A 121,896-nucleotide genomic window follows, 5' to 3' on the forward strand; every position below is an offset into this window, starting at 1 on the left:
ATTGGAGTAACTGTTTCTCTTAAAGATTTACAGAAAGGCATCCACTGCTTGTTGCTAAACAACAATAGATTTTTTTTTCTATCATACAGATGCTTCCATGTTGTTTTTTTAATCAAACCTAAATATTAGAGAATACTGTTCTTCACTCATTCTGAGGACTACTTAGGCACTATTAATGCTTGGAAACATCTCTCATTCCTGTTCATATAGACATAAATGAGGATCATTCTGTTTCCCCTGAGACCAAAAAAGAAAAAAAAAGCTGCTAAAAGCAGTGCAAGATAAGCCCCTTATTTGGGATCACTGCTGTGGGATATAAGACTTGAGAGTGCTCCAACCTCTCCTTCTCTCCCATAAAGTACAAATCTGCAGTATAAATCCTTTCTGCAGAAGAGGATACAGTCAGTCTGTTCAAGGAAGTACCTACAGAGTCCAAGTGACTAACTGGTAAAATTGTGATTGCTGTTAGAAATTATTCAAATCTTGATTAATTAAAAACCTCACAGACAGACATACTACAACAGAGATGATAAACAGAGTATTTTGGTGCTTTCTTTGTTCAGGACTTCCGGGAAATGATATTTTATTATTCTCCTTCCTGCCTGTTTTGGAAGAGAGCTCTCAGTGACCTGGAGGAACACACTCCAGGGACAGCACATTATCATGGCTCACCCGCCTGACATTAACTTCAGGGTAGGGGCTCCTTTATCATTACCCAGCTCTTCAGGTCACAGAAGTGAGCATGACACTCATTGCTATAGTAACTGGAGGTTAGATCCTGAAATCCACTACAACATGATACTGGTTGCTAGAGTAACTACTAGCGTGATTTGCCAGCCCTCCAAATGCAGAACTCCTACTGAGATCAATGCTATTCAGGGCTTGATGGGTTTAAGACCAGGCCTTGTAACAGCAAAAATCAGAAGAATTGTAGGTTAGAAGTCTCCATCCTTCCCTGCAAATAGGTACGCAGAGAGTTAAATCTTTTGATGAGGCTTTCCAGCATGACCTCATTTTACCCATTCCTCATTACAAAAATACAAGAAAGTCTGAATATAGCAGCAGCAGCAGCAGCAGAACTGAAACTACGGTATCTTGCCTATGGTAAGCAAATTAAAAATCGGTGCAAGAAAATAAAACATACACACTAATGTAAAATTAAATGGTATAATTTCTTTCCAAATGCAACTTACCTTCTCATACCAACATATACATTGCAGGCCTACTATGCAGTGTTCCTGAACAGAGGTCGACTAGAAGTGCATATCTCCACTGGGATACGAGATCCCCACAGAATCACCATCAAACCAGAAGCTGGCGAGTTTCACGACGGCAGAGCACACTCCATCCGGATAGAACGAGCTAAAGGGTAACAAATATCTAGAAGTGCTACAGACCACCCAGCACAGCTAATTCAACAAAGTGAATGTACCAATGTCTTTAGCAATCCACGTAAATGCTTCTGCTGAGGCAGAGAATTTAGTGTAATTCCATCCTTATCCAAAAATTTTTAGAAGTTAGTTTCTGACAGTGCTTATTATCCTGCAGAGCTGGCTTTACATGCTTTCCTAGGCTATCAGCCCGTTTCTCCAGAGACCTGCATTTGTCTGAATTGGCATCTTTAACCTTCTGGTTCTTGGCAAATATATTTTATTAATCGAATCTGTGGATGAGAAAAACTGCTGCGGTGCAGTAAATCACCTTTTCAAGACATGCAGAAAAAGACCATTTTCAAAGTATATAAACAATGCAGCAGCCTGTAGCCTTTTTGAGATGCCATGTACTGGTGTATATACATGGGGTCACAGTGGTGCACAGCTAAATATGGTAAAACAATGAAGAGACACAGTCCCAGATAAACAGCAGTCATTCTTATTGCTGGAAAGGCATTGCAGACCTTCTCAGACCATGTTGTTTTAAACAGAATTTCACTTAAATTCCTTTGCCCTTTCTCAGACATTGTAAAAAATGCTAATTACACTTCACCATTCAGAAAGTGATTAGAAACAGCACTACTATAGTGTGTAGGACTCAGGCAGTCAGTATTATTTACGGCCTGGAATAGCCATTATTCCAAGTAGGGTTTGTTGTGGACATTTGGACATACAAATGTGCACATACTGTACAGACATTCAGTGGATTAGTGCACTATGCACAATGTTGTTCTGTTTTGTTTTTTAAAAAAAATCAGAAAGAAGATTGACATCCAGCATGTTACAAAATGCGCTTATCCAAGCATGCTGAACACGAGGCTTCACCCTCTTACCCCTACAGCACTGCAGCCTTCTTAAGCAACAATTCCTGTCTGTCTAGTCCCGAGGTGCCCTTCTGTCCTCTCTATAATTTGCTTTGCTTTGCTTTGTCCTTTGTCAGTATAATTTTCTGACTGAATTTCTATTGTATCGTTAAAAAAACTCTTGTAAGTAATGCCTTCAGACAATATCTCTCCCCAGCCTCAATGACTAGTTCGAGGTAAAATTGTAAATTCTTTGGGAGAAAAAGTTATTTTGGAAATGGATGACAACATTTTGTGTCACTGTGACAGAACACAAATATGCAGATGATAATAAGAAGCTCTAAACAACAAAGAAATTTCTTTTATGCAGTGCTATAGCAACTACAGTAGCTTGACCTGTGAGAGTACATCAAGACACGATTGCTGTACAATGCCATCCAGTGATGATGCTTGTTCAGATGAAAACTCTGTGTTTACAAAGTAGCTCTGTTACAAAACAAATTGTCTGAACTCTGCAGTTTCTGTAACCTGAAATGGATGTGAAAAAATATAAATTAAGATTAACCCCTCCTCTGCTCACCATGAACTCAAGCTTTATTTGATTAAATATGAGGAACACCCTTTGAAACCTCTTCAGAGAGATAATTGTCCATATAATTATGAAGTATTTGCTTTCTCTTCCAAAGTAATTATAGGATACTGTTGAAGACTAATCCACATCATTGTATGGTTCTGCTTGGAACCAAAATGTTTACTATGGTAATGGCTAAAGATGAGTTGAAATATTGCATGCTGATGGAAATAGTGACAATCAGTAGCCATGGCTAACATGCAGCAGCACAAAGGATAACTCGAGCCTTGACGGTCTGATTTGCCTACACTTCCTCTGAAGGCAGTGGAGAGAAGTGTCCTCTCTGGGACACTTCACAGAACCTAAATTAGTCTGTTGCTCTGAACTGCCCCCAGAGAAATCTCTCTCCTTCTGTTTCCACTGCTGAAGGATCCGGGGGAAATCCTAGAAGTTGTCCTGAAAGATAAGTCTTTTAATACCCACTTCCTCCAACCCTTTGAAAAATGAATCACTTTCTTACTCTACAGCTTTCTAGACCAAATGAATCCATCCAAAACTATGAGGAAATTGGACAATTTGCATGTAGTACAACAGTTATCTAATTCAGGTGCTTAAGTCACTATCCAGTTCTGTCTAGGACTTGTGTAAATAACAAAGGCAAGCGTTTTACGTATGAAAAACGGCCTCTTTTCAATAAACATTTTCAATATTCAGTTGCTAACATTTGTAACTATTGTTAAGGAAGAATATTGGAGTTCAATATAATTTTGCAGTTAAAAGAAGTGAGATTATTTGCCAGAAACTGATTATTTGTGGTATGTCGTAAGGATGCTCAGTAATTCTGAAAAATCAAGCTTCTTATCTACAGATACCCAACTTGGGTTTAGGTAACTAATTGTAGTCAAAGATGTTTGAATAGTTAGGTCCTGATGCTTAGTATGACTGTAACATATTTGAAATAAAAACTGCACTTCATAAATCATATCAGAGTTTACCAGAGACACATACAGCTTCTTTTGTGGTCTTGATTCTCGTCTGGCTGAATTCTATTAAATATAGTCTAACAACATAAAGAAATTATGCCAACTAGCATTGTACATTCACTTTCAAAAATACTGAAGTTCTTATCCATCCTTTGCAACTCGGCTCACTTTGAGCTGGATTTGTTCAGAAGTTGGAGATTTTCTATGTTTCATCAATGGTAAATTGTCCCAAAGACAGCAGTTAAATTTTTTACTCTTGTTGCTATACCTTGTTATATATGTTACCCATCAAAATAATCCACTGTCTCTCAATTCCACAGCCCTTACATTAACGCGGCTTTCTCAGTATACACAATGTATGGCTTGGCAAACTGGTTTTTCACTTTCTGTCCCCTTTACCATGTTTCCTTGTAAATGTGGTGCAAACCCACAACGTTTGCATCTCAGTAGGTTTGACAGGCAAGAGCACTCCGCTTTTCTCTCACATTTGGATTCTTGCTTTTACCAGAATAATGCCCTTCACCATATTTACCCCTTCCCTCTTTGCTCTTTTTTCCATTCCTTGACTTGGCTGGGTCAGCCAGCGGTGCTGTGCTTCAGAGGCTTCTACCTTCCTCTGTTCAACCTTCACAGTATCTTCCATGGGACTGCTTTAACTTGCAGCACGTGCACTACCCATGAGAATGAAATATAGCACTCCTATCAATACATGGTGAACAATCAGCAGCTTTCCTCCTCTGCTGTCTCCCCCAGAAAAAAGCTACCAGATCTTTTAAAAAGTCTACAGTATGTACCTGTGGCTGATTCTGCAATAGAGCAGTCTGTAGGAGCGTTTCTCCCCCTGCCAGGAAATAGGGAGCCCAAACAAAACGTGACCCCATGCTGTTCCCATCCTGCTGAGCACTGGATGATTATACCGACCACCGCAGTGGAGCAGGCTGGGCCCTCACCGTGCCAGTGTTGCCGTAGTACAAACCACTTCTTCCCATTCGACCAGGGACTGGTATTATCGCCTCTCCGCAGCACAGCTTTGCCAGGCTCTGTCAGAGGACTACCGAGGAAGCATAGCAGTAGCTGAAAACCTTCTAGTGGTTAATATGTATTTAATGTGAGCTGCTAATTACATAATTCGGGTTTCTCAGTGTTACGGCTGGTGTAGGAGTAAATGGGGCCTGCAAAGCGGTGATTTCAATACAGGCAATAACCAGAGTAAAATACGTATTTTTTTGCTCTCAAATCTTTTTCACAGGATGTTCACTGTTCAAGTAGATGAAGACAAAGGCCAGACTCAGAGATTGCCAACAGACCAGCCCATCTCTGTTAAGAAACTCTTTGTGGGGGGTACTTCTTCTCAGTTTCAGACTACACCTCTCAGAAACATACCACCATTTGAGGGCTGTATATGGAATCTTGTCATTAATGCCATGTAAGTCTCACTGATGCCAGCAAATGTCCAGTTAATGAGGTCTGGTTAACTACCTTGGCTGCCAAAAGAAAATTCATTGTTGCAAGGAATCGTACTAACAGCAAAACCTAGAATACGATCTGTTTTCTTAATATGCCCTTCCTTTTTTTTATCTACAATACATGCTCCATAGGCTATGCAATTAATGAACTGTTTTACAGACAAGCCAACACCTGTCTGTTTATCCACAGAATCAGAGAAATTCAACAGTAACACTGCATTAAGGCTTGCCTCAATGATAGGTATTTATGGTGTACTATAACACTTTATTTTAAGGTTGATCTCCAAGAGTATACAAATTTTGAGAACCACCATGGGAATTAATTTGCCTTGTGGAAAGTGTGTGCTGCAGTAATCTGGAAGTAATCTGGACGTAAAAAGAAAGGGAATGGTGAATAAAGTAAAACCTTCTCATCTAAATCTTTCTTTCACATAACTGAAGTACCTAACTTAGGATCTCATTCCCCCACACTGCATCAATGTACATCAGAGAGAAGGACTTCTCCGCAATGTGATTCAGCCTACCTAGGCTCGTAAAGCTTGCCAAAGAGGATGCCTGTCTCTCTGCACTGACTGTAGGAAGGAAAGCCAATGGTGACTATCACCTCTAATTTAAGTGTCCCACTTCTGTACCTAAAACAGATGGGATGAATCCTGGCTCTTGTGTCCTGTGAAGTGGAATTACACTGCAGCGTATAGCTATTTTTTATAAATGGGTGGTAAAAAGGCAGAAAAACTAATAACAAACATCAATTTCTTTGTGTGTTCTCAGCCCCATGGACTTTGCTCAACCCGTGTCCTTTGAAAATGCAGATATTGGCAGATGTCCCTCTCTAGAACCAGAAGTTAGGCCACCTGAGGATGAAGATAAACCAATCCACACAACAGTCCTGATCCAACCTGAACCAGACACTAATGGGGAGAAAGAAAGACCAAGGACTCCTCCTGCTTCCCTTCCTCCTCCAACACCATCTCTATCTTCAGCACTTGTAAGTGTAGATCACTTCACTCGGGTAAAGTTTGAAAAGTTTCTTTTTCCAGGCAAAATTGAAAAGCTAGCCATTAAGAATAATGAAGTAATTTGCCACAAAAATAGTAACAATTCAGCATGATATTGTAAAGGGAACACCTTGTTGCAGGTCAGTAAAACCCCTGGATAATGGAAAACTGGTTGATGTCATTTGCTTGGATTATCACAACAGTAATTTAAAGAACGATACAGCAGTAGAATTCCCTTTGGCTTGCATGCTTAGCCCTAAACCCTTGCACCTCAGGAGGTAAGCCAAGCAATATCCAATCGGGGTTGGAAGGGAAGTTTTCGTATGGGAAATCCATGCCGTTATGATATTTCTTGTGCTGTTCTCTGAAGCGCATGGTAACAGCCATGTCAGTGACAGGATGAAGAAACAGGTAAACCAGAGAGGTCTGTTTGATATGGCAATTCCTCCACTGCTATTTTATAACTTTAGTCAGGAGACTTACGAACTTAGGAACTGAAACCCTAGTCACTGCTAAATTGAGCGTAACTGTTGTTGCCAGAAATCTTAAATAGCTAGATAGCAGCAAGCAGTCTTATACAATGAAATTTAAGAAGAAACTTCTGTCACAAGTGTAGCAGTTTTACAAGTTAATGCAACATTTTACTGTCCAGAAAATATATGTTTAGATATCCGAATACTAAACTGAATAATATATCCACTGGAAGATATTCTTGGGGGGGAAAATCCTTTGCATTTTGTTACACCTGCATACAATCCACAGGTTTAGGCAGGTTGTAGTTCAGTATGGGTGAGGTTTCCAAATAATGTGAAAATACTGCACATTTCCCAGTTAGGAGCCTATTTACACTACCATAATTTACACTACCATAATAAGATAGTTTTGAGAAGTTAAGAACCACAATATTTAACTTCCCTTTTTATATATATCAAATACAAAAGAGGCAGTAATTTTGACAGTTTCTCCCAGATTGGCTTCATAAGATCTTTTAACCATTTTGGGAGGCACTCCCACGCTGGGTCAGGTTTAATCTTCATTCCCATTTCACATCTCCTCACTGACGCAACATTACAGAACACTGAGTGTGTTTGTATCGGCTTTTTCTGGGTGACTCAGAGATTAAGATTATCAATTAATTGCATGAAGACCACAAAAAAAAAAAAAAAGGAGGCTGTGATTTTCAGTGAGTCAGTTGCCTGTAAGTCTGTCAGTTAGAGACAAAAGAACCTGAATTCACTGCCGCAGCCACTCCCTGTTACCTGACTCGTTTTCAGGATTCATATCTGTTTTTCCTTGGACATAGGTAGGATTTCTAACAATGTTTTCCTACAAGAAACAGTACAAACATTAGGCCAAACCCCCTAACTCATTAAGGTTAATTTTATATTTGATATTCATTGGCCAGGTACATATGGCACAGCTTTATCTAGAAGGACTTGTCAGGCACTACTGAAGTCTCCACAGCACATGCAGCCATCTGCACCTGGAAATGGGAGCCTGGGGTTCAAGATAGGCAATCTCCATCTTCGTTATTGCCTTGCCCCGAGCCCCACAGTTATATGTATTGGCCTTTTAATACTCTAGGGCAGCATTTTTGATTCATTCCCACAAGGTGGAGCAGTTGTCGTGTTAAAACTCTGTTTGGAGTTGAAAGTACGCAAATTTGCAGTATAGTAAGGCTACCATAGAAAGATAAGGAACCAGGCAACGACAAGGTAAAAAGAGTTATCCAGTTTAATGCTCACTGAAAGTGCAGTCATACTATCCCTTGATCAAGCATTATAAACAAAATAAAAAACCACAGAAGCGTACGAGAGTGCAAGTGCACACTTTCTAAGACTCTAAGCACTAACTTTTAAATAGCAAAATTGAGAGGAATAGATCTACTCATTAATACCAGAAACTAGTCCCATAGTAACTAGGTGAGTTTTGTATATCACATATGTAGAGCTGTGATAACTTGAAACAGGAGTTCAAAATAAAAATCTAAATAAAACACCATTATTCCACTTTTTCTCTTGGAAAAAATGAAACTGTTTTAGTATTCTGAAGACTTGAAAGTATTTTAAATAAGGCAAGCTTTTGGATAGTTTTTACATTCATCTAAGTTCTCCAAAGTATTTTTCTGGGGAATGTTGCAACAAAATAAGTAACTAGTCTAATAATGAGATAGCACTTATATGACAGTTTATTACACAGAAGCTCAGTGTAGAAGGACTGTATATGGAAAATACACAGCAAAAAAAAATATTTCCACATAGTAGGCTTAAATAAGGTATCTGTTTCACTTAAGTCCTTTTAGGACCTTTTTTATCTCTATCATCCATCAGCATGTAAAAGTGGAGGGGAGCTTAATCCTAAATTCAAAAAACCTACCCTCTGCTAAAGGCAAGACAAGATCTAGAAGTAGGACAGTTGGGAAATACACTGGTCACCAGTCTGCTGCTGCTTGCTGCGGATGCCAGCAATGCGATGTTTCTCAACATCGGGTAACTGCTGCTTTTGCCTCACGTTATTCACTGCTTCTCAGGATTCGCTTGCCACTGAAATGAAGAGCGCCAGCATTACTTCTGCATTTGACTCCATAACGGTATCTTCCTCTATTTCTCCATGCATTATTTCATTGTTTTATTAACACTCTTCAATGTGGGGACTGCTTCAGTGGTGCTCCCTTTTTCCCCTAATTACTTTCTTTGTGATTAAAATGCTAATACAGCATTGTTTGTAGAGAATGTGTGACAGTCCACCAGTGGGCTTTTCTGTTCTTCATTTCCACTGTGATACACACCTAGCTTCTTGACTTAGCCGTCAAGTCCCTGACATCTGACAAGACCGAAGTAAAGTGCAGCTGAAGAGTTCAGTCTTGAGACTCTCAGGTAATATGGGAGATTATTAAGCAGCCAGATTTAAACCCAGGACACCTTAAGGCCATTACTGAAAAAACAAAGCTGGGATATTTTAATATAAGGCTGATGATCCATGCTTAGTTCACAGTCTTGTGAAGGCTGTAAAGCTGGCTGTCCTTAGATAAAGTGAAAGCAGACACAGGCTTGTGAATAAAACCTGGAAGTTTTTTAAGCATGCCCTACTGATTTTTTTTCCTTTTACTGACATTTCCACATCAACCTAATGAATGTTCACTATTATCGATTAGTATTTATCAATAAATAACCGGTGTATGCTTGCTATGATTCCAACCATCACAGTGTGTTTGGCACTCTCCCCACTCCTTACCCTTCCTTATAGTTCCCCTGCTGGGATGAAGAAAAACTGCGGTGTTTGCTGATGCTGGGGAGCAGCTAAAGTGTCAGGGCCAGACCCTTTACTAACATATACCAGCCTAGGATTGAATTTACTGCCAGAATGTGTCCTTTTACCATGTAATATGTAAAAGTGTGCCACAGAAAAGTGTGCGTTAGTGTATTTTCCAGTTCTTTCCTATCGTTCCAGTACCAGTAGTTAGTCCCTATCTTCAAATTTTAGAAGGTCCAGATGCTATTGAAAGTATTATATACACAGTATTATTATTAACATAGTTGTTAAACAGCTACATAAACCTGTAAAGCTTAAAATAATTAGAAACTTTACCCAGCATTATGGGAATATAATTTTTTTTTTCTATTTGATGATCACTGGAAGACTGCTATCACACATTCATAACTTTGTTTGGTACTACTGCATTTTAACCATTTTTTCCCGCCATTGCACATTGATGTGTACTTGTCATAATGCATGGTGTTCTACTCTGTCATATTCAAACCAGAGTATTCATTGTGGAAAACTAATTTTTAGAAGTGCTCTATATTGTTGTGAAGATTTTTGTGATGTGTGAAAGCAAAAAATCTAACACCACTGAAAAACTGAGTGAGAGGGGGAAAGAAATTTCTTCACTGGGGCTGAAATCTCAGTGCCTGATGAGTCACTCATGACATTTTCAAAATGTTTCACAGAAAGAGCTCTTTGTCAGCAAAGCACCGCACCACGTGCTTTACAGGTCCCTGCTGAGTCAGGGCTCAAATGAGAGACTGTCGCCAATCCAAAATGATATCAGCTGCAGTGCTTAAAAACAGAGCTCGCAGCTATCAAAGTTTGTTTTTTTCCCAGCGGTATTGTCCTGATATTGTGTTGTGTTAGATCCTTTGAGTAGTTTCTTCACAATACTCTCAGTGGGAGGCAAAAGCTAGACATGAGTAGGAGCTGGTAATTACCATGGTCTCGCATTGCCCCAGGCACCCCTCTACAAGAGCTTTAGGGCCAGAGATTAAAAGACCTGGTGAAATTAAAAAGAGAAAATTATACTGAGCAGAAGATATTTTACCTTCCATTGTTGCACCACTTTAAGATTAATAGAAGTGGAACAGACAGGGAGGGGTTTCTTTCTTTACCCCCTGGGTAATGTGTCTACATTAGACAGCCCAGTTGAACACTTGTTACTTCTATCCCTTATTGTTTGTGGGGCCTTTCAACAGCACCAGGGGAAACAACAGCACATTAAACAAAGAATACAATTGTAAACCAATATAAAGAAGTAAAATGGAGGACTCGTTGACAGATGCAGGATCTGAAACTACTTTTAACTCATTGATTTTAAGGTGACTAGATTTCAAGTCAAAGACAGCAAAGCATCTCTTTAAAACTTAAGTCTTGCTTCATTTCTGCAAGAGGGCATCCTACTGTGTAAAACTCAGTTATGCGAGCTAAGAGTACACTGAGCTGCCTGGAAATTAATTAAGACTCTTGTAAATGTCCACTGGTGGCATGAAAGCAGCAATGTTCATATATTACTTTTATTTGCGCTTACAGCCAGCGTAATGAGCTCTGCTTTTACACCAAGTTCCTGTCATACTGGTTTATAACTTTAGCTGGTGTGATGAGACATCAACACACTGGAAACTGCAGGGCCAGTGTCTAGACTAGGTGGAATATTCTCAGTCCTGAGCAGTTGGAAGACTTCCAGCACAGCTGAGATAGATACAAAATATGAAGTTTGTATGATCGCTATATATTTTGCAGGATTCCTGTGCTGCTGACACAGAACCAGCCCTTTTGGAAGGTGGCAAGCAATTTGGTCTTTCAAGGAACAGCCACATTGCAGTTGCATTTGATGACACCAAAGTGAAAAACAGGTATATTGTTTATTTCAGCAATGAGTTTTGACGGAATAACGTCAAAATAAAATGCCCCTCCTAATATTCTCAAAAGCATGTCCCAAAATTATGGGCATAGTCTGAAAAAGATCGCGTCCCATGGCTAATTCATTTCATTAAGTGAACATAAAAAGCATTAAAGCATGAAATCTAGGCAATGAAGCACCCACCTAAGTAGCTCTCACAAAAACAGTTTACCTCTTTGTTGGTAAAGGTTTGGGCACACACAGATCCCAGACTGATTTTCAGAAAAACAAACAGAAGAATGGAACCAGGTCATGCAACTGAGTTCATAGGTTGCTTTTTCGGAAGAAAGTTTCTTGGTTTGGTAACTTGATAATTTCTTCTAATAAGCAAACCGTTTTTCCCCTTTCCTCCAATAATTAAGATCAAGCTTGCACAGTAAACAGGCAAAATGACATTGCCCTCCCAAGGTATAACAATAAATACATATACATGTTGATATGCAAAGGAATTCCAAGAGCTACTTATAAAAATACAGCTGTTTTCAGTGGATTTGTGAAGCTTTAACTTGTTAATTGTTCATTTTTGCTGTGACGGCACATGATCATTAACAAATGTGCCATGTCGCACCGCTAAGCATTTTTGCTGCCTTGTAGTTTACAAGTCCATCAGCCTCACACTTTTTTTACCTATAAAGATGCTGTACTGCATATTTTCACATATGCTAATTTTAGAAAATTAGGAAAATAATTAAAAGAAATATGTAATCCTATTCTTCTTTTCAAATAAGAATCCCGGCCTGATAATTTTCATGCAATGTTTTTTCACATTTATATTATCAACTACTTTCAGGTACTGACTTTGCAGCTCAGCTTGGGCTGGGTTAGTGATCTGCTGCCAGTACAACGTTAGCATCTAGATAATCTAAATCATTTCTTTCTGGGTTATTTGCTGCAGGGGAGGTTTTGAGCATTACTGTTCTGTCCAAGGGGTCAGCAGACCTCCCTCGACACACCCCCATTTTCTGTTGGGAGAAATCAGAATAGGTGTTTTATATCCTGATTGTAAACAATTCTCTCTGCATCTTTAGAAGTTTTGCAACCTGTCTTCAGGCAATACAACTCATTAGAAACTCAACATTTGCCAGCTGTCACTACAGCTCTCTCCTCTTTGTGAGCATTATGTGTGTGGATGATGGATAACGCCACTGGAATTTTACAAGCGCAGGGATTTTCTAGCAACTACAGCTGAGAATTGTATCTTGAAATTCTACGCCAAGGTTGCACTTTTGTATTTCCACAGTAAAGGGACTAATGAACACTCACATGTCAGGGATCAGATATGCAATTCACGTATAACCAAATTATTTTTCTTAAACCCTGATGGACAAGTAAAATGGGTCACTGACTGTAAAGTTTTGTTAGAGGAACACAAAAAGCTAAAGCAGATAAATTTGTCTACTGTCTGACTCTGAGTATCTTTTCCTTTGTTTCTGTTTTCCTTTTTGTTTGATTTTCAGACTTACAATTGAATTTGAAGTCCGAACAACAGCTGATTCCGGCTTGCTGTTTTATATGGCCCGCATCAACCATGCTGATTTTGCTACGGTTCAGATAAAGAATGGATTGCCTTACTTCAGCTATGATCTGGGGAGTGGAGACACCAACACAATGATTTCCAACAAAATAAATGATGACCAGTGGCACAAGGTATAATAATCTCTAGTGCTAAATTATTCTTTGTAATGCTGAGAGCTTTGTTTTGCCTTAAGATATTTGCAAAATGTAGTCTTTACTAGCTAAACTTTACAGCTAGGATTTTCTGTAGTCTGCAAAATTTGTGCTTTCAGATTCACTGCAAAGTACACAGTACATATTCCATTTACAAAAAAGTTAGTGCTGATCTTTGAAATTTCTCCTTCAAGAAACACATATTTCTGGACATATTTAGAGTATGTCCCATGTATAGTAAGGAACTGCAGAAAATGTTCCTTCCTGCCTAATAGGGCTCAGGTGAGTATCAGCTCATGATGATGGAATACATCATTAAAACCAGATGTTTCTATGTTAATAATGTCATTGTTCAGCCATAATGCTAAGAACAAAGAGAAAAGAAGCAACATTTAAGTAAATCTTCCCTGCGTTATTAATTCAATTCATTAGGGAATAAATATGACATTCATGGATGTATTTGGCAGCCCCTTCTGTGACTTTATGAGAGGAAGCATTTATATACAATGCCTGTGGCTTTCGGATGGTAAGGGAAGGAATAATATCACAGCCACATCACATTTAGTATTTACCGGGCCAAGGACAACAGACACATAGTATATTTATTAGGTAACATGCTTGAAGGCACCAACAAAGACAGAGAAGAAAAGAATACATGTAACTGTGTTCAAGTTATATACTATAAGAGACATTAAATTTCAGACATATTTGGAAAGTCACCATCCACATCTCTATTACCAAATGAGAAAAAAAAATCTAATTGCATTTTCTGTTATGCTTGAATTGCTCTTACAAAACCCTCTTTGCAGTCATCCTTAGTCCCTCTCTGCTTCATTCCCACCCTGTTCTGCAGGAATTTTACTTTCACTGGATTTTTATTCATGAACTTTTTGATGATAGCAAATGCTTTAAACCACGGTATTTCATGAGGGGAAAAAATAAAGCTGTAGTCATTATTTACTGGCGTTTTACATAATGCCTAGGAGCACTGGCAGTAGACCAATGCCCCTTTCTGCTAGACCCTCTATAGATACAGAACAGATGTGGTTTGCTCTTTTAGCTGTTTTCTCTATATTCTAAGAGAACTAACTGCAGCATATATTTCTTAATGGAAGATTGTGCTCTTTGGACATGCAGCTTGGCACTCTGCAACCTTGTTGTAGATCCCATTTTTGTAGGAGAGAATAGAGACAAAATCCAAAATCACAGTTCCAAAAAAGCAGAAGAAAGTCCATTTTGGGAGGGAGGAAAAGGCAACCTCTTTAAGAAAAGACCACAGCCTTTGTTTTTTAAGAAAGCAGGGGCTTCTCCTTATAACAATCCTTTTAGTGAGAACCCTTTCTCCACTTGAAATGGTTTAGGTTGGAAATTTTCCATCAGGCCCGCAGAAGCTCGGGCATCAATCAAACCTTCCTGCCAGGCCTCGTTATAGTGCCCCATCGTGCTGCTGCTGTCTCCTCTGCACGAGTGCCTGTTCCCAGTCCCTGTCTCACTCCCCAAAGCCCCCAAGGTGTAACTGTCCACCTGAAATTTACAGTTGTCTATAAACACCTAGTTCAGTGCCTCGCCTTCAGGCCGCCCCTTCTCAGTGTTCAGTCCTTGCCACGGCATGACAGATGTGCTGCCACACCGAAGCAGAAGCAGCCATGTTGAAAAGCCAGAGAAAAATGCTATTTCTCTCTCTTTGCTACTCTGATGAGCTAAGTACTGTGCTGTTTAGAAATCTGCTAATATGCATGTTGCATTTCACATTTTATCCCTTTTATACAAAACCATTATTGTACTGATCTGTAGAGATTTGAGTATAAACCTTTGGAAAGAAATTGGCTTACGGTTGTTGGGGTAGAATTTCCTCAACTCTTCTGCAATTGCATTTCCTCCACGCGATTCACAGCCCATTTGTCTGAACAGAAGCTGTAATACCAACAGAACATAGTTGGTATTATATTTACTCTAGTGTGAACTATGATCTAAGGCACGTCCAAACTAGTGGAATCATAAACTCAATATTATCTGCAAACATGTGCTGTAATAAAGATTTGCAACCTCTGCTATTAACATTCAGCATTTACTATTCCCAGTACTTAAAATTTCTATCTGATTCCAGAAAAAACAATATTGTGGCATGCCAAAGATAGTAACATGAAGCTTTTTAAAGGAACCCTAAGTCCTTTCAGTAATTCTAATAAATAATAGTCATGATGCTTCCTGACCCACAGATAATTAAAAGGCATTCATACGTTTGCACAAAACCTTGCGCAGGAGCTCTGTTCCATGAACATTATCCATAGTTGCTGCCATGGTACTTCTGCTAATCACTCCTACTACTTTTTCCTGTATTGTTATGTATTTCGGACTGTAAGGCTAGTTACAATCTGGAAACGCTTTGTTGTCAGAAAACTATCTGTAATTGTATTGCATTTGTATGTCTTTTTAGATAAAAGTCATTCGAACCAAGCAAGAAGGAAACCTTATAGTAGATGATGTTTCAAACAGGACTGTTAGCCCCAAGAAGGCCGATATATTGGATGTTGTAGGAATGCTGTATGTTGGAGGATTGCCCATTAACTACACAACTAGAAGAATTGGCCCGGTAAGCAAGTTTGTTTAAGTTATTTTACACTCCTTACATATGTCTTGATTGGTACCAATGTCTTCCCAGTTTTGTTTTGCTTTCCCTCAGACTGCTCAAGAATGTGGATAAAATGGACCTTACTGGAGGTACACTACATTCTTTCAGTGGAAAGATCTTGACTCGGAATCCAGTTAATGCAAAGAACTAGAAATAGCAGAGTTAGTTTCTGTTATGGAAAAGTAGAAAGATCCATACACTTGTATCCACTTGGATCACCGCACAGCTAAAGTATAAGGTCCTGAAAACTATTTGCCCTTTCTCTTGGCTGTAATTCATCTAGCAATAAGTGCTAATAAACAGTGAAAGTGTCTCCTAAGAGAAGCAGTAGGAGCCAAAATTACCCTGGACAAAGTACCCAGTAGTACTGCTCCTTACTGTAGTAACTGGGTTTGTGTGGTTATTGCTAAACTAGGAGAGAATGTATTTTGAAGTAAGGCCATGAAAATTCTTTCTGCTTCCAAATCAAATGTGCATATTTCAGTTTATCACTGTTTCAGTCTAAATGCCCAGCTTCAATGCTGACACAGAAGATATGTTGGCAAACAGAGAGCCTAGAGGGGTGAATATCATTTTGGCCTAAACCTTGTAGGATTAACTAGGAACACTGTATTCCTTCACCCAGGGCATTTACTGCATTTAACCACACAACTCCACGTCAGTCGTCTCACTTTCCTGCTGCCCTCCCACCCCCCAAGATATGCCAGTAACAGCATCAAAGAAAACCTCTTCCCTGCATTATTTTTTCTCTGCATATAGGGGTCTTTCAAAACAGAAGCCAGAACTTTAGTGAACTTAATTATAGCAAACAACAAATTAGGCATGTAGTACAGCACAATGTGGACAAAAAACTGCCATGTCAGTAGCAGCTACGTCTAGGCTCATTCCGGGTGGTTATACAGAGTGGTAAAGAGGAGGCAAAAGCACAGATCCTGGCAAGGAAATAAACCAGACTCTCAAAGAAACTGCACATGAGTAAATACCATTCTAATAAGATGATTATATAGAGACAGGCAAGAGTCTACCCGTTTGGGTGGACAAAATAAATACAGAAAAGGAATTCCTAGATCCTGCTTAAACAAGTCACTACAATAACTCATGGATTGGGAATAAAGGGGAAGAGTAACCACTCTAAATCTGAGAGTCGTGTTCCATAAAGAAAACTGACATGTAAGATCATATTTCTTACAAAATTTCGGATTGTGCAGAAAGTCCGAACTGAGGCAAATCTACTGATCATTTGGATTTACCAAACCAGATCTGAGGCACTGAAAAACAAAAGCCATACTTAACTACCCACAAAATATAATTCCTAATACTATCAACTTATGCTCTTTGAAATACATCTGCGATTTACAAATACTAATCTAAGGAGAAAGGTAACACTAAATCCTTACCTATTGCTCCTTGTCAGAAGTAATGGAGGGAACCCGTGCAGATAAATGGCTCAGTCTGGCAATAACAGTCATGTCAGATCCTGACAGTCTTATGTGCTTTGGGATTTAAATGAAGCTGTGACTTGAAATGTCATTCACAGAAGGTAAAAACCAGTGCTTGCCTTTCAATCATTCTCAGTAAAATACACCGCATGATGTATTAATAGTGTGTTGTGTTGTAGGCTTCATGTAAAGGCTCTGAAGAAAAGTAAGTTGAAAGCATGTATTATCTTAGTTAGGGCTTTCTGCTAAACACACATCAACCTTTTTAGACAGTAATCTAATACGTAACCGTAGGTGGGCTGGATCCTATTCAGTGCAGAAGACTGCAACCTACTTATTTGGCTTCAGCAGATGTCACATTTTAAGCACTCAAAACTCTGCTGTCAGCAAAAGATGTTATATTGCCTGTTACCATGCTAAAGTATAACCAGATTTGCTTTTCCATAGGGAAAGTGAAATTTTAAAGTTAGAGAATGTTACCGAGTTGTCTACAGATCTCGCATTTCTATGACTTATTCTTGCAGTGAAGATGGCAAGATTTGTTTTCTTTTGTGGCGTTTTTCTTTTTTGGTAACAAAACTTGTTGACCTGGAGATGGCTTTCACTTAGAAATTAGAAAAACGTCTATTTATGAAGAAGTTGACAGAAAGCATTGCTCAGCTCAGAACGGAATTTATTCACTGATATTGCTCAAGTTCTCATGAAAACTTTGTGCAAGTGTATTTAGCAGTAATAAGCTATATAATTCCACAGTCCATCCAGCTTTGATTTACAAGGAAAGAAATCCTTTGGAAATTCTTTCAAGTTACTAGTCAGGATATTGTTAGAGGAGGTGGTGTGCAGAGTCAAGACTTCCCTCTGCAGGTGTGCCTTTCCTCTTTCTGTATTTATACATATTTCTACACTGTATTTTATATGCTGATTTTTATTTCCCTCCTTCCTACTGCATTGCTTATGAATGTCTTCCTTTTCTTCCTCAAAGTACATGTTTATCATTTTCCTCTCTCCCACTGATATCAGGGGTAAATTTTCCTAACTCAAAGTCAAAGATCAAAGCCTTTGCCTAAAGCTGAGAACCAAAACGCAGCTGCTGCACACCTCAGAGAGAAAAGGGAGGGAGAGCTCTGGGGGTAATTCACGGTGGGGAGATGCCAGTGGCTCTCAGAGGTCCCACTGGGATGCACTGATCACACAGCTGAGCCCCGGGGCAAGCCGGGGCGTAGCCTGGGCAGCCCCTCGCTCCTGCCCCAGGCAGGATCTCACTTACTTAGACCACCAGCTTAGGTGTGCACAGACCACCGCTCGGAGTCACAGTAATGTGCTCCCAGCGCAGAAGCCAAACTGGAGTTGCAGTTTGCTACCCTGCAGGGGAGCCTCCATACACCCGAGCACATCCCCTGCCTCCACCTGCCTCTCTGGCCAACAGAGTGGCCCTTGTCACTGTGGTCAGCGGCCCTATATACGGTTATTATATGAAGAACTATGTACGGTCAACAACCTTTACGTAGGGGCTTTGTTCATTTTAATAGCTGTGTACCTGCACTAGCTCAGTCTTAACATGCAACATTAGGCCCACAGTAAAGTGATTAAAGGTGTGGGGGGGAAGCCCAGCAGCCCAGAGAACTATATCCAGTATCTTCATCTACTCGCAAACCCCATAACCTAGTCAATTAAAAAGGTAAAGTATAGGCCATTAAATTCCTGCATTGCTGATGTAATTTGCTATGTTTCATTACGCAGTGTATTATTTTATGTCCCCGCCATTAAGCCAAATAGATGTGACTCAGATCACATCCCTGAAAAGTAATGTAATTCATCCTCAGTATGACTGAGATTAGATTCCAATTACAATCAGATATTAAGGATTAGTCATGTAAAATTCAAGTATTATTCAGCTCCATAAATCCAGCAGAGCAGCAGAGGAAAGGTACTCTTTGATGACATACTTTAGGCCTTTATTCTGAGCATTTCAGCTTGCTTTGCACAGTTATACGTTTTGTTTGAAATACTGACTGCAGGTCACCTATAGCATTGATGGCTGCATCAGAAGTTTTAAAATGACAGAATCACCTGTTGACCTGGATAATCCAACTTCCAGCTTCAATGTTGGAAAATGCTTTGTCACTGCACAGAAAGGAACATACTTCGATGGAACAGGCTTTGCCAAAGCAGGTAATGAACAGCAATTCTGCTGATAGGCAAAGAACAGAGAAAGAGGAGATGCTGCTTTCAAAAACTTCCAGTGCTACCTAACTCCTGCTGACTGGAGACAAAGTGAGACCAGTACTTGAAACTCTCGCTGATCATTTTCAGTTATCTTGCCTAAGGATGGACTATATGACTTTCTAGCAAGGTCTCACACTAAACACAGCCACCACAACAGTTACTTACTTACATGATTTCACATGAAATGGAGTGCATTAATAATGCTGAGTTAATTACCTTGCATTACTGGCAACATACTTTGTGTGATTATTAGGAATAATGTATTAAATGCTTTTCTTCATTTTATTACACTTCCCCTTTTCTCTCCAAGTTGGTGCATACAAAGTGGGAACAGACCTGCTCGTGGAATTTGAATTCCGTACAACACGAATGAACGGTGTTCTCCTAGGAGTCAGCAGCCAGAAAATGGATGGGCTTGGCATCGAATTAGTAGACGGAAAAGTGAGTAGCAAAGCATTTTTGGCTCTTTATAAGACTAGTTTTAAAAAGCACAGGTAGTTTAAATGCAAGCTTACCACACCAATCTGAAGGCATCTCAGTCAGTATCAGGGCTCTCCTTTATGGCAGCACTTGCCACTTCCCATACATGAAGAGGCTCTTCTTACACTTTTAGAAAGATATTTTAAAAGATTCTGTAACATTTGAGTTTCCTAAAACTGCAACATCAGGACTTAAATTAGTGAGAATATGAAAAGTTTTGAGGAAAGGTTTTGTCATTAATAATACTAGTTTCTTGTGTGTATCTTTTATTTCACAGTCTGGAAAACCAGTTAGTAATCTATCACTATAAAGACCTTGGGTTGGGGGAGGTGAAACGCCCCAAAACGAAGACAAAAAGATGGAAAAATGGCAACCTATACAACAATTTTGCATATTTCCACTAGTGTTTATCTCAGTGACATAACCCAGATCCCAGAGGGACAGCAATCCACATAGAGACTGGTATTAGATTAGAGCTTTAGTGTATGCAGTCAGAGCATGTTGACTTTAAATAAACAAAAAAACCTACCAAACAAAAAAAAAAAAGAACTGTAGAACTGTTTTGAGAACTAGCTGACTTCCACATCATGCTTTTCAGGTGATGTTTCACGTTGACAACGGTGCAGGCCGATTCTCTGCTATCTATGAGCCCGATGCACCAGGCAGCTTGTGTGATGGACAGTGGCACAAGGTTCTTGCAAACAAGGTCAAACACCGTTTAGAGCTGACCGTGGATGACAGACAGGTGGATGGTAACAGCCCAAACAGGGCCTCGACCTCAGCAGACACTAACGACCCTGTCTTTGTCGGAGGATATCCTGGTGAGCATTTAACACACAAATGATGCTTTTCTTATGCTCTAGCAACACTGCCTTGGTAAAGTCTTAAATGCAATTAGGATAAGTATGCTAAAGATGATGGGTAAGACTGTCCAAGTTTGTACCATTTGGCATGGATGCTCTTTTCTGCATCCAGCTGCATTTCGGAACAAGAAGTTCTGCAGCACCCAGGGACTCGCAGATCCCCCTGCCCCGATCTCAAAGGTAGGCACTGTCACAGAGGAGCAGGCAGACTTTCTGCCTTCTGCTGCCCACACACACACAGCCTCCCTCTTAAAATTTTCTGTTTAGTAACAGCATAATAGTTATGTTTCAATAGTAACGGTATTTGGCAAATTTAAATTTAACAAAAGAATGGCAAATTTAACTAAAGAATGTATATATGCTTTTGGGGGGGCAGGGCACTGTGTGTATAAATCAGTCTGTAAAACCTGAGGACCTGAGGAACGTGGACAACAGCTTGCACAGAAAGGTGAAAGGACACCGTCTCTTTCTGATGAATGTCTTTGCTCGTGGTCTGGTGGTTTTTAAAGGAAAAAGAAAAAACCCAAACAAATTTGCTATTCAGTATTCTGGAAGTCCTCGCATGCAGAAATAATTGAACAGGGTCCAGAACTGAGCTGAGCTCTACAACTAGCTTCATCTTCCACTAAGCTGATAATGAATGCTAGTATTCATCTGTTCACAGACAATCAAAAAGTTTATCTCATAAACTAAAACAGAGTTTATTTTCTGAAAACACAGTTAAGATGTTTGCAAAGTGCCAATTTTTTTGCATTTATAATAAAGTTTCCCTCGAGTTTGCAAACAAAAAAGCTAAGTATCTTTGCAGTATGTGTCTCCTCTAGTGCACACTGAGGTCAATGGCAAGATGCCTCTTGAGTTAATTCCTAAATGATTTTCTGGAAGCTGTTTTTTCCCCCCATTCTAATGTGTGATACAGTGCATCCAAAAAGCCTTCTCTCTCAAGCTTCAGAACATTTTCAAAAATGTTCTTGATACTGAGATATGAGAGTTGTACTTCAATCACAGTGACTATTGATAAGGACCAACAACTTTGTGCCAGAAGGAAAACAGCTTTGTGGCAGCCTTTTTTTATTCCAAACAGGATTCTAGCATAGGAGCAAGTACTAAAGAAACACTGCAGATGGAGTTACCATCTCATTCTGGACTGTACATCAAGAGGAACATAGCAAGAGAAACAAATGGAAGTAAAACTGCAATCTGTACAAAACAAGCCTACACTTACATCATGTTGAAGTGATATTCCTGAGTTCAGCCACGTGGCAAGTTATGAAATGATTTAATAAATCTAATGCACATTTAAACACCTTGCTGTCTAGTCTAATTCATCCAAGATTTGTTTAATATTCCCAATACCTAGACAGCCTCATCACAAATTTAAAACACAGTATCACGGGATTTTGTAAAATTAGTAAGTATTTGTATTTTCCAGTCCTCTTGAGGCTTCTCCTGGCTGTATAAACAGTGCAAAACAGTTGTAAACCAGCTAGAATTAGCTGGTGGAGAACTTCCTGTGCAAAGAAACTTTTCACCACCAGATCATGAGCAAGGATACAAATTCCTGACTACCCATAAAAGCCATTACTCATCTCCTACTATCACTCTTCCCTGTGCAAGGAGGGACAGATGGATTCAACCATCTCATCCTCTGTGAAACAGCATAATGACACCAGTCAGTCCTCTACAGGTGTAAAGTTATTTCTGCAACCCTTACTTTATCAGTCACATAGATTTGTATTGGAGTGCATCCCTGTAGCCACTTTTTCACTTGGAAGAACAATGAGAAACAAGTTGGGCCATGAATTTCAAGCAGTTGAGAGAAATATTTCAAGCTTCCCAGTCAAACCAACCCTCACTTCTATCATCTGGTCACACTAGAATAGTTCCCTCCTTCTTTAGCGGAAGAGATGTACTCAAATCCCTGTCTTTACTATCAGCAAGAAAAAAAAAAAAACAGAATGCTTGAAAACTCTTAAAACCGTTCCTTAAATGACACCTGAAGTCCATACTGAGGAACTGGCTTTCTCATGATGTTAGGGCTAAGAACTGCATCCATTTTGGTCTTTTGTTTGCTCTGTTGTTATTCTGTGGATAAATAGCTTGAGAAGTTGGAGATCTGCAGGATGAGCATGTATGCATCGTACACCATTTGTAGGTAGCAAGCTGCCATTTGGCCATTTTCCTTAATTTCCTCTATGTCACATAACTGAGTTATATGGTTTACAGTGGTAGTTTAAATGTGTTCAGATTCTGCCACTGTCATCCGAGGACAGAAAAGGAAAGAAGACTGGATTGTTACCACTAACGTTTATCACATTCATTCATAATGTTTGTCATTTTTTGAATAAAGACGATACACAGCAAATAAAACATACTCATATATTGCTGGGGACCTCTATTCTCCTGCAGGACTCTCAAAGAACAAAATTAAGTATCAACTCAGACTTACATAATTCCTTTTGCCTTTTTTTTCCCTCCTTCAGATGGTGTGACACAGTTTGGGCTAACCACTAATACCCGTTTTAAAGGATGTATTCGATTTCTGAAGCTCACTAAGGGTACTGCTAAACCTCAAGAGATTAACTTCAGCAAAGCTTTGGAGCTGAAGGGTGTTCAACCGCTGTCATGCCCTGCAAACTAACTGTCATTCAACTGATATGGGTCTGTTTATATAAGCACCTCAGATTAAAAAAGCAAAAAAATCTATATACACATCGCATTCATAATAAAATATCTTTATGCAAGTATTTGAGTAGTGTATGTGGTATATTCAAATGGCCATTTCAAGGTACCTCCCAAGAATGCAAGAACTAATCCTTTCTCCCCACCCTTTCATTAAGGGAGTAGAACAATAATTTTTATCTCTCTTTCCTTATAGCTTGAAATGGAAATGTTTCATCATTCTTCTGATGAGTGAGACCACATATTATGCAGCGTGTTCCTTTACTACGGAACTTAGAATCATAGAATATCTCAAGTTGGAAGGGACCCATAAGGATTATCGAGTCCAACCCCCTGAAATGCTCGCTAAATACTTTTGGTGAGGTAGATCTGTAAACTTGCACTCCTTTACCATTCTAAATACAGTGCACTTTTGTGCATGCACACCTCTCCCTCTCATTAGAAACGGGCATATTAAATCACTCCCAAGAGCTTTTTGAAAATTTTTCTGACCATGATATTTCCCATGAAAATTTTACTGAGAAAGTCAAAATTTTATGTAGTCTACATGCCTGCTGTCATGCTATAGCCATGGAACCAAGTGCAGGGAAGGAAAATGTTATTGCTTGCTGGATTTATTTGGGATTATTGAAGAAAATATTTTGCACCTAAAATCCCTGCTATATCATTTGAACAGCACTGGATTTTAACAGAGGTTATGGTGTTGATGCTGGGAGATGTAGTCTGTAATGGAAGGAGTAGAACCAGGTTCTATCACTTACCTGGACATACGGTTTTTAATGATCCTTGTTAAATAAAGTTCGATAGTGCCCCTCTCTCCAACTACGCATATTGAAGTTACACCTAGCAAAATTCAGAAGCCAAGTTTCTAAAGGAAGATAAAATCTGACACTACTGCATTGGAGCAGAATGGAGGTGACGCAGGAGAATCCCAGAGATTATAAGCATGGCACATGTCACTAATGTCTACTGTCATCTATTTAATTAAATCCTTAAGGTAAAAGCAGCTTCCAAAGTTAGACTCTACTGCTTCTGCTTGATGCTGTCAGTTCGTGAGGAATTCTGAATGCAGAAGCCACCCCAGATCTTCCTTAAATAAAATTTAGATTGCTCTGTGGATAGCAGTTTAAACATAGATGGGGAGGGGAAAGTTGCTTCCCAGATGCTCACTAAAAATGCCGATCCTGGTGATTTTCCTCAGTGCTTCGTATGTTTTAGAGGACTATGAAATCATCACCGAAGTGTGGATTATCTTTTCTATGGATTGTTTCAAATTGTTAAACTCTACTTTTGCAAAGGCTGTGCTTGACATGCAGAACATCTACTGTACAAATGTAAAAACAAATACCTACACAAAAGAGGAAAACAGCAGAAAAAAACTAGCAGTAAGGTAGCACAATCACACAATTAAAAGAAAAGGGTATTTTAAATTATTTTTTTTCTACCCACAGTGAGCCTTGAATACACTTTTTCAGAATTTCTGACATGACTGAAAAAAGGTTAGCTGCAAAATTTGTGCTGCCAGAGAGCCCTCCTGCAGGAGTGCTTTGTGTTTTACAAAAGACCTCTTTGGCATACAATGTTTCTCTAAATTGCCATGGAAAAAAACACCTTTACACTGGGAAATTATATTAAAGAGGTGGTAATAAATATGTATATTGCCACTCTAACGATTTGGGGAGTCTAACATTCATCAGATACACCTGAAGAAAAACATCTAGCTGCAGTGAAGCCCTGAAGTAATTGACTTCAGCAAATATGCTAGTTTTCACTTGCAACTGGCCCTTTAACGTTAACAGTTAATGGCTGTGCAATGTTACACACATTCAAAGTGCTAAGAATTAGTAAAGCATGCATTTGTCTCTGAAAAAGCCTAATTATGGGACGTGTACTGTCTTACTAAAACTTCCACATTCTAGTGCTACAAACAAACACACTGTAAAATAATCATGTGTTTCTATTTTATTCTTTTTATGTCCCTTGTATTTACCTATTCTCACCCCTGTAATATTTCAGGATAGTTTGAGCAGCTCAAGAAAAATAGGCCATAACACTTCAAATACAGTTGAGTATTTCTGAAATTCTTGAAAAATACGAACAAATGAAGCCCCAAGACTTTTCTGCAGAGGGACGGATGTTATTGTCATGAATTTCTCACAACGCACAGAACAGCTACGCCACTTGGCCCATTACACCCACTGGCATTACCTAGTTTAGAGACACGTTTCCTAGCCTTACCTAGTTTAGAGATGTGTTTCCTAGCCTGTAGGTTCTATTCAGCATGTTGGATTCTTTTTTAACCCAAACTTGCTTGCAAAGTTTTTGGTTTGGTGGTTTTTTTTTTTTTTTTTTTGGACTTGACGACACAGGGAAATTCAAACAACAGCACCTAGAACGCCATGAGTTAATACCCTGCCCTGCCTCAGGGGCAGGACATTGCCACTGCTCTGCTCAGCGCTGCATCAGCAATGGTCTTTCACATAAAAATGAATTTGCCTTAGAAACAAATACTGGAGATTCTGCATAAAAGAAATGGAAAGGAAAAAAAAGAAAAGAGAGGCCTTTATGTTCTTTGCTCTGTCGAATTGTTTCTCCCTTGCATGGCCTTCCAGGAATGTGTGGGACAGAGCAAAACCAACGAAACAATGCACATTATTACATTTCTTGAACTTCCAGGTGGAAAGAATCAACCAGCTGCTGTCCTCTGCTAAAGGAAATAAATTCAGTAGGCTGAAACAACAGCTACTTCAGCAAATAGCCAAGCTAAAATGAAACAGAAAAACCTGCCTAATTTGTTTGTAGATCACTGAGTGGATGCACCAAGTACTGTTAGTAAAGCTTTCTGCCTTAACTAACATTCATTCAGCCTTTACTAACAAAGATTCAGCAGAGTATGTGGGAATGATCCCCGCTCCCTATTATTACCTTTTGCCATACAACGCATTCATAGATAAAATTTCCTGAAAATAGCAGGTTGTGAGCCTCAGAGCCATATGCAAACTGCTAGAGATGACATCACTGCTGACTGTGCCAGAAGCGATGTAATTTCCCAATTCAGGACTGCAAACTAACACACATCTACAGAACACAAGTCTTTAATCCCTTATTTTGGTGGATTTTTTGCATACAGAAGTTTTTACTGCCTTTTTTTTTTGTGCATACATTAAATACTCTTCGTTGCTAAACTTCAAAACTAACAACTTCACATGCACATGTTTTTAAAATTGTGTTTAAGATTGACCCTGTTGACTGAGGTCACTTTTAGGCATTTATGACAAACATTCACAAATCCCTCTTCATCTCTAGCTTTAGGCAAACCGCTATGTATGAAAAAAGTTGTGGGTTTGATTTTAAATACAACCAGTTTTCAACTTGGGCTCTTTGTAAAGAGTAATTGACTTGTTCTTTCTATCAAATCATACTTTCAGCTTTTTATAGAAGCATATAAAGGGAAAAACATTTTGCTGGCTGAGTATTTTTCTTTAGACTGCACAAGAAAAATTTTAAATGCTTAAAAATCCAAACCGTTTTCCTGTCTCTCCTTTAACATGGAAACCACCGGGAATGCCAATTCCAGCTTCCCCTTGTTCAGCTATGGGGCTTCTGGGAGATCTCAGATGTCTGCTGAGGGGTTTCTCAATCCATGCAGATTTTTCTCTGACCTGTTTCTGACCAACAAGAAAAGTGTATGCCATGCCTTTCATGAGAACACATCTGCTGAAGGACCCACAAAAGATCCCTATACCCACACACACCCCAGTTTTGAAACCTTTAAAGAAGACCTTGCAGTTTTCAGCTCTCTAAGATTTTACGAAAGCCTATAAAAGTCTTCTGAAAATATTCTGTGCAATGAAAAATGTTATTTTTCAGAGCAATTTAATGAGATACCATAGCTAGGCCACTGGATTTTTAACCTAAGATTTTTTTTTCTTTATATATCATCTGCATTTCCTAATGACAAAACCCTACCAGTTCTTCAGTCATCCATCAAGTCTTACAGTGTACATATAAGCTGAACTTCTGGTGTAAATATGTAGGAAGAAACATCACTTTCACTGTTTCATACCTCATAAATAGACACAAAACCATCCAGACCTTTCTTCAAAATAATTCCTCAAATATATTGCTGATGTGTCACTCAATGGAATTGAAACAAACCCCCAAATTTTTCAGTCTATATATTTCTATGCTGTTATTCTTCATACTCGAGAGTACAAGTAATTTCTTCAGGTACCTGGAGTCCCAGATAATTCCCAATACGATGCATCTGTTTCAACTCCAAAAACCAAACCTTTCCATTTCAAATTTAGTGGACAACATAGCATAAAATGACAGCACTTCAGAAGTTAAAATATCTAGTTTAAGCAAAGAAGGAAAATCCTAGGGAAAAATCTCCAACAGTCAGTGCTCTCATACACTTTTCATGCTCCCAGTGGGACCAACATCAGAACCTTTAGCCCAAATCTAACAGAGTCTCACAATTTTCACTTCGCTATGGAGTTACTTTTTTTGAAGAGAACTGCACAAAACTTTCCTAATGCTAGAGTCGCCTCCTTTTTCCCTTCTTTTTCAAAAGGATGTTTGAGTGCAAAATTAAACTGATGCTTTCTGCTTGCCTTGTTTTTATCTAACACTCTGTAATAACAATAATAATGAAAGTAGACGTCTAGAGTTTCAAAGACTAACTTTTATGATATATAGTAGTATGAAATATTTCGCAAAGCTGAATAATCTGCTGTGACATCTCCCCTTTTAATCATGATTTATTTTGACAACTTCGGTACTTCTAGTTGGCATGAGCAAGGAAGGATGACTGGCAGTTGAAGCCCTAGAGTAGCTAAATTTCCTGTGGTTTTCTTCATTATGATTCTGTACTAAAATATAACATGAATTTGATTTAAACAGCCAAAGGCCTCACTCTTTCACTGAGTTTCACATCAAGAGACTGGCTCTCTGGGAGAGGAAAAACTGCCCACGTGTGCGCCCATCCCTCAGCATTGAGGGAATGCAGCACGTGCAGCGACATAGGCTCCTATGTCCCTCGGGCGTAAGGTTAGGCGGAATAAAAATCAGGGCCCTTTCCTCCACAACTTCGAATGACTTGACGTTAGAGTCATCTTAAGCACTGAGATGCCTGGAGGTATAGACAGGCCTCAGACAGCATAGACTGATGTCTCTACAGTTCGCATCACTTTACCCCACCTGAAAATTCAGAAAAGATCCAAGTACTACAAGTTATTCCAGTATTTCTTATTTGCCACCTGTTCAACCAACACCTCTGTTTCATTCCTCTTTTAAAAATTCTATCTTTATGTTAAATTTGCTTAAGGGAAAGTCATTGCTCCTCTTATTTTTTTCTTGGCTTTTTCTTTCTGCCTTGTGGACAACTATATGTCCTACAACTGAGGTGGGAGTAAATCTTCAGCTGAAAAGAAATATTGCTGCTTGGAAACAAACGATGTCATGTCAATCTGTTATTGATATACCCATCAGACTACAGTTTTTACTTCAAATGACCAGAGGAAACAACAGGCTCTCATTCACCATATCTGCAAATGCCACCTCCAGAGCTCTCTGGCTCCTACTGCCCCAGAATCCAAATGATAAGGCTGATCCATCAGCTGAGCCAGCGGGGCTGCACGCCCAGACTGTGCCAGCGACCAACAAGCAGCAAACTGTGTTTACTCCAGAAGCTGCAGACAGGCCCACTATCGCCCTGGGTGTTTTGTTTCATTTCACGTCACTGGTAAAACCCTTCTTCCCAATTGGACTTGGGAGCTCTGCCGCAATTCACTACGGCACCCAGCATTAGGGTTACTCTTGACTGAATACAGCAGAACCCCAGCTTAGAGAAAAGCTTCCAGATCTGGGTAACATCAAACATTACTAGCTAGTTTCTTTTCCACAAAGAAACAAACTCCCCATTAAACCTGAGATGCAAGTACAACCACTTAGATCTTTGTCACAGAGCTGCAGCATTTTAAGAAATTAATCTTACATATGTATTCCCTCAAGCCCGTTTCTTTCTGCTAATGGCTGCATTATTGCTACTATTTTGACAATCTGCACAAATCTCCCTATTAAGTAATAGAAGGTTTAACAAAGGGGATGAACTTGGCTGGAATAGCTGATCAAATTTGTTGAGAATTCACTGGTACTGAGGCAAGTCAGAAAAATCTAAGTAACTTCTGATTGCTGTTACAAAACTGCTGTCTTGCGGAAAGTCCCAAGGTCGAAAGGCCAGGGTAATACTGTACTGCATCTCCTCCAGACCACGGACAGCTGGGCAGAAGAGCAAACTCCCTAGACAAAAACTACTTGCAACAGTGTGTTGCCCTAAATTAGAAAACTCAGCTTTCATCTGATGCTGCATACAGCTGGTGCACACTGAAGGAAAAGGTTACAACATGCGAAACACTGAAATCACATCTACGTACGAGATTACACATTCTACAGCCAAGCGGGCAGCTCTGAGAAGGAAATATGCAGGTCAGGAATGCCTTATAGCAGGGCAGAGAAAAGGGTTGCTATAGATGGGAGTGCTTCATCTGCAAATCTGCAGCAGGGCCAGATACAAAATGGCTCAGAGTGGTTTGTTTCTGGCTTTTCTCATGTAAATGAAAGAACGAAAAAATGTACTATAAAATTCTGCTGAAAGTGTCTGTTTACTCTCCTGAAGATTACACCTGTTCAACAAGCAGTTAATGGTTATGGGTATAGGAAGGTTTTTCAATAGTGCTCTGGAGTTGTTTTGTTTTGTTTTTTCTAAATTATTGTGGGCCAGAAAATTCAACACTGCTTCTCACGCTGCTGAGTTGCTTAGTGTCCATCCTAGAAAGGGTAACAGAGAGAAAAAAAACCCTGTATCCAGACATTACACTTGAAAGTACAAACTAAAGACAGCAGTGCTGCGTTCCAGTTACATTAAAGAAGGATTAAGCAGTCATCATTGACCAAAATCCAACACAGCCACCTTACACCCAGTAAAGTAAAGTTTAAAGAGGTACAGCAAGCTCAATGCTCATCCTTATCATAGCTCTTAGGCCAAGTTTGCAAGATGCCAAGACATTCAGTGCAAGACTAAGGCAAGCATGGCCACAATGCACAATCACACCTTTGTATACATTGTCTATAAGGCATATGCTATTTTAATCCTCCAAGCAGTTTTATACACTTAATTGCAGTACCAGTGTGCTCTCAAACACCAGTTGGCAGTGGCACATTGGGTTGTGAAGTCTCTAAAATGTGATTCCATAAAAGACATTGGATGTCGCTGCTACTTAGGAACTGTTAAAAGTACTGGAACAGATGGAATTATGTTTACCATTCAGCTGCCTAGACCGTGGACCATTTTCTGTTCTCCCCGCCAAACATTTTTGAAATTAAAAATTGTTATCGTTTTACTGGCATTTCTCTTTTCCATGGTGGTTTTAATAAACCATTTCTTCTTTCACTTTGTGCTGTGACATCTTTGCGATATCCTGTTTTGTGTTATATAAGAACTGACAGTTTTGACCGATAATCTATAATTAGTCATCTCAGTAAGAACAACAGGTTTCTTTCTTCACAGGGATACTATATTTTCTAATTTTTTAAATTCTTATTTACAAAACCAAAACCTGTTTGGCTACTTTCTCTACCACTTCTTATATGGCTGATTTGGAGCAATCAAGAAAGCAAAATAAGTCTCTTCCTGTACCGTGGGGGATGCTCTTGAAAGAGATGTGGATAGGCCTGCCTCTAGAGGAAACAGTCTTGCGGTGAAGAAAACCCCAAACAACCAAAACCCCACCACACAATAGAAAGGGCTTGAAGAGGCCACCTAGTTGACCCTCTCCGATTTGCAGAGCGATGGCCTAGCCAGGAATTCCCCGTTTGTGTTTGTGCATGAGGTTTCTCCTCTGACAGTGCCTTTCCCTAAGAGGCGTCAGCACTCCGTGCCTGGACTTGGCAAGTGTCCCAGTGGGGGGAAGACCAGGGCGCAGAGGAAGACGAGCTGGGTAGTTTAGCAGAGGAACAAGAGCTGGGTAGTTCAGCGGAAGAAGAAGAACTGGGTAGCTTATATACTTGCAAGGATTCTTCAACTCGTCCTTTTTAAATTTAGTAATTCCAACTTTGGAGAGACTTCTCGCTCCTGAGCCCGTTCAAGACAGCAGACATAACAGCACTTCAGTTCCGCAGTTGGTCAAATGCAAGCACACTTCACGATAAGGGCAATTTTACAGTCCTGCTTCATTTATCAAACCTGACGTGTACTGCGCATTATGATTTCCGTGTAATGGTTTGACTGTAAATTTACCCTCAGCAAGATCCTTTTATATGCATTCAAACTAATTTACCTCTCGCTGATCAAGTTCTAACTTGTAATTTCCTTAAATGCAGAGCCTAAATTGACTAAATCAAATGCATTTGCGCAAACTCAATAAACAGAACCATTACCCACTGAAATAAGCAAGTCTCCTAAGAGCATCAAATGCTTCCTTACAGGGGAAGAGTTGGCTCAGGAGCCAACCACCACTCCAGCTAATGACCATGTTTCTCTCTCTATTTCATTAGTCAGTCTGAGGACTCTAATATTTTTTTCCCCTCTAAACGGAAGTGCAAGAAGCGTACATAGCTTTATCAAGTACTGCAACCAAAGCAACTAAAGCTCATTTTCCAGTGTAATGAAAAGGAACTAGTGGAGAAAGACCCATTTGAATATCCCTGTTAATGCATACATTAGCGAAGCCATAGGCGTCTTAAAGATCTCAACCACCTAGCACACTGTATCCATTTGCAGAGAAGGTCATAAAATTATTGGAGCACTGTGTCAGTACATGTTTTTTATAGCAGAGCAAATACGGTTGACTCATACTGGTCTGCCTCCGACTGGGTGCTTAGAAAGGGACGTTGATTTGCAATTGCAAAGTAACCATTTAAAAACTAACAGGCTGCCATCAGACAAGAATGCATTCAGCCTCTTAAGGAAGGATGCCAAAACCAGGATCCACCCGAAAGGGATGGAAGACTCTTATCAGCTGCACTGCAACCTACCCCAAGTATTTCACTAGTGTAAATTTGTTTCAGTGGCTTTGTAATTTAAACATAATGGTGGCAATAACAACGGAAGCCAGTACTTTGTATCAGCTTAAGAAAACCTATGTTAGATTAAAAGTCTTTAAAGCTTCAGGCTTATTCAAAATAATATCTGAATGGCACGTGGTACACAACACATACCAATAGTTGTTCTAATATGGAGAATTATTACTGCAGGGCAGTACCACTACACTAAGTATTCTTGCCAGAAGTTACTACCATGGGTACACCTTCAAGCTATGATGCAAAGGGGGTTAAGCAGCGAAGTTCATTCTCAGTTAAAGTTCAAACTTCAAGTATCTCGTTGCCATGAAGAAAAAAAAGTCTTACCAACATTAATAAGACAATACAAACATTTTTTGCTGATGTATATAAAATCAATATATAACCAGAACTGAAAGTCTTAAACTAGCAGACTAATTTTAGGAACAACTGCCAAGTTTTTAATACAAACTATTAATAAAACGTAGCATTTATGAAATACTTATCTTTAAGATGCTTTAGGAATATTAACTCATCCATTTTTCTGTTAATAACAAAAAGTCGTAATTTGGGCTTATTACAAACAGCATGCCTGTGACAAACCCATAAAACCCCGGAAATTAAGTTACCCAGTGCAATAAATACACCATTCTATTTTATCGGTTTCTCTTTTGAAACTTCTCCCTCCAGTTCCCTCTATGCTAATTTCCATCAAAAATCAGTAAGTAAGACTCTGTTGTGGTTTCTAAGATAACATGTTAAAGAATTATGTATAGATCTACCAAAGAGATTTTCCTCGGACATGCCTGAGTACCTCTGGTGCAGCTTCAAATAAATTGGCCCTGAACAGCAATAGCAATAATAAAGGAAGGGTGTCTTGTGATTGAGAAATAATTCTGTACTGCATGGGGTGTTGACTCTCCCTAGTGCAGGTGACAAGCTCGTGAAGGGTCTAGGAATTACCAGTGCTTTGCAACAACTATTACTTTTTTAGTATTTCTATTAAGGATTAATGGCGGTCGATGCTAAATGTGGGGAACTGCAGGCTTGTAGGATGACTGCCAGCTGAGAACATGGTATAGCACGCTCTTAGCAACATCAGCAAATTCTTCCTTGGTAGTAGAAAAAGTTGCCAAAAGGCAAGGCTTGTTATAAAGATTTGTGTATGCGGCCAATGTTTTGTGTGACAGGTCCTCGCTCAACAACTGAGATCAAAAAAAGGGAAAAGGGACACTGAAGAGGCGGGCAGGCGAGGGAACAGGCGGCAAGGCGGGGGGCAACAGCGAGGGACAGCAGAGAAAACTTGAAAGCATTTCTTCAAACAGCCATCACCGAGGGAATTCTGCTGGCTGGACTGAAATTGTAGATACCTAGAACACTAAAATTAGGCCCTTTGAACACATCTTCTTGTTTAATTTGCTTGCTACGTTTGCAGTTAAGATTTGCTATTGTCTTCCCTGCCTAAAAATGGCACATAAATCCAGATGGCAACAGCTCAGGCTACTCAGCAAGGTTCTTCCCTGGTAAACGAGGGAGAGCAGGATTTCCAAATACTGCAAGTAGAATTAAGTTCCTGGTATTTTTATTTCTTTAAGACTTTTTAGAAGAGGTACTACTTTTCTATACTGAGCTTTACCCTTATTTTTCATTGTCTTTATATAGAAATTATAGTCCAGTAAGTAGTATACCAGAATATACCCACTGGAATAGGTCCAGAATTAATCACATCTTTCACAGCCCGTAGTCTAAAAGACTTTTAGTTCTGGGTTTATTCCACTTACAATCAGGATAGCTTGGGCACTAAGGGAAATTCATGTATTAATTTGCTGTATCCTGAGGAAAAAAGTGATGCAAAGAACCAGTAAAGCCATGAAGAAAGCCACAGCAGTGTTACTGCTTTAATTCCAGTGCAGGCAAGAGTTTTATCAAAACCCATCAGCAGCTGTTCCATCCTTTATGGAAAACCAATTACCGCTCTCAGAAGTCCCCTGTCCAAAACCAACTCGCCTAGAGCGTAAGGGGTGCCGTAGATCTAGAAAACAGAAATGAGCTGTAGTGGCCTAATCACTTTCTTTTCTCCTCAAGAGTATATTCCACTGGCATTACCTTGCCTATTAGATGCTAAAGAAAGTGCTGTGTGACCTATGGCTACCCTGCGAGGCTGAAAATTGCTGACGGTGCATGTGCTCTGGCCCTGATGGATAGGAACAGCAGCGAGTAGTACCAAGAGGTCTCAGCGTGGACGACACAGACTCAGCTGCGACCCCGTGCGCGCTCAGCACCCATGTTACCAGTTACTGCTGCTGGTAGTACCGGATTAGATGCAGCCCAGGTACATCTCCAAAAATCGCAGTCTCATCGAAGAGATGATACAGCCAGAGATTTTCAGGGGGTTGTCAATACGGGGGACGCTGTGCACCATTTCTTCCTTCTGGACCGCTGCCAACACTGCGATTAGCACACTGTCATCAGCTGCACAGGCTCTTCAAGCGCACGGACAACTCATAACAATCTAACCTTATGTTACATCGAGATGAAATACAATCTCATGTTCCCCTCTCCAATTGTGGGAAGGCAGCTGCCAACCAAGCGTCTCCAAAGAAGGCCTACGTACACAGCAAACCCTCTTATGCTTGCACAGTGCAGAGTGATGTCGGCTTAAAAAACAGTATGAATTAAATCCAGTTCAACTCCTCTATTTCTCCATGCGCCTTCCCTCAAAACCAGACATCCTTGTCTACAGCAATGAACGGGAACTTGTTTGACAAAGGTGCGTGCTCTTCATTTTTCACCACAGTTAGACATACACATATTGTCAGTCTGTCACTTGCTGATCTGCTTATAGTTAGTGCTGTTTCAAACTAATAAACAGAATAAATATTCATCACTCACTCGCTTGCCTTGAAGCCCGTTTAATGCGACTGGCGAGACAAGTGCATGGAAGCCAACCATTGTAGCAATATAGATAAAATCATTCCCTTCATGGGTAATGAGCAACCGCATTAAGGAACTGGTGTTTTTTCTAGTTGGCTTCTTTCACTGCAAGGCAGACAACATTTTGTCATGTTGTCTCCAGACCCGATTTGAACAAGCTGATGGAGAACTCCTGTCCCTTCAAGGCAACGACGCAATTAGAGGAAACACTGTAGAATCAGAAATGGCAAATATATTTGAGGTAATTCACTGTGAGCAAGGCTCCAGTCAGTAGCAATCGCTTTATTACTGCATTTCTAAATTGCCTTGCAGTTTGCTATCAGACACTCTATTCAATCCCTCGGTTTTGTTCTAAGAGCTTGTTTAAAGTAATGCCAGCTGACAAAGGCATAAGTATGGTATATACAGCACACGTTAAGCTTGTCACGGCGCTTCTTTCTCAGGAAGCGTCAGAAGCCGGATTAGGACCGAACTGTGCAGCCAGGCACAGCGTGGGGGAGCATCTTCCCCACCTGCAAGAAGTGCAGTCTGGTTTCTTCCTCCTCTGACAGCAGTTGCTAGACTGTTCTCCCCTTCTTAATTATTAAAAAAAGAAAGTCAAATACTGTTTAGCCCTTTCAGAAGGAGGGGAAGAAGGGCAAAGGGTCCTTCCATTGACCTGCCCTCTACAGAGCCTCTGCCGGGGCCACCGCTGGCACGCTCCTGTCCTCCCCACGGCCTGGGAGCCCAGGTAAGTCTCCTGGGCTGCTCACCGGGGAAGCTGTTCTCCTTGGTCGGGAAGTGGGGGGAGATAAAGGTGATATGGGAGTGGATTGATGTCCTGGGTACATTAACCCCCTTTATTCCCTCCTAATATGGAGGGGATTTGTCTTTCAGGATCAAAATGATCAACATTTTTGCTATTTCCACCTTCTCTGTCACTGAAGAAACACAATGAAGCGTAATCTCCACTGATTTCATTCATGGATCCAAGACTACATAAATGTTTTCATAAGCAACTAAGGATCGTGACTGTCTCTAGATGCCCAGCTTGGGGCACAGCAACAAGTGCCGATTAACAAAAAACAAACAAATGAGCCGCACTCACTCTTTTGAGCCCTGCTCTCCTGAAAAGCTAAGTCCTTCTGAGGTGCCCCATTTTGGGAAACAAGTCAGCCAACTGCAATCACCACTCACATTTTGCAAATTGAGCTGCAGTGTGAAAGACAGATTTGCTTGCTGTATAACCCCACAGGAAGGTCCCCTGCTTCGTTTTTCTGACATAAACTTCTGTGTATGTCAGTTTGCATTAATTTCACCATATTAGCTATCTTTCTCCAATATTTCTGCAGACTACCAAAATATACTCATGAGCCCAGTGGAAGGGCTACTTAGAACCAAGTAAGTAATAATGGAAAATAACAAACTATTTTCTGGATGATATACGTGCAGGTCTGAAAGTTTGGAACAATTCACTAGTCCTCACATGCAGTTATTTTAGTTTAAAAACAATTAAATTATTTTCTAAAGAGGAAGAAAGTTGTTACTGCTGCTGCTGCTGCTACTAGAAGAAATATAAGTGCATTTTCAAAAAAAAAAAGTAAGATCCATCTTTCAGTGGCAGAAAGCAAACAAGCAAATAAGTCTGTAATATCTGAATATCTTCTCAATGCTTCTCTTGTATATTTTAATATTTTTTGTTCCATAAATGACTTTGAGCAAGTGAAACTCATGTTCTTGTTAATACATTGCAAACTTCATTTGAATGGTGGCCAGAAGACAAAACTTCATGTCATCTTACATTGAAAGTGTGTAAACCTACTGTGGAGAGAATTGCATCATAAGCACCTGCTATCTCATAATGGGGAAATGAGACAAACACTACGTAAGAAAAATCAGTGGGTCAGACATTACCGAAATAAAACTCACTTCAGTATACTTTACATTTCTAGCTATAGAAATAGCTTTATGACCAGGTGCAGAAGGCCAGGTACACTTTTGTGGAGCAAAAAAGATTAAATGCTTCAGATGTACGAGTAATTTGATTATACTCTTCTCCAAATGTCTCCCTACTCAATTTTTGGAAACTGTCAGATGCTACTAGAACTCTTTATATATTTGTACATCACATATTTCATCGCTAAAATAGAATTAACAGAGCAGCAAATAGGGTTATCTGACTCACTTCAGTGCTGTAGCATAAACATACCAGATTGTCAGCTGGAAGTAGAAGTTATTACAAAGTTCTCTATGGATCCATACCCACAGAGACTAGCAGGATAGCATCAACTACATCAAGAAGAAAAGACAAGCAATTTGAATGCTGTAGAGCCTCCTCAATGGCTTTGGCTTACAATATACTTTTAAATCTAAGGAATTCCACTTAATATCATATCAGAAACATCCGTTACTGACACTCCTTCTTTAAGATGTTTCATGGTCGATTTTCAGCCTGGTGCTCAGTGGCATTGGGTGAGAACCTCCGTATTAACAAAAAAAGGGAACTATACATTCACTCTGTTCCCTGCTGCAAGTCAGGGCATCTCAGACGCAGAATTAAAGGCTAGCACAGCTTTCATGTCTTTAAAGAAATGGCAAATACTTATGTGAATGAGTTCCAAATACTTAAATAGAAATTTTTTTTCTTACCTCCCCACCTTTTTTTCCTAAGGAGCTGAAAGGGCCATGAAAGGTGCAGAGTTGGCAGACATTGGCGAATACTGTATTCATGAGGGAAATTTTAAAAGCCTGAATAAATGTAACATTCTAACTCTTTAGTATCCATTTCTAAGCAAGCTGATGTCAGGGAATCTTTGCATAAGGAAGTTTTTGGTCTCAACCTGCATCTCAGCTCTTTTTCATGACCAGAAAGCTGTAACTCAACCCACCCTGAAGTGCAATTGCAGCAAGACCATGTTACCGGTAGAAAGGGTTATTGATGGCATCGTCTGTATTACGGCTGCTTGATCCAGTCTAATGATGAAGATCTGGAAAGCACTGCTAATATGCAACAAAGCACTATACAGTATGCATTTCATAAATCTCCCTTCTTTCATGCATATAAATGCTATTGACTGCGGAAGTAAGAACAGACTGATTATGTTGTTAAGAGATTTTTTTATTATTGGAGAGCATAAATGATTTTCCCTTCTGAGACATTCTGATATATAACAGTGCTCCACCATTGAGGTGGGTGATGAGCATAAGGTTTTCCCTAAACTGCAAGTCCTACAATGTGCTGAGTAATAAACGCTGTCCCCATCTCTACCATAACCTTGAAAGTTTGGTAGTTCTCAATAACTCCACTGGCCCTCTGCAACTCCTCCGAGGCACACAGCTCAGGAGCCCTACAAGGACCGTGACTATACCTAGGTCACGTTGCTCCGAAGGGTCGATGAACTCAGCTTGGCTCTCATCTTTCCCCTGACACCACTGCCAACAGAGTTCATAATTTCTACCAACCTCCTCGGTTCTTGGACTGTGAGGCTTCAGCAGCCCATTGGGACACGGGAATTGCCACTTTCAGTCAGGCTCCACCTACTCTAACAGTGTTCAGAGAGCTGCCACAGACGTATCAGCGTTGGGTTTAAGGACACTGCAAAAGCCTGACAAGAGACTCACGGGCCCCCGTTGATGACTCGACTCAGCCGTACCTCTGACAACTGCAGGATGGCTCACACCAGCTGAACAGGCAGGAGCTCTCCTCTGAAGCTTCAACACAGCACATATAGCAGACTCTCCCATAGACTGGCCTCGCCTCCCACTTTTTCCTAAGCTATGGAAATTTTGTATAGAAGGTCTCTGTCTCCCAGGAAAGGAATTATTCCCATTGGGGCATACATATAACCCAAGAGAGTTTATGAAATCAGAAGAAAACCTTTACCCACCTTTCCTAGCTGTTTTCATTACTCCCAAAGCTTTTATCCCAAACCCCTTCCTTCTTAGTGGTTTCTGCCAGCCTGGTGCACCCTCCACGCCTGTGAGGCTCAGAGGGAGCACGGAGGACCCCTTCTCAACAGAACAACCTACACCAGCCTCCAGCTTCTACACGTCTCTCTGAAGAGGCGATCTCGTTCAGCTCGAAGCAAACAAGGTCCGACATCAGGCTGCTGTCGCTTGCAGCTGAAAAAGGTAACATTCAGTCCAAACCATGTAATAAGCCAGTTCAAATTTCCCTTCATGTGCTATATCATCGGTGCCTTGTTATTTATATAAATATCCAATTTCAGATTTTGATACCTATTGATTTGACAGTGTTCACTTTCATTGAATGTTCCCTTCTGCCTGCGTTGTAAAACAAGGAACGGGGATGCTTCATTTTGGATTACATTTCACAGCATAAATCTTTGTCCAAATCTTTTTCTGCCCTACAGAACTGAGACGTAATCTCATTTTCTACAATGCTGAGCAAAGAAAACTAGAAACTCACTCTGCTATGCAGGCTATTCAAAGTGCACGCTTCTGGACTGCAGGGTAGCATTGATATTTGATCAATACAGGTGGGTGGTTTGTTTATTTGCTTTTAATAGATTTTGTTAGAATGTGAAATCCAAACATCAAAGGGTAGCTTTAGAGATAAGGGCACAGACCTTCTGAAAAAGTAACCATTTAAAAATGTGCTCAAGTGTCTATGTTTGGAAATTGCTTGACCAGTTAGTTACCTTCAGCTTCCAAAGACACTCCAACACCATACCAAAAGGAAGTATTTTCCACATGCCAACTATAAAAGCAAATGAATATAAAATTTCTTGTGAAAATTTTTTAGCAAATTATGCCAGATGATGCAGAGAGGAAAAAAAAAGGTGCTATTTGCTATAAGTTCATTGCTACAATAATTAATTGATTACTTCCCAATCAGTCTCTCACTCTTTAGCTATCTTTGTTAAATGAGCATGTGGGATCATGCTCTTGGTGGGGAAAACGGGTACAAACCACACACTCAAAACCAAGTTTTCAGTGTAACACATCCAATATAAGGAAGGCAGCACATAATATACTGAATTCTTAAGAAATCTGGCCCATAAAAGTTAGAACTGTCCCTTCTGTTCCTTAATTATCTTCAATGAGACCCCAGAGACAATTAGGTTGAATAATTCTGTTCACTTCACATTTCCTGTTCTTCTGATATAAGACTATTCAACTTTTTCTGATTTTTTCAAAGGCAGCTAACTACACTCTGAGGACAGTCTGAAGGGGAATAACAAAAAACTATTCCTGGGGGAAGAGATACAAGGAAATATTATATTAGGGTAAATTTGCAGGGATCTCTACTTTAGAAATAGATTTAATAGTTTTTTCTGAACTTTGCATCAAATTGCCCTCAGTCTTCTGAAATTGCTGCACATCTCCCAGCTAAACCAGTTTCTACACTAAACATAAGGGTAACATTAGGGCTCCGTGTTGAAGACCTGGCCATTACCGTAACTTCTAAGATTAATATCTGTACCCAACACTAAAACCTGCTATTTCCTTGTTCTCGCACCCCCTTGCCAGAGGGCAGGCAGGAGGTGCATTGATAGGGGACCAATTAAACTAAACGAAGCCAAAAGCAGATAAAAGCCGCACTGAAACGCGGTGAGCCAAGGCATTCCTGACACCGTAAATACTTGAAAGTGATACAAAAGGTCAGAGGAGAAATAAATTAACAGCTGAAGAAAAGATCGTTTGTACCTATGCTGTTTCATTCAGAAATGAATGGCATTTGTGGGAAGCGTGACACAGATGAAAAAGGATTTAAGAAAGACTGGGTAATTACAGCAGTTGTTTAACATTTCTAAGCCGGCCTTTGGATGATCATTTAGGAGAATGACGAGACAAAGCGTAAAGGCACAGGACTGCTGGTGGTTTGCAGCCTCTGTGAGCCTGAATATATCGAGTGTTTGCAGAAGCTTAACTGCGGAGTTAGAATGCAGATCTGTGCACAGCTGCTCCTCGCCGCTTCTGCGGGGCGGCTGCCTTCCAGGTCGCTGGGACGCAGGAACAGCAGGGACGGACTGGAAGACACCGAAAGGGGTGGAAGGAGGAGAAAGAGAGAAAACGGAATCAGTTGGGAAAGAAAATAAACTGTTTCTGAACGGGAGGGACACAAAGAAATACTACATTAGGATTCAAACAGTCCAAGAAGGGAAAACGTTGCATTCCATCAAGATTTTTTTTTTTTAGTAGGAATTAATAATCAAATTGTCACGAAGCAGAGGACCAGTGTCAAAGCAAAACCTTGACAAGAAAGCCAACAGTCCAATAAGCCTCAGCTTCTCAAATGTTGCCCTGAGGTACCCCATCAAAACACGCACACCCCGCAGGGCCAAGGCGGGCACAGTACTGACCCTCCAGAGTCACCCTCTCTTCCTAAAAAGCAGCCAGCAAACAGGCGTCCACTTCACTCTTGCTCATGTGGTTCTTAAGCAGGAGCCCTCGGGGCAAGCTCTGGTAGGGGGAGGGGTGGTGGCAAGGTTTTCTGTGGTTTCAGATGTGACCCGGAGCCCTGCACGTGAGCTGGCACAGAGGAGAGACGAGCCCTGGAAGTGAAATGAGCCTGTGGTTCAAAACTTGCACTGGCGCTTCGATGCAGCCTGTAAGGACAGAACACCCTCCATCTCCACAGGCACCGTAACTGTTTGCACAACTGGGGGGAGGGGAAGAAAATAAATAAAGTATTTTGCTAACCATCAAGCATGGGAGTTATAAAACACTATCTAGAAAGCACAATTCCTCCTGCCTTGGTTTAGCAAAGCACACCTTGACATAAACTGTCAGGTTGCTACGGTGTCAGAGCCCCAGACACTTTTTCTTTACCTGAATTCCAATGAGAATTGATGTGCTTTTGTGAACAGGGACCTACTCCAGCAAGGAGTCCAACAGACTGGCTGCAAAGCTTAGAAGAAAAATATTTAAAAGGCAAAGAAAAACAGAGCTGCCCACAGGTGGCAATCATATCCTTTGAGTAGCGCAGTACAGGGAAGGTGTTAGAAGAAAATCGAAAAGTCTTAGAGCTGCACTGACATGGCTGAAGCAAAATTTACGTATATATATTTTTATTAGTAGTAGAACATTCAAAGGCAAACTCCACAGCGATTTGGACACTCTTCAAGCCCCTTCACTGTGTGCTACATACTGTAATAGCACAAAGGAGCAGGCCAACACTGCTGACCCTACAAACAATATCCAAAATGCTCATTATGGCAGAAGCCTCAAAACACATACCCTGTACACTGCAGAAGGGAGAAGACAAGCAGTCGAGGCACAGCTCAGAGGCGAGAAATAACAGTGATTCCTCAAGGGCCCCAGGACTCTGCCAGGGCTGGGCTACACGCAAAGCTTGGCTCCAGGGCGATCCAACAGCGTCAGCACCAGCAACTTCCCTGGTTCAACTTGTCCGAGACCAAAAAATGCAGATAAGCAGCAGCTTGTGTGCCACAACAGTTCTGTGGCTATCCAGGTGCTAGAAACCAACAGAGTCCACCCGAGCTGCTCAGAGCAGCTATTGAGCAGCTGCTCAGAGCAGAGTGTCTATTCTTCAGCTGAACGATAACAACAATACATGAGGTCACCACCACGGCAGCCCCTCCGATCATGAATAAGCCACAGACGCAGCATGGTGGAGGAAAGGAAGAAACTGAATACATCTGCTGGTACAGATCAGCTGGACATCACATAAAACAAAATGCTGATGGAAGTCGATCCAGAGCTAAGAGGTTTCCCAGACATCTGCATGACTGCCACGCATACGATTGTCTGCCCTGTGGCCAAGTGACAAAAAAACCCATCTCTTTGACCAAGATGAGAGGAACCCAGGGATAGAGAGATGCACTGGTGACACTATTAATGACCCTTGTGCTTTCCTTCCTCCATGCTGGAGCTGATGTAGCAAGAAGTCTCATGGTGGGACATCACAAAGTTAACGAAAACAAAAGTGATTCCCTACTTTTAGGGAGGTCAGGAAAGTGATCCTAGTTGTTAGGAGAGGGGCAGGCCACAATGTGAACTCTCACTGAACTATCACTCTCATACCTGTGATGTTAGGGATCCCTGGGTACCAACTGGCCTAACGGGTTAAAAATAGCTGACTTCATAAGCTGTGAAGAAAGATATGAGGGGAGCAGATCTGGTTTTATGGTCTACCTACACAAGAGAGTAGATGGCTAGGTAGGAAGTTAAAGGCCACAACATCAGCAGTGGTGTTCTCTGAAATGCTCCTACTGTTGCAGTGGTACAGAAGTGGTACAGCAGGTGTGGATCCAATGGCATCTGAGGAAACTTCTGGAACAGAGAGAAGAGAGGAAATTTGTACAAGAAAGATATTCTTCACCTAAGCCAATACAGAAACATGTTGCTACCACTTTTAAAGTTACAGGAGAATTTTAAATCAAAGGCAGATGCAGAAGAGCACTCTATTCAGAAATACATCACCTACAGAAAGGCTCCATAATTCCAAATAAAGGCAAGTGGAAGAGGGAAGCAGAAGAGTGCCATTTAACAGGAGAGGGAAAAAATTGAAAAAAAAAAAGGCGACTAGAAGTCTTAACATATATGTATACACACACACACGGATCTGATTAAGAATATTACTATGACAGGTATATCAAACACCTGGGGGTAGGGACTGATGGGCTGCAGAACAGTAAGAGATACAAATTCCATATACAAGGGAGTGAGCCACTCATGCTCAGAGAAATAACAGATTCCCTATGAGAAACAGATTCCCAGTGGACTCACGTTCTAGGCAGAGAGAGGAAGAATGTGGTACTAGGGACCAGCCATGAGCACAACAGCGAGGGCTATATACTGAAAGAGGTTCGGAGATTGGAGAGGCTGCAAGCTGAACAATGAAAGATGTCAACTATCCATATGCGTATGTGCTGTGTAAGATATGAAGCTACACATTTAAACACATAAATAATTGCCTCACAGAGCAATTATTCAGGAAATGCACAAGAGGCAAAGCAATTCCTGACTTGGTTCTGAGGAACATGCAGGATCTGGTTCCAAACGCTGCAGAGAATCATCCTGCAACATCCCAGATATACTAAACTATAGGAGCAGCAACAGTACCTTCTCCCATCTCATATAATTGCATTTTCTTTAAGTGAGACTAAATTAAAAAAAAAAAAAAAAGCAGCAGCAGCAGCTATTTAAAAAAAAAATCCCCAAAGATATAAGCCAACAGTTAAAGTGTTTGCAAGTGGCAAAAACACTATAGTGGAGGCTCACTGAATTTCTATTTAACCTTTTTGTTATTTAATCATTCTACAAAAAGAATGAATTCTTTGACAATTTAAAGCCATGTCCATGTAGGAAAAATTTTTTTAAAAAACCAAACCAAAACCACACACACACTGTCATATTTTATGTAAGGTTATAGTGAGCAGGCCAAAAAGGGCTTTTGAGGAACATCTTGTTAAAAGGGCATAAAACCAGTTATTCTTTTCTCAGGAGTAGGAGGTCTGCCAGAAATTTATAGGACCAGTAATTAATGTGTAAATGGAGTGACCAAAGAAGAGACCACAACAGAAAAACTAAAGTAATTTTCTGCATCTATATTATCTCTTTAGGATTTACAGGTGTGACTCCGGAGGAATGGTCTCAAACTGAATTTCAGTAAAAAGCTGTAACACAAATTGAGAAAATTAACCCTGGCTAGTTACCAGCACCAGGTGGTCTTCACCCATAAGTTAAACAGAACTCAAGTATGACACAGCTGAATTGTTAACTGTAGTAACCCATTACTGAAGATAACCCTGTTCTTTTATACAGTCATGACTCATGAACCCATTGGATTTTTTGAGGAAGTTCATAAGCTCGTGGATAAGGAAGACCCCAAAAATAAAAACAGACACCAAAAGTCTTAATTAAGAAATTAAGTTGCCATAGGGGAAAATTAAAAAAAAAAAAAAGGTGCTCACATGGATAAACAAGTTTAAAAGATGAGAAAGAAAAGGTAGGAATGCACAGTCTCATGGCAGGCAGGTCACCGGTGTAGCACTTGGCCCACGCTGTTCAACATACACTGATCTTGAGGTGGGGGTGAATAAAAGAAGTGATAAGGTTGGTTGCTGATACTGAATTATTGAAGGTTTTAAAGAAACAAACTGCAGAGAGCTCCAGACAGACCTCATGATACTGGTAGCCTCATGACTGCCTGGTGAAAAAATGGCAGATGAAATTCAGTGTTAAGTATAAAACAACGAAAATGAGAAAAAGTCCCATACTGCATTCACTGTGATTGAATCTGAACTGTCTACCACTGGACATCATAGCGTTAATAACTATGAAAATGTCAACTCAGTCATTAAAAATAGCCAAAAACCCCAAACAAGTATCAGAAGTCATTACAGAGAACAACAAATTACTGTCCCACCATACGGATCACTGCACATTCACCTCCTGATAAGATGCGAATACAAGGGTACATTTCTGATTTCCCCTAACCTGAGAAGTCAGAGCAGAATAAGAAAAGGTTCAAGAAGGGCAACAAAGACGACCAAACTTCTGGAATGGCTTCCACACATAGGACAATGAAAAGAGCTGCAACTCTTTGACCAGAGGAGAGGACAACCAAGAAGATCTATGAAACCAGAAGTAGCATGGCAAAGGTAAACAGGTAGGGTTGTTCATTGAGTGAAGAAGTCCCTTCCAAAGGGACAATACACAGTTCCACTGTAAAACTTACTTCCATAGGATGTGGTGAATGCCATGAGTTTACAGGGGTTCAAATGCAATTATGAAAATTAGTGGAAGTAAACCTCATTAATGGCTACTGAACACAAGGACATTACATGCAAGTGACAAGCTTACTGAGGAAGCATACTAGGAAATTATGACTACGTGCTTGTTCTGTGCTTCAGTCCTTCCTTAAGCATCCACTGTTGACCACCATCAGAGGTAGGCAAGATAATAAAGCTAAACAGACCTTTGATCTGGCCAAATGCAGTTTTTCTTGCTGCCTTCACACTTTGTTGAAAAACTCCAACTTTGATTCAAAGATCAGTGGTGAGAGGGTGACGCAGCAAGTGAAAGCGCACGTGTACACACAAGCTGAGATGGTAGCTGGAAACTCTGTCAAAGCTTTCCAAGTCCGATGATACCATGCTGAAGCAGCCAGTACTAATTACTCTGCCAATTCTGCTAGTGGCATGGATGAGGTCATTTCATTCCAAAAATATGCAGTCACGTTACACTCAACCATGCTCGAGAAGCAGCGGGTCATCCTTCAACGCAGCATATATACACACTTCCAGCAGCAACCACTCCTACACATCTGTACCGAGAGACTCCCCGTGCTCAGGAACGCTCTTTGGAGCACCCCTTGGGAAGAGAACACCAGCTCCTCTTTAAAACATATTTGTTGGGAACAGCTATGCCTTCTGGGGTTACATAGATGAATATTATTTCTGGCCTTTTCCTCTGTACATAATGTAGATGAAGCACACTGCCACAGACAAAAACATCATACAGGGTAGACCACCTTTTTGTTTCTGTCTTGAATATCGCCAACGGGCTTTTTAAAAGAGTAGGAGGGCTAAAATTGCCTAAAAGTAAAGGTAGAGACAAATGAAGAACAGCCACTCTAATCAGTATTGCCCACACTCTGCATTTCTTAATGGAATGTTTAGGAAATAATTTTGTAACCTTAAGGACATCTCACCAGCACACAGACTTGTGAGACAGCGCCTAATAGACAGACCTGGGATACCAGTCCTGTCATCATCAGCATATCTAATTATGCAGCTTAGTTTCCTAGAACCAAATAAGTGTTTTTAGAATTTACTGTGCCACAGCCACAGGTGTCATCGCAGAAAAAATAAATAGTTCTTTCCTAGCTTTACCAAGGGTGTATCAGTGGCTTGGCAAATACTTCTGTACTGGCTCAATTCCTCTTATAATGATCCAAGTGGGTTTGATATAAGCAACTTAGACATTCTTTGGAAAAAATGAAGGCAGAGTATTGTAATCCTGTGTATTCTATATATACCCCCCAAAACACCCACATTGTGGTTGTACAGAAAAAATCTTCTAATTATGCTGAGTTTTCACAATAATTTTCATTATTCCCAACAACAGCAGCATTCAAAGAGAAAAATTAGCCAATTTAAAAAGAAAACAAAAACCAACCCCACATTATTCTCACGACTGCCTCTGGGTGCTAGCAACACCACGTGCGGGAGAACATGTCCTCATTCCAGAGTGGTGGGGGACATGGGTGTTCTCTTCTTTTGACTCTTCCTAGAAGACTTCTGGTGAAATAGTTCTGCACGGATGACAAAAACATTTGGTCTACAGACTTGGCTGTCCCGTTTTCTCAGCTTGGAAGGAACTGGAATAAATAAGAATCCTCTTCTGAAGTACTCCATTTCATGTTCACGCACTGGCCCATCATTGTTATCTTAACAATATTTTTAACAATAAATTTATTTTTTTTTTAAAACCAGAATAATTCTCTCTCATCTCCCTCTGCCATCTAGCCAAGGCAAAAATGTAACAAAAATCGGAATAACCTCCCAGCAGAGATCTACAAAAAATAAAAATGCACCATCTCGGTAGAAAATGTTGAACGACTGAAAAGGTTTTTGCATAGTATGTTTTCTGATCTACTTTTTGCAAAACCATATCTGAACTTCTAACTATGTCAGAATTGTGTGTTCTCTCATTGCTAAACCCAATGAGAAGAAAAATGTGGGTTTTTTTGGTTCACGATGGCACATTAAAAGCACCAGCAGATATTTTTGCCAGGACTCCAAGACTGCACTGTAAAGCTTCACCCTTATCATACCCCACAAAATACTGGTTATTTCAAGATCAAGTGTTTTAAACAAAACCAGCATCCCAGATGGCTGTCACCTGGCTGCATCCCAAGATTTTACAGTCACGGAAGCAAAATGCTGTACTGAGTGAGACCGATGCACAGAAGAACAGGAGGCAGGCTGGGATGCTGCGATGGGCACCTCTCAGCTCTGTCTTTCACAGATATGCGAAGCCCCACAATGAGATCCTCAACGCTGTTCCACCTACTCAGGCTCTGGTTCCTGCTGAAAGAAACTGCCTTTGCGCAGGCTGAACGAGGTTTATGAATAAAGACAGCTTCTGGCAGACTGTAGCAGAGGAGGAGCTTGGGAGTAAGGGCTTGGGAGCTCATTTGCCTTGTAACTTACAGAGCACAATGTGGGAACATACTAGAAAATAATTAAGACAACTAAATTAGGTTAGACACACTGTACGTTTCAGACTAATCCAAAATTAGAAGGCAAGATTTAAATCAGACAATTCTTCTCAGAGTAGGGGAAGGAGCGAATAAGCAAGAAACCAATTTCCAGTTGCTAATCCAGCGCAGCCCGGGGTTTGGAACCTCAGACATTTCCAAGCAATTACGTGTTCCCTTGTTTATTCTGGGTCATTTGGAGCGGGTCATACATCTGCATGTTGATAACCCGCAGGGGACGCTCCGGTAACTCATGCAAGCTTGCGATTTTCTGCTGTGTACAGCTTTCTATCCTCGCAGTGTCACTGTGTCCAGACAACTGGACACTGAAGTTGTACCTGCCCGAGGCACCACCTCAGGTAAAGGAGTAACGTACCGCGCGACTAGCCGCAGGTGTGAGAAAAACACACCGAGTTGAATACATGACTTCGGGAAGCCGAAGAGCTCTCAGGGCAGCTGGCAGGATGGATGGCATGAAAGCGGACAAGAATAGACAAGTAACTGCTGGTATAGATCAGATATATGCAGTTAGAGCACTGTATGATGTATTAAATTCTCTCTTTCTCCACAAGCTACTGATTTACCATTATTTATATAGAAAAAAAAAATGCCAGGACATTATCAGACGTATATACTCCGTTTCGCGGCCCCCACAGTCACCAAGCCCGCATGTTGCGGGGGAGGCCAGCTCGCCGCGCCCACCCAGCGGCACGGAGCGCGGCGGCCGGGGCGGGGCGGGGCGGGGCGGGCGGCGGGACCGCGGCGGGGCCGGCGCAGCGCGACGCAACAGAGGAGAGCGCAGCACAGCAGCGCCCCCTGGCGGCGGCCCGGCACCCCGCCCCCGGCAGCCGCGGGGTGAGCGCGAGATGGGGCAGCGAAGCTGCGGCAAGTCAGGGCCGAGTCGGGAGCCCGGGGCCTGGCTGCCCGGGGCCTGGCTGTCCGTGGCAGCTTGCAGGGATTTCACGCAAAGGGGGCGGCTTTCAGACAAGGAGACAAAGAGGTGCAGCTGTAGGACTGATCCTCCGCTTCTCCCCAACGGGCGGTGAATCACAGCGGGCAGCAAACGCACGTTCATGCAGTAACCAGGTGGCACTTTCACTGCTCTGAAGGCACGAGAAGTCCCACGGGAAAGCAGCACAGAACTGACTGACTGCAGGACCTGATCTAGTGAGGTAGCATGTGATCAGACTGTTCACGGGAACCGAGCCCATTAAACCAAAACCCAGGCGTTTTCAAGACTAATGCCTTATGGAGGCCTAATGGTAACACAGAGCTCATTTGGCAGGTAAAATACAGAGACTTTGGCTCTCAATGTGAATGAGCGTTACTTATGGGTTTTACAGTGCCACAGGAAGAATGAAGGATCCTTCCGATTATCCCAAAAGGGATTAATCGAGGAGCAGTAACATCTGCAGGGATTTCGAACCACCACCACCACCTCCGTACGATTCAGAACAGAGGATCTGAACGGCAAGTTACATTCCCACTACAGTTTAAAACCTGGGTGTGAAGGCTGTCCTTTGATACTGACCAATTTTAGATCTGATCTTTGTCCAGGATGAAGGTAATTCCCAACAGCCCTACAAGCGGAGAGAGCAGATGTGCCGCTGCCCACCTCCTTGCCTGTGCGAACGCCGCTAACTGCGGGTACAGCTCGGGCCGGGAAGGCGCTCAGCGGGTTGCTCAGCCCACAGGGAGGGGATGGGATGGGCCGTACTAACCAGAAGTTGCAGAGAAGCTGCGCCACAAAAGCCAGCCCAGGAGAAGAAGTGCAGCTTCAGCAACAATCACCCACATCGCGTCAGCAAAGAAGATTCAGAAGGCAATACAAGCAAGTGATTTCACTGACATCCAAAGGCCCGATGCCAATGCCCGATGGCTGGCTGCAAGCTCCAAGCACAGCCTCCCTCCACAGTCAGAGCACGTGTGTGGTCTCTCTCCCGCATCTGTTCTGGTGCCTAAATAAAGGTTGAGCTTACACTGTCACCTTCCCTTTGAACAAAGGACTCATACTGCCTCTGCCTCCCTTCCAGTTGCCTAGTTTTAAGAAGCTCGTGGAAACTTAATTATTTTTGAGACATTCCCTCCCCCCACTCCATTTGCCAAAAATGATTGAAGTCTGCCAACAGATTCAAAAGTAATTAGGGGAAGACACACACAGGCAGCGAGATTACCCCAGACACCTTTCCTTTCTAAACCAGGCTAAAACCCACAGTATTGTATTTATTAAAATAGTCCCCTGAACTCAGATTCGTGATTGCTGTACTTCTGTTATTGGCAATACGGCAGATTCTTAAAACAATTTTTGGAGGATTATATTTGGCTTCTACAAATCTGATTGATTTTACCCCTTCTAGCCGCAGGCAAGCCATTTATGAACGCTTTTCCCATCTGTTAAATGGAGATGACCTGCCTTGGATGTGATCTGTGCAAACACAAACAGTGGTTTGAAGATCTTTAAAGCATTGCTCTACATAAAAAGTAATTATTATAAATATTGCTGTAAGATTAATGCATATGCATTTTATTCTTTTTCAATGGTTGCAACTTTTTAAAAATAGAAACACAATAGAGGTCTAATCCTCAGATATATTCAAGTGTGATACACAGGAAATCATTCACTTAGCAAATCTTTCGCCAAGTTAGCTTTCTGCTGCAATTTAACTCAATACTTAGTAAAAGAGCATATTTCATTGGCCAGTTCCATTGCTTTTAAGAAGAATATCTGACAAAGAAATAATGGGCTGGAAAAAGCAGGCCTTTCTCAAACATTTCCTTCTCTGTCAGTGCTCACTGGATAAAAACGCATCTCCTTACCCCTGGAATCCATCTCAGTCATGCCACCGCATACCGAAAGGCCCGACGGAAACTCAGCCAATGCTTCCAATGCACCCAGACCCACTCACCAGCACTCTCACACGCTGCTTGTTGACCTGCAACGTGAGAAAAACCTGCCATGCTGCTGCCTGCCTTGCTGCTGCTCATGCAGGGGCGGGTGGTTGGGATGACAGCTTTATTCTTGGCACCCGTGGATATCCAGGGATGGCACGTGCGCTTCACACGAGGTGGGGAACTACAGGAGGCTATGGAAAATGAGTGCAAACCCTTTAGTCTTTGAAGAGGACAGGCAGTGCGAGAAAGGTGCTTGCGAGGACGCAAGCACTGCGGACCCTCTCACACCCCTCCCCCCCAATATACATTGGAGGATGATTTTTGAGCACAAAACCATCCTTACGTGCTCCACAACATCCAGGCAGCGGTACGAGGGGCTACTGCCTGCTTCCCCACTCCTTCCTTCCCCCCATCCCAGTCCTGTAGCAGGCCTTTGGCTTTGCCGGATGCATCCCTGCCGCTCTGCCCGCATGGGGTTGCACACTAAGTGTTAAATCAATTAATCTGTCAGCTAGGTGAAAAAAAAAAACTTGCAGATGCATTTCTCAAGTTGTCAGTCAAACAACAATCAGCTGCCAAATTGCCTCGAATAAGCAACCCAAGCAGTGTTGTCTTCTTAATTATAAAAGATTTTTATCAGCTTACCTGGATGCATTTTGGACTTCCCCCTTGTGTCCTAATTTAATTCTTTAATTATGAGGAATTAAGAGCCAGTATTTTCAATAAATGCTGAGAGGGTTGCTGTTCCCTCACGTAGACCCAGTAAGTGTTATATTACGGATTTAGCTAAGGTGCACTGTGATTGTGGCAAAGTTTTAAACTTCTAGCCAATGTTTTCTTTTCCAGCAGGCATTCATGTTGTAACTTATCAACGTCTCTTTTCATACACAAAACTACAAACTACCTACACAGATATAAAGTGTGAAATTAAAAAACAATGACCGCTTAGTGTCAATTGTGTATGTTTTACATAAAAATATAAGAATTCAAATGAGAAAAGAAGTCAGAAAAAACAACATTTAATTATAAAAGAGCTTTTTAAATTAAAAAAAGATAATGGCACTAAACCAGAAACAAAGTTATTTAAGAGATCATAGCCACAGGGCGCTTGTAATTTTATACTGAAACTGTACAGCTGTTCCTATCATCTGCACTTTGCTCCTGATTAAAATAACATCTAGAGTTCCAGTAACAAGTAATCTTTTACAGAACTATAATGTATTATGAAAACACACATCATTTTTGTATTACATGACAAAAAAACCTTATATTTATTACATTAGATTCATAAATATTTACCTAACCGTTGTACTGGTTTTCTACTCTACTCTTTACATTTAAAGAACAGGGAGTGTGGTTTGTTCTATTGACAAAAGTGATTTGTCTCACAGGGTTCACCCATAGTGGCATAGCGCTATACCACGCAGGGGTACCCAACGAGATGAGCTTCGAGGGCAGTACAGTCACATTAGAACAATTTCCTATGTTATTTATCCTGCTTTTGAGAATCCTTCAGTGCCTCCTTTCCATATGAAGACAGCCTTTGGCTTTAAAAAACAATAAATACTTAAGCCCCCAAAATTGTTCGTATGCTGTGGATAACTAATCAGTAGATGTCTCATTTTTCTAAGACCTTTCAGAGTTCTGTTTCATTGCTTAGATGTAAAATGGAGAGTTCCAGTGGTTACCTTGGGAAGAACACAGTCAGGGCCTGTATCCAAAGCTCAGCAGAAAGGTCCTTTACTCCTTTAATCGGCTTTGATCAAGTAAAAAAAAAAAATATGTAATTCAGTCCTTGATTGTATGTAGAATATTCCCTATGAGGTCAATATAATTCTGTGTGTGCACTGAAAGAAAATATTTCATTCCAAGAATATAATTTCACAGTAGTTATTTCAGGTAGTCAGCACACAGGTGTGAGCACTTAAGCACAGCTGAGCTAGTTTACAAATAAACTGGAAAGTGGTACACAAGTTAGGGAGCCCAAAGTGTTGCTGTGGGACTCGAGCTCTGGAGCTACAGTCCACAGCTCTTCGTGCTGCAACAAGCCACGTCAGACTATAATTCATTATCAGTGAATGCCATGGGGAGCTTTCAGGCCTCCCCTGCAAAGAGAAGGATTTGGACTATTCCGTTGGACTATTAATTTTTGAAGGGGTTTAGACAGCATCTATCAGTGTAAGGGAAATCGGAATGATTTCTAGCCCCGTCCAGGATAGCCCAGACATAAAGCTGATGGTAGATAATATCCAAAAAGCCTATGTGAACTCCACAGTAGACCTTTACACTGATTTTGAGTGAAAGGTTTGGTGGTTTGCTACCTTCGGAATTTAGACTACAGTTTCCTTCCACAGTTATTTTATTCTTCCTCAAAGTTTTTATTGTGCTAGTAATTGGCAGGTTTTGGCAGTTCACAAAATGCTTTGCAACCTATCAGAAGTCCAAAAAAACTGAAACCAGTTTATGTAACATGGCCGCATATCACTGCTGAAAAACCTAAATGTCTTTCTAGCGCATGACAATATTCCAGAAAGGACGCTGCCAAGAGTGGTGAGCTTTAAAAATGACTCACCTTGTCACATGGTCCTCTCTTTTTTCTTTTTTTTTTTTTTTTAAATAATCTCAAGAATACAATCAACTGGAATAAGAATAAAAAATATTTAAAAGATCTAGCAAAAAAGCTGCATAGAAAGCATTTTCACAGTTGTTTTTAAATAGTTTTCATCAAACTTTACCTAGAAAGTGAACAAAATTAGGACTTCCAAAGACAAAATCTATTGCATTGCAGTTTTTTCCTGTGAATTTCACACTTACTTGGGAAATTCATATGACTGGTTTTAGGTATTTTTAATACTGTACCATTCAGAAGTGCTGATCAGGATTTGGTTCTCCAGTGTACTAGTACTGTAAAAACCTATATGAACACACAATTCTATACAAACAGATTGTAGATCTCTAATATAAAAGAGGTTAAACATCTGTTTGAAAAATAAATTCTTCTGAAACAAGACCTACCAGGTGGGAGGTAGATTAGTGCCATTAAAATATCTAAGGTACTTATTCTCATTTCACATATGAGTGGGAAAACCGTGCTATCTCCAAAATTTTGCTGTGAGTAAAACTGAAAATTTATTGGTAATCACTGTTGGGTTTCCATCACTTTTTTTTTTTTTAAACTGGATAAGGTTCTATTAATATATATAACACAGTTGAATGTTGAAAGGACACGCTATCCCTTTGAAACATTCAGCTTTACAAAGTAAGTCCACAGGTTGTTCTTTTGCCATTAGTTGCAAGCTTAGCTCTGCCTAGATTTTATAACCCACTCAGCATTCGGGTTGAGCTGGTACAGGTCCTTCATGTAGGTATCATCATCAAGGCAGCGTTCTCCTAGAAACAGAAGAGATGTGTGGCTACATCAGTACCAAAAAAGAAAGGAAACAATTTTCAAAGTGCCTGTCACTGTTTTATTCCATTTAGGTTTTCAAGCCTTTGTGGTATTAAACAAAGGACAACGCAGCTAAAACCTGGAAGTGCTCTTACCCTTCCCATCTGTCTTGGGGAAGAAGGGGACAGAGGAAGAAGGAAGGCGAGTGGGGGCTGTGCCACCTCTGTGGCACGTTCTAGGTCAGATTCTTCACACAGGCCATGCACATGGGAGCTCTCCTCTGTGAAGGTTTAGGAAAAAAGGAGCAATGCCCTGGTCCTCTCGTGGTTAAACCCAAACACTAGGTTCACATTTGCATAGAAGCCCATTAAAATTTCAGGTTATTTTCCCCTTCTTAAATGGAAATTTTGAGCAAGGTTTGTCCTTGCTAAGAAGCCATTACTCCCTATCCTGCTCCTCTTGGCCAGCAGTTCTGCGTAGCACTTGTAATGGTTACTGTCCTAGGAGGGAAAAGTAGTACAGTGTTCTTGGTGCGTTACAAGCAATTAATTTATATCTAGTAGCTATGATGAAAATAGCATATGCTGATCCATCAAGATCTGTGTACTCTTCCCATTCCCTCACAGGCAAAGCATTATCTCACGCATTTGCAGCTCTACATCACGGCCCCTCTCCTACTCCACCGTGCAAGTGGTTGGGGTAGATGGCTCATGTGCCAGCCAGACATTTCCAGCACATACGCTCCTGAAGCAGGAGGTGAGCGGAGGTGCAACGCTGCAGCTGGCTTTGTCTATCAGCTCTTTCGACTCCCTGCGCAGAGCAGGCAAGAAGGCAAGACTCCTTGCTCATCCAGGCTTCGTTTCCATCTGCTCCCTCTCCATCCATTCTCCTTGCCAGGTGGCAGCCTGTCTTCCCTCGAGGATTTTTATCCCAACCTACATGACCTGTGCTGCTCACACAGCTGAACTAGGCCCTCTCCCCCCCACAGTGCAGGATGTTCAGGCCGTGAGAGCACAGGGACAGTGGTTTGCCATGTCCGTAACCAGTCCCGGTCATGAAGCCATGGCAGAAGTCCTGTTCGGTGCCCTGAGGCCCTATAGTGTACTGAGTACTCAAAAAATGTCTGGAGACTTCAGCAGCTCCATCTGCTAGGGGACAGGATCGCAGCATTGCACATGTTACAGTTATGAGCCTAAGTGTAAGGAGTGTACCATGAGCCTGTCAAGTCTTTGCGCTTTTGGGCTCCCTCTGCACGAGTCAGTCACATCGGGCAGAGAGAGAGAAATGGCAAAGATCAGGACAGCTGGTTTACTTTCACCTGTACAGCAAGTTAAAGTCAGGGAGTTTCTCTTATCTCAACTGAGAGTATTAATAAGAACTAGTATTGGTAAGGGCTGATTAAAGTTGAAATTGTCTGGAAGTAAAGCATTCAGACAGAGGAAACACCTAAGCTTTCTATCCTATTTCATAACAAAACAAAGCAAATCTGCAACTAGCCATGTATTTTCTCTGAGACACATACAATTTCTGTCACATGTTTAAATTGATAATAGGTTGTTCCGAGTTTCACTCGAATTCTCTTACAAAAACTTTTTTCTACCATGATTACACCTCTGTACAATAAACAAGATACTCCTCTCCTTTAAAAGAGTCTTACATCTGGGATCACAACCTGCTTTAACAGGCATACCAAATGCATGTACATATTGGATATGCAAGAGAACATATAATACATTAATCTGGCATCCAGCTATTTTAGTAACTTCTTTTTGCCATCAGACTTAGTGAAAACACTAAAACATATCTGTTGTAGGGAACATAGGGAAGTGTTATTTTTAATTTACTTTAAGTCTTTTGGTTTAGACACACACACACAAAATTGATTTAAAATAGTCATTAGGTAAAAAGGAAAAATGCTAGAAGTAGCAATCTACATACAGGATTTAAACTTGCAGAGTACAGAAGTACTGGGTATTCATGGAATTTTATAACTTCAAATAAAGTTTAACAGGTCACGGTTAGTAAGAAAAAAGTAAATTTAAGTCCAATCCAATACTGTTTTCTAGTTCTCTTTTTTTTTTTCCTGAGCATATGAAAAATACTGTGACTAGAAACTGATTCCCAATGCAAAAATACTTTTGCATTCATCAAAGAAAATTTCAGAACTGTGTTCAAAATTATCCTTTGCCGTTAACTTTGCTGATCTGCTATTTGCTTTAATCAAGAGGGTCTGGAAGACACAGAGCAGGAAAGACTAACTACTGGAAAATTTTATCGCTAGATCATCTTTCTGGTTGAGCGTTTTTTTCCCCAAAGGATCCTGCAAGCAACACTCAAATGCAGAGCATGAAGGACTGCAAGTTCACTTATTATGCCTCAATACAAAGAGATGAATAAGATGAACTTCAAGCACCTTCCTATCCAACATTTCTGTGCTTCTTCACCGTATACATGTAACAGGAACACCTGTTACAGCTGCCGTCTTCCTCTGGGAGAGATAATAAGATACTACTAATACGATGATCACACCAACATCTCTGCTTCCTTCTCCCCAACTGTGTACCTTCATGTCAGGGAGAACTGGGGACATGAATAAAAATGCAACCACAGTGAAGCCCATGGACAACATGCCAAGGAATCCTGTTCTAGCAGAAGAAGTTGTTCAGAAGCCATTCTTACCAATATTTCCTCCTATTTCATAAAGAAAAACCTCTTCTTTCTTGAGCGTTTGGACATTTCCACTGTCAGGAACAAAACACAATGAATGACTATATTGCAAAAGAGCTTGTACAATGGCCACTTAGACATGTCCGGGAGAAATCATCCTAATTAAGATCAGCAGTGTACCTGTCATAAACCTTTCATGTTTATACTCATTTACTGATACAGTAAGTGAACAAGAATACCCTTGCATGCTAGTGCAAATGAATAGTCCTGCAAGTGAGCAATACACTATAGAAAAGGTAAAATAAGATAGATGTGAAAAAACTGTGGGGTTTAGAAAAGAATTCCATTGTTACTGGCAAGTAGCCTGATATTTACCCTCTGATTTTTCTTTCACTGCTGCTGCAAAAATAAGTATTCCCCTCAAATACTTCATATTTCTGAAAAAGCCTTAGTTCGGTGGGAGAAACCACATTGTTGCTGGTTTTAATTTTGCTGCAACTAAAAGAAGTAAAAAACAGACAGTGGAAGAATGAAGTCCCTGTATTACAAAGGGATTCTATTATTCTCACTGCTTAATTGTAATAATATATGCTAAGGCACAGCCAGAAAATAACTTTCTGTCTAAAGTGTAAACCTCTAAAAACAGCATTTAGGAAAAAGCAGCTTCTTAATCTCAACTAGTGTATCATGTTATTGCTCTAGCATGAATAATTATATATGATGCACACCTGTGTTAAATTTTTTTTTTTGGTTAAGCCTATTCTGATTTCTTACTTTGCTCATATATATAAAAAATAGATGTAAAAGCTTGATTAAAACTTTTCCCTTTCTAAATGGATTTGGATGACTCAAATGTAGTTTTCCTTTTAAATCACTGCACATGCACGACATTTACACATATTTATATCCCAATACCTATACTGTTGCTATATATAAATGCATTTTTTTACAAAATATTTTCTTTCTCTTATCCTCATTCCTTTGTTTCCTAGACTTATTTTCTTGGAGTTCCCTTCTATCTTCTCCCCAGAAAGTTACTGGGGAGTATTCCTGACCCATTAGATTAAATAGCAGTTAATTTTTTACTAACAGCACTCATGTATTCCTGAAGGCTTCGTGAGCTTTAATGACATTAGAAGCATTAAGTTAATTCCTCAAGCATGTATTCTAATGGCTAAATTTGGCCAAAAAGTTCATGAACTCACCTGGACTTACAGTATTTTAAAACTTTTTTCTTGATATAATATATGAAAAGCCACTTCTTCCTAAATGATAACAAAATAAAAATGTGTTTGTACCTTTTCTGGCTGAGAAACCTGGCTACTATATCACCGGCTTTCAGTTCTTCTGTCAGCTGTATTGCCATGGAAACTTTCGAAAGATGAGGCGCTTGCACCCGTATCACTCCCTGAGGAACATCAGCCTGCAAAGCAATAACGGTGTTGGAACAAAGCTGCTAGCAGCTGGCTTTGATGAGCTTCTCAAAACACAATACAGAGTAAGTAACTTAGTACAGTGCTCTGTACTTAACTACTATCTACTACACTTTGCTGCAGAAATATAACTACACTGTAATTCAGCAAATCACATCAGACCTTCAAATCTCTTTTTAACAGCAGGGAGAACTTTAGAACAAAAGAACAGTAGTGTTTCATTATTTTTCAAAGATGTTAAGAATAACAATAACAATTACTGCTATATTAAGAACACACTTTGGTACTATAAGAAGCATATGAGATGGATATGGAAAAGACTTGCTGCAGGCATGAAAGCCAGGCAACCCCTCTGCATCACCCCCCGCTAAAACTTCCAGAAGAAACCTTTCCAGTTTCATTTAATCTGAATTTCATGCCAAAAAAAGAAATCACAAAGTATTCACGGGTCAGTCTACTTTAAGTGATTCCTCTTTTCAAATATCATTTCCTTTTAAAACAGATATTCACTACTGCAGCTTTTTCCCCCTATTTTTTATTCTCCAGAATATGTTCAGCTAGTCAACCTGCAGGTCTGACTACATAATGGATTTGTATTTTATTTCAACCCAAAAATCCTTGATGATGAATAGCAATCATATTAGTCACAGAGAAGGAGGGCTCCAAAGGACAGTTTTTCTGTTCAACTTGCAGTACATGACATTTGAAGTTACAAAAGACATAATTTATTTGTGAATAAGGTCCTAATTTCTGTTCCTGGAAATCTTGAGGTAATTTTTCGATTCGTATTACATTACCATTTACCCAGATGTATTCATTTTGATAGGAAAAGAAATGTAAGAGTCTCAGTAGTCAAGGTTGATAATGATAGTTCATTCTCTTCTTCCCCCCGCCCTATTTACTGCAATTGTAAGGCTGAACATTTCCTCCTCCATAATCAATGAACAAATCTGGGCACCTGTGAATCTAGAATAGCTTCTCTGAAACCATCGGGGTTAAACGAATCTAGAACAAGTATAAATGTGAGCAGAATCAGAAGCACAGCTTCCTGAAAAAGCTAAAGGCTCATTACTATACAAATGATGAGCTATGGTAAGTAATTTTAACCAAACAATCCTTCTATATCCAGTCTTATTATTTATTGATTTAAAAATACTAGACATAATAACTATTCATGTCTAAAGCATTAAGAATCGCCAAATTGAGAATTTGCTTCGTAGTAATCATGGAATCAAAGATTCGTACAGTTGCAATGGATCTCAAAGAGCAACTCCCTACATTTATCCCTAAATTTGTCAAATCTGTTCTTGAAGGCCTCCGCCTATGGAAACAGTGGCTGTAGCCATCTGCTAGGAAGTCAACTCCTGCTTAAAAATCTTTTGTCTCTTTCCAAACTGCTGGGATCCTGGCAAAAAGAAAGGAAACTTTTAAGGATCAAATGGTTATTTGCAGATGTCCCTAACTGGTCTTTCATCAAATTCAGCATGGTAAATTTAAATTGGTTTTTATTTTTGTATGCAATTCATACAAAAATCGTTTGTCTCAGTTGATTTTAATGGAGTTTTTCCAACCTTCAGCTGAATAACTTTTTTTTTTTTCTGGACAGCAGGCATATGATAAATTATTTAAAAAATCTGCCTGCTTTGAGTATATGAGAGAAGGAACAAGAAATGTCCACAGAGCTGTAACATTACGGTCAGAGATCAAACAGAATAATTACTTTGTTTATTCAGACAGAATCATTATTAGCTCAGCTAATGAATGCATTTTGCCACTTTAATCACCTGCATTTACACAAGAACTCATGCTCAGCTGCACAATATGTTCATGGTGCCCAGCTACAGAAAGAACAGATACTGAGCATCCCCTAGCCCATTCACTGTGCAAGTTGGTGGGGAAGAAAATGTGGCCATAAAACATCTAGAAGCAGCGTCACAGAAGGACCTGTTCTCTGCACAGCACAGTTCAAAACATCCAAGTTAGGGCTTCACATTACAACATATAAGCCAAGTACCTATAAGGTGATTGACAACATGCTGAAGGGTGGGTCACCTATACTATTTAGGTTGTGAGTCCCCTCTCCTGCCTCACAGGTCTCTCAGGATGAGGTTTACAACACTAAAACCTCTGGCTGAGTTAGGTACTTGCACACTTTAAAAACTTGAAGAGAGATATGTCCTCAGCTGATGGAAAATACACTGGCCTACAGCGTTTAGTCTGTAGCAGGCACAGCAGTCACCTCTGAGGTACTCATCTTCTTTCAAACCTTTTCTTTTCAGAAGGACTTGAATGTATGTATGACAAAAAAAACGCAGCTGCTTGGCTATAGGATCTGGAGTGGGTCTCTTCCAGATTCTCCTGTTCCATTTTGCACGACACACTTAAACATTCATCAGGCTAGATGAAGAGAGGAATGAAGTGACTATGCAGTACTTTCACTAATGACTCAGATGACGGAATATAATATATACTTATTAAATGTGTGAATGATACCAAGCAGGAATGGGGCACAAGCATTAGGAAGAACAAAACTGGAATTCAAAAGGATCTAGCTACAGGGGAGACAAAGTCTGAAAGAAATGGGATACAGTTGTTCTCTTTGAACTGCAGTGTTGCACCTAGTTTGGGACAAACAACTGTAAAACTATATAAAGAGAAATGATTTAGCAGGTAGCAATTTTTTTAGCAAATAATCTGGCAGTGGATAACAAATTCAGCAAGAGTCAGTAATGTTATACTGTGAAAATTCAAACAGGTTATGCAAACAGAACAGCTGTGGGATATGATGGTTATTCTAACCTGTATTAGATAAGCCCAGTAGCATTGTGTTGTGCTGCTAACACGACTGCTCCTTTTTTTGGAACAATTGCAACATATAAAGGAATACAATGATAGATGGTATAAACCTGGCTATGCTAATAGGTAAATTTCCAGTCCTTAGGGCATCTTTTTTTTGCCTGGCTAGAGCATTATGCACCCCAATAGCAACATAAAGACTTAATCCCTAACACAGACTTGGGGCCATAGGTATGCATAGGTATCCCGAAAAGCAATTAACCCTCATGAGCCCTCTAGTATTAACCACTCTCAGCACCATACAGAGATCTTGCTCAAAGTTCGCAGTAAATGCTACTTAACCTCTGTCTTAAAAGGGGAAATGTGTTTAATAGCGAGGCCTCATCAGAGATAAGATGAAATTTTATCCAAATGAGCTGACTGCCATGAAGAATGCAGATACTGAGGTATTTCTGGAGAGTATAGACGTAACTCAAGCTCTGTCCGTTTATGTTTAATCATGTGGGGTGCTACAGCATGTGCAAGAAAATAGCAACTTTTACTTAGTTTTTATTCAACTGCACACAAGAGAATTAACTCTCAAAAGTTTCAAACAGTTTTCACTGGAGTGGTGGTTCACCACAATCGGAGTGCCTCACTTGCCATCTAATAGTGAAATGCAGTTCAGGAACTGCACAGGAAAATCACCTCAATTTCAAATTAAGGCAGTATAAATTGAAAATCGGGGGGGGGGGGGGGAACCCACAACAAATCTTCCTTAAAGAATGAGACAATTTTTTACTTGGAAAAATGTATCAAATTGTCATTCACAATGAAGCCTTATCAATTTGTGAATATGATTTTAAGAGTAGTATGTTCTCAGGCACCCGAATTACTGAATGCTTCAAATAAGCATGAAGGATTTGTGAAAAATTCTACCATTTAATTTTGAAGGATATCCCCACAGATTTCTAGGGCTTAAAGAAAATTCTTGAATAGTAACTTTACATTTACATTTGGGTAAGAATGTATTACATGAGACTTCAGCCCTAACTCTCCAATGAATTAAAAAGGCATATTTTACTCTAAAAGACCAACAGCACCGAATTACAAAAAAATCCAATACCTGAAGTTGCAAGAGCATTGCCTATTTCAGTGTATTTGCTGTTATTTCTATGTTGAACAGGGGATGGCAGCATTAAGCGTCATCTCATCATAACTGAATTGTATTCAAAGAATCCTTTTCTTATTAGACAGCGTAAAACACATGTCAGTGTTTAATTAGCTTTATTTTAAAATTGTATGTAAGTCCTCATTCTGTGTACAGATTCCTTCATAGAAATAGATATGAAAGTAAGGCAAAGTGATGCCTGGGGAATTAATTAATTTTGGACATTAAGAGATGTGTCAAATATTGCATACAAAATGAAGCAGAAGTCTCCAGCAGATATTGTATCCAGTTGTCCAAAGGATCCAGCTATTTGCACATTCAAAAAAAAAAAAAAAAAAGGCATACTTGCAAGTTCAAACCAGGCAGATTTGAGGGATATTATAGCATATTCATTTGCCATATTCTGTTTTTTGGCCTAATAGCATAAAAAAAATGCCTTTATTAGAATCTGACCCTTTTTTGTAACAGTTTGCCATATACAGACTTGATAAGAAAAACAGAGACCATTCAGACCGATGCATTTTTACAAGCTACCACAAGATGTCTCTAATTCACCAGAATCTTCAATATGACTTCAACCCACAAGGTGGTATTTTCACACCACTTAAATATGGTATGTATTCATTATGTTACCAGAATACACATATTTGGTGTTACCTGTTTACGTATTTAAAACAACTTTGGAATCATGTATTTCAAATGCATTATAATTAAGATACTATACTGTATAGGCTAATTGAGCTTTAAAAAATTGTAATTACTAACTTCATTGAAATTGTAAATAATAAGAAATTTCAAGATACATGAAATATAGTTTTGAAAAGGCTCCATGTCAGTGGGAACAGTTCAATTAAAATATTTCTAAAGTACAGGAAAAATTCACACTGTAATACCACAGGATTTTTTTTTTCCCTCATTATAAAGAACGTGTGAAGAGTGTTACACCGAAACTTATGCCTTGACATCGCTGCTGGGTCTGGCAGAAGTCAATTACCTAATGCAGAGATACTGAACTGTAGATTATATACACAGGGGTAAGTTGGGAGTAGACACTTGGACAATAGCTGCATAAGAAGCAGTTTATCAGTTTTTTACATTTGTTTGATCCTTTGGGGTTTCTTAGGGTGGGCTGGTTGTGCATGCTCTAGCGTGCTCCACTTTACAAGGAATAGTTAAAGATTCATTAAGGCAAAGAGTTCAGTGGCTTGGAAACTCCTGAAGCAGGAAGAAGGATTAAATGCTAGCTTTGTTTCCAAACACTATTAAATATCGAATAATGAAATCTAAATATTTATTTTTTAAGTAAACACATGGTCTGCTGTGACTTCCATTGGGCAGCAATGCACTAAATGTGGGTACTGTGGCACTCAGCAATACTGACTGTTGTCACAACACTTGCTCCCTCTATAGATGCAGACCTAACATACTTGTTTATGATGCCCAAACTGAAACAACCTGTGGGATATCATTTTTCAGAATAGAAATATTTTGAAAAATCTGGGAAAACAAACAAACAAACAGCCCAACCCTCTAAATGTGTCATGTTGGTAATAAACTATGAAACCCATATTAACTTGCTATCTATTGAAATTCTCAGTTAAATAAATGTAGATATCCCCTCTGCTATATCCATTTTTTCACTAGAGATGATAGTCTTATTAATAAAGTATTTCAGATGTATGTTTCCTTACATCGTTAGGGGTCTTCTCCTGCTTCTCATGCTTTTCCCGGTCATATGCCATCTTTTTCAGAAGTTTCTTCATAGCTTTGTCCTTTTTCTCCTTCTTCTGGCTTTCAGTGTTTTGTTTTCTCACTTGGTTAACAATAAACTTAGGAATCTAGATGAATATAGATAGTAAGTATGAATATCTACATAATTTCCTTAAGTAACTAACTTATCAAAACTTTGTAAATTGAGAGATTGTCAGGTAGAACTCAAAAAAAATAGTATTTATTTCCAGTAATAATTAAAGATTCAAATAATATAAAGCTGTAAAACAATTTAAAAACCACTCCACTTGTGATGTTATATTCCATCCAGTAAGCTCTCAGGAGAAAAGAGGTGGAATCATGCAGTGTTTTTACTTTCCTCAGCCAAAAAAATTCACTCAACACTTAGTCTGTACAATGGTGTTAATAACTTTTCCTCACATGCAGCAAAGGTCAAAATTGTTTAAAGTTGCTGATGGGCAAAAAAGCCTGAACTTCTCCAGTCTGTCTACGTTAGAGCTTTGCTTGAGACCGTGGCACAACTTCATGTTTTATCAAAACATGTTCTATATAATACAAAGTTTGGCCCAAAAGGGAAATGGACTAAAACACCATATTTCCTGCTAATATCTCTAAGCAGAAAAGAATAAATTCCTCATAACAATGCATACTGATAAGCCAAAATCCCCCAAGGACTTATTTTTGAGTTCACATATGGTACACACCATATTAAAACTCTGACCATCAGAGCTTAACTCTACAGTAAGATGTAATGATTCTGTTTCACTCCCATAAGAGTTACCTATGAGCAAGAACCCAGCTGGACGGGGCTGATCTGACTCTAAATAATGGAAGTAAGTTCATATTACTTCTTTGTTCAGATGCCTTGTTTGCAAAATTTATGATTTCCCCCCCGCTTAAGAATACACTTACTGTCCAGAGAAGTTTTTGGTACTGAATCATAAAGCGCATGACATTTGCTGTTCCAGCTGCCATAACAAACTCGCTTTGTTCAATAGTCTTTGAGCCAAACCCATGAAATGTGAAAAGGTTTGGGGCCATCACCATCGCAACATTCTTTAACGTCATTTTATTTTTGTCTCGATGATCAATTACCCTTTGGAGGAATTCAAGCAGTACCTGAAATAACAGCAGAACTTACAGCTCAACTCTGCACATGAAAAAGTTAGAGAGAAACCTGATGTTACATATTTTTGGCAAAAGCTCTTTATTCCTAATAAAACCACATGAAAAGCAATCAATAATAGGGAGCGTGGATATTTTTGTTCACAGGACTGTAATGCAATTTTTGTTTTCTTTAAGTAATGAAGTAAATAATTCTTGTTATTTTTGTGGATAACATTTTCAAAAGCATTCAGGTGACTTTGAAGCCCTGCACAGTGAGTTTTTTTTTTCCAAAACCCTCATTAGGTTGGTGCATAAGTAGCATCCCACAGATGCTTTTGAAAACATTACTGTTGGCTTTTCTTAAATTGAAAGTGAACACAATAGTGCCAGCTGTCATGGTTATGGAAACATGGAATGGCTAGTTCTGTAGGGTAAGCAATTTGTGAGTAAACCACTGCATTGTGAATGACAGGTAGCCAGTTACAAACTGACAATCTTCAATTAATTCAGTTCCAGATATTTGTAACTCAACTCAGGAGCCCTCCTGACTGCCTCCACACAGTAAAGAAACTCAAAAAGAAAGTAATATTTAAACAATAAGACCTAATAGGATTTTTTGTCTGTAACAGAAGATGTTCTGCATCCTGTTTTGCAAATCCTGCAAATTCATTTTTGATTGTAGCAATTCTAATAGTAAGCATATTCCAAAAAAGATTAATAGCTTCGCTACAAAAGGAGAAGCCCAAATTGGAGACTCTGCATAACGTGCTGCAAATACCAATAAGAAGTGTAAATTTCTAGCTTATTGAGAGTAGAAACAAACAGCACAGAGAAAAGTGGGGAATAAAAATGAAGAGCTAAACTCCTTTCATAAAAGCAAATTCTCATCCATAGTATTCTAACACTTTAGTTTTTGCATTGGAAATAATGACTGCTGCTGCAAAAAAAGGAACGAAACTTGTAAGAGAAAAGGTCGCTCACTGGGAGATTACTATTGCAATCTCCTGGAAAAATTTCAAGTCACATTCTTAAAAGTCATTTGGGAGGAATTAGGGTCGTAAGTTGTTTTTTTTTTCCTGAAAAATATTTCTGTGAAATATGAAAAAAGAAAGAATCGCTAGTTTCAGCATTAACTTTGAACTGAAAAAAAGAATGTTAAAAGACAACAGCATTTACTACAGTGGATTCACAGAAACAGACAAAATATTTGTGCAGAAAAAAGTATTAGCAATTCTAACCTTCAGAGTGTCTCTGTTTGCTTCAGGTAGAAGGAGAACCAAAAGATTCAAAGCTTGCAGTTGCTGTTTCTTCGTTGGAAGATCTGCCAGTGAAGCACATGAACCTCAGTATTTTAAAATCGTCATCTGTCCTCTTCAAAAAGCACGATTTCAAAGTGGAAACCTCTTGCAAAATGCTGAATGCATACACATGACTAACTGTCATAGTATGAGAAAGGACTGGCAGATCCTTGTTTTCTGATACTCATTCCAAATGTTCTTTTAGGATTCAGTTGCTGTATGACTCAGCAGTCTGCTGGCAATATTTTCTAAGATGCCTTGTGATTCTTTATTTTGTTACAAGAAGAAATAGTCAGCTAACAGTTCCTCCCTTTTTGAGCCTGTGCCCCAACATATGAAAGGGTATATTCAAAACTGCTTTCACAGTTTCTCTGATTGCCTTAACAGTTGCATGGTCTCCCAAGTCACCCACGCAGAATGAATACCACGTGTTGCTGAGTAAGGCAGGTCTCCAGCGACATAAGCAGCAGCAGCTGCAATGGCAAACCGGTGGGGATAAACCCAAGAGCAGAGAAGCTTAATACATATCTACAGCAGCGAGTGCCATACCAAATGTGGCAAGCTATAATTAAAGAAAAGTGATGTTGGTTCTGCCTTTTACCCAATTGCTCAGTGGTGCGTCATTCACCCAAGATGCAGGACGAGCGCATCCCTACGCTCCTCCACCTCCCAGAAGAGCTCCTACGTTCTGGCAGTGTTGAGCAGCAGAAAGCCCCAACTCTCCCACATTTGTCACTTGTGATAAACTTCCTCCTGTCACGCTTTAGAGGACGTGCTCTGGCAAGTCTTCTCAACAGATTCCTGATGAATCAGGCCATACATAAAACAAGTGAAGAAGGAGGTACCTGCACTTGACATAGCTTTATCACACTATTTCAAAATTCAACAGGGCTGTTTTGTGCATCCTGCCGGAATTCCAACTGACCTGCTATTTCAAATACATTTCATCCAAATCAGTTTGGGAGATACCACCAAAAAAAGAAGTTCACTGGTGAAATAAAAAACCCCCTTGCTGACTACTTTATACCATAATAAAAATTAAGGATCTGAATAAATGAGTGACAAATTATATAGCCATTTAAAACATGCAAGTAGTGATTACAGCATATCTACCTGCTCTAGAAAGACATACATTAAAAACAAGGCTTAAATTTTGTTCCAAAACATCATGTCACAATGCTCAAAAAGCAATGAGAATCAACCTCTTCCTAGGAAAGGAAGCAAAAATTCAATTGCAAAACAATTAAAATTCATTCCTTAAATGAAGGTTTTCTGTCTGTTCACCTAAATAACGATTGAATTTTAGTTGTTTAAATTACTTAAATTAACAAATTAAGTTGTTTAATTAAGCTGTTCAATATTTAATTCTAACCACACTACTTAGTCACAGTATCATGAAAAACACCGACTACTGTCACAAAGATGGCTCTTCCTCTCTAACACCTCATCTTATTACATGTAACCAACAAGATGGGCAGACAATTTAAGCAATGGGAGGCTACGAAGTGCTACGTCTGTTTTGCATCAAATCCTTTGGCTCAATGTAGAAAGTGTTTTGGACCTTGGCACCTGAGTATTTTCTGGGTAAGTAAAACCACATAAGCCTTCAGACAGCTCAGGAGCGGCAAGTAGAAACCCTCCTGGCTCCAATCAGTATCCGGTAAGTGGAACAACCTTGAGAAGCTGTTTGCTGCCAGCATCATTTGAAAGCGTTCTGGCCAGTTTTAACTTGCCGCTCAGTACTGCAAAATCAACACCACTATGTAGCAGGCCTAAGCACCAGCCCTCTACTCCCACCAACTTAACGGCCTTGAAAGGCAGCTCACAACCCAGAGGCTGACACAGCCCACAGTTCTTAAGAATATTCATCTGTCTGCCTGCCCATGGGAACTCCCTGAAAGCGTGCCTTAGAAATGAGCCATCGCGCTGCCTGCAGACAAGGGGAATAGATTTTTCCGAAACTTGCACTCCTGTGTCGACTGGGGAGTTCATGTATGAGGGTTCTCACTCCTGATTCGTTATCACCAAGCCACTCTCTTTCAGTTACAGCTGGTATGTTTGCTGTCTTGGTGACCAGTTGGCAAGGAGGACATTTTCACAGGAACTTGCTGATCTCAAGGGACCAGGGATGATCAGCAGTTCTGACTATTCTACTCTAACTTTTCCTGTTGTAAATGGATAAAATACCCTAAATGGTATAAATTACCATTTGTTAGATTTTCTGCAGAACTATTATACCTTTGCTGTTGTTTTCTTTTGAAACAAATATTGTTTATAAACTGATACCACTATACACAATTTCCCAATCACCCATCTATACCTCCTAACAACTATCAGAAACGTCAGAAAGTGGCATTGTGCTTTCATTTTATGTGTAAACTATTAAAATAGATGTTCCATGAAAAATGTTATTTGTACATTAGCAAAAATATGCCCAGGTTTTCTCAGAAGTCATACTGTTGTTATTCAATTTGTTTTTCAGTTTCACACGTTACTACCAAAAATACTGCTATGGCAAAGAGGCACTTCTCTGCATTGGTATCAATTCTTCACAGCTGAGACAGAAAGGACACTACTCACCCTGTACATCTTGGAAAGCTTTGAGATATTCTACAGTGAGGAGTGGCTGAGGCAGTTCACGGATAAAGAGTTTTAAAAGACTTGCTGCATCATGTTGCTTTACATTTTCCCAGTTGAAAGCCCCTTCATAAAATTTTGCTTCCAGTTCTTGGCAAAGACTCTGAAAGGCAGTAGATACAGAGAACACCAATAACACTCGGCTGCTGGAAGTCATGCATTATACACACAGCAATACTTTTCCATACTTCGAAAGGGGGAAAAAAGGGACATCTGAAATATCACTTAACTCCAGCTGCCGCTGATCTTTTGCTACAAAAAGATAAACTGGGGATCAGAAGCACTGAAAGCAAACACATAGTGATAGGCAGCAGATGGCCAAATCATACAGGAAGAAATCCCATGGGCCTGCCTTAGGGCCATATAGAATATACTATAAGAACCAGATATCATATTCATTCACGTAAGGATTATGACTTCCCCTCCCCCAAAATATTAAGATGTGGCTGATATACATAGCAATTCTGAAACTACTACCAAAGGGCGTTGTTGTAATGCATGCATGGCCATTTTCATAAACAAATATGGCAATTATGCTTGTTGACACACAGTTTCCTATCAAAACATACACTAAGGTGAGGCTGGTTCTCTTTTTAAAAAACAGGGAAAACATTTGTGTAACTGGGTGTCTTGCCATCTACAGGGAACTCTATGCCACTGGGCGCATACAGCTTTGCACTGGATGTCAAACATGCCCTCTATGGAAAGGGACTGTACTGCAAAACATGAGGTTATGCAGCAGAACAAACAGCACTGAAAGTCTCAGTGATAACTCGTAAATCTGGGTTTGGGAAAGGGCAGCAGACATTACTATATACCTGCCTTGCTCCCATGGCAGAGCTATTACTGGGTTTCCAGAGATGGACAAATGGGAACACGCTGCAAAGACTGAGTCCTTCTCAGTCTCCCATTAAGCATCAGTCCCGGCCTTGCACTCACCTAATTTATTTCCCAGTCCCACAGAGTGGGAAGTGGCCTCAGTATAGGGCCAGTGGCCCTGAGGCACCTCTCAGAAGTCCCTCCCTTCTTCTTTCCTCAGTTCTTCCAGACAGAAAATGAGGACAGAGACACTGGCTTGTTTTGTAAAGTATGTGAGATGAAGTGAGGGAAAGTGCTATGGAAAAATATGGCCTTAATTATTTATCTAGACAAGAAGGGCACATTGGATAGAGGATACTAGATACATTTTTAAGATACTGTTCTCATTAAATTTAACTTTGTCCAAATGGAAAACAGATCTATTTCCAAAGAAAATGTGGACACTTAGGTTGCCATAAAAGCTGGATGTTCTCAACTGTCCTCCAGACAGATCTTCTGTCTCCACTGATTACTTAGGGGTTTCAAAGGTGCCAGGATCCTAACTCAGATGTCTAAAGTCAAGTGGGTATGATTTCCTGCTCATCAACAAAACCAAGCTTTACATGACAATTCTCCCTCTGAGTCTCATCAGCTCATCCATCAACATTCAGACCAAAGTCACTGTGGCAAATGCAGTATTAAACAACTAGATAAAATGAATTGCCTTATCTGAGGGGCAAGAGCAGAAACGTCAACTACGCATCCTAATGGACCAATGCTTAGATTTTAAAGTAAATGTATTTAACTATGGGGTATTATAGATATGCAATGCAATTTTTTAATAACTCCTCTAAAATCTATAGAATAAGATACCAAAATATTTTTTCTTGAGATTATCTGTGCCCTTCTATAAAACTACATGAGGAGGAAACCATAGGAAAAAAAAAGCTTAAGAAAATTAAGAGAAAACATCAGTCCTTTAGTGTACTAAATTCTTTGTTTTTCTATAAAGTTTTCCATTTGAATAAGTAAAGGAACTTAACATCTTTGCTAACAAAACAATTGCTTAATTCAAAGAAGCAGCTCCTGCAAATAAATAGGCAAAAAATTAATGAAAGTCAAATAGTGAATGATCCTCTGCCTGGGAAATCGTATTAAACTGATAAAATCAAAGAACAAACAAACCAACAAAATCACTCTGAAATCATTCCAGTATGCAGAACTGATGAAAAGTGGAAAATAAAGAATGGAGGAAAACTGTAAAATACCCCATATCTTAGTTACTGGTAAATAAACAAAGCCAATTTCCATAATATTCCCTTCTTTCAGTTGTTTTTAATGAACCAGCTGCTGGACCAAGTTCTACACAACAGAGGCTGGCAGACATCTTCGGACAGCTGAATCCACTTAAAGAGTTCTCTCCATTTAGTTCAGACTGTCTTTTTAACACATTGACTCTTGGCGCATATCATACTGTGTATTTCGTTTCCTGCATTAAGGCAAATACTGGGGAAGAGTCTGCATGTAATTGGCACTCACTCTGCGAAGTGTCAGTGTGCACAGACGTGCCTAACAAGATTGCGCTTAGTGAGCTGAGTAATTTATTTTTATGAACAGCAATATAACGTGAGAGGTTCTTCAGCGCATGCTGGCTGCCTTGCTCTGTAACCCAGGTTAAGTCTAGCTATTAAAATAGGCTCACAATGCCAGAGTAAAGCTTCCTCCTGGGGTAGAAAGACTGTGTATGAACTGTTCAGATGATTAAGCTGGTTCAGGGGAAAAGCAAAAGGCTGGAAAGCTGGTGCCAAGAATTAATGAGATTTTGGCACAACTGAATTTGAAACGTAGCCTTGACTCTCCTTCAAACTTAAACTCCAGTCTTCTCCCCAAAACTACACTGCATGAAACCATCAGCTTTCTGGCTAATAAACTCAGTTTTCTTTGTAAAGAGATTTTGCTTTCTGTTTTTGAAGATTTTCATAACAACCTGGTGTTAAAATGTATTTGTATGACAAAATAAAATCAGCAAACACAGATAAGTTTTGGGGGATGTTGAGAATCTGTGCAATGTTTTACCTTTACTCTTGTTGCAACTCCTGGTATTCTAAGAAGTCCTTCTGTTTCCAGAGTTGCCTCTTCTATCTGGGCAATCAGCTGTCAAACACAAACCAAATTGCATGAATGAAGATGCCAATTAAAAATTACTGGTAGATAGTTCTGATATATTAGAGCCTGTGTGTGTGTGTGTGTGTGTGTGTGCGCATTTGTGCACGCACAGATGTAACAAGCAGACACACAAACACACAGTTTACAAATGGATTACAGTTGTTGTAGAACAAAACCTTTAATATGGCTTACCTGTTTTATGAATACTCAAAGAAGAGTTTGTCTATTTTATTAAAAAAGAAAACCGTATTTTTTGGACCTCCTTCATGTCTCCTCCAAAAACTGAAGCATTTTTTTCCCAAAATTACTCTGGCTTCAAAAATAAATCCCAATTATTACCCTTATTAAAATGTCTCCAAATTGAAACAATTAAGGTAACATTAGAGATACAACACTAACTTTCTCACAAATACTCTTCTTCACAATTTTACCAGAGAGGAACTAAGTACTTTTAGGCTTTCAAGAAGCTTCAGTTTTCCAAATACTGGCATTCTCCTAACAAACTCAACAGTTTGCAATCCTACACATGGCTTAGATAAATTAGTAGAAATTCTGTGAAAGTACTCAAAACACATATCATAAATTCTGTTTCTCTAAAAGATACACCTAGAAGTATTCACTGAAGGATGGATCTAAGAGTATTCAAAAGAAATTTGTAAACGTCAAAAGCTGATGACAACATTTTAGCACAAATAATTCTCACATTGTTTAACTAGGGCAGTGCCTTTGTTACATACCTTCCTGTGCCAGCTCTTGAGTAAGAAAAATTATGCAACAGTTGTGTTTTCTCCAGTTACAGAAATTAAAGGGGGTTTGCCTACCACTGTGTTTATGTAACTGATAAATGCCATAAAAAAGATCAGACAGAAAAAGCCACACAGAAAACAGCACTGAAGGTGTCACTCTGGTATATTTTCCTTGGTTAAAAAAAAAGAACGAAAAAGTGCTAAATGGCCACATCCAACTCTCACCGTACCTGGCTTACACCAGAGCAGTGGCTGCCACTCTCATCTGTTGGGCACAAAGTTGTGGGCATGTTGTGGGCATGACTATGGGGAGGCGAGGTCTGGTGGCACTGCCAGCGGCCATGACTCGTTCGCACACGCTCACTCACAAGTGCCCCCTTGGCAGGCAGCAAGAGGTGGCCGCTGGCCACCACCAGCCTCCTGCCTATGGGAAATCCCCTCTCCATCTCTATCAGGGCTGCTTTGTATGGCTTCATTAGCAGGCCAGAGACCTGAATTACTATGAGCAGAAAATTCTGGTGGAGATACATGGATCGGTATTACCCTCAGATCTTCCAGTCAGAAAACCCCTAGGCTAAATTATGTAATTCTTTTTAACCGTAATTCCTCAATGAAATAAAAACTAGGTGCATTTTTTATTAAAAGCATTTTTTTAATTAAGCAGCCTTCCTATTAGCTTGGTTTGTTTCATTTCAGTGATAACCAAGGTATATTTCAAAAGCAACATGCACAAAAACGTTCTTTCTTGCACTTTATATAAATCCCCTATTCTTCAAAAGCATCTGCTGCAGAGAACAGGCAGAAGAAATGGGAAACTTTTTATTTTCATATTCTCATTTAAAGAAAAACTCTATTCCAAATGATGTCTGCACCTTGCAAAACAAATCACATCTATAAGCTAGAAATTTTCTTCCCGAAGAACTATGCTTACTATGTTGCTAGGACAGCACAGTGATCAATCACTTTTTGACATTTGGTTACTTTTTTTCTAGATAGCATCTTTCCCAGAAATGTATTTTTCTGATCCTGAGGAAGTAATTTCTGGCATGAATGACACAGCAATAGTTTTGAGAGAGTGATGCAAAACTACTGTGAGTTTTCTGTTTCTTGAAAAATAACTTAACAAGGAGGTCCCCAAACCTACTGAAACGGTGATGACACAGCACTGAGTTTCTGTCAGTGTTAGGACAGGTCCACACACTGTGGTCTCTCCCTTCTCATGCAATGAGCCCTGCTATGCACGGGGCAGTAAATCCAGGGTCTCCATCATCTTTCCTATTATCTTCCCTATTACCATGACATGATATGGGCCAAAGCATCCCCCCCATGTACTAAAATAACAAATCTTCTGGAAAAGGGCAGCTGCCACCACCAGAGGCAGTTATCCAGCCCACTCCTTAGCTAACTGCCTCATGGCCCAAATCACTTCTGAAAAGGAAAAAACACTTCCTAGAAAGGTAGGTTCGGCCTGTGGGCCAGGGATTGAGAATTTCTATGGAATTTCAAGTATTTGCTCTGAAAAAATAAAGGGCAGCCCTACCGATGATGAAAGTTACACTACCATTATGAAATGGAATTTGGCTGCAGTGGGTTCTTACGCTAATTGTCAGTTTTCACAGGCTTACTAGTAAACTTGCCTAAATCATGGAGACCAGTTGTAACAAAAAACAAACTTTATTCCTTTAACTCAAAATATATCTGACACAAAGCAAAATAGCACACTTACTGAATTAATAAGTAAAGCTGCAAATAAAAATTACAATAACTTTGACTGGTTAGAGTAATATACTGAAAACTTTGCTATAGGGAGCAAATAAAACCAGGACAAAATGTTACTTGTTTGTCATTTGCAGGTATGTAAGAATTTGACTTGTTTGTGCCTATTTACCTTTTGAAAAATCAGTGGTATCTTGGTTCCTGGCACCTTCTTCTGATCCTGTTCCAGTAAAACTGACAGTGGGACACCAAACAAGCCAGAATCTGAAGAATAAAGCAAAAGAAACTGAGATGTTATCCACATCTGTTCCAATACATGTGATAATGACATAAACCACATTTTTGAGCGATAAGCCTATTCAGAGCTATTGACCTTTTGTTCAAAGTGTTTGAATGTCTTTGTCAACCAAGTTATTACACAAAGCTTTCTGGCTAAAAGGATTCATGCATCTCTTCCTTCAACTATAAATCAGAAGTCTTCTGTTTTGACTTCAAATTGCCATCCACATACTCTGCAGTACAGTGAAGCAAATTGCATAAATGAACCATCTGCGTGGTTCTGGTTTGCGGAATGGGCGTGATGATGACCCTGCAATGCAGATCTTCATCACTCAATGCAGGTTATTATAGTTAAGATGCAAATGGCATAAGTAAAATATCCAGAAATTTGGCTACTAAAATGAGACAGATGTAATTATCACCCAGAGTTACTCTGAACACTTCTCTCTATGAGGGTTTTTGAAAGAAGAGCTTTACAACCCTTGTGCTTTTGCATTATACAACACTGGCAGGATAGCAAGATCACCACCTTGCCAAAGGTGTTTTGCTCCCCCCCCCCGCATAAAAGCAAAAGTACAGTTAAGTCTTGGTTAGAAAATGGTCTTTACAATAGTACTAAGGCAATGCAAATTAAAAAAAAAATGGAATCTAGTCTCAGTTAATCTAGCCCTGATGCAAAGCTAGCCTTAGTCTTCAAGTAAATGGGACTCCCATGTGTTTATGTCCCAGATGAATAGAAGTGAATGACATTAAGAGAGATCTATACTAGTAACTACTAACCCCAAGTTTGCTGGCATAGAACTCTGTCAGCAGTACTGATAATTGCTGTGTGTGCAATTTTTCTGAAACAGCATATAACACTAAATGTAGCTAAAAGCTCCTGCTTGGTATGATGCCATGCCAATACGGAGCACAGAACAGCTGTAATTACTAAAAAGATGTCAGCTCTTGAGGGAATGTGATATACGTCAAAGAAACATCAGTTTCCGTGCCAAATCAGGGAGTTCTTGCATCTCTATCAGCGTAAAAAGTCTACCTATAAAATAGATAAAGACTTACGCATACACTCAATATCCATATCCCATAGTTTTATTACCTTGAAGATCCTGTCAATAGTAACAGTTTCTACTGAGATGAAGTTGGAGAAACAAACTGTAGGAAGTCAATAGAAAGACAGGGCTGGGCACAGTACAACATTCCACAGAAGAATTATGTTTTACATACTCAAGCACCAAGGGGAACAGCCAATAGATCCACCATTGTATGAATCAATAGGCCAAACTGCACTTCAGGAGTGAAGAGGTGAGCGTCAGGTAGAGCAACAAGGCACCGAAGGCATTACATTGCAAAAGCAGATTTGTTTGGCAGAAAGGGTGACATGTCATTGTCTATTTCCTAAACATTTCCATGAGTCTAGCCCATCTTTTTTAACTTGGGGAAAAACAGGGGTTTTAATCAATTCAATGTTTTTTATGACTGCCTGTCATTCACATAATAATGCTATAAGTGAAATTCAATTAACAATAAATTTGGTAAGAAGAATCAATTAAAACTAAGACCCAAAATACAAGAGAAGAAAGTGTTTTGTCTCTGTTTATTAGTGAGAGCACAAGCACTTCTGCAAGAAGAAAATGCATTTAAGTGATCAAGGTGTCAGAGATGTTTCTGTGTATCCTTTTGCATTTAAAAAGTTATTTTCTACTACTGTAAAGTGAAAAGCATATTCTGAAGAATTTATTGTACCTTGCTGTATATCTCTCAACCATCTCTGTCGCTTTCAATTATTTAAAGGAGTGAGCTATTGCACTGTCACATTCACTGAACCTTGACAACAGGGTTTTGGCCAAAGCAGGCTAGTGATTAACTGGGAACACATTTCAAGCTCTTGTAAAGCATTTAGCAGAAGCCAGAAATACAGAAAACAAACAAAGCACTGAAAACCTCTAGTATCTTGAAATTGGTTTCCACGTGTCCTATGTTCCCAAGAAAAGCACTGTGATTATACATATGCTCTAATGGCTTGCAGAGCAAAATGACGCGTTGCAGCCGTCTTGACATCCTCTGCAAGTCCAAATCTTCCACTTAATGTGATGTCATTCAGCATAAAAACTGCATTATGGCCTCAGTAAATATTGGATGGGCAAGGCCTATGTGACACAAGAAAGTTTGTACCAGATAGCAGAGAAAAGCAGGTGACAAAGGTTTCCAGCATCTCCAGCCAAGGGCAATGAAAGCAAAAAAGTCAGGTAGAAGTAGCACAGCAAAGCAGGAAAAGAATACCCACAAAGAGCACATCCACGTGCCCTCCCAGGGAACAGATCAGCACATACAAACTCCCGTGAAACAATTCCTCTTGCACAGCATGCTACTAAGATAGTTCCCTTTCTTCACTCCTTGGTTTACCTGCTCAGTGACTGACCTGAGTTTTAACTTTAGACAGAGAGCACAGTCCCGTAGCTGGAGTGACTACGTGCAGGAACTTGCTTAAAGTGTGCCTTGAGTTAAGGCGTATAATTAAATGCTTCTCAGGACCTATGTTACTATTTATATATTAATATAATTTTTCTGCTGGAAAATTTTAAAGAACTGGATGCATTTGTTTTATTGGATTAAAACAGACCCATTTTTTGGTTCAGAATATGAAACACCGACTCACCTTTGGTTTTGATTTTTACAGCTTTTTGCTGCTTGAATTCTGTCCCAAGTATGTCATAGAGAGCAGTTAATTCAATCAGTGCTAAAGAATAGACTTTCTTCATGTCCTGAGGGGCCAGGTCACCAATCTTTGTGGTACCTGTTTTGTCCTTCGGCAGCCTGAAATTCTAAAAGCAGAGATTTGCAGCAGAGTGAATAATCCAAGTCATAACAAATTACTTAGTTTGAAGGCTGTGCTTCCTTCAGGGTACAACCTTTCATCATCAAGCCTGCTGTTACTGACTAAATCACGGGATAATCCCCCAAATAGGTTGAAAAGCAGGTGATCTTAAAATCATAGAAGGATTTAGGTTCCTAGTGACTTCTGGAGGTCATCCAATTCAACTGCCTGCTCAAAGCAAGGCTAAATTCAAAGTCTGATTGGGTTGCTTGTTGCATTGTCCAACTGAATTTCGAAAACTCCCAATAACCTCTGTTGGCACACGTTCCAGTGCTTAATGCCCTCATGGGGACTTTTTTTCCTTTGCAAAACAGAATTTCCCCTGTAGTCACTTGTGTCCATTGCCTCTTGTCCTTTCGCTGTGCACCTCCAAGAAGAGTCTGGCTTTGTCTTGCTTGTAACCACCCACCACCACCACCACCTTCTGCATCTTTTTGCAATTTACAGTGGTGGAAGTTGCTGTCCATGAACAACCGTATGCCTGTACAATAGAAATCCCTCTGCATTTATGCACATAAAATAACATATTTGGCTGCCATACAAATAATAATAAAGGGGTTCCCTTCTTAGAGAAGGGAGATCCTTAATTATGGCTCATTTCTACCACACTAAATGCTCAGAAGCTGCAGTCAGAGAGGAATATATAAGGAATTGAGCCGAGAGGGCGAGGGAGATGGACTTCCCAGCTCATAGAGCTTTTTAGCTCCATTTCTCACCAGCAGGCTTTTAAGTAAGACTCTTGCCTGTGCCTGACATTAGCAGTGAGCATGACTCAAAGCAGGAAGGTTGACAAGACTTTCTTCCACTTGAAAAGATATGTTATACTCCAGAATTATTTTCTCATCCTGTACAAACCCAGCGATAGCGTAGACGAATTGGTGGTTATGGTACACGACTACAAGGGCACATACCGAAACATAAACATAATTTACAAATTGTAGATATGTAGTCAGTTTCCCACCCTGAGGTTTCATTGACTTGCACAAACATGTATGTTTAAAAATAGCTGCCAATGACAAAGGTGCAACAAATACAAATTGTAGATTTAAATAGGTAACTCCCTTCCTTTTCCTATCATTTTGCCACTACTTTCATCACTGAAGGCGAAATCCCATAGCCATATCTTTGAGCAATCCTTCATAAGCTCTAGCTAAAAGTATAGCTAAAGTATGTATTATGCATATATATATGTGCATATATACAGAAGTAAGTTAAAGTATAGCTATCATTTCCTTGTTATAGGCTGCATTAGAGAAACATGACTCAAACACTTTAGAATCCATTTCTAAATACCCGTTAGTGTCTGGTTTATAATGTTTAAACTAGGATACATGGGGTAATTACTATTTGAAGAACTGCACACGTCCTTATCTAAATTAAGTGTTTAAAGAACTGCGAAACATTATTACTTCAGACACTATGTTTACTCAGACATGTTCGCACTGTTGAAAAAAAAAAAAGATGTTTTTCACACCAGTCATTAGTTTACAGGTTATACGTAACTACATGTTCATGAACTGTTAGGTAGAGAGAGATCCTCAAAGAGATGCCTGAAGATCAACAACAAAACGCATTGGAGGATCTTCTTTTGTATTTATTTGGATTCGTTCAGAATGAGTCTTTTTTTATTAAGAGTTGGAAAGTAAGACTGAGCACAAGTTAATCCTTAATTTCCTGCCATTTGACTTTAGACTTCTATAGACCATCCTGTTCTTCATTCTCATCCCTCACCTATTTGCATTGGATAACTGCACAAGGTTTCTACAGGCATCCACCAACCCTTTTTAAATGACGACAGAGATTTTTATTACAGAGGTAAAGCATTTCACCTCAGATAACAGGAAAAGGGGCTGTAAACAAGTAAGGACACTGTTTGTACAACTACAACTAAGCCACTATTCCACTTAATATTGTCAGTCCATTATTGCTTACACGTAGAGTGCATTTTGCCAGACAGACAATGACATAAATAGGCATAAAAGTAGTTACTTCCATGTTATTGAGAATACTATTCCCAAAAATGAGTTATCTTGAGAAGGTCTGTCTCTACGAAGCTGGATCCGAAAATGTTCTTCTAAATCTAATTCACCCACTACCATATAAATATCATCCAAATAGTACCACTAGTAAAAACAAAGAATGAGAGCAATAAATAGAAAACACCTACCGGGAGAAGAGTATCACCCCCTCCACCCTTGCACATTTTGCCTACTGAGCTGTCTTTGAGATTAGCTGCCTGTTCTGCAAACGATATCTCCAAATTGATGTCAGTGTCTGAAAATGGCATGTCTTCAAGTGAGCTCTTCTGCTCATCAGTTCCAAGACTAAACTTCGGACCTGAAAACAAAGTAGAAAAAACTAATAATCAACAGCAGCACAATTGAGCATCACTCAGTGCCTGACACTAAGTTTAAAACCAAGTAGAAGTTAATGCTATGCAAGGGATGGACTTTCTGGTTGCAAATTCACCGATATCTGCATTTTTTACGTCAGTTGAACATGTAGCTTCTTACAAGGGTCCATCTTTTATAGTTTTTCTTTAATAATTCTGCCAAGGCATGGGGTTTTCTCCTATTTATCTATTATGAAAAGATAAAGCAATCCACCTCAAACAAACAGCAGACTGTTGTTTGTTTAAACTGCTGTTAAAATTTCAAAAGCAAAAGAGAATGTTTTCTCTATGTTCTAAAGAGTTAACATCTGGGAATAACAGGGAGTACACAGATCATGTCTTTGTCCCAACATCCCTGTCCTCACCTCAGTCTGAGGAGTCTAGATTCCTCAAAACTGTTTGGATATGTTTCCATAATACAGGGAAGGACTAAGTACACAACAACGGCCTTACTTCTCTTTCTTTGTTCCTTCAAGGAATCAAACACTAGACAAATTTAGAACATTTTTTGTTTTTTTAAAAAAAAAACCCAACCAGAAGGGAAAAAAGGGAGAGGCGGTTCTGCTTTTAGAAAAAGAAGTAGTCTAATTTCATAGTAAATCAACCATTACTTTTCAGTCTGAAGTTAAAATATATCATGAAAGAAGCAAGAGGAAAATTATATTGTAAATAACACTATTTAATACAAAGCAGCAAAGACAATTTAGCCAGAGAAGGATTCTGATCTCTCCACCATCTCTCTCGTGATGTGGTACTTCTTAAAGGATACATCCAGGACTAGGTTCCTTGTACAAGACAAATACCTTGCAAGTATTTGTGATGAAATTCAGACTTTCTTAAAACCAGCACAAGTATAAACAAATCAGTCCTGCTCATTTCAATGGGACCATGATTCTGCCACTGGCTCCTAGGCACAGGAGACTGCAGCCTGTTCAAAGCTAACATACTTCCAAGTGCAGGAAAAGTGGGACGGAAATGGACATGAGTTGAGGAGGCGAACCATGAGCAGTGTATATGCTTTGGTATATTAGTATTGTGTAACATAATAGATTAATTTCTTTACACCATTGTGGGAAATTTTTCTATGGCCTGGAATAATTGTGCTAAACTAAGCCAAAAAAAAATTCCCAGAAGATAGTTACAGCTACAGCAACATTTGACCTTGAAGCAGAGGAAAGGCTGCAGATAGGCTGATTAAGGCAGAAGGCATCAGGGAAGTGCTGCTCTACACTGATACTTTCAGTGGTCTGCAAAAGAGCTGAGCTGCAAGCGTGGAAACCGAATAACATATGAAGCATCAAGTTTAAAAAAAAAAAATTACACCAACTACAAATTTTTTCTGAATGGTATCTGCATCTAATTGAAAGACTATACACAAGACAAGACTAGTCTCTGATATTCTTGAGTGCGAGTCCTGAAAATTACCTCAGTCTGCCGGGGCCAAACTCAAAGGACCCGACAGGCAAATGGCTGCAGCTACCACAGCCACTTTCTAGTAAGGCACAGTGCTTTATGCAACCACTCCCACACCAGTGTAATTGATCTAGAGCTGAGACACTTCCAGAGAGAGAAGGTGGATTTGAGGTAACACTTTGACTCTACTTACAACCAAGCAATGCTGTGAGAAGTAGAATAAAACGTTTCCAAATTTTGCCTCTCGTGTGTGTTACTCACCACTTGCTCTTCCAGAGTGGCTCCTGCTCACTTTCCATAGACCCTGAAAGATGCCTGGGGCATACGCTAAAGATTAAGCTGATCCTGAAACTAGAGCTGCTCCTTTCGGTAGAGATATATGAAACCTCAGTAACCAAACATATCCAAGGTCAAATTCATCCCTGGCTTCGATCTTTGGCCTCCCTGTGTGTATATCTGTATACATCATGTAAACTGTTTAATGCATCCGAACTAAAGGAAAACAGTTCCCCATCCCCCCAAGACTTTTGTCATGCTAATGTGGCCTATACGTGACCTACATACTTCCTACCAGCCTGGGAGGGATCTGATGTTAACAAACAATAAAGCAGTAGCTCCTATTTCAGTCCTCTGGTCATACGAAGGTGCTGTGTAAAGCAGATGTCTTGGTAATGGTGTACACGTTTTAAAAGTCTGGAAATGCTGCTGTTGTGGGGAGTTTCTTCTTGGTCGTATAGCCTTGCTCCTATTGTTGTGCATTCATTAACTAGAAAGCAGCTGTAAGAGGAAGCAGCTTTGGTGTTCTGCCAACCTGCCAACTGCATGCAATATTTCATGAGAGAAATGCAAGTGTGATACAGAAAAATGTAAATATTATCTATAAGGATGTGGAAACTGTATTTTACATTAGTCATGTACCCTTTCCTTGGTTCACAGTGGGGTGCGGATTACGTTTTGGGCTTCTTTTTAACAGGACATGGAAATATCGAAGTGTCAACCTTGCTATTTCCTAGTTTTGCTAGAGAACCTAGAGTAAACCCCAATGGAGCTACGTTGATAGATCTTAATTAACTGGAAAGGCTGATTATTCTTTTTTGACTGACAAAGCATTTCTCTAAAATGCTAATTCATAGATAATTTCAATGGAAAATAAAAAACTTCGTAATCTTTTCACTAACACTCTATCAGTCCGGCCATAGATTCCTTATTTATCATGTAAAATGAAAAGCAGAAACAAACTCTTTAATTAAAAAATACAACCACATTTCAGTCTTTTTCCCTATCAAGAAGCAAACATCACAGCTCTTTTCCCTCATGTTACACATAGTACATGCAATTCTTTCATCCATTTGCCAGATCATTATGCTTTGAGGTTGCCCTTACACAGAGGTTTTATTTAACATTCTTCCCTTGTAGCTAATCCTCTGTGTTCAGAAGGACAACTGCAGTCCCACAGTAAACTGACTTCCGCTGCTCCCCTATTTAAGCTAACAAGTATTTAGCTTTTCATCTGCTTTATTCTTTCCTTTTTATTTCTTGAGATGTCTCAACCAACACAGTTATTTACTCCTTTTCACAGGGATCCAAAGAAAATTACTTTTTTTCTTTTGTAGATGTTGAACATATTGCTAGCTTTGCAGGTCTTTAGTGAGTGTTATGGATTGTTAATATGATAACGTCTTTTGACAGCTGAACACATGATTCTGAATTTTCTTTTTGTTTCCTGTAGACACGTTCTGCACCTACATGAAACAAAGAGGCACGTAAAGACAGTAAGTGAGGGTGCTTCCAAAAAAACCTCAAATACGCATCTACCAACAAGAAAATCTTAGGAACTCATTAAACTGTTCTGTTTGAGCAGGATCAGACAGAAAAGAATAAAAACGTAATGGTTTTGTGTTATTCCCTGAGTTTGCTTACATTGTTTAGGCAAGAAACAAGGTGTGTCGGACTGGCAAGAAAGACAGAGTGAGCACAAGTTCACACAGTCCATGTATGCTCTAAGGGCAAACCATTATCATCTTCAGTCTGGCAGAAGCACTTGGGAATGCAGTATTCAAACACAAAGTTAGGAACAAAGTCATCACCTTCGGAGAAGAGCCAGAGTCATTCACTCTAACAGTTTTAAGACATCTCAATTTAAGCTTCGGATTTTTTTTGTAATGTCTGAGATGATATTCATATTTTTCAGGTAAAACTGGTACTACTTCTCTGTCAAAGGGGGTTTCCATTTTAAAATACTGTCCTTAGATTTTGATTTAATAAATATTTAGTATCTCTGAAATATCAGGCATTGTTTACTTTTTGCCTTAAATTCATTCACTGTTTGTATAACACTAACTTGCTCATCATTCTGGAGAAAAGATCACAGCACAGCACTGAAACAGGTGTGGTACTTTTAACATCACCGAACTTGCATGGTTTGACGGCAAATTGAACTGATTTTTTATTCCTGCTCCACTCTTGGCAGCAGAGCCCACTTTAGCATGTTGACAAGAGCAGAAGTGTATCAGGATGTAAGCACGCTGCATTTGCCATCCACATCGCAATCTGTGCTGAGAAGAGCTAGCATATGGGATTTGCCTTTCAGAACTTCCCATTTCTGAAGGGTTCATCAGGGCCACTGGAAAAAAAGAACCAGATGTGATAAAAACTCTGTAATAATTGCTTGGTAATTTTCCAGCTCTGAATCCTACAGTGCAGTTTATTGACACAAGCACCAGGCGTCTCTTCCTTCCCTTGTGCTGAACCAGCAGTCTGGCAGTCCTCCCAATTTTTTACTGTTCTTACTGGAGTGAGGTTTGCTGAGAGTGAGGGAGCATTAACAGCACTTCTGGAAACACATAGATTTGGTGATATTCAGGGCTGGTTTATATTCATCTCTCCCACTTCAACTTCCATGCACATCCTGTATTGTTTGTTGCTGTTTTTTAAGTCTAATTACAGATTAAGTAACTTGCAGTAGGGAACTTGATCTGCCTGCCTGCCTATTTAAGTGGCCATAAGGTTCGGTATAACACCTATGTGCTATCCAGTCCCTTGGAAGACGAAAAAAAAACCCAACATACAAACAATGCAGAATACCAATGCAGTATCTTAAAACTTAGATGGCTGCCAGTTAATATCCTAACCTCTACAGTGATGGGTATGGTGGTATAACAGACATGGTGCAACCCCTACTTCGAAGAAACCTAAGATGATGCAGGGCAGCCACCATTTTATTATTGGACCTGAAGAACAGCAGAAAGCTTTGACAAAGTCTTTCATCAAAATTCATACTCTCAAAACAGAAACTATGGAATCAGCTAAGGACTTCTGTGATGCTCTGTCCTACCAGGCAGTGAGAGGGAGGGGTCTTCCATGGGTACTGCACCCCTCTTGTGTAATGACGCGCTGTTGAACACAACCCAGTCCTACACACACAGAATGGTATTTCCCTTCCTTAAAAAGGTAAACAACTTTTTTCTTCCATCCCTGTTCTTCTTTCATTTTGAGCTGCAGATAAATAGCCAGTTCTCACTTTTTTTTGATGTTTATAGTCCATTTTTTTTTGTTCTCTTGTATGCACTGATGAGCTTGTGTATAGTGCTTCATTTCCTGTACTGTACAACAGAGATAAACCAGAAGGGATAAATTAAGGATCAGGAAAGACCTAAGCATAAGCTATGAGAGGAGACTTCTCCCAGATGACTCGATTATAAGATGATCACTGGTAACAAACAAGGTTTCCTGGATGGCTCAAAGGACACTATCCACAGCCACACTTAAAAATTTTGTACCACAACAACGCAGGCCAGAACAGGTTTCTCATAAGAATTTAATTTTCTTTTGCTGAAAAGTTACTTGAAATATGGACCTACGTAGTAGCTTGTATAGTTGAAAGCCTACAAACCAAAAGAAGAAGAAAAAGAAAGAAAAAAAAAAAAAAAGTAGTGAGTTGTTTGGCGTTACCTTTTGTTTCATCTTGTGTTTCATTTTTGTTTTCACTTGTTCTCACAGTTGAGGGTTCACTTCCATCACAGATCTAAGAAAGGAACAATAAATATGCATGCCTATAAAAACCAAATGCATGGTTGTAGAAACACATTTGACTGTGCAGGATTAAAACACATAATCCCGCAATTCAGAGGTATGCAGAAGCATACCTGTGTGTTTCAGTAGAAAACCCTTTGCCAAAGTCTAAGGGGATCTGAAATCCAGGTAATTGAAAAAGAAGTAGTTAAGCCCATTCCCCCTCTTCGTAAAAGGCTAAGTGGGTATAAGACTTAATTTTCCAGAGTTGCAAATAATAAGAAAATGTAGTCTTTGACCTGAAGCCATAGTTTGCAGTAGAAAGGATACGGAAAGGGAATCTGGAGGAGACATTTTGACTGACTCAGTCCCAATTCCTTCCTCTTGCAAAATCTCACATGGTTGCCTCCCCTATAGAACAATCCCATCGCTTTTGCAGGGCAGTCTGACATTAATATCTGTGCTTACAGCTTAGATTCCCAACAGCAAAACTAGGACACTTCGAAGAGACAACAAAACAGGAAAGGATTTGACCCATCTTCTCCTTTCCACAATGCTGCACTACCCAGTCTCAAGATTTGTCACATTCCATGAACTGGATGACACCTGCTACAGAAAAAAATATTTCAGAACATGTAGAAAATCTATACCCATATATATATATATGGGTATATGTATACCCATATATGTTTTTACCCATGTATTATTTTAATTATCTTTTTGGCAACTCAAATCAACAATGAATGTTTAGCACTCTGGATTTTTAATTGTATTTTACTCAAGCACTGTATAACTCTGTATTTACTGAGAAAAAAAATTCAAGTTTTAAAGTTTTCTCCAACCAACACAAATCTGTATATTTACTTTTTTTTTAAAATCAGGGATCTTGAGAGATGGAAGAAGATAGCATGACCGCCCAGAAAATTATTACTGTTTTACAGAGCAGTAGAAGCAGACTGGGAAGCTGTCAAGGTACCAAAAGTCTAGCTTCTCTTTGGGAATATGGCAGGAAATTTAGTAGAAACATCAACACAATTGTTGCGTTAATGCGAAGCACCAACACTATTGTTTTACCTTTCCTCCTGCTTTCCTCCAGGTGAAGGGAGGTTACAGGATTTTCAGAGGCTATTATTAAACTGGAATGATTTCATACAGCTGCAGATGGCTTCAGTCCTCTTTTGTTAAATAAAAAGCTTTCTAATGATGGGAGAGTAACAAAGCACTGAGACAAGTTACCTAGGGAGGTTGTAGAAGCGACTTCACTACAGGCTTTCTGTGACAGATTAGATGAATAACCACAAGCAATGATTTCTGAATAATTATCTTGCTTTGGAGAAAGAAATGCAGTATAGGTTTGAGGGCCTACACTTGTATTATTTTATTTCAGTCAAGAAGATAGGTTTAGAAGGATTCTTTTTTTTTTTCCTTCAGTTATTTCAATATTTAATAAATATTCTAACCTTCTGGTTTATACATCTTAAATGGCTACAATCATTTGTCTGTTTGCATTACTTCTCACTGATGTCATCAATATCAAAATATGTAGTTTAAGAGACACAGAAGTCTACTGAATACTGTGACATATGATTTTCAAACATTACAATGTGTAGACTAAATACAGGAACATGAGTATTTCTTGTGCTTTACTGAAATAACATACTTGAAAGGGAAATGATACTGCTTTAAACTATATGATATTTCACCTAAATTGCTCTGCTATTAGTTCTTGTAATTTTTAGGTGTAGTCAATTCCAAATCAGATCCCGGAAAGCTTTTATGGAGTTAATATCCCTTCTGCAACCGCATGCAAAGCAGAACAGTAAAAAGGAAGTTGTGCCTCCAGAACATACATTTGAGCTTACAAACTCCCCCCAGTACATTTCACCTCTACTGAATTTGAAAGGAGTTGCTGAAGAAGAGGAAGCTGTTGGGGGAAGGAGGAAGTTAAATCCCCTCAAAACTCACGAAGCCTTTCACTGCTGCTACCATTGCATTGAATGGCAGCGGCAGCAGCGAGATCAAGGCATGGGGCCGAGGTCAGGTAAGCCTGCCATGGACTTCCACCAGGTCACTCTTCTTAGGGCTGAAGATCTTGTTGCTTTTGGGGGAGTAGACAGGACACGTACACTTCTCCACAGAAGAGGAATTCTAATCATAGTCTCCATTTCCCTCCTTCCCATTTCCTGCATGTGGGAGAGGAACTCTCGCATTCGATACCCCATGAGAGGAGATAGGGACCCTTCAGACCTGTCAGAGCAACTTCCCACACACAGTTTAACGACACGCACAGGCCCTGGGAGTTAGTATGGGGTCTAAGCCTCCAGCTGACAGGCATAAAGACCTAGCCAAAATAGAGGAGGTTAAGTTGATGTCCCTTTTTTTCCCTTTTTTTTTTAAAAAAAAAAAAAAGAAACAAGAGCAGCAGTAAGTAAGAGATACTGCCCCCGATCTGGCAGACCCCTCAGAATGGCTGCAGGGCACCACCACCCAAAGATAGAAGTGGGCTTTTGGTAGCTCTTTGGGTAATTGTTGTCATGAGTTTTGCATCTGCATTAAAATTAATTCAGATTAATATCTTGACGATGGAGTGGTTGTTTTATTCATCACCTTTAAGTAATACGAGGCCAATATACATACTTCTTTCTACATACTAAAATTGCTTAATGCAATGTCAGGCCTGGACCAACGCTATTCCCATAAATTCAGTAAAAAATTCCCTTGGAAATCAATGAAAAGTTAGACACAAATCTTCTGGAAATATCCCTTTTGTGTCTGTGCATTCCTCTCCTCTCCCCCCACCCCTACATGTCCCTCTCTTCTCTCTGCCAGAATCAGACAAAACGGACAGGAACTTACTTTTCCCTTTGAGTCGTTTTGTAGCCTGAAGATATCTCTGACATCAGGAATCTGGTGCTGTTTGTTTTTTTTCCTCATGGTTTGTGTGACAGTCTCTACTCGCTTTTCCACCGCTGCTTTCTGGGTTCGGGTCAGTGTGGACAGAAACACCATGCTTTCCAGGGAGTCACCAGAGCTCTCGCCAAACAGATTTGACAGACCTGCCTCCTTCAGCCATTCTTCTTCTAGTTCTCCCTCTGAGCAAAGCAAAGAGGAAAAGCCATAAACGTTGGCTTTCGAGTACTGTTAAGCACACTGGAGGTTAATAACATGATCTAGTTAATGCAGTTCACAGGGAAAGTACTAAGGGGATCCACAATTAAGAACAATTACTTACACGACCATGACTTGGAAAAAAGCTATTGTTTCTAAAGAGCTTCAAAAATGTTAACATATGATATCAAAGCTTTTGAAATAGTTAATCCAATACAGATTGCTATGGGGCAAAGTTTATAATAATCTACAGCACTTCTATTAAATTATATACCATTTTATAAATGTACCTAGATATGAATGTGTATGGGGAAGCCTGAAAGCCTCTGATCATTGCTGCTTCATTGATTTTTACTTCAATCCTCAATCTTTTTAGCTCCTTTACTGACATGGTTCTGCCCACTTTTCTTGATACATTAATCCTACAGCTCTCCACTAGCTCAATTTAATGAAGGACAAACCAGGCTATAGGAGTCACCTTAATGTTATTTTTAATCAGTTCTTATGACATGGTCTCCAGCCTGCTGACAGCCCACAAAACAATTGTTGCTTTAGTCTTATAGCTGATAAGGTATCCTTTATTGACAGATCACTGCACATGAAAGAGTAGAAAGCTATTAAATACTGCCACCGATGGCAAAACTTCTGCTTCTGAAATCAGTCTCTCTCTAATGATACTTTCTTTAAAACACCAAGCTCTGTCTGTAGCAGCCAAGTTTGTGCTGAATGCCAACAACTCTCTCAAACGTTCAAGCAACATTTCCATTTATGAGATATATAAAAGTACTCCAAAGCTGGCATGTCAACTTCATATTGACTGCAGTTTCCCACCGTGCACAGTGCATGTCCAAGTGGGCACCTAAATATTAACAGCATTCAGAAAACAGACACAAAATTTTAAGTATGAATTTTGCCATGGCTATGCAGCCAAATCCTGAGCCTCTGACAAAACTCTCAGATTTTATTAGGGCTGGAAAGAAGGGCTACATCCACTCTCCAGAGCGGATGTGAGCAAGGTATATCTCATCTCTCCCTTGCCTTGCCTTTGCATGGCCGTGTCACAAGCAAGCCCCCACCCAGGCAGGCCCATCAGCCAGGTGCAGTGTCCCACGCATTCAGGAGTACTCATACCCAAGCAAGGTGCTACACGTTCGGCAAGCTGCGGGGCAGAGCAACATCTGCTCGAGCTGATCAACTCAACTGAGCTGACTCACTTGGGCTTCATGCCAGAGTCAGCAGCTCAAGCTGCAGCAGCAACTAGGGGGAAGAAGGCTATATATAAATAAAAAAAAGGAAATTGTGGGTTTTGGAGTGCAGAGCATGAAGGCGTAGCAGCATCAGTGAGCTGGGGTAAGAGAAGAGGCTCGTGCGCTGCAGAGCGATGGGCTCTGCTGCTCTGGAGAAAGCTTCGCAGCTCTGCCAGATGCCCAGCTCCCCAGGCACGCAGGCTCGGAGCCTTGCTGCTTTCTCCGGAGGCCACGTTGCTACCCTCTTCAGAGCACTTGTAAATAGCGGTGATGTTTCAAAATGCCTAGGGAGACAGAAGTGCAAATCCCTTTGAAAGCTAATGGAGCACATTCCTCTCACTCATGTAGAGGTCATACGAATGTGCAAAGCTCATCATTTTAATTTACTGAGACTGTGGGCCTCTTGTAAGAATGGGAGAGGGGCAGATACCGCACTGTTAAAAAAAATTTTTTAAGAGAAGAGTGGAATTAAGGACGTTACTCCTCTTTTATCTGATCAGACAAGAAAAATAAAGAAATTGCCCAACTTCTTCTAAGATCATGCCCTCAGGAGTGGCCCATAATTGATGCTTCTGAGAAACAAAAATAATACAACTGAACATCACAATAGTTACAAGCGTAGAAAGTTACTCACTAAACTTAAACCGGTTAATCATTGGCTTGTCTTCTAAGCGTGAGGTTTCTATCCACAATAGCTACAATAACGAACAACATACACAAAGAGTGAAAGGGTAAGTTAGATTAACAGTAAACTGCAAATAAAGCTTCAATTGTTGTGATTTGCAAGTACAGGCACCTTTCTGATGTTCTGCAAATACCGTTTAAAGGAAAACCAGCCTTTTACTTATCTCCGACACAATTCTCTTTCAGGGCACTGCCTGTTTCTGGTGATATGCATCAGAGGCAACAGACCTTTCAACAGTGGATGTTCAGCAGAGTGACCTCCTTTTTGATTTAAGTGTGTTTTGTGGACGCCATCTCTTGAAATAAGACTTAAAGAAAAATCCCTAAATCAGCAAACTGATGATCATTCACAAGAACAAATTTCATTACCATCTGGCTCTTTCACTACAAGTGCTACTCGTTCCTCATGATTATTTCCTCTGGTTTCATGGATGTTTTCAAGTTCTTTCCAGTAGTCATCCATAGAAAGTTCATCCAAGGAGTCCTGGGATCCTGAGCGGTCAAACGATGCTCCATCAGGGGTCTTCTTGGAATGGTCATGGTTCATTGTATACTGGCCAGACCGACGGCTATAAGCATAAACCAAAAAGCAATTCTTGGTTAGCATTTTAAGATACAGGATACATTAATATCTGTGAAGGCATTTAGTGATGAATTGTGTCAAAGAAAACTACTGTCAACAAGCAAATCAAGATATTAAAAATTACTTTTCATATCTGGAATATATTTTTGATTTAGCATTTCTGCTATACGTATCTCCCAATCTGGAATGGCACAGAAGTCTGTATTAAAGAGAAAATAATGAATCCAAGTTCTAGTAATCCTAGTTACACCAAACCTCTAATTCAACTCACAACAGTCAGTTCCACAAACTTCATGGGACGTATCTTCCTAGCATCACCGTTCATAAAGAATTTTTCCAAAGTGCTTTTCTGCCGGAGTAAATTCTTACAGCTTGACAGTATCCCTACTTTTTTCCTTTGCTATTCTGCTTTTATTTTTTATAAATGTTTAGTCTGGTATCTATGACTTTAATTACAGCTGGGAAAGGACAAAGTAGAATTACTGAAGTAACAGTTTGTGAAGTAAACTGGTGAGTCCAAACATTTAATAAAGGCCACTACTTGTTTCTATCTTGCTTCCTCTTTGACTGAAAGCTTACCATTTGTCTAGTTTGATGTTACTAGTTTTTGGTTTACCCTCCCAAATGTATGCTTTCAAAAGGGATCTTTCATCTTAAGTATAGCTGCAACTAGAAAAAAGAAACCAACAAGCTGAAACGTCTAGGACTCATCTTGACCTCATTACGTCATGGGCAAAAAACTACCACTGACCTAGCAAAGAATCCTTCTTAAAAAGTGCAAAGGTTATAGTGATGTCATTGAAGTAACAGGTCATCCTTACAGTCGAATATACCAAATCAAAAGCCACAAACTGATTCAGAGTATCAGAAAGAGGACGTGGATTACATGAGTAGCAACCTGATCTAACTTCAGAGTTGGTCCTACTTTGAGTGGGAGGCAGATCAGACAAGATGATCTCCAGTGGTCTTTTCTAAACTAAGTTACTCTACTATTATGACAGTGTATCAAAATTCTTCCTTGTATTAAAAAACAGTAAGTTCTTAACATTGCAGGAACAGCTTCAGATGTCTTTTATGTCTGAATTTGTCTCCATATTCTAAAAAAGGAAGCATGGTTTGCGGTTAAGTAATAAATATCACTTATTCCGAGAGAAAAACATATCAAAGATCAAGCATTGTGGATTTATCACAATGTAAATGCAGTAAATTAAGTCCTACCTTCCCATTTGGCTGACTTTTCAAGTTTATCTAGAATTAAAAGCACCTCGTCCTTACATTTTATCTTGCGACAACTAACGCTTGTTAGCTGCCCCTCAGTAAAAAAGCCATACCTTTTTCTCTGAAGATAAGCCCCTTGTGTGCCCAAGTCACAAATCCTTTCACACCATACGTGCTTGATTCTCTGATAAGAAATACTAACTATATGGACTTTGCCTTTAAAGGTAAAGAGCCTTATGGAAGGACTATGGGAGTTTCCACCCGCCCTGCCTCTCTGCTCCAGGTACAAGTTAATAAATTACAATGAATTACCAAGCTAATATGCACCCCAACACCATTCCTTAACCTGCTCTTATTTGAAAGCCCAGGAAAAAAAAAAATATATAAAGGAGTATTTAGCTTCTGCATCAATGGCAATAACAACATCTTGCTAGCAGTGCATGTTACCCAATAAATACAATTTCTCTGTGTAGCTACCTCAGTTCTTAAACTTCTCCTGACAGGTGCGTCCCATGTGTGACCCGTGCTGCTTGTGGATCCAACACCAGTCACTACAGAAAGATGTTCATGGAGCCACATCAGACGCGTCCCCAGCAGCCGATGTAGGTGCCAAGCGTGGCTAAAGCAGGTCGGGCTTCCCAGCCCTTGCCCAGGCTTCCGTCCTCCTGCGGCTGAAGGTGCTCAGAGCAGACCGGGTCCCTCTCAGAAACAGACTCTGTACACTTGAACGGCAGCCCGAGTGAGGTCGTCCCTCGGCTTAACCCCGCAGAGCTGCTCGGCAGCTCTTCGGTGGCCTTTCACCTTTGGAACAGCCTGCTCTCGCTGACTCACCTCAGCTGAAATTTAACCACCACAGCACACCATGCAAAAGATAATACCGACAGACCGAATACATTAAAAGCGTGCACTCTGGGGGGCTGTAGCAGGCTGAGGTGGGATATTCTGCAGCAGGCCGCGGCTCTGGGCCACGCTTCCAGGCAAGTGCTCCTCCTGTCCTTCTAAGAAAGCCAGCTCGTCACCTCTCCCAGACCGAGTCCTGCCTCAGAGAAGCCTGCGCCCTGAAATGCACAGCTGATACTCGGCACAGGGCACTCAAGGCCATTTTCAGGGTCCTGTGAGCATTTGCTGTACATTAAAAACACCCCATTAACTCCCAGAGACTGGGCCTTACCCTTCAGTCACAGGCCTGCTCTCCTCGACCAAACATAAGCTGCTTTTCTTGTAAGGCTCCTCCCGGCCTGACCTTTCCATCTGTCATTAATGAATCAGTGCAGCAGCTCCCAACTTTGAGCGGGCAGTAACGCCACTTCTCCTCATGAAAGCCCTCAGAGAAGGACACGAACGACCAGGGGAACCTTCCGAGAAATATTCACACAAAAACCTCACCGCTCCGCTGCGAACGTCTCCTTCAAAACGCGTGTTGCCTTAGGCCCATCCACAGCTGGCAGCCCCAGCGCCGGCAGCACTCGGGCTCTTCAGGAGCCGAGGCCACCGGCTGCTGCCACACCGCTCCCGCCCCACTCACTGATTCCTCGTCTTCCCTCGTCAGCCTCAATCAACCGCCTATCCCCAGCTTCTGTTTGGACTGCAAACCCTTTCAAAGCCATCTGCATTTGTCCACACCCACAATTCACATTTTTATGGGCTAGGACAGACAGAGGCTCAGGCTGGGAGAGAACCTGACAGAGCAGGTCAGATCTTATTTTCACTTCACTTGGTTCAACGTTTCTTGCTTTGCGTACCCCACCAGAGAAAGACGCTGGTGAAGCAGTATTTGGTGCATAATCTGCACAGCAGCGGCTCCAGGCATCCTCATCTCTGTCCCTCCTCTGAATCCCCGGGCACAAAGAGGCACAAAGAAGAAAGACCCTTTGAGGATAGTGAGGACAGTCTTGATACCACAGGGTTGATGTAGATGAGAAAAGAAAAATAATTTAAAGAAATCACAGCACAGGGAAAAATAGGTTGCCAATTAAGATTCTTCTTTTTATATATCTGTTGACAAGACCAAGAACATGGGATTTCTGCTGTGACCTTCCACTAAATTCAATCCTTCTCCAAACATATGCTTAAGTAAGCACTAGTTGCATATCACACAATACAAATGCATAGGTGGGAACAAGTTAAGGCCAAGAAAAAAAAAAAAGAGAGGAGAAGGGGAAAAGCAATCAATCTTAGTAATAATATTATAAGGAACCTGGAAGAGAGATATGTTTTTAAAAATTATTAATCCCACATTCACAGAAAGACTTATAAAAAAAACCAATCTTAAAAAAGTGTTTCAAGCTTTGCAACCCCCTGTTGCAAGCTTTAAAATTTTGTAGAAGACTGCTTTCCAAAAAACTATTGGTAAGAAATATGCACAGTTCATTACAAAAGAAGCTATTACTGTGGTTGCAGAAAATAGGTTACTTCTCCAGCACATTCTTAAGTTTTTAGGTGTTCGGTTTTTCTATTTAAAATTTGAAAAATGCAGCTGCTTTTCACAAGTATCTTCACGGAGATCTCTTTTCTTCCCCCAGAAAATGTAATCTACTGCTAACAAACAGAGTCACTTAAAGTAATTTTCAAACACTACTCATTTAGCATTTCAGATTACTAAATGGTAAGTTTATTCTCCAGCAGTTTTTTTCCCACAGAAAACTCGTATTTCCATTAAGCTCTTTGGTAACAACACTCTCAAACTCTGTTAAAATCTCATTAACATCTATTTCCAATCATTAGTAAATAGTTTACTCTTCAAATAGCTTTACAGGGAGCAGTGCAATACTCTCATTTTCAAATCATGCAGTCAGTTCTGACCTCTGATACTCAGACGGGTGCTCTTTGCAGCCGATGAGATTGTTGCCTATTTATCTCAGTACAAAACTGAGCCTCCAAGTATAAAATCCATTCTTCAATATAGTTACTGCAGTCTCTTACCAGACTTAGTCTTCTTGTCCCACCCACCGGAGATGCATTTATTTATTAGAAACATCAAGGATGCAAGACGAAGCACTCCAGCTCTTCCAGAGGGGAGCCATTAAAAACAATTTTTGTAATGAACACCATTCATTACATTTACAAGGAAAGAAACCAGATTTGGGTTATTTCACTAAGCACTGATGAGCTTCATGTTGTGGCAAGTATTTAATGTAGAAGAACTGTGTGCAAATATTTTCTTCAGCCTTTCCTTTTGTCACCAACTTGTCCTTTCTCAGCCTCTAAGAAAATATGACTCTGTACATTAATCACTGTTTTACACCATAATAAAAATATGCTTTTTTCAGGTTCTGTCAGCCTAATTTTGATTTCATCAATAGTCACTTTGTACTAGCGCAGTTGTTTCTACTCCTTTTTTTCTTTCCTGTGAAATCTAAACCTCCCTGTCTGTTCCAGTGCCTTTTTAGCAGTTCATAACTGACACTTGTCATGTGTAAACTACAGCAGCTAAAAATTAACCAGTTGGTAAGGTGCACTTTCACTGGCATTTCAGATAAATTCAGTTCGCAGAAAGCTAATTTTGCCGTTACTTCCATTTTTCTCACTCAAGAATTAAGGACTATGTTGTGTTTTAAAACAGCGAGTGATGAGAAAAAGATAATCTTTGTCATTTCTATAGTGCTAGCCACTAATTTTGGATCTGAATATGATCTTTCTACATCGCTATACAAACATCATAATTGCCTGGTATCCTTATATACTATACATATGGGTATGCATGTATTAGATGTGTAAATATACTGAAAGGCAGAAATACTAAATGCAAGGATGCTCATGGTCATAAAAACTAGGGAATATAAATACACTGTTGAACCAAACAGAATAGATTAACACTGCTGAAAGAGAAGTGGAGCTCCTCTAAGAGGGTTATTGCAGGAGAGCTCGCTGACTCCAGGAAAGGATGAAGTCCAGCTACTAAATACTAATAAAGCAAAAAGATACCAGTCTCTATAATCTGTTATCTTCTTCCTGAAAAAAATTGCAACAATGGGTGAAACACAAGTGAAAGGAAGGAGGGGGAAACATCTTTTCTGCCTGCAAATTAGGAGTTCCTGTAAAGGGTTCTTTTTTCCATCCGCTTTTGCCAAATTTTGGAATTCAAAATTCAGGCCTGGATCTTTCCTGAGTAAAAACTGTCACAACTATAAAAAATGTCACGAGTGGAACAAGGGAAGAGGCCATCTGATTAATTACTGGGTTTAACCTCAATTAGGATTCAACTCTTTGGGGTTAAACAAATATGGTCCTTTTCCACAGCTGCCTAACAAAGCCTATGGGAGTCTTAAACATTGTCTTTAAACAGGTTCCAAATAGAAGGCCAATTCAATGTTATACAAGATTAAAAGTTTCACAAACATTTGTCTGTATCAGCCAATTTCCAACATTGAGAACAGTGAAAAAAAGGCATTGCATTATCAAGTGATATAATTACTTGTCAAACTGGACTATTACATCTCCTTAAGCTGTACACTGAAAATACAATCCTCGTATGTTTGGCCTTAAAAGCTTCTTTAAGTAATCCTGGCCATTAACTGTTGCTATTGGGGTTCTTGCACAGGCAATGTCTTGAGCACTGCAGCCCCTTCAAATACACTCTCTGGCACCCCAATAAACTAGCACTTTACTTCCAGAGTTATATAAAATGACAGAAACATATCTGACTAAGCTACATTACAGCAGCAACTTCTGAAATGCCCATGCAAAGCGAGTCATCACTCCCAAAGCCAGTGTACGTTTGGCCATTTACGTAAAAGCTATTAGTAGTATTATTGCAGCCATACCTCAGCTGATACCGGGACTCACTGATTCTGAGCATCATACCGACACATGGTTAGATGTGTTAATAACCTGATAAACAAGATGCACAAAGGCTGTGAGAGGGGAAAAAAAAAGGGTGGGTATTTGGCCCGGAGAGGTGAAGCATGCTGTTCAAACTCATGGTGCAAATCAGTGACAGAGACAAGAATAATTCTCAGATCTCTGGAGTCTTTCACCACTGGACCACTGAGCGTTAAAGATCGAGATCTGACCCATAGCGAACTGCAAGGCAGATAAAAGGAAGCTCTGCTGTTGTGGCTTTGAGATAGACTCCAGCACTGTGGCTATAAATAGAGGAGCACTCGCAAAACAGAATTATCTTGTTGACATAGGAGTTACAAAGTTAAGTAGTAATTCGTAAGTAATTTTAAGTTTGTGCAAAGGCTAACTGGATTTAAACAACCAAAAAATGCCTATGGGTACTGTGGCCCATTTTCAAAACTATTTACTGAGCAATCACATTCAGGGGATGCTGTGCTCTTAAATATAAATACAGGACTTGCCAAGTCCTTTCAAATCTAAACAACTAAAAAGATAAGGAGAGGGAAACAATGTGGTCTCCTGTCCTGCTTCTCATCCTGAAGGCTGAGCTACCACAGAAGTGTGGGAATAAGTAAAGCTCCTAAGCCCAAAGCTCCCCTCATCCCTCCCCTCCTTTCAGGAAGCCAAGTAGCGCTGCAAGATGCAAAGACTTCTTAACTGAATTAACCAAGAAAGCTCTAATCTAATGGCTAGAGCAGTTGCCTGGCTTGAGGTCCCTGCTCTTGGCTGGGACGCTGGCCTGGGAAGTGATCGCCAGACCTTTCTATAGCCAGGGCGACTACCAGAAGGGCATCCTGACTTTTCACAGTTTCTAGGCAAAGCTGCATCCCAAATGATCAGATGTGAAGATAATGCAAGGCCTTGATTCCAAGTATATGTTAAATCAAGAATATTTGTTACCAAATCACTTATTCTAATGGATTTCAACCTAATATTTATGAAATTTCTTTCTGTCACACCACCCCTTTGCACAGTATTCAGTATTTTGCAGTGCAGCTTTGAGCATCTTTCAAAGTCTTCTGTTAAAAAAACCCATCAAATTGTAATTGATGTGTCCATCAAAGCAGGTGGTTCTAAAGTAACTGGATTTTGTATAAAGCCACAAAGTAATGACACTACCTAACTGAAGTTTAAAAAAAAAAAAGCTAAATGTAAATGTCTTCATCTTTTTATATGGCTTAATATATTAAAAAGATTCTTTCTATTTCATTGACAGCTAAAACCTCCTGTCAAACAAAAGCCAGTATCACCAGCTTTCAAGAGCAGCAGGTAACCCCTTAGCAATACCTACCAAGATCCAAGTCTGGACATTTGGTGTCCAGAACAATGCAAAAATATTTCTCACCCCTTTTAAAGTGGTTCGTAACTTTGAGAAGGCAGTAGAGAAACTTTAATCTGGGTTTATATCTCTGCTTTTCTTTCTAGCTCCTAAATCTTGTCACTCATTGCAACAACTCATCCCTTCTACCTTTTCTGTCTTTTATTCTTTCCACGACTGACTGCAAACTCTCCTGAAACTCGGTCTTTTCAAGAAGGTCATACAGGGCATGCAAAGATAACAGGAATCAACATAATTTCCAGTATTTTTGGTGAACCAACACTTAGCACTCCTTCTTTCCCAACTTAGAGTTTTATTTTGGTTGCTCTGTTACCTTATGGGACATTTTGAATGTCAATTGCAATCAAACTTGCCCAAATCCCCTTAAGCTCCAAAGAAAAGCCAGAGAAGTAGGAACTGAGGCAAAACTCTGTTCTCCTTCCAAAGACAGAGTACAAAGTGATTGCAGAGAGGGTATAAAACAGTACTAACTTTCTAAATCAGCATAAAAAAAGCTGAGCAAAGAGAATCAGGTCTCTTAGGGTTTTTTGTAATACCATCAGCTGCTGTTAATACCTGCTCAAAACTGCTCTGGAGATTAACAAAAAAAACAACAACCCAAAACCAAACCAAAACAAAAACCCAGAAAACCCCACAAACTGGCATTTTAAACCCCTGCACGAATAATAAATGCAAAACAGGCCAACGTTAGGGCTGCCAGACTATAAGTCTAAAAAGTGTACATATACACTGTGCTGCTTCCAGTCACATCCTAATTATTATTTACATAAGATTTTTTTACCTTAGTGAACATGACTTTCCTCCTTTCCCAACCCCAATCTGTCACTGAAGAAAACAGGAAGGAAATTGTGGCAATGACACAGACTATTACACTTAGTATTCTAATCCACTGCACCAGAAATGGGAAATTCCAGATACGATGCCAAAACTTAATCGCCCTGAACTATATGCAGCACTTCTAAGAAGATTAAAATATTTCATGACATTTCCTTTAATAGGACCTCCTGTTCCTACACAGCCATTTAGATTCTACCTATTTTCTACTTCTGATTAGATAAATTATAATTATGGTAAACTGATACACATACACACCCTATCTAAAATCATGGTATAGATCATTGGCCCCTGTGTATGATTGATGATGTGAAAAGATTTATTATCAAAAAAGGTGTTAGAACTATAACATATATACTTTTGAACATTTGCAAAAACAGTTATTTGATATGCCATTCCAGGTTGTTTCAGAATAAACGTGATCTTGTTCCACTCTGCGCAAAGCTAGAAAGAATTCAGGATTGACAACTGCAGCCATGAAGCCTGTCCCCCACAAAATGACTGGACCAGTTGTGTCTTCTTGTTTTTTGGGGGACTGTTGCATTCCAGCGTCTGAGTTGGTCAACTCAGTGCATGCTTTTAGCTTTATTCTCCAATCATAAAATACAGAAGCCTGCTTATTTCTTTTAGTGAAAGGTGAGTCTCATGAACTGAGATTTGGAGCTTTAACTAAAACATCACGTATTATCAGACTTGCAATAAAATTACCACAATTTGCTAAACTGAGAAGCAGTATCAGAAGAAAGCAGTTTTCATTTTACTCCGGTATTGACAAAACGAAGATGACCATATTGTCTCGGGTCCTGCCATTCTGACCCTTTTAATTCTCATACCACTTGAATGAAGACTCTCAAAGGCTTTGAAAACACATTCCTATTTTTTACCCATACATAGAAATTTCTGGTTCAAAAGCATACATTTTAGGAAGTGAAATAGTTATTCCTGGGAGTGCAAAATTCACCAGAGGGAAAACAAAGGGACGAGGGAACTTGGGTGACCTGTATAGGTACAATCACACAAGTGCACTACGTTAGAAGCAGGTTTGCAACTTGTGCAGACTTTTGGAAGAGCTGGAAATGCTTACAGCTAGGAAAATAAGGAAAGGAATGGCCTCACTGGAATCGCCTTTGTCACGTTTTTGGCTCTGACCCTTGGTCAGTTGATCGACCTTTCTCATTCCTTCCAAATGCCTTCTACATCACCTGGCTTCATATGGACACAGATGTTTTCCTCTGCAGTTTTGATTCTTTTCATTCTCTACAATTCATATCAATTACAAAAATGTATGCAAAATACGTTCTCTGTAACAACTCTGATGCTGCTTATTGGGAAAATATTCGAACACATCAGACACATTTTAAAAATACGCTTTTTCTGTAATCTTCTAAGAGACCCACTGGAACTAATCTTCTCCCAAAGAAGAGAATAAAGCCTGTGTGAGATTACTTCAGGCTCCACATATATCAACCAGGAAGTGAAATAGATACAGTATTTCTAATTCCATTATTGAGAGGCACAGAGAGGAAAGATTTAAATAATTTATTTTTCTTTTCACAGTGGAAAAAAATAAGCATGGCAACAAAGCCCAATTTAAGCTATCCTGGCAAATAGCAGGACCATCTAGTAAAGTACAGTGACAGCCATGAAATGATACTGGAGTCACTTTTGTGCCTCTAAAAGCATTAGCTCTTACCATGTTAAAGACCTGTTAGTTAGACCTAGAACTCTTTTAGTTGCAAATATTAAGGCCTACAGCACAATTCGGTACTTTTGTTTATGCTCGACGGAAATTGGCACACATTCATAGACAATTTATGACAATATAATCCTTACAGTCAGAATAAATTGTCATTGAATTTGTATGAGCATTCTCAAACAGCAGACAAGGAAATCCATGCAGGAACCTCAAGACCTTTTGTAAGGAAACTGTTTTCATTATCCAAACAAACCACCAGCAAAGACCCACTAAGTCAACGTGGATAAAGGTGCTCTCACAGAAGCTAGAGGAGAGTGGGAGAGGAGGAAGCAGAGCCACCTGCACAAAGGGCTGAGGCGAGCAGCTTGCGCAAGGCAAGCCAGCACCCAAGTACACCGAGGGATACGGGTCTGTTCAGAAACTGAAGCAGAGAGGATGCTCTTAAGAAGCATCCTTAAAGGCAAGGGAACAGGAGAGAGGGAGGCCTCAGGGACACCGTAAGGGCTGGACAATCTGGGTTTAGTTCAGGCTCAGCATGAGGAAGGAGGTGTTTGCAACCAGCTTCAAAAGTGGTCGCTGGGATTTCACCTGCTCTCAGAGGAGCTAACACAACAACGCTGCATATGTCTCTGCACATGAGGCAAACCTGCTTTGAGGACCTCCTCCAGTAGAAGCCAGGCAGAGCGTGCCATGGCAGAGGCGGCAGGCAATGCAGGTCTGCCTTGATCCAGCTGTTTCCTTCAGACCCCCTCCCCACAGACCCACCACACAAAGAGGGCAGCAGAAAAGTCCATGGACACCTCAGCAGAAGAAAAGGACACTCAGTCACAATTCTTACTTTTTATCTTCTAGGGCAACTGCTAAAGCCATGAGCCTTTACAAAGTCTCCTTTCCTGCCAAATTCTTCTTTTAAGCAAATATTCCTGGGGAATACCTGTTTCTGGAGTGTAACAACTGAACTGTCTGCAGCCCTCTCTGTTATCTATGCTAATGAGCACTTCCAAAGGCTTGGTGTCCTATAACCCAGCAGGAACCCCACTAACTAAAACAAAATTGCATTAATATATTGCGGCCCCCCCCCCCCCCCAATATATCTGGTAGTTTTTAAACGTCAGTAGACACCCAAGCAAGCAGGAAGCAACTTGGGACCACAGATTCTCTCCTCCCCTCTCCCCCTTCACTACCACCTCTGTTTTCTGAACATTGGCAGAAAATATATAAAAACGTGTATTTTTTCAACCAAGCTCCCTGCAAAGCTTTACTGGTTGTTGTATGCACAAATATGTCCCTTCACTTACAAATTAAATATACAGATTTACAGCCACCAATTTGAATATATAGGTGCATTCATGTGCAAGTTCGGAAACTAGTGGTAGCCCTGAGATAAACGCCTGGTCTGTAATTTAAGAGCTCCAACTGCTCCATTGTTTCACCACCACAGCTTAGGAAAAAACCCTTCCACCCACAGCAGAAATGGCCTATAACCCAAGAGAGAGGAAGGAACGACGTGATTTCTGATGCGTCAGGTTCGAGAGGAGTGATGGGGAGGGGAAGCCAGATTACCCACAGTAATGAATCTGTTCTCACAGTCTGGGTCTCCCTTGATAGGATGCCACCCATCACTAAATGCCTACCATAGCGTTCACTACCGTGCTACCTGCCCACAAGGTCTGAGCATCAGCACTTGAATACAAAAACAAAACTTCAACAGTAAGGATTTAAAAGAGGTGTGGTTTTGTTTTTCTCCTCTCCTGGAACAAAGAGAACATAATACAAACCAAACAATAGGGGGAAAAACAGAAAAGAAACAAACACTGGAAATTAAGAAAAAGTAAACAAAACATGCAAATTAAATACCAATCATTTAATAGGAACAACTGTTCAAAATGAAAAACAAACCCTAAAAATAATCCCATATGTATTTTATTATTAACTGATCATGATTTTACACATGTAATCCTTGTTTCTCATTTCCACTAACAGCATTACATTTTTTTTGTTTTTTACTCTTAGATCTGATTCTTTTTTGGCGTAAGCAGTCTCCTTTCCATGTGGGTACATGGGCAGCGAGTTCAGCAAAACTTAACACGGCCATGGAAGACTGTCGTCATATTTTAAGGCAGCAAAAGCAAATGTTCAAGACTGGTCAGAAAGGGAAGGCTGACAGTCACTGCTTACTCTGCAGCTGAAAAAAAATGTGCTGTTAGTAAAATGAGAAAAAAATTGTTTCCAGAATTATGGAAACGGAAGACCAAAAGAGCTCTTACCAACTTTAGTTTAAATTACACTCATCAAAAAGAGGATGCAGGCAGGGACTGCAAGAATTCTGGGATTTAAATATTAAATACTGGTAGTAAGTAAAAAAAAAAAAAGTATCATTTTTTAGATTTATAAATTATTTAGATGGTAATTCTTAATAGAAATTATTTAGGAAAATCCTTTGTTTCTCTTCCTAACCAACACCCCTTTCTTCACCAGCATTTTACAAACATGAGAGATACCAGTTTCTAAATCAACATATAAGTGTCACCTACAGTTTTTCAGCTGGTAACGTTCTCCATGATTATTGTTCTAAAAAGGTATCGGTTATATAAAGCAACATAAATCTGTCTTTTTAAAATTATTGCATCACTAATATTAGCCATAACTCTTACCCTGCATTTCCCAAACAAAACACTTCAGTAGGGTTAACTGCCAGCAAAAAATGCAAGTAAGAATGACATTGTACTCTTTTAACTTTCCCCATGTCTCCAGAGGTTAAATCCCTAACTTCAAGTTTAGACATATTCCTTTGTGTAAACAGGGTAAAAATAGCACTTACTCGTAACGCTAAGTAGCTATGATTACAGACCCCAGTAATAATCAAGGAAAATGAAATAGTGCTTCGCATATAACATACTAAACCTGAAATAAGGCTCAATCCATATGCAGATACTTCTATAAATACAAATTCATATTTTCTTTTGCCATATGTACACACACTATGTCCAGAAGAACATGAGCAATGTTATGCACTCTTGAGTATTACTATCTGTGATTTTTCGTTACAGGACCAAGCTCCCAATGCTAGACATCTGTACTTCCCATTATGAGACGCATCTTCTACAAATGAATACCATATGTTTTTATACAGTATCACATGTACACAGGAAAAAAAAACATTTGCTGCATGCAATATTAAGTCACATATGAAAACTTCATTTTAATTAATTTGAAAACATCATATTATGACAGTGACCTAAGCCTGCAGTTTGGGGGGAAGGGGAGGGAGGAATGAAAGACAGCCTGAACGGGCCTGACCTGGGTGCACAGAGCAGAGACGTTTCTAGCCAGTGAAGGGAACAAGGTGTGAGGCAAACCAGAGCAGAAGCTGCAGGGCGCCCTGCAAGTCCTTCACTCCCAGCTCCTAAGAGGCACTGCCCGACCACTCTGTCCCGTCCACAGCCCTCATGTCACCTCGCCACGCCGGGCAGGACCCCGCTGGCTTTCCAGCTCTGAAGCTCTCCCTAAGACACCCTAAACCTTAGGGAACCAGCACATACCAACAGTGCTGGGGAGGCGATGAAGGGACTGAACATCTCTGGGCTTGAGCCGAGTGACAAATACATCCTTCAAGCTCAGGCAGGGTGACACAGTTGAGCCCCTTCCTAACAGAGGTATTAAACTAAATGCCTTTTTAGTATCTTCTGCACTGAAAATGCACACTTGCAATCTTAAAAGTTTCTCTGGATACAAGAAATAGTTGTTTGTATAAGTAGCCAATTCTGTCTCAGAGGATAAAGAATAATTCCCTCGCCAAAATAAGGCACCTGGACAAAGCCTTATATTTACAAAGACTATACAAGCGCTGACAGATTGACACAGAAATGGAATCATACACTTGTCAACATCAAAAGGGTTTAAAACATACAATGTAAGTCAACAGAGCAATAGCATGGGAAGTAGAAACTCTGTAACAAAAAATTTACAACACATTTTAATACAAAGATGAAAAGGAAACTTTCAAAGAAAGACAAATGCCCATATACCTAAATTATACTATTTTCTCAACTCTCAATTCTCTAAATGCAAAACCGGTGTGTATACTCTATAGCTTCTGCTACCCTTGCTGTGTGTTTTCACCGGACACGCTCAGATCTCCTTCCTCTTTGAAAGTCAGGAAGGTGCAATGAGGGATTTAGGGATATTTTCACTGACCGTGCCTCTAGGCAACTGACCTCATTTTCCTTTTTTCACTGTTTTATGACACCTCACTTGGAAGTAAATCAGTTAGAATGATTCGTACAACGCCCTGATTTTTTATTACCAAGTATATAAGCTATTGTTTTAAACGATGACGTAATACACTGAAGCTGCCTCTTCCCCAAGAGTGCCAAAGTAATGCTCTTCGGCTCCAATTCCTTCTCTGTTCACACAGGCTTCACACCAGTGCAACCTCGGAGCGCCCCGGGGGATGCCCCCAAGGCCGACACCTCAAGGCCACCCCACCCTTTACAGTAACTCACAAGAGGCAGACACCACCCTTTGAGCACCCCTCTCGGAGCAGCCTCAATCCACCCCCCAACACAACCATCTGCCAGACCCTGGGATCTCCCTGTCCTTACAGGCAGACCCCTCCAAAGACAGCACAAGCAGTAAGGCAGCCAGTCCGATTCGGGTGAAAGGGAAAGGTATCTCTGTTCACTAGGAGAGACTACATGGAAAAACTCCAGCTACCAGGACTGTCAGAGGACTGTGTGATAACATTGAGCAGAGCCAACTAGATGCACGACTGAAGCACGTCACCAGCCCAGTGCGAATTGTCACTCTCTGTGGCCGCAGCAGAGAATAATTCTTTATTCAGAAATAGTGATGAGTCTACATCCACAGAAAGGGCATCAGCATCACCTCAGCACTACACCTCCAGACAACAGCTAGGCTTTCTTCCACTGGAGGTCACCAGCAGACACCCAAAGTAACAGTGACCCTTTGAGCAGTTAAGCCACTTCCCACAAAAAACCCCAATGCCACTGTTTTTTCCCTTGTATTACTCATTCAACCTGACACAGCAGAAGACTTGGATTCCAGAACTGTACAAAGGACTTGGAATGGCCCTTGTCATTAGTTTTTCCTTAATCCCTTTTAATCCTAGAGGTCATTAGGAAAACACCTGCAAGGCATCCTTTCAGGGAACCAGAGTGTACAGAGTCACATCTATCCAGTAGTTATCCACACGTGAGCCTGCCACAGCTGGATATGCCAGCCACCTTGCCTTTCTTCCGAACTATCAAGCCAGAGAAACAGGGGCAGGCAGACCTTGGCGTATCTAGCAGAAGGAACACGCAAGACGTCTTGCTCAAATCTCCCTAACTTTAACAATTTCCTTAGTATCATGGAGAGCTCACTCAGACAGATGACGAGCAGGCAAACTCCCACTTGCCTAGCAGCAGCAACTTGGTGTCAACCGTGCAAAGCAGGTGCTTCTGAGAAAGCAAAACCTGTGGCATGAGGGATCCTTGATAATGGAAAAAGACAAAGCAATACCCTCTTCTGCTTGTAAGGGTCACAAGCCTCCTCCTTAAGAAACTAAATGGATATGGATGCCCTTTTAGGAGCCTGGCACAGCTGATCGTCCCATGACCCCTCACTGCAGCAGTACTCTCCCACCCTTCTCAGATGGCAACCAGTTGGAAGCAGACTGGATGGCACATGGACTCACAGAGATTAAAAACCATTAAGGTGATGGTGGACTTCCTGAGGTAAAATTGCCAAGCTACTGTTTGACAGACCACCTCGGTGGACAACTATCCGTGAGGGATACAATGTACTCTGGGATCAGGACGAAGGCCTGGGAAACACATGCTCTGCACCTCCAGAGCTAATGAGGCCAGCCACAAGGCAGCTCGCATATCAATAAATGAATGTCCGTCTCCTGAAGATGACAGGGCAGTTTGGGAGTTATTGTAAGTAACTCCTTGTTTTGTAAGTATTTCCTTGTTTAAAGTACTAGCAATGGCTTCTCGTGGCAGCTTGAAATGGATCATCATGGACAAAGGATCATCTCTGGCTAGCTCAGAAGAAGCTACAGAACCAAAGTAACAGTTAACAATAAAAATCAAAGCTTTAGAATACTACAGTTCCCTCACTGGTTACTGTAAGCTGCAAAAGTGTTGCTCCTACTTGCAAAAACATCTTATGCTTTTAGGGTATGTTTCCCTGAACAGTTGTAATTTTCTACCTTAAGTCAAAAAATCTAACTTCATACTAATATTTTGACTCAGATGAATTTCATCAGTCTTCAGAAGAATCTTGCTATAACTTAAACTACAGGTAAATGAGTAAAAGTTCTTAAAACCAGACAGAAAATAATTCAGTAATGATATAGAGAATACATTGGCATAAATGTATCTTTCAATTAAAAAGGGGGAATGCATCTAAAAAAATAAAATGAAGGATAAGTACAAAACATGTTCAGCAATTCTAGAGTCCTACAAAAGTAAGATAATGTCAACTTAAATAGAAACAGAGATTAGCTTCTCATGTCAACAGTGTGGTGGTATAATGGAATAACTTACTTGAATAAGTCACCTTCAAAGTTTTACATGAAAGTGACAGGTGAACAGCCTTCATAATTATTGGAACAATGGTGTGTAAAATGAGAAATTGCCCAGTTACTTTTCATTTCTAGACTTCCGACTTCCCAAATATTTTTAAGAAAGGAGGTGTTTTTTTGCAAAGATCACATAATATTGTTGGACATCTGATGGACACCAGAAAACTTTCCCAACTTCAATAGACTTTAAGCAGTCCTACACTATTCTGTGTAAGAGTAGCCCATTATTTCAGAGATACTCATTAACAGATGATGTTGCATATTGTAACAAAAAGCTTTTACCTCCCAATCCTCATTTGCAAGTTGAATAAAACAAAATGAAAGGAATATAAAACAAATCTTAAGGAAGAGGTTAATATGCATAGCTAGACAATGACACGTGTGCTCAGATGGGATGAAACCATCACTCCATAGAAAGCAGAAATCAAATCCACAGAATTCCAGATCATCTATTCATATACAACCATACTTATGTAATATACGTATTATAGAACGGAAGGAAAGAAATCCATCCAGACAAGAACAACTTCTAGTCTTAATTAAAGGAAATCAGAATTGTAGAAAGAAATTTATAGTAGCGCAATAAAAGGGTTTTTATATCAAAAATTGTTGCCTAGAGCAACACTGCTAGCCAAAAACTTAAGTGTTCCTAGCCAGCAAACTGAATTACAGCTATAGCTGTACACAAAATTACACAAGTCGGTATACGTTGTCAAAACAAATAAAGGTATCTACCAATACACGCATGTAAAAAATGTTTGCATGTACAGGCACTAAGATTATCTACAGCCTTACCTATAAGGAAGGTTGCAAATAAAATGAAGAGAAAAAAGAAATCACCAAAGCAGCATATGCAGATGTGACCTTGATTCTTCTGCTTAATAAGAACAGTGTCTCCTACTAGTGATTTGTGCAAGATAACCTACTTGGAGAAATATCCTTTATCCAACTGAAGCTCCTTTGGATCAAAGTTGAATTACATATTTATACAAAATACCCATGTGAGAAGACTTGGAGGGTGAGAAAGAAACAGAGGTTCAAAAACCTCCAGGAGACTAACGTAACAGGGCACGGTACAAAAGGCACCAAGCTTGTCCAGAATCAGAGGTTGTGCACCTGTGTCAACACCATACCACACACAGGGGAAAAAAAGAAACAGAACCAAAAGACCAAGCCAGGTTGAAGGAAAGGTTTCTCAGCCTAGGCTCAATCCCCCACGAATACAGCCACATAGCTATCCAACGGGGTCATGCTGGTGCTGGGCTAAGGCCCGAGCACACCGCAGTGGAGATGTGCCCCAAGAAAGCTACCACGCAGCGCAGCCCAGTAATCTGTTTCCCAGGAGGAATCCCGGCATTCATAGGGGAGGGAACACCCCATTGCTAAAAGACAGCCAAGAGTCTGGCTCCAGGCTCTTACAAAATTTTGCATACAAGCTTAGATTATAATACACAATTTGAAAAGTTTGAAAAGACTGTCATATAAGGTTGCTTATGCTGAGTGCTTTGTCATCGCATCCCGTCCCCTGCCCTGCTTCTTGCTGGCACAGCCCTTGCAGACGTACTGACCGACGGCCTGGCTCCAGATGCATTTTTCACCTCTGCTAACTGCTAGCTGCTAACTAACTGGATCTCACTTAGCAACTTCTTCTAAAGTATACAACAAAAACTGAATTTATGCCTAATCTGAATTTCAGAGATTAAATATATACATATATTTAAAATTAAGAGAAATTGTAACACCCTATACTGAGGTTTGTGTTTAGTGAAATCTGTATCAAATAATTCAGCAAATGGACAGTGAGCAAAAACATGTAAGTGAATGTCTCCCTTTTACACTCCCTAATACAGGATGACAAAACTTTCTTAAACAATCACTTCACAAGCTCAAGCAAGGCACAAAAACCAAAACGCTGTGACATATCACACAGATTTTAATACCATACATCCTCATAAGCTGTTTTCTGATTTGAAGTACAAAGTGCCAAATACCGGCTTTCACAGCATGAAGCTCATGAAGTTTCCCGTAACCTTTCATAAGCAGCTCCTACTTACTAGGAGAAAAAAAAGATCATGTTTTAGTTTGTTCTTATACGTACCATCCAGAAGTTCAAACAAATACAGTCTTTTTCTTAGCTTTCACCTCAAAGAGAACAAGTACCACAGTGTAAATATCCTTCTCTGAAAGGAGGAGGCAGGCAGAATTTGGGTCACTGGACAGATGCTTGGACATTTTAATTTGTACATAATATTTTCAATGACTTATATTTGTATAATGTCTTAGATATTTAATGTCTTAGTCTTTTTTACCCTTGAAACAGAAAATATTACTGCAATGAAAAGTTAGGTTGTGTTTCCTATAGGAAATCATATGAGCTATTCTGATTATACTTCTCATTCCTGATACTGTTTTGATGTACTACCTTGGGCACTACGAAACCAAAGTGATCCCTCTGGTGCAAAGTTCAGAGCAAAGAAAGGTGTGTTTAAACAAGGCACGAATCAGCAAGTTTCAAGGGCTTATCAACTGATGACCAACCATAATTTAGAAACTGCACTTTAATTTACCTCATTACAGTGTGTGGGAATCCAAGCTGGGCTTGTGTTTCTTTTGGTGAGGCAGGCTGCACGATGCCACACGCAGACGACGAGGGGAAGGCAGGTTATCCGCAGCTCCGTAAGAGGAGCGCAGGTGTTCCCTGCCGCGCAACACACCTGGATCCCAAGGATCTCTTCTCACAACGCAGCCTGCCTTTTGCAGGTAGGGGACGTGCACACGACTGAGTCACGGAATGGTATGAGTCAGGATTAAATGAGCCGGAGATGAAGCTTATAGTAGCTTCAGAGTGGCTGCGAAAGGACAAGTTGTACCTGAACTGACTAAAACCCTGTCAGTATAAAGTTAAGCCATCAAATATCTTTTTAACAAATCTGAACCAATAGAGTTAAATTATATCAGATGAGCCTCTCACAGGATGTGAGACAGTACTAGGACTCATAAAAACGAGTTATCTTGTCAAATTGCAGCCCCATAATGATGACATTAAGCTGGCACAGATGTAGGCTGCTGCCACAGGGTTCTGTCAAATCCCCCTTTCCTGTGAGTTTCCATCACCTCCGTCGTGCCAGCACCGTCACTGATGCAGTCACTTGCTGAGCTAGGTTAAGAAACCAATCTGTCTGAAAACAACACTTGCAAAAAAATATGGCTTTCAGTCGGATCTTTTTTTTTTTGATCCAGCGCAGCCTACTTCAGTCAGCTCAGAAATGCCAATGCCAGGGCAAGAAAAACATTAGGAAGGTGTAGGTGAGAGATGGAAGGAAACTCCATTTTCAGTGATGTCCCCACTCTTTTCAGCCTCCACTTATCTCAGCCTAATATGGCCATGACCTGCACCCATTGTCATTGCACATCAAAACTTCTGCTGGTTCAGGACAAGCCTTAAGAGGCACTCTGAGACGAAAAGAAAAAGTTTCAGGAAATAGTGTGGCATCTCTCTCCTGACAGAATAATTTCAACAGAACAAGAAGATATTCCTCAAGTCTACCTGAAACACAAGTTTCTCAGGAAAAGATGAGACAGCCGAGCCATCAGAACGAGTTTAGTAGGACACGAAAGCCCACTCTCTGAATGGGTTGTAATGATGGCGATAACTATTCCCACAGTGATAACACCGTCACCAGCATTCTCTTATCCAGTTGCGGCAAAGGGAATCACACGGTGAGGCTCCAGAACCTACACTACGGAGCTGTTAGATCTATCATCCTCTGAACAACTGCCGAGAGAGAAAGCATCTTCCACTGGCCCGTGGCAACCATAGCTCTGGTTTCCCGCTGTGACTGGCCAGTGAGTCACGGCTGTGTGTATGGCAGCGCTTACCCGGGCTTCCTTGCTGTTCCATAGCTGAGGCTTCTGGTTACTGCTCCAAGCCTCTTGCTTTGTATCTGGGATCACAGACTCATAACCACAGCTATAACCACGATTACTATATGACTCCTTGGGCCACTATGAGCCTACAAGAACTTTCTGCTTTATTTGTACAGTTAAAATCTAACCTTGCACTCTCTTAAACCAGGGGCAAAGCTCCCTGTTACCTCTGGATATCGTATACTCCTGGACCTTGCTGTTGTATTTTATTAAAGGCAGAGAATTCCTGATAGAGAGAATATTTCATCAGTGGCCTTGAGTTCCACCAACTATTGTTCCGACAATTACATAGAAATCAGCTAAAAACAATCAACTGATTAAAAATAATGAAAATTAAACAATGTACTTTACTAAGCGCATATCACTAAACATTGACCAAACAATTGTCACACATCCTCTTAAGTATTTTCCTGGTTTTCAAATAGGGAAGTGAAGACAAAATATCTGACTTCCCTAAGCCAGAGTAAAAGCTGTCTGGGTGGTTTAGGGACGGATGGACAGGAAGAAGAGGTAGTCTGAGGAGTGGTAAACTGAAGATTTGCAGTCACGCTAAATCAAGCAAAACATGCCAACTGTTCTGCTGCAGTTTGGCACTCAGTATGCATGGTAAGATACTAATTTATTTGCGGAAGACAGCATTATTCTTACCTTGTTGCTTTCTCACGTGTGGTATACCCTCGACCATATTTCTAAGCATGCTAAAAACATTCACATTTGCTCCTCCTCAAATATTTCACCCCAAACCATTTTAAGTCCTCCAACAATACTGGGGGACCCTGCAAAGTAAACATTCTAACACATTTTTATTGTCACCTTTTGGTCAAAGAAGCCTCTCTAGGAAAGAAGGGTGTTATAGAAAGATGATAGATAAAAACTCTGAAATTCTCATTGAAGCATTTCAAGGCTAACAGGACTGGGATGCTGTAGCAGGAAAGGCAGGGAACAGAGTCACAGGACAAGGGGGAATATTGAGCAGCTGATTCTCACAGGGAGGCGTGACCAGGTAAGTAAGTTTCTGTGCACACTTTTATTCTGCTGTAATACAAGAGAGTTGGCACAAAACAATGACCAAAGAATAAGTTCATAGTTTCAGCTTTTTCAGGCGTGCAGAGGGGTAAATTGCTTAGGTATTCATCCCATGGGCTGCTTGGGGTATCACCACAAATATGCCTCAGAAAATGATGGCTACAATTGTACTTACCAAGTCTATTTATTTTGTACACATTCAATACTTTACAAAGCAAAAACCCTACTTTTTTTTCCTATTTATTCAGTTATAAATATTTAAATTCCCTGCCTGAACATGATTATTTTGAGATCAAGACTGCAAGGCAGAGGTAAGTTCATTGCAAAACCAGCAGCCCTCACAAAACAGTCCACTGTCATGTTGGAAATACTCAAAACTTATGAGTGTGGAGTTTTTCTTCCCCTGGCCAAGCTGATTTACCAAGGAGTCTGGAGTGGCAATCAGTGACCCATGTGTAACAGGAATCTGCAATGCCACTCACAGCAGGAACCTTGCTGTATCACTTACTGTAATTATGGTCCCCGTTCAGCTGTAGCATTCTGATTCATAGAAGAAAAAAATGAAGGTGCGTACTCAGTAACTCTAGTAAAAAAGCATTAACTATAGACAAGGGTGCTGGCATTGCAGATGTTACCAAAACATGTCTGAGTAGCCTTTTAAAACTTTACAGGTTTCCGCTCCAGCCTCTCTAGTAACAGTTACGAAATGAGTAAAATATTGGCAATAACAATAGACTATAACACTTTTTAATTGAGTGCCAGTATCAGCAGACTGAAAATGCCATTAGTCGTATTCAAAAACAGGTTCAACAATTCTGCTCTTCAGAGAAAAAGAACTTAGAGAAACAATAAAAAAATACTCATTTGATACCACACTTAGAGCGAACGTTGGAGTTCAGATTTACATGGCTCCTCTGGCACTTTGCTCATTGGAAGTTCAGTTACATTCTAATTTTGCATAAAGTCTACATGCTTATAACAGCACATCTAGTTATACATTGTATTACGCTCTGTATCATCCAGATTTGTACACACTCAAGAAAAAAAGGGAAAGCCCTTAATTAAAATATTCAGAAGGCCTTTATGCTTCACATTCCTTATAGCTAGACAAGCATGACATCTCATTCTCTGTATGTCATTAAAATAAAAAAGAAAACCTATCTACCCAGGGCCTCAATTTTCCTCTTTTCTGCTATGTAGGTCCACTGATTCAGCACAGTTATTCTCATTTTATATCTAGTTAAGGGCCTGACCCAGAGTATAACTGAATAGACTGTTTTCACTGATAGCAAAAGGCATTAAATCAAATCTACATCCACGACCTTGAATAATGTAGGTCACATGGTGAACTGGGCTTGTTGAAATAATGTTGTTTTATCATACTGACAGATGCTAAATGGATGTCCAAGTGCAAGAAACAGTGACCATGTCTACACAATGAGGACTGCACTGAAAAAGAAGAGCTTGAGCAGATCTAGGGCTCAGAAAGGACATGCAACTCAAAGCAAGTTCCACCAGGATGCTTAGAAAAACAAGACGGCATGACTGCATATATATATACAGTATATACAATTGGCCGAGGTGGTAATTAGCAGCAAGGAAGTGATTTTACCTGTATAGGTGACACTCATGAGACTGACACAGAAGTACTGCGTGTAATTCAGGCGGGGGGGTGAAGGAGAAGCAAAGTAGCAGGGCAAGTGCAAAGAAGGATGCTGAAAATGCTGAAGTGTCACAAAAAGCATTTTCAGACTGAAGAAACAAAGAGACTCAAAGAGAATTATTTGCTCCGTCTACCAAGATAAAATTGAGCAGCAACTTGACAATAGGTAACAGGCACTAGGAGGGCTTTTTAATCAATTGGAAAGATATAGCAAGAACCAAAGGCAGGAGCAAGATAAATTCAAAGAAATAAGGTGCAAACTGAGGGAAAGGGGAACCCCATGAAGCAGGAATCCGGAATCAAGGAAGCAGGAAATGTTGGGATATCACATCTTGCTGTCAGCAGACCAAGTTACTGGGATTAATACACCAGTAACTAAGCAACACATTAAGGGTCTGCAGTGTACTACATATTTATACATGCATGAAGTACGAAAGACACAAAAGCAATGCTAAATAAAGCAACTTAATGTATTGTTGCCTGTCAGCTCTATCTGAAGACATTGGTAGGCATCAGACAATAAACACTGTTCAAATTAGTAGCCAAATCCAAAGCAGGAAAGATTTTTCTAATGCATTTAGATAAAGATTGTGCTCATGTAGAGCCTGTAAACTTAGGAGATAAAAAGATTGCTACGATTTTGTAAAGTCAGTCATAGTGTGATAGATGTTTGCTTTGCAGAAGCAAAGCAACACGTGGAAGGTACTGTGCTGAGCCATCCATCCTGGCATCACGAAAGACAGGTTACAGGGGTCAGGAACAACAAATGCTGTGATGATATGGAGAAACTGAAATCTGTGCTGTACTAGCAGACTGCAAATGAAATTGCAAAAGGCTCCACTAACTTAAATCAGTTGTGAGTAATTAGCTTGTGAGTTTGTTTCTCGTACACTGAGCATTACATGTACCCCTAACAGTGCTTTAGTCCTTCAAACTGGATTTCACTGGATTTCAATTCCACGAGTGAGTCACTGGTGGGAAAAGAGGGGGAAAGGAATGAGAGCTTTTCTCTCTGAAAGAATGGAGGTGGAAACAGCCCTTGAAAAAAGGGATGAATTCACACTACAACTAGATTTCTTCTTGGCTTAAGACGCAAACTATTAAGTCTTCAGATTAAACTGAGCAAATATTTGAACAATGAATGAGGCAGATTATTCTAGTAAGGAAAGAATAAACTCCTCTTGTATGTATGATTTGTAATGTCTATTATGGTCAACGTTTGAAAAAATCATATATTGTGGGCAATTCATAGCAGAAGTCTTTGTCATTTTTCCAAGCTCAAAGGACATCTATCATCTAGTTTCTCTAGTGAGCAAGTGATTTAGACCACAGCTGTCTGTAGAAAACACCAAGTATTTAATGCCCCTCACTTGTCACCCATCCTCACAGCGAACACAGATGCTACCACTACTAAGTTAGTAAAGCCCATATTTACAAAGACGTATAAAAATAAATATTTTGTTTTATGCAGACTTACACAGTAACCCACCAAAAAGGGCACTTCTCTACAGCAAAACCGAACTGAGACCCCCTGGTTTCACTGCCACACAGATCCAAGCTTCAGCTGGCATCTCCCAAAGTCAAGCGGATTCAGTAATGAAGCGGGACGGTGAGCCTCGGGGACTGCAGGCCCTGGCTAGCAGGTGCCACTCAAAAGAGGAGACCTGAGGCGGCAGCAACCTTCTCTCTTACAGTAGCTAAGGGTTACAGCACTCTTTCCGGAACTGGTCTGGGGTTTAGTTCCATCTCAGGGAGTCTCAACTGATCGTTCTCATTTTGCAAGTGACTACCAGCAAATCAAACACAAGATTTAAATATGGCAAATGCCGTGTCCTAGGCTCTGTGAAATGTTGCAGTCCTTCTTAAGAAGTCATCAGCAATACGAGATTCACAGGCCCTTTGGGAGCATATATTGTTAAACAGGTACTGGCTTGCAAAGCTTCAAAACTCAAACTGGTCTTCCGATGTAAGTTAGAGAAGTGCAGATGAAGCGGCGGCAAAAGCGCACGTGCTGGCTGCTGGTGAGCAGGCACAGTCACTCACTGGAACCAGACACAGGGAGACTGCGACTCACAGGACAATCTGGTGCAGGACGGGAGACAACACAGAACCAGACAGGCAGCTTCCCAGAAAGGAAAAAAAGTATGGAGAGAAAAGCAAAATCAATCCCCAGTGGCCACCAGATTTAAAATCATTTATCTATTACTCAGTTTAAATTTTAGGCTTGGCTCTTGAAAATGCTCTGTAGCAGAAGTTTATTTGCCTCATGCCCTGGTATGCATGTGGTTAGTTCTGCATGCACTCTGCATGCATTCACTTGTAGTTTTGCTGTGTCCTATTCCCCATCCATTGAATGCTCCAGACTTGGTCTTAGCCTTATAATCACATTGAAAAAATATTTTTACATACATATATATACACACATGCCTATACGTACATATATATACACACACACACACATATATATGCACACACACATTCACTCACTCTACAGGACAGAAATAGTCCTGTAGAGGACTCTCTGGATGGCATTTGATTGCCTGAGAGTAAGCCCACGCAGCCATATGAGAAGACTGTTGTTAGCTGAAACGCCTACATACGGATGGCAAATGTGACACAGGACCTGCAGTCCTTCCTGACACAGTAGATGGGCTAAAATCCCCCAGCAAGAAATCTAAATGGCACTGAAAGTCTATGCTTAAGGGTGTGGATTTCACATTTCACGTGCATGAGGGTGACATGCCTACAAGCAGTCACTGAAACAGGGTCTTGGACTGAGAGCTATCTGATTCATTCTTACTTTCCACAGTCCATATAACAACAAATGGTTCCATGGGAAAAACAAGAAGAAATTATTTAAAAGCTTGTGCATGGACATCGTAAAGAAAAGGAGATGACACCAAAATGCAAGTAGCATGACAGCCAATAAAGCATTAATGAATCTAATGGGTTAAAACTAGGAAGTAAGAAAACTGAAGCAATATGGAAAAGAGAGCTATTAAAATTGAATTTGATACTGAGCAATCTGCCTTTGTGAACTCTCTAGGGAAGTTCTTAGATAAATACTTTGGCATACCACAGAAGTCACCCATAATCAATATCTACACTATACGAAGATACTCCCTTAACTGTTACTTTAAAGTAAAATGTAAAATAAACTTCCCTATGGCAAAGAAGACAGCTCTGATGCTATTTTGTGCATCACCACTCTCAAGGCAATATTCCTAAATTGTCAAACTTGGAAGTAATCACACTGAGGCTGTTATAGATTTTAGCCTAGTGAACCAACGGTAAGGTAAGCCTTTCCTAAAGGAAATATTTCACAGGCTCATTTTGCCTTTAAAGGGCCAAAAAAGAACAGAAAAGTAGCTCAACAATCTATTAGATCAGTAAAATTCTTAAGTCTTATGAAGCAAGACTTCTCATATGTCTGAAGGAAAAAATAAAGGGTTAGGAAGTTTAGTACTTTCCTAGGATGCCACTTTGTTTGGAGCCCAGCCAATGTATCATTTTTTCCAGGATGCACCAGTGCCACACTTCCCCAACCCTCCAAAGACAAAGCAATCTCTAACATGCACTATTTTGAATGCCTATGAAAAAAATAACTGAACATAGTTTCTCTATTAATCTTTCCAAAAGGGTGCTTCATTACAGCTGGCACTGTATTACACTGGCTTCCTAATATGCTGGTCCCTGTTAAAAATTACAGAGTTTTCAAATTCGCAGAGAGATGCTAACCTAGATAATGAAAGTTGTTCTTATTTTGTTATTTTTAAAAAACGCAAAGTAAGTTCCAGTTTCACACCAGTAATAAAATGCAGAATCTGGACAGCAGAACTGGTATACTTACACACTGTGCAGAGCATAATGGAAGAACTTATTTCCACAAAATATTTCATTTTGGGTGTTTGCTCCACTATTATCAATAATAATAACAATGGTTATAATTATAACCAAATATAACCGGTATAACCAAACAACGGTTTGGGCGTTTGCTCTATTATTATCACACAGCTCTGCACATCTTGGGAATGTTGATGAAGAAGGAAAGTAGTTAGAAAAATGGAAAAAAACCCCACAGAAATATTACAATGTTTCAGAAAAGTTTTGTTTGTTCATTTGTTTTTAAAAAGACCAAAAAATAATAAGTGCTCATTCCCCCCCCCCATCTCATGAAAATAACAATATTCCCAACCTGTCTCACTTCAGAAGTGGGAAGACACTGGGGATCCAGGGCAGGAGGGAGAAGATGAACCAGGACCACAGAGCTGAGATCCTGGTTAATGAAAATGAGAGACAGGACTGAGGTCCAAATTCAGAGTGGCACAGCAGAAAGGTAGAGAGGTGTCCTTTAGGATCTTAGTTTAACAAGCTAAATGGCAAACATGCATGGCTTGGAAAGCCGTAACACTGCCAGCGGTGGAGCTCAGGCAAACTAACTGTGGGAATCCCCTGTTCTGCGCAGCTTTAACGTACATATTTATTTGCTATAATTAAGGAAAGAACACTGCTTTTCACATTTATTTCCTTCCGCACTCCCTTAATCCCACACCAGAACAATTTGTGAAGGATCACTTGCATGGCAATGTCTCAGTTTACCCAGGAGGCTGTCCCCAGAAGCAGCTGCAGAGAACCTGATGAGATTGCTGCTCCTAATGGTGGGCGTTAGCACGGGAGACAGGTTTCTAGGACACGGAAGGGCCCCCAGGACTGCGCTCATGCGTCTGGGGCCTCTGGGGACTAAGAGTAACTGCAGCTTAGAGCCATGTATCCAGGCAGTGCCGTGTTAAAGGAAGGAGCTGATCTTGATAGTTTACAGATACACAGATCCTTATTCAGAAGTTATGCCAAGGAGCAGGGAAAATGGTTTTTACGCTGTCCCTCCCACATGGGAAGTTTGAGGAAGGGGTATGAGAAGTAAAAAAACCACAAACAGTAATAGAGAAGCTGGTGGATTTTGTGATTTTCTTGCAGAAATGCATGTACTTTGCATACAATAGTGAACAACTAGATCTCCAGTGCCCTTATATATGTAGCTAAGATGACAGCAGTACTTAAAGTGGGGTTGATAAATAACATTACTTATGGAGAAGGAAGTACCTCAATAAAAAGAGAGGCATGGCTTTGTGGCTCAAACATGGGGTAGACTGTATTTCTCAGTTCAGTTCTTGCCTTTGCCGTGGACTCTTGGTGTGATATATCATGGTGCATCAGTTATCTTTTGTCCAGGGTGACACACTGTACTTCCTTTTATCTTCTTTTAATCAGACTATAATCTCTTTGATCAGACACGCTCTTCCTCTGCACGCATGGAAGCGGTGTGCCAGTTTCAGTACCTTCCCAGTTTCAGCTGGCTTCTCAGCATTAATAAAAATCCATCTTTATCAATGGGACCTTTGTTGACAGTTTCAGCAAGGAAGAAACAAGACTGAATGGGCCATAAGGACAAAACTCTCCTTTCCACACAGCAGTCTCTCTGGTTATTGCTACGGAAAAGCCAGCAGTGCTTCTACCTGTATTAAACACATGCTGTGAGGCACTAGCTGGTCCTCAGCCTTCATAGAAGTGAAGCTGGCTTCTTTGCCCATTATCAGTTTCACCTTTTAAGCAAAATGACAAATTCTTTAAAAAGTTTATCTTGTTATTACCTGCACCTTCCTTCTCTTTATCTGCTTAAAAAAAACCCCGAACAACAAAAACAAACAAACAACTAAAAATAATGCAAAGAACAAAGCAGTAAAGCGCAAAGAGGTTATATGAAAATCTATGCACTGCATCCCACAAACAGCCTGATCCCAAAGACTCCGGGGTCCAGCTCCCCCGGCAGCCACAGGGCAGCACCCACCACGGCACCCCACGAACCCTCCACGCTCCAAGTCTAAAAACGCACCGACCAGAAGCAGTTCGGTTTTAACCGACGACGCGCTCGGGTGGCCACGGAACAGTTTCCAGCTACAAACACCTTGACAACAGCCGGCGTCTGCAGCTTGCACTCGACTCTCAGCAGCCCTGCAAAACGCCTGGGGTTTTTCCACGACGTGCAGGGGCGATTAGGGAAAGGGGTGAAAGTAAGGCAGGAAAAACCGTTTGGGAGGGTGCGGGACAACGTGGAGACACGGGGCAACCCTACCAGCCCCCGCGGGCCGGAGGCACCTTCTCCCCGCGCAACAGCTTCCCGCTCGGCCGGCTCCCCTCCTCCGCCGCGGCGCGGCCCGCAGCCCCGTGGCCGCCGTTCGGCCCGCGGCTGGAGCCGCCCCCGCCCCGCGGCCCCCGAGCGCACCTGCCGCCCGCGCCGGGCCGGGCCGCGCCCGCCGCCGCCGGCGGCCCGTCCTCCCCGCGCCGCCACTCACCCGCCGGGGGCGTCGCCGCCGCCGCTGGGGTGGTAGGCGGTGAGGACCACGCCGCGGGAGCCGGACCGCCAGCTCATGGCGTGCGCCGCCGCATCCCTTCTGGGGACGCCGAGGCGGAGCGGGGCGGCCCGGCCGCGGCCCGGCGCGGCCCAGCCTCCCGCCGGCAGCGCAGCGGGGCAGGGCCGGGTGACGGCAGCGCTTCCTGCGGCCCGGCGGGGCCGCCGCCCCCCTCCGCCGGGCCGTGCCCCGCCTCCGGGCTCGGGCACCCGGCCGCCCCGCGAGCGAGGGCGGCGGGAGCCGGCGGCAGCGGGAGCCGGCGGCAGCGGCCGCTCACTGGCCCGGCGGGACCGAGCGGCTTCCAGGAGCGGGTGCCCGCGGCCGGCGCCTGCTGCCCTGCGCCGCACCGGCCGCCGGCAGCTTGACGCGGGACGGGCCCCGGGCACCGGCGGCCGCCCGCGTTAGCGTTCCGTCTGCTTCCATACATCATGTAAAGTTAGAAAACGGCGTTCCTTAGTCAGGCTGGAGTCTGTTTTAAGGTATCACGAAGAAATCGGTCAGTGAAAGAGAAGTTGCTGCAGGTTCAGACCCGAGTAAGCTGGCTGGCCTGCAGGTGCTGCGTGCCACGCGCGACTTGCGGCTCCCTTAGAGGGGCTTGCGAGACTGCGGTCCTGCAAATGCAGCACGGTGATAAGAAAAACAAGGCATGT

The 121,896-nt window shown here is 40.5% G+C and overlaps 2 protein-coding genes across 3 annotated transcripts in view; one reads left to right on the forward strand and one right to left on the reverse strand.

Moving 5' to 3' along the window:
* The window catches only part of LAMA2 (laminin subunit alpha 2), a 397,684-nt gene extending 374,203 nt beyond the window's left edge, over nt 1-23,481 (forward strand). The window contains exons 55-65 of the mRNA XM_075144626.1: nt 1,221-1,369; nt 5,040-5,216; nt 6,028-6,244; nt 8,785-8,844; nt 11,268-11,380; nt 12,885-13,074; nt 15,533-15,688; nt 19,185-19,338; nt 19,703-19,833; nt 20,471-20,693; nt 23,219-23,481. Coding sequence (XP_075000727.1) covers nt 1,221-1,369; nt 5,040-5,216; nt 6,028-6,244; nt 8,785-8,844; nt 11,268-11,380; nt 12,885-13,074; nt 15,533-15,688; nt 19,185-19,338; nt 19,703-19,833; nt 20,471-20,693; nt 23,219-23,376 — 1,728 coding nt within the window. The 3' untranslated portion in view covers nt 23,377-23,481. The remainder of the gene's footprint in view (nt 1-1,220; nt 1,370-5,039; nt 5,217-6,027; nt 6,245-8,784; nt 8,845-11,267; nt 11,381-12,884; nt 13,075-15,532; nt 15,689-19,184; nt 19,339-19,702; nt 19,834-20,470; nt 20,694-23,218) is intronic.
* A 28,999-nt stretch (nt 23,482-52,480) lies between these two features.
* On the reverse strand, nt 52,481-121,353 carry ARHGAP18 (Rho GTPase activating protein 18). 2 transcript variants are annotated; one of them, XM_075145811.1, is made up of 15 exons: nt 121,190-121,353; nt 91,489-91,688; nt 88,937-89,172; nt 86,021-86,093; nt 80,432-80,601; nt 78,046-78,211; nt 75,283-75,374; nt 72,559-72,636; nt 69,628-69,787; nt 66,988-67,070; nt 65,555-65,761; nt 64,603-64,749; nt 58,831-58,955; nt 57,545-57,606; nt 52,481-54,867 (listed from the first exon to the last, which is right to left on the reverse strand). In XM_075145811.1, exons 1-15 carry the CDS (start codon nt 121,264-121,266, stop codon nt 54,776-54,778), a joined length of 1,968 nt encoding a protein of 655 aa, XP_075001912.1. In that variant the 5' UTR covers nt 121,267-121,353; the 3' UTR covers nt 52,481-54,775. The 2 variants fall into 2 exon arrangements, with proteins under 2 accessions (XP_075001912.1, XP_075001913.1); XM_075145812.1 differs by lacking the exon at nt 57,545-57,606 and having other exon boundaries at nt 54,577-54,867.
* Between the last annotated feature and the right edge of the window lie 543 nt (nt 121,354-121,896).

This window comes from Calonectris borealis, chromosome 3 (assembly GCF_964195595.1).
Source record: "Calonectris borealis chromosome 3, bCalBor7.hap1.2, whole genome shotgun sequence".
Classification (NCBI taxonomy): Eukaryota; Metazoa; Chordata; class Aves; order Procellariiformes; family Procellariidae; genus Calonectris; species Calonectris borealis.

What these genes read in the sequence shown, in the direction of transcription:
- ARHGAP18 (XM_075145811.1), bottom strand. Translation starts at nt 121,266, where the DNA reads ATGAGCTGGCGGTCCGGCTCCCGCGGCGTGGTCCTCACCGCCTACCAC. An exon ending in AGCTTTCCAAGATGTACAGG is followed by an intron (nt 67,071 to 69,627) that starts GTGAGTAGTGTC and finishes CTTCACTGGCAG; the next exon opens with ATCTTCCAACGAAGAAACAG. An exon ending in AGGTTTCTCAGCCAGAAAAG is followed by an intron (nt 57,607 to 58,830) that starts GTACAAACACAT and finishes TGTTCCTGACAG; the next exon opens with TGGAAATGTCCAAACGCTCA.